Genomic DNA, 121,896 nt, shown 5'->3' on the forward strand with positions numbered 1-121,896 from the left:
AGAAGAAAAATAAATTGGACTATATCAAAATTTAAAACTTCTATGCTACAAACAATACTACCAAGAATATGAAAAGTTAACTCGCAGAATGAGAGAATATATTTGCAAATCATATAGCTGATAAAAGATTTGCGTCTAGACAAAGAAATTTTACAACTCAATAACAAAGTAAACCCAATTAAAAAGTGAGCAAAGGGTTTGAATAGACATTTCTCCAAAGAAGTTGTACACATGGTTAGTAAGCACATGAAAAGATAATCAATATCAAAAGTCACTAGAGAAATGCAAATAAGAATCACAATGAGATATCACTTCAGACAACAACAAATGTTGGCTAAGAAACGAAGAAATTTGAACCATCATACATTGCTGGTGGAAATGAAAAATGATACAGATGTTCTGGAAAACAGTCTGGCAGTTCCTAAAATGTTAAACATAGAATTACCACATGATCTAGCAATTCTACTCTTTGTATATATTTAGGAAAAAAATATGTCAATGCAAAAATTTGAACACAAATGTTCACAGCAGCATTATTCATACCAGCCAGAGTGGAAACTACCCAAATGTCCACCAACATGTTCATCCATAATGAATGGATAAACAAAATGTGGTATACCCATAATGAAATATTATTTGGCAATAAAAAAGAAATGAATTTTTTTCTTTTTTTCTTTTTCTTTCACAACAAAGACCACGCCATTTATTTACAAAGGCCAGTGTGGGAGCTGGGGGAGGCAGGGAGGGAAAGCCACACAGACATCTTCTCTGGACTGCTTGGGACCCTTTCCCACTTGGAGCAAACTCTGTTCCTCTTGCCGTCATATTCTCAGCCATGGGGTCGGTCCTCCAAGCAGCTGGGCCAAGTAGGAGAGGGAAGAGGTGATATGAGCCTCCTCTGTGCTCTGACAGAGCAATGTCCAATTCCAGATCAAAGGCATCATTGCCACCCTCTCCTCTCCTTCCTCAAAGAAAACTTTCTGGCCTGGAGGGAAATAGTTAAGAACTGAAAGGCCAGGGGCTCTGGAGGAAAAAAACCCTCTACTATTCCCACAAGGCAGTGAGGGGTGATAAGGGTGCTAGTCACAGCCCTGACAGCTTCAGAAAGGGTACCCACATTACTTCTGGGTTACCCAGCATCCAGAGCTCCAAGGGACCTAGCTCTCCCAGATATATATTCCTGCAATGGACTGACCTTTTTACCCACTTGTCTCTGGTGGTGGGAGAGCACTCTGAACCAGAAACCAACAAGGAATCCACTTCCCACCCAACTTAAGAGCGTATGCACACATGTGGATACACATGCACCTCCCCACTACTCACACAGACCCCAACCCCCTTCATGTCTTTTGAGGGGGGCTCAAATTACTGGTGCCTGGGGACACAAGCAAGACCCGGGTCCATGGAAATGTGTGTGTGTGTGCATATAAGCACATGTGCTTGAGGAACTAAAGCCAATATGACCCCTTGTGGGGCATGGCGCTTAGCTTCACTGAGCTCCTTTCTCCAGTTTAAATTCCATTAGCATCTCTAAGTCTCTTCTGCCAGCTTGGGCCTGAATTCTTCTGCCTAAAAGAGCTATGAGTGCTTCTGCTCCCCACTGTTAATTCCAACTTCCAAGCCTTTTACTCAGGCTGTCTCCCCCATTCCCTTCCTCCGAATAATCTCATTCCCTCCTCTTTCACATCAATTTCCTCTGGGCTGCTCCAGGGTTTGTTAATTCCTGTCCAGAGAGCTCTCTCATCTCCCTCTTCAGACAGGGAGAACAGGCGTCTTCCTCCTTACCCTGGAATTTCCAACAGTTCCCACCAAAAAGTGCTGAATGAACCAGAATAGGGGCCGAGGAGGAAAATTACCACCTGTTTCACCTGCTCCTCCTTCAGAGCGAGAAATTCTAGCACTGGTTGGGCTAGGGGTTGGGGGGTAGGGAGAAAAAGAAGGAAGAGAGTTACCAAAAGTAAACATAAGACAAAACCCTAGTGGTATAGATGGAAGACTATGTTCCAGTAAACCAGAGAGCTGGTTCCTCCCTCGACTCTGCACAGCCACTGAAAGTTTAAAGATTGCAAAAGTGGTGTGGGGCAAGGAGGTAGAGTCAATCAATGAAACTGTGAAAACTGTTTAAGTAGCACTGCTCAAGGAGACCAGGAGAGAAGATTCTGTTAGAGACGTAGCAGTAAAACCATAATTCTCAGACAGAGCTAAGGGGTTGGAGCCCATGCCTCTAAAGTCACCCTGCTGTTTGGAAAGGATGAGGGAGAAGACGGAAGGGATGACAAGCTGCAGAGGGTAAGGATTGACAGAAGAACCGAATGCTGACATCGAGGGAGGGGAGAGGCAGGAGGCATGGGACGAGGGATTAGGAGAGCTGGGAGCCCAGCAGTCTCTCGATAGCTGCGTTGATGTCCCCTCCTGTGGCAATCAGGGCCTGCAGGTTGGCCTCACGATTGATGAAGCCCATGGAGTTGAGCTGCTCCAGCTGCTGCTGAAATCTCACTTCTGGCGTCTGCACCTGTGAGTTTCCACTTCCAGCCAAAAGCTGGATCATCTGCTGCATGAGTTGCTGCTGGGTGCTGGAAGCCCCTGTTGGAGAAGATGTGGCTGGCGTGGCTGGTGAGGAAGTGGGGGCCTCGGGCGTAGACCCTGCGTTGCTGCCTGCTGAGGGTGCTGGGGTCCGGGACATCCCAAAGGAGACAAGGCTGGGTACCAGCCCAGGGGCCTCGGTCTGCAAGGTCTGTAGTCCCTGCTGGATCTGCAGCAATGCCTGAATGGCTCGGGGATTGGTGAGGATGGAGAGTGACTCTGGGTTCTGCATCTGCTGCAGGAAGACTGGGAGCTGCAGGCGGAGCTGCTCCTGCAGTTGGGGGTTCCCCGCGAAGAGCGGCACATTCACCATCATCTGAGCAGCGAAGTTGGGGTTCTGGGCAAGCGTCTGCATCATGCTGCGCATGTAGGGTGCTGAGATCACATTCTGCATCAGCTGGGGGTTCTCAGAGATCTGCTGGAGGAGGCTTGCATTTCTGGGCTATTGAACATCCCTGACCTCAGGCTAGCCGCATTGATCCCAAAGGGGTTCGAGACTGTCGGGTGCACCTGGCTGGTCCCCGATCCTCCGGTGCCCTCCCCACCGGACCCGGGGGCCTGGGAGGTGGGGGGCGAGGGGCTCCAGGGGTTAGGGAGGGGCTCTCGATTCTCAGTCCGCAGAGGCTGGGAGGATGAGCTGTCGGAGTTCCCGGCCAGGGAAGAGAAGGGACTGTTGCCAAACTGTTCCCGGGCAGCACTGAACATGGGCTCCTGGATGTCCGTGTACATGTGGCGGAGGGCATTATACCCTCCAGGGATGCTCTCAAGGTTGCTCAGGGCCCGGTCCTGGTTCCGCATCATCTCTTGCATCATGGCTGGATTCCGAGCAAGCTCCATTGTCTGCCTCATGAGTTCAGGGTTATTGAGCATGTGGCTGATCTCAGGGTTCCGCTCCATCAACTGCTGCATCTGGGGGTTGGCAATAATCATGTGACGCATCAGGTCAGGGTTAGACATCATATCCTGGACCAGGGGGTTCTCCATGATCTGCGACAGCATCTCAGGATTGGACATCAGCTGCCTCTGCATCTGCTGCTGCAGCTCCATGAAGTTGGCAGAGCCCAGGCCCAGGCTGCCCAGCCCCAGGATGCCCCCAAAGCCAGAGAGTATGGACGCAGTAGCACTGGGGGATCCCTCCCCAGCCCCTGGAGAGGGCCCCCCACCACTGCTCCTCCGGCTTCCACTGCCAGCATCCGAAGAGGCACTGTCAGAGGTGGAGGGCTGGGTAGGGGTGGCGGGTGAAGCAGGCGTGGTGGAGGGTGCTGAGGCAGGGTCAGGTGTGGAGGGGGAAGAAGCAGTGGCAGCAGCTGGATCTTGAGCCTTCTGAGGGGTCTTGATGACCAGATGGACAGTGAGCCCGTCCTTGATTCCGTGCTGGTTCAGTGTGTCCCCATCCTTGAGGATCTTGCCTGCGAAGATCAGGACCAGCTGATCCTGCTGAGCCTTAAACCTCCGGGAGATTTCCTCTTTGAACTCCTTGACCGAGGCTCGATCGCAGATCACAATTTCCTCCTTGTCCTTGGGGGTCTTGACGGTGACCCGAATGGGGGGCCTCGTCTCGGCCCCGCTCGGCTCCGCCATGCCGCCGCCGCCACCCGGCCGCCCGCCAGCCCGCCCGGCTCCTCCTCCTCCCCGCCCGCCCGGCCGGCCCGGCTCGGCTTCTGCCATTTTTTTTCTTTTTTTTGAGACAAAGTCTCACCCTGTCACCCAGGCTGGAGTGCAGTGGCGCAATCTTGCCTCACTGCAACCCCTCCCGGGTTCAAGCGATTCTCCTGCTTCAGCCTCCTGAGTAACTGGGATTATAGGTGTGTGCCACTATGCCCGGCTAATTTTTGTATTTTTAGTAGAGATGGTGTTTCGCCATGTTAGCCAGGCTGGTCTTGAACTCCTGACCTCAGGTGATCTGCCTGCCTCAGCCTCCCAAAGTGCTGCAATAGAGACGTGAGCCACTGCACCTGGCCAAGAAATGAAATATTGATACGTTTCACAACATGGAAGAACTTTGAAAACATTATGCTAAATGAAAGAAACCAGTTACACAAGACAACATATAGGTAAATCTCAATAGACAAATGTTTAGACAGAAAGTAGATTAGTAGTTGCCCAGGACTGAGGGAAAGAAGAAGAGAGTAAGGAGTGACTGCTAATGGGTACAGATTTCTTTTGGGTTGATGAAATTGTTCTAAACTTAGATTGTAATAGTTGTACAACTCTGTGAATACACTAAAAACCATTTAGGTATACACTTTAATTCAGCACAAGTGGCTGAATTTTATAAAATGTGAGTTATGTAACAATAAGGATTAAAAAAAAAAAAAAAAAGCTATGTAACCAGCCATCAGGCCACTGCAACTTTTGGAGTTTGGGACTCTAGCTTTCAAGTGAAGAACGGACTACTTTGGGCCTCCAAGGATATTATTTCTTGAAACCAAACTTTTGCTTGATATTGTGATTACCGACAACAATCCCAGGTACAGATTGTGTATGCTATCAATTAAGGGCAAAATTTTAAGTTAGTTGACTAGTTAGTTCCTGTGTCTGGCCAGATGTGGTATATGTATTTCACGAACTTTCCGTGGGAACCATTTGATTCTCAGGCGAGTAGGTTGCCCTCTGCTCCGGAATATATTTCCAGGTCAGTTGCCCCCACCATCAATTAGTGTGTGTGCTCAAAAGAATGCACTGATTTCAGCATTATCTTAAACAAAACTTAATTAGGAAGGTAAGTATCCTGCCAAAAAAATTACATAATGCATTACAAAGCCAATTTAAAATGAATTTTGGACCATTCCGAATATATGAATTCAGCATAGGTTTAAATGGTTAATAGTCATGCCTACTGATGTAGGGTATAACTTATCTTTTTTAACTTAAATCTTTCTTTTAGGATTCTGTAATTTTACCAGTTCAAGTTTCACAAGAAAAAAAATAACAAGCTAAAATCTGAAACATTTGCCTCACTATACCATGTTTATCCACTACCTCTAAGGCCTTACAATCCAAAATGTTTGAACACCTCACTATTCAAAGTGTGGGTCCATAGCCTGGGGATCACCTGGGAGACCCACCCCCAAACTACTGAGTCAGAATCCGCATTTTAATAAGATCCTTGGGCAATCTGTGTGCACATTAAAGTTTGAGAGGTCTTGCTCTCACACCAGACTGAAGCTCACTGCAGGGCAGCCTCAGGAAAAGTAGGCAGTGGGGTCATTATGATCTATACTAAGACAATGCAGAAGAACAGATTGTAGCAACCTCAAAATGTCCCTATTTGATTCAAAGTGGTAAAAGCTGTAAACTTTCTATTTGTGTAAATATACATGAAGCTCAGGAAGGGAAGCTGTGGTAACCGTTCCTTTTACTTAAACGTCCTGGGAGTTGCAGCAGAGAGGAGCTTGTTCTAAGGGAAGCTTTTCTGTTTTTCCCAGTTGTCCCCAGTTCTACCTCCTGGCTTTGCCCTTTCAGCCCCATCACCACATCCCTGGCTAAGTCCAGCCTGAGATAGTAGGCTGCAAGAAGTAGATGGTTAAGGGTCAGCTGATGGCAGGAGGGTTCTGGGTGAAAGATGGAAATCTCACTCTTCCAAGTTCACCTCTCAGTCTGCAAAAGAGCAATCAGACTGAGAAGTACCTCTTTTTGTTTTCCCTCTCCCCAATTAAGATACAAAAGTGTAGCCTTTGTGTTCCTTAAAGAGCTCCAACTCTTCTATGCCTATATCTTTTGAATAAGTGGAAACCCATCTATTGCCCTTTCCACTTTTCTGTTTCCTACAACGGAAGCACATAATGCCAAGTAACTGGGAGGGCCTCCCATGTGATCAGCGGTCTCTAGACCATGGTCAAGACTAGGAAGGACTCAAGAGAGGCTCCTGGAAGGTGATATTTAAAATACTGATTTTAAGGTTCTACCCTTAAGATTCTTTTTGTTTTGTAACCTGTTTTTCTTCAAATAATATATTTTGAACAGCTTTTTATATTAAAAATATATAATGATTATGCCTACAGAGTATTTCATTACCTCAAGAGTATACGACGCGACTTCAAAAAGTCCATAGAATATACATATTATAAAAAAAAAAGCATGGATTTCAAAATTATTTTGCACCAAAATAAACCTACCCTTAAGATTCTGATTCAGGAGGTCTGGGCTTAGGCCCAAAAATCTACGCTTTAACCAGTGCCCCCAAGTGATTCTGATGTAGGAGATCCACACCCACACACGAGGAAACAGTGATATAACTGGTTTGAGGACAGCAGTACCACCTTTGCAAATAAATCACTTATTCTTAAGCATCTGTTTTGCTTTTTGAACTGATGTCAACTTCCTGATTGGTTTCCAAATGGCTTTGCAGTACTCATTCAACATTTACCGAGCAATTTCAGTTTTCAGTTTGCAGAGAACTGAACTACCCGAGGCTTGTGCTGTGTTTGGACTGGGGATGGGGAGCAGAGAAGGATGTGATCACATTAAAGCTATTTCTCAACTTCCTAGAAAAATGACAAATTGACCATTTCAAGATTTGTGAAACAGGTTAGCCAAAACATTAGCTAACCACAGTTACAATAATTTACTAACCTTTTTGGAGCCCCTGTGTACAAGAGGCACCAAGACTTTCTGGGTGGGAAGGTTGATTCTGTAACCAAACTGCCAGGGTTTAAATCCTACTTTCTCCATTTATATTATATGACTATAGAAAAGTTAGCACTTTGGGAGGCTAAGGCTGGCAGATCACTTGAGGCCAGGAGTTCCAGACCAGGCTGGCCAACATGGTGAAACTCTGTCTCTACTAAAAATACAAGAAAAAAAAAAAAAAGAAAAGTAATTTAACTTTTCTGAGCTCAGTTTCCTCCTCGTCTGTAAAATGAATACGTAACACCTCACTGAGTTGGTACAAGGATTAAATGAAGCACTTAAATGCCTAATTGATGCAGATGGCTCCAAGAATTTAACATTTACCAAATATTCACTATATTTTTTAGGTTAAGGGTACAAAACCATTGTGAGTACACTAAGGAATGATTATAGAGGCTGATCGAAATTCTGCAAAAAAAGCGTAAATTTTACGTTTCATTCAAGCAGTTCAGACTCACGATTTTAACTAGAGTAATCTGGGGTTTGTTTGCTTGTTTTTTAAGGTTCCCTAACCCTTGGCTTCTTGGGGAGTTTGATGCCGCACTCAGCCCCAAAGTCCCCCTTAACTCCCAGGTTTAGCGGCGACAGGGGGCGCGCGGTTGACAAGGGCAGGCGCCCCGGGGAAGTAGGAGCAGGGGCGCCGGTGAGCCCAGCCGCAGCCGCAGCCTAGCCCCGAGGGAGGGAGGAGGAGCCGAGGGAGACGCGGGACCCGGAGCCCCGCGGGCCACCGCCCCTGCCGGCCGCGCAGCTGGGAGGATGCGGACGGCAGCGAGAGCGTGCGCGGCCACGTGACGGCCGCTATAAGAGCGCACGGGGCAGACGCTCGGCTCCCCGCCGTGCCTCCTCGCTGGCCGCGCTCCCTCCCGGTGCCGGCTTCTCTGAGCCACCAACCTGCGGCTGCCCCGGCCGCCTGCGCACCCGGCAGCACCATGACAGGTACCGCCGCGCAGCCCGCCGCCGCCAGCCCCGGGACCCCGGCTTCCTGCCCAGCCGCCGCCTCCCTTCTCCGCCCTCAGCCCCGGAGTGTTCCCGGCAGGATGAAACCGCCGCAAAGTTGCTGGCTGGCCGCAGCCGGGCGTGTTTCTGCCTGCGTCAGCTGCCGCCCCGCCGCCCCCCAGAGTGCAGGGATGGGGCAGCCGGGCAGAGCCCGGGCCCTCGGCCGGAGCCCTCGTTCCTGCTTCCGTCTCCTCGTCCTTCCTCTTGCTCTCACGGCGAAGGGCCGCGGGCGGAGCAGCTGCGGCGGGGCCGTGTGGGGGTGGGGAGCCGGTTCCCCTGGGGGTTCCAGGCGGGAGTCCGGGGCGCAGCGGCATCGTGGGGAGCTGCCCCGGCCTCTGGCGGCCCGGAACCCCAGGAAGCAGGGGCTCCGAGGCGGGGATACTGCGGCCTCCACCCGGCTCCTCCGCCGCCCGCCCCGGCCCCGGCCCCGGCCGCCACGCTGAGCCTATTTTTAGGCCTTTGGGGCCGGGTTGCGGGAAGCCGGGAGTCGGACTAGCGTCCCCGGGCGCGAGCCCCGTCTGGTGGGAGGGCGCCGGCTTTGGCTTCACTTGTTGCGAGGCGTCCGGGCCACTCCACGAGTTAGCCCCAGCACTGGGAAGCTCCGAGTTAGCTTCCGTGTCATTGAGGCTAATAGCCAGGGTTATTACAGCAGTTGAACTGCCACAAAGATTGCAGGTGTAACCCAGAGTTCAGCCGTCTTTAGGAAGATTAAACTCCTACCCAGCTGTCATTGGTCTTTCTTGGTCATTTGTAATGTTGGCTAGTCTGGTGTTCTAACCTGTGTTCTATCCCTTATTTAATCTTGGAAATCATCCATCTCCTTGCTTCCAGAAATCCTTGAATCCTGCTCACCTTATTACATTTTTCTCCATGATCGCCTGGAACCTGGCCTTCATTTGAGTTAGATGATCATTCATTTTGCCTAGCTTAAGTATTTTTGGTACAGATTGACAGCGATGTTACCCATGTTATAATGGGCTGAAGATAATAGAAGCAAGTACAGGCCGATGTTGATGGGCCTGTCAAGGGACAGGTGCCACTGTTCAGAGCTTTCCTAGAGTGTGAGTGACTGGGAAGCTGGTGGCCCTTCGGGGGTGGGGAACTGGTCTTCCTACAACTTAGTAGTTGGCCTGCCGTGGGAGAGGGCCTAATAAAATGTGTGAAGATGGCTCTCAGGTCAGCAGCCGAGGGATGCGCTGGCCCACTAGGCAACCCACAACTTCCTCTCATGTCTCGGTGGAATTTCTACTGCTTCCAGCCTCCACCTTGGAAAACGGGCAAGGGAGAATGAGGGAAAGCCAGGTCAGAAAGAGAAGGACTTCATGACAAAATGTCCCAACTCGCTGGTTAAGCAACTGACTCCTACCAGAACTTGATCCGAAGTGTCCTATGCATTTGGATGCCCACCAACTTGCTAATGTTTCTTGGAGATGGAACATGGCCCAGAATTGTCCCAGGGAATGACTGGAGAAATCTTGAAGCCTGTGCTAGGGGTCTTGGGAGGGTGGGGACTGTTCAGTAGGAGGAAAAATCCATGTATTTACCTTCTCTTCTGGCAACTAAGTGATTATTGGAGATTGGGGTGCGTGTCTGTTGGTTTGGGCGGGGGGAGGGGGAGGGTGCAGGATGGACCTGCACCTTCTTCTCCAAAGAAAAGCAGGCAGTTGTTTAGGGCTTCTTGGGTGATCTCCAAATCTATTTATCAGTGATTGATCACTATTTAGATAGAAGCATCAAGGAGGGAAAGCCTCTTTGAGGAGCTGATACTTGAGGAGACACGCAATGTTATTTTTCAGGGATATTGGGGCAGGGGAGCTTTTGCTCCACGTTGAGGAAACAGTTATGTATAAGATGCCTGGAGTTCGAGGCTGCAGTGAGCTATGATCACACCACTCCACTCCAGCCTGGGTGGCCGAGTGAGACCCTGTCTTAAAAAATACATACATACATACATTCCTGAGGCATGGCATAAACGTAAGCACCAGAATGAAGGATATGGACTCTGCTTTCAGACTGACTGAATTGAGTTTGACGGTTGGTTTTGTGCTTGTCTGAAAACACTGTCTACAGTACCTTGTAGAAGAAACAGCAAATGTACTACTTCATCTCTTCATTACCATCTGTTAGTTGCCTGGAGTTCAAACTCTTGGTATTAAGCTATTGTTTTGTCTGAGAATTTAGCGTGTCGGATTTAATTTCTATAGCTTAATCAACCTGTTGAAGGTTGCCATATGTGCCTGCTATGATCTTGAACCATTCTTGAAGTGGGCACTTGGGGTTTTCTCCCCAAAGGGCTACAGCTTGATTCATAGAGAAAGTTGATGTTAGAGGAACTGGTTTTGCTGAATTACTGTTTGAATGGGTTCCTGGGGAAAAGGCTTTCTCCAGATAAGATACTGTAATGAGTGTTTTTTTTTTTTTCTTTGTATTAAGATCAGGCCTTTGTGACACTAACCACAAACGATGCCTATGCCAAAGGTGCCCTGGTCCTGGGATCATCTCTGAAACAGCACAGGACCACCAGGAGGCTGGTCGTGCTCGCCACCCCTCAGGTCTCAGACTCCATGAGGTGAGGACCTCGCTGCCACCCCAGCATCCAAGGGGCTCTGACATCCTTCTCCCTGTTTCTGACATCATTGGACATTGAGGCCATGCTCTTTTCAGGAATTGAGCACCGGGTAGAGAAAAATGAGAGATGCTGAGTGCAGGATTGCTGTATTTGAAACCTCCTCCTAGCTTTTGGGAGATATTCCAACTCAATTCTTTTCTGGAAGGTGTTATGCTGGCCCACACTTTCTGGTTCCAACTAGGAGGGGAAGAAGGAGTCGTCTTCCTTCACTCCATCCTCTCTGGGTGATCTGAAGGAGTGTGTCAGGCATTCCCTGCTTACATACACCTTTACACAGTCACAATTCATGGACATTCCTTTCCCAGGATGCAGCAGAGGCTACATTGTTTCATGTTGCAAACTAGGGAAACTCTCAGGTGACTTAGAAAAGTAGTTATTTTATCCATTGCCAGTTGATATTTGTAAGCTAAATATCTTCATTTACAATATAATACACTAGAATCTTTACCAAAGGGCTTTCCAAACTAGGTTTTACTAGGGGAAACACACTAAAGGGTATAAACTGCTTCGTGATTGGTTAGTTCACTTTGATCTGATGGAATTAAGTTTTGAAGTATTTGGGCCAGGTGTGATGGCTCATGCCTGTAATCTCAGCACTATGGGAGGCCAAGGCAGTTGGATCACCTGAGGTCAAGAGTTCCAGACCAGCCTGGCCAACATGGCGAAACCCCGTCTCTACTAAAAATACAAAACCTCATCTCTACTAAAAATACAAAAATTAGCTAGGCATGGTGGCGCGTGCCTGTGATCCCAGCTACCTGGGGTTGGGGGCTGAGGCAGGAGAATCGCTTGATCCCGGGAGGCAGAAGTTGCAGTAAGCCGAGATTGTGCCACTGCACTCCAGCCTGGGCAACAGAGTGAGACTCTGTCTTAAAAAACAACAACAACAGAAAATCGAAGTATCTGAATGAGCTACCTAGTCTCTAGTAGTAACTTAAAAAATATCCGGGCACACTAGTAACTTTGTGATGTGTTTATTTTTCTGGTCTCCTGGCCCTCTAAGAAATTGAAAATGCCCTTTTTGTGACTTTTTATTTTTTTCCCAAAAAGTATAAGCACAGGCCAAGGGTCTCTAAAAAGTAGGCGTTCTGTATACATACGTATATCTTTCACACTAATACCTTTGTTCCTAAATGGTAATTTAGGAAGATGCCAAAAAGGCTGTCTCCTAATGTGTGTGCCCTAATTTGTAGTCTATTAGGATATGTCTAAGAAACCAGATCTAGTCTTGCATTTCCTGTAACCACCATCAGTTGACTTTGGTCAGTGATTCTCCTAACCATTTCTCTTCAAAAACATCAAGTTTACTGTGTGAACTGTACCATATTTTTGTACAGCTTTGGAGACAGAATACAATACCAGTTTTGTTCTGCATCTCTGATGTTATAAACTTTGAGTATGATACGTTTTTACCCGTGCTCAATTTAGTGTCTTACCCAAGTCTACCCTACCGATCCACCATAAAGAGCTTTCTAAAATAAAGCCTTAGTTAATCTGGGGCATAGAGAAGTGTTGTACCTCACAAACCAAAGTGAATCTCATTATACTTAAACAGCGTGCTCAGCATGTAATAAATGCTGGTTATATTGGATTCTACAAAATGGCAACCTGATAAACGGAGCCCTTACACATTTTTGCAAGCTATTTCCACAACCTGCCTGCTATTCAGTGATACAATAAAATACAAAAACCCAGAAAATTTCTTCTATAATAATGTTTTAAGATGAGCATTTCATCCTCACCATAAGCAGTTCTTACTACTTTAGTGACGTTAACTGGACATGCAAATAAACACAATTTGTCCTGGAGTAAAATTAGAACAGATTTAAGGGTACATATTCTACCAAAGCAATACATTGTTCTAGTAATTGATGGAGAAGGTAATAAAGCATCAGTCTTACAGCAGATGGGTCAGTTGTTCTGAAAAGATGCTAAGTGTGGTATTCTGGATTTTGTTTTGACAGAAAAGTTTTAGAGACAGTCTTTGATGAAGTCATCATGGTAGATGTCTTGGACAGTGGCGATTCTGCTCATCTAACCTTAATGAAGAGGCCAGAGTTGGGTGTCACGCTGACAAAGCTCCACTGCTGGTCGCTTACACAGTATTCAAAATGTGTATTCATGGATGCAGATACTCTGGTGAGTGTGGCTTTGAGGGTAGAAAAGAAAGATATATATATATATGGTAATGGAGACCTGTTAGGCATTTGAGGAATGCTGTCAAGACTTGACGGTAAAGTTCAGATAGAACCACTGTCATGAAATATGTCAGGGGATGAAGGAGAGGAGGCCCAGGCTGCCTTACAGCTGTCACCATCTTTTGTGTTGGATGACATAGGAAGAACTCAAGAAGGGTATTCTGCAGCAAAAACATTTCTGTAATGCTCTTTCTCCCCTTTGATCAGGTCCTAGCAAATATTGATGATCTTTTTGAGAGAGAAGAATTGTCAGCAGCACCAGACCCAGGGTGGCCTGACTGCTTCAATTCCGGAGTCTTCGTTTATCAGCCTTCAGTTGAAACATATAATCAGCTGTTGCATCTTGCTTCTGAGCAAGGTAGTTTTGATGGTATGTATCTGCTATCTTCATGTCTGATAAGCTGTTAATAGTTAGTAATTTCTAGGGGCTGCTCTTCTCAGGAATATAATTGCTGTGGTTTATTCTGCCTGGAAGATATAAGAGATGGAGCAAGCATTTTAAGTTGTGCTCTTTTGGGAAATATTTGTGTGTGTGTGTGTGTGTGTGTGTGTGTGTGTGTGTGTGTAAATGCATCTTTTTCTATAGATGCAAAAGATTAACCTAAACTATGATAGGCAATTTTATAGGATTGTCTTTAAGTTGTCTTCCTGTATCTAGAGTATGATAAATGTACTGTGATTATTCAAAAATTTAAAAGACTGAAAAACTTTAACATCTGTCTTTAAACCTAAGCAAACGTAAGCTCAAGAGAGTTTGACAGCCATTCCAGGAGGATCAAGCATTGTCACTATGGAAACTTGAGGAATAAGCCTGATAATTTGGGTCTCATTCTCTCAGGCGGCATAAAAAAGAAGATAGAAAGTTTGTGTGAATAATCTTTGCTTCCAAACTCTCATTCTCTATAAGGCTGTCAGAGTAGTATCTGCAGGGCCAAAAAGTAGAACATTGGCAAAGTCAGCATCCATTTTCTATAACATATAAATGTATTTATAGTTATATTTATATAACGGTTCTGTCTGTGATATAGGGCCTCACATCTTTTGGAGAAGTTGATCAAATGAATTAGTAAGTGTGCTTTCGTTTCAGGCCAATTTCTGAAATAACAAGCCATGTTTTTAAAAACAAAAACACACAGGACAAAACCAATAGTTAATATGCAGAAGGAGTTCTTTGAAAAATTATTTTTGATGGTTCTTTTGCATAAAGACCCAGAATAGAGAAGAAGGAGGACATTCTCTTAGCAGCCCTCCCAGCAGTGCCTCACTATCAGATATGTGACATTGTAGCAGGGCACAGTGCTGTGTGCTGTTCACATGGGGTTGGGCCAGAGGCCCAAGCTCTGCTGGAGACACAGCGGGGGCTTCTTTCCTCCTCTCCCCTTTCCAAGAGTAGATCTGAGATTTGAAGTAAGTAGATCTTTTGGAAATAGCAGAAACAGCCTTTCTCATTTGACAAAAGATTCAGTCCTGGGTGCAGATATGAGAATTCATTTTTATTAATTGGTTAGAAAGTTAAAAATCAAAATATTAAACTTTAAAAATGAAAACATTAGACCTATAAGTTTGTTAGATTGCTGAGGTGAAGATACTGGAAGTTAAAACATTTCAAATTATACATAAAGCTGAGATTGGGTTTTCATTGTTGCTATTCACAGAAATTGAATTATTTTTAGTTATTTGGCTGAGGATTTGGGAATTGTGGCTATATATGAAATGTAATTGAAAATAATAGGGAAGTTTAAGTCTCAGTTTTATTTCACTATTTAGCTTGTTTATGCTGTAAGCTAATAATTCTCAAACAAGGGTGATTATGTCCCCCAAAGGACATTTGGCAATGTCTGGAGACATTTTTGGTTGTTACAACTGAAGGGGGAGGGTGCAAAGGGCATCTGATGAGTGGAGGTCCAGGATGCTAAACATCCTACAATGCACAAGATGATTTCTTCCAACAAAGAATTACCTAGCCCAGCATGTCAGTAGTGCTGAGGTTGCGAAACTCTGCTCTCTACATGCTCTAAAACAGAGCGGGAGTATCTGAACCATAATGTATGGCAGCATCTAACAAGAAGTGAAGTCTTGTTTTAAGCAACCTTAAAATAAGAAAATAATAATGTGTTAAATGTTCACCGTGGTCAAGGCCAAATGAAACTTCTTCACTTTACTGACATGTTTTTAGCTCCTGCTATTTTCCTTTCATAGAAGGAATGAAAGCTGTATTAGTCTTTAAGTTCAAAAGATGTATTCCTTATTTCTACTGCTTATACTGAAAGTTACCTTTGCATAAAAGGAAGAGGAGAGTGTTTTTAGCAGAAGTCCACTGTTTGTCTTAACCTTCCCGTCAGAGTGTAGCTTTCTTCACCTCCTCTCCTAATTTGAAGGAAGTAAGTGTAATCCTGCCAGAAATTCGGTGTAACTCTTTTCAGCTTTAGTAAGTGAATCACATTCTAAAGTATATCTTGTGGCCTGCCAACTGCCTGAAATCCACATGATTTTAATCATGTTAAGAGAATCCAATTTCTAACCTAGAAAACGATTAGATGTTATTGAGAGGTAAGACTTTGATTACCAAACAGTAGTGTGCCGTGGTAAATTATCTAGGTTATAATTTGAGAATATGAAACTAATTAACCTATTCTTTGGTAAGAAGCTTGGATGCGTGCAGAGTGCTCGACTAGGAAGCACTTCCTGCTTTTTCAGCCAGAATCTGAAACCACCGTGAGATTCTGTCTGTGCCTCTAGCACATTTCATTATTCAGCAGCAGGTTTCCAGGTGCTGGCCGTCCTCTGAGGTATTCCATTTACTGGCTCATTGGTGGTGAAGGACTGAATCTTCTCTGTTAATAGAAATTGAAAGAGGTAAAAAGTCATCTATGCAGCTGAGAACTTATGGTTCTCAATATGTTGTTTAAATTCAGCAGAAGAATAAATTAGCAGTTCTCGAATCAAAGGTTGTGTTCACTTGAAATATGTGTTAAGCTTTACTTAGCAAAGAAAGCTCACTCTATACCTTGGGAGGCTGCTTCTCTCTGGAGGGGTTTACTATCCACTTGAATCAATGTGTGAACTGTGTGACATAAAGATGTGTTGGACTTATGCTTGATAGCAATAAAATATTTCTTTATGGACAATGACTTTGTCTAATGGCAGTAACCTTTGCCTCTGGTTTTCAATATGTTATTATATAAAAATTATAAATATAGTAAAAGTAAATAGTCTTAAATATAAAAATTAAGAATTATATAAAAATAATTTTGGTTAGGTGTTGTGCTGTAGGCACTGATGAACATTTTCAGATGTTCCTTTCACAGTTACCCACATTTTCTCACAACCATAGTTTCTCCCTCCACCACCCCCATAGTCAGTTTTAAGTCCCGGAATTTTCAGTTCAGACCAGTTTTACAGATGACTGTATCTCAGTGTGAATATCTCGCAGGTCATGTTTTTAACCTCTTTCCTGTGTCCACTGACAAGCCACACAGGCTGTTGATGGCTGAGCATTTGCAGCTGCTTTTGCAACCCTTCTCATGCAAAAGAATGTGGCTGTCATTCTTCTAATCACCAGCCCTCTATTCACAGCCTCTCCACCTCTCTATTCTGTGACTCTGGCCAAGAGAATAATCCTAATATGGCAAACCATACGAGGTACCTGGACTTCTCTTTCTTCCTAAAATTCTATAATGTTAGATTTTAGAACTGGTGACTACATAACCGAATTCATGGCTGGTGTCTAATTTTCCATAATGAAGAGTCAAACTTCTATACTGTTGTATTTTCAAACTGTCTTGGCACTTACTTCATCACTGTAATTACATATTTCCCGAAAAGTTGAACAATAGCTGTTGTGAAATAGTTCTACACTAGTATTGTATAGGATGTGACAAGATAAGGTTAGCTTCTGGGCATGTTAGCACTAAGAGGGGAAGAGAGAGCTCATTATATTGTAGGTTCTAATCAGCAGTTTTGCTTCTGCCACATCGGTGAAATGAGGCTGATGAACTTGACTCTGAAGAAATCAACCTGAATGCAAGTTGAGGTTTATTTTCTTTTCCCCTGTGACTAATATATCTTAAGAGTGCTTGTATAGTTGAAGAGTTAAGTGCTTAAAAATTGTTGTCTATTTTGTCTGTATGTGTTAGTTTCAAAAACCTAAGTCAGAGGAATTCATATTTTGTAATTTGGAATATCCTTAAAAAACATCTTATACTCATTTTGATTACTGCAATGTAAATATCCTAAGCTTTTGATTGGTGTACTGGAATTTTGGTCTGTAGTTGAATTTCTAGAAAGAAGAAAACATAGAGAATAAATTAGTAGCAGAATATTAGGTATGATTTATTTAAGTAGAGTCCAGGATCCGCTTTGAGGTCATTATATTTGTGTGTTCCAAATTCTAAGTGGTCATTGAGTCCCATAAGCAGAGTACAGTAATGTTTTAAAATAATGTTTAACAGAAATGATTTGGTGCTACATTGTATTAAAGTGTAAAATTGACCCCAGAGCTAGGTTTTAAAATCTTTGTAGTTAATTAGGCTTCATGTTGGACCTGCCCAAAAAAAGAATGAAGGACTGACATATTTCAAGATAGTACTGGTCCAAACCAAATGAGCTGAGAGATTTTGGTGTGCTTCACTTGGTTCCCTGACTTGATAGATCAGCCCGGACAGTTATCTTCCCATGGTGACTTCCCCCAGCCACCCAAGCACTAGGCTGCCTGTTCTAGTAATTTATCAGTTGTTTTGGAAATGACTGTGTTCTTTTGCATTTATGTCATTTTATTGATAGTTTGGATAATAAGTATCTTGAGGAAAAGCAAAAGCCATATCATGTAATGGCAAAATTAATGAGCACACGTAAGTTTTTTTAAGAGCTATTGTTATGTCACTGTACCCGTGAATATACTTTTTTAACTTAGCCACCTGTCTCCAGCTTTGTAACTGTCAGAGATCATGAACCCTGTGAGAAATAGAGGAGGAGGGAGGGACTAATGTGTTATATGTGTGCAGGCTCGTATGCTGGTCATTTTACCTACTTTTTCACTTATTTCTCAACAGTCCTGTGAGGTAGGCATTCATACATCCATTCATATAACAAATATTAATTGAGAGCCTGCTATCTAGCTAGCACTGGGGACCTGCCATTGGTACAGTTCAGGACAGCAGCTTGCCTGATGTCTCTGAGCTGAGGCAAAGTCAGGTCTGAACCAGGGTCCTTCTCAACTCTGGTTGGGTTATGTGTTGTGGTGGGGTGGGTGGTGGTGGTGGGTGGTTTTTCCATTCCCAATTCTCTCATATGGCAGCATTCTTGAGTATGTATCCTGAGAATAATACGGGATGGAGGAAGATCCCTATTACCTTGGCTTTATGACAGATGAATTAAGTAATTTCTCTGAGTAGACAGAGCAGCTGGTATATTCCTCATTTTACAAATGAAGGAATGGAGGCTCAAGTCTTCTATCTCTATTGCTACTGTTCCTCCCCTCTGATCCAAAATACCTAAAAATACTTTGTCGTTTAAAATCAGCAGCACAGTTCATCGTCTTGCAGTGTTTTATGGAGTCTAGATGTATTCTTGGAAGGGTTCCTCTCACCTATATTTCTGTAGTAGGTCCATTCATTATTTCAAACATAATTTTAATTTCTAATCTGGGCAAAATCCTAAATTGAAGGGGCAAAAATAGACTGGTAAATAATACAGATTTTATTCCTGCCTCTATAAAGTTTATATTCTGAGACCTTACAGACATTTAACAACTAATACACAGTTATGTAATCATGATTCTAGTAAGTTCAGAGTACTAAGAGTCCAGACTAGGAGGACCTGCCTTAGACTGAGAAACTGACATTTAAGCCAAGAATAAATGTTTCCTTGCAAGTATGTAATAATTAATAGCTTGATACTTAATAATCTTTTAACAAAGTAGTGAAAAACAAAAGCTATAACATGAAGTAGTAAAATAAATCAGTTGTTCTTGGCTTAAATGGGTTGAGGCCAGTGAGATGCCGTGATGCTGGGGCCCAAGCTCCAAGTGCCTGGATTTCCATAAGCCACCTCGGGTTAATCTAATGATCCTCAGTAAATCTCATAAAAATATCCCCAAGAGCTGGGCTTTCATAAACTGTAATTTATTAATTCTTAGCATGCTCACTATAGGCAGTAATGATTATATCCACCAAGCATTTTGTAGGAAGTTAGTTTTAAAAAGAAGTGTCCAGGCGCAGTGGCTCACGCCTGTAATTCCAACACTTTGGAAGGCCAAGGCAGGTGGATCACTTGAGGTCAGGAGTTCCAGACCAGCCTGGCCAAAATGGTTAAACCCCATCTCTACTAAAAATGCAAAAATTAGCCGGGTGTGGTGGCACATGCCTGTAGTCCCAGCTTCTTGGGAGGCTGAGGTGGGAGAATCACTTGAACCCTGGAAGCAGAGGCAATGAGCTGAGGTCATGCCACTGCACTCCAGCCTGGGTGACAGAGCAAGACTCTGTCTCTGTAAATAAATAATAGATAGATAGATAGAAGTGAGTCACATGTTCACTGTCAGTCCTTGTCTCTAGCTCAATTACAATATAAAGCATATTTTACTATAATTTTTTTTTTTTTTTTGAGATGGAGTTTCACTGTTGTTGCCCAGGCTGGAGTGCAATGGTGCAATCTCGGCTCACTGCAACCTCTGCCTCCTGGGTTCAAGTGATTCTCCTGCCTCAGCCTCCTGAGTAGCTGGGATTACAGGTGCCTGCCACCATGCCCAGCTAATTTTTGTGTTTTTAGTAGAAATGGGGTTTCACCATGTTGGCCAGGCTGGTCTTGAACTCCTGAGCTCAGGTGATCCACCCACCTCGGCCTCCCAAAGTGCTGGGATTACAGGCGTGAGTCACCGTGCCTGGACTTTTACTTTATTTACTTTGTCCATCTGTCCCTTTTTGGATTTTGAAGTATCTGAGAGTTGGAACCTATCTGAATCTTCCTATTATGTGAATACCAAATTTATAAAATGTTAGACATTTTTTATAGAAATGACATTTTTAAAAGTTGTTATTATCCTTTGTTATAATAAAGAAGTCGTTCTTCAAAAGACTCTAGTACTTCTCAAATTTAATATGCAGACAAATTCCCTAGGGATTAAGATGTGGCTTCTGATTCTGTAGGTCTGGGGTGGGGCTCAACAGTTTGCATTTCTGTCAAGCTCCCAGGTGATGCCCATGCTGCTGGAACCCGGGCCACAGTTTGAGGAGCACTATTATAGGGGGAACATTCCTTTGGCTGAGATGCTGGGGCTCATGTCTAAACCAGAATTAACTCACTGCCCTGTTATCCACAGTAGACAAGCCAGCTGCCAGCAAACTGTGGAAGAGCACGCAAAGTACACAAGCATTGAACAAATGCACAGATTTAAAAAGACACCACTTAACTCTTGTTTCTGTCTTAGGAAACAAATAGGCCCAGTTTCTGATAAATGCATCCATGGTTACCAGGTATGTGACCCTGCTCAAAAGACCTAGAAAGTACCAAGTCTGTAGTTGCAAGGTGATTACACAGCATTTGGGCAGCCGGGTGGAAGGATGATTCAGAATGAGATACTTGCTTTTGTTCGCAAAACAGATGCGATGTGCCCCTTGTTCCATTTCCTTTCTCCCTGTCTCTCACCTGTGTTACCACACCCTGGCGTACCGGATCACAGCTGCTAGTGATGCCTGCTAATCATGTTTGTTGGCTCTGAGATGAGTGAGATTAAAATTATCTTAACCTGTCAGATTAGATAAAGCTGCCTCTAGAAGTCTGACTAAAATGTATCGGACAAAAGTTGTAGGGTTTTTGTTATGGAAAATCAGCAGTCTTTAGGGCATCCTTGTATGTTTTCTAATACAGATGTGCCTAGATTTGCATTCTGCTTTGAACTGTCCTGTCATTTAAAGATTTTTCTAAAGAGAGGATATTGGTAACACCATACATAGATTTTTCTGATGACGTTAAAACATTTGCCTGACCTTAAAATGTTGAACTGTGCATTTGGGAAAAGATGGTTAAGATTTCTAGACCGCTGAATTTAAGAATTCAGCTACGGACTTCTACATGGCATTTAATTTATTTTTAATCCACAACTTTGGACTAAATGATAAACCTTTGTAGTCACATAATGAGGTCAGTGGCCCTGGAAGTTTTATGACCTGTGTTGTCCCCTCTGGAGCCAAGGTTCTTGTTGAGTGTTTCAGGATTTGCCAATTTAACAGGCACCGTTGATTGACCAGTTCTGCTTCAGTGCCTTTTCTCTTCCTTGCTTGTTTTCTGTACACCCCGTGCTTCCCAGCCTCCCTGTGGCACACAGCTGATGGGCTGATGATGTTTGTAGGGTACCTGAGGGTAAACAGAAACGGCCTTTTGTGGCCAAAGGCAGCCAGCCAGGGACTTTGAGGGATCAGCAGCTCTGACTCCTGTTTCCCAGGCTCACGCAGGTCGGATTTGGAAGTTCTACTTTACAACTACGATTCAGGCCTCTGTGGAATTAGATTTCTTTACTGCATTATGGGTAGCTGTTAGTCATTTTAAGTGGAATTGCTTCAGTTAAAGAAGGTGTTATAATGTCCAGGTTCTCAAATTGGATAAATGTGTAGAGTTTTATTATTAATAACCTTTATAACCTACACATATATTTTTTTTTGGTAGTATACTTCATAATAAAAATTAAAAGTAAAGAGTATTTAGAAAGAAAAGATCTAAGCATAGTTCTCATTCTTGCCCCCAGTTGTATTACTAATATTTTAGCATTAAAAGAATAATATAATAGGAAAAAGAGGGGGGAAGGAACATCTATTACACCAATCCTCTAATGCAATTACTATTATTTTATTTACTTTCTTGTAATATAAATGTTAATTAATGTTTATGTTCTTAGTTATAATCACAATGTATGTAGCTGTATATCTTTATATTACACAGTGTACTGATGTTGTCTTTATAGACATTAGTTTTAATTGCTGAATCATATTCCATGAGTAGTTAGTATTAATATACTAACCATTCCTGTATGGTAGAATATAAGTCGTTTAAATTTTTCTGCTGTTACAGAATATCTTCAAGATTCTTGCATTCATTCCATAAATAATTTGCCTATGTGTAAGGCATTCTGCTACATGTTAGCATTATAATGGTAAGCAAAAGGCCATAATCTCTGTTCTTGTGGAATTTAGCATCTAATTCCTGATTGTATTTTGCACATTAATTGTAAGAGTTTTTAAAAAACCTGTTCATTTTGAGAGAACTGTAGATTTCCATGCAGTTGTAAGAAATAATACAGACAGATCCCACATATGCTTCATCTGTTTTCCCCTAATGGTAGTACCTTATATAACTAAAATGTATTGCCCCAACCAGGAGATTGACATTGGACCAATCCACCAACCTTACTCAGATTTCACCAGTTTTATATGTATTCCCTTTTCTGTGTGTATGTGTATATGTATATGCACTTTTGGTTTTTATGCAACTTTATCACATGGGTAGATTGGTGTGACTACCACCATAGTCAAGATGCAGAGTAGTTCCATCACAAGGACCCTTCATCATATTCTTTTTTTTTTTTTTTTTTTTTTGAGACCGAGTCTCACTCTGTCACCCTGCCTTGAGTGCGGTGGCATGATCTCAGCTCACTGCAACCTCTGCCTCCCGGGTTCCAGCTGTTCTTCTGCCTCAGCCTCCCAAGTAGCTGGAACTATAGGCGTGTGCCACCATGCCCGGCTAATTTTTGTATTTTTAGTGGAGACGGGGTTTCACCATATTGGTCAGGCTGGTCTTGAACTCCTGACCTTGTGATCCACCCACCTCAGCCTCCCAAAGTGCTGGGATTACAGGCGTGAGCCACTGCGCCTGGCCCATCATATTCTTTTACAGCCACAACTGCATCTGTCATTCTTTCCCTCTCCCCTGGCAACCATTAATTTGCTTCCTATCTCTATACTTTTATTATTTGATGTTATATAAATGAAATTACATAGTATGTAACTTTGTGAGATTGGAGTTTTTCACTGAGTGTAATTAATTTAAGATTCATCCAGGTTATTGTATCTCTAGTTTGTTCCGTCTTATAGCTGAGAAATATCCCACATGGATGTACCATATCCATATACCTGCTGAGTGACATTTGAGCTGTTTTCAGTTTGTGCTATTATGAACAAAGCTGCTGTGAACATTTCCTTAGCCTTTTTTTCTGTTCCCATGGAACCGATTGGCAGTATTTTGATGATTATGTGTAAAAGGAAATTAGTTAAGACTTCAGGCCTCTGTACCTCAGCCATTAGTGTCTAGTCCCACATTTGGGTATCTTTGTAGAATCCAAAATAAGCCTTTAATGAATGGCATGATGTTTTGGCTTTGATAGTTTGTGCCTCAGAATACATTAATTTGCCTATTAGCTAAAATTGTCTTTGGTTCTCATATCTGTCCTTTGTCTTAGCCTATTCAGGCTGCTATAATGAAATATCATAGATTAAATGGCTTATAAACAACAGAAATATATTTCTCACAGTTCTAGAGGCTGGGAATTCCAAGATTAAGGTGCCAGCAGATTCAGTGGCTGGAGAGGGCCCACTTCCTGGGTCATAGACAGCTTTTTTATTTTTGTTTTTTTGTTATAACTGCTGCATGTGGCAGAAGAGGTGAGGGACCTCACTTGGGCCTCTTTTATAAGAGCACAAATCCTATGCATGAGGGCAGAGCCCTCATGACCTAATCACCTTTCAAAGACCCCACTCCAGATACCATCAACTTTGGGGTTAGGATTTCAATGTAGGAATTTTGGGGTATCTAAACATTGAGTCCATTGCATTTTTATAACAGTGAAGCATATTCTGTTGCCATCTTTATTGTCCTTTAGAACTTATAAGAGTGAAACTGATTTTCTGTTGTTCGTCCCTTGAGGAACAGAGACCTGTCAGGGGTGCTGTTTAAGGAGGGGTTTCCTCAAGACAATAAGTGAACGCCTTTGATTCTTAGAGTTGATTGAAGGTATTTGGAAAGGATAGAATACGCAGAGGGTGGATAAGGTACACTTGGACTTTAAACCTAAAGTCCTGATCTTACTACTTAACTCCAAAAATTAAATAGATCTCTAGATTTTTAAAGTCTCCTTGAAAACTAAGGAAAATTGAATAGTAACGACAGCCGACTGGACTTGTTGTATGTTGAGAAACGACCTGGATTTTTTGGCCAAGGGGACTGAGGAGAGGAGTGACTATGCAGTATTCCTGCCTGATGCTTAGAGCAGGTGTCTCCCTGCCTGCCATCCCCATACACACTCGCACATATGCACTCATGCACATGCACACATATCGTGAACTGTTCTGCTGCTTGGGAGACTCTGGTTCTGAGTGTGTTTTCTGAAATCTCACGAGTCTAAAATAGAAAGCACATGAAATATATGGAAGAATGTGTCTTGTATTGTTTTTATTTCTTTTGAATGAATGGCCATGATCCCCGCTTTCTGAGGAAGATATGAAGTCCAGGAGCCCCAAGGGCTGAGCAGACACTTTGCTGTATCATTGTAGCTGACGCTGGCCACAGTGGTGACTGAGCAGGATCTGCCCAGAGACTTTTGGTCAGTGGTGGGAGAGTGCACCACAGGGGTAATGTGGCCTTCTGGGCCCTCTGTTGATAAGCCAACAGTTGTGGGCCCTGGAAAACAATTCCATTGTTCCAGTTTGCTCTCTTTTACTTTTTGATTCTTTTTGTCCTGTTATACTCAGGGGAAAGTCTGAAATCTTTAACTGGAAATAAAGTGTAAAACCTGATCCCTATGTGGTCTGGTCCCTGCCGCCTTCTCTGAGACTCACCTGGTGCCATGCAACTCATTCCCGCCGAGTCCACTGACTCAGGCCACCTTCCAGGCCTTCTATCCATAGCCTCACGCTCCTGCCCGCCACAGGTCTATGGTGTGCACTATTTTTGTTCTGCCTGGGACACGGTCCCCCGTCTTTCCCCCATCGGCATCTTTCAGGTATGCATGTGCACCCCTCAGATATTGGTTTAAACACAACTTCCTTGTGGAAGCCTTCCTTCGCCCATCAGATGTAGCTCAAGCCACTTCCACGTGTGCCTGTAGTGCCACGTACATTCCTTCACTGCATTCATCTCCATCTGTGTGATGTTTGTTGATTTGATTTGCTGCTGTTGGTGTCTCCCACCTGACCCTTGTGAAGACAGTGACCATATCTCTTTGTGCACTGTTGACTCTGCAATGCCTAGTACAGTATCTGGTACATAGTAGCTGCTCAATAGATATTTGTCGAATTAATGAGTTAAATCAGGGAAATGGCCACTCCTTAAAATGTTTTTAATTGGTGTGTCAAGGAACTTAACTCAAAAATGAGGGCCGGGCGTGATGGCTCACGTTGGTAGTCCTTGCACTTTGGGAGGCCAAGGCAGGTGTATCACTTGAGATCAGGGGTTCGAGTCCAGCCTGGCCAACACGGTGAAACCCCATCTCTACTAAAAATAACAAAAAATTGCCTGGCGTGGTGGCATGCACCTGTAGTCCCAGCTACTCGGGAGGCTTAGACAGGAGAATTGCTTGAACCCGGGAGGCAGAGGTTGCAGTGAGCTGAGATCGTGCCACTGCACTCCAGCTTGGGTGACAGAGCGAGACTCCATCTCAAAAAAAAAAAAATGGAATTAGTGTCTATTTTTAAAGGTCCAGTTATGTGCTCCTATAAAATTATTAAACTGTCTAGAGATCTGTTAACTAATTTATATATTTTTTTCTTTTAGGTGGGGACCAAGGCATACTGAACACATTTTTTAGCAGCTGGGCAACAACAGATATCAGAAAACACCTGCCGTTTATTTATAACCTAAGCAGCATCTCTATATACTCCTACCTCCCGGCATTTAAAGTGTAAGTGCAGATGGTTTAACTATTGTTGGAGATGTTGAGGGCAGAGAATTGGGGTGTACAATTTTGGGGCTGCTTCATTGTCATTCCGAGGGAAATAACAGATAGACACTTTGAGGAAAGTTTCTCTTGTAAGAACCGTGGCTGCAATGGGGAGAGGCCTTGATGTTATCGGTTGCCTCATGCTTGACCCTAGGGTCCTTAGTTGCCTTTAGGACAAGGTTCCCATCAGTTTCTGGGGTTCATGGCCCTCTGGTAAGTTATTAATATGTCATGGTCAAAAACACAGACTCTTAAGCTCTGCAGACTTACAACTTGGAGGAGCTGAGTTTGTGCCCTAACTCAATGTCTTCCCCATACTGGCTGCTGAGCTTTGGTTTCCTTCACCTGCAAAAAGGTGTTAAAAGCTCCCTCATAGTTGTTGTGGGGATTAAGCCAGATGCAGGCAGCAGTGTGCTGCTGTGGCTAAGAATAAGGGCTCTGGAGCTGGATGACCTCACTTCACATCCTGCAGTGACCACTTCCTGGCCTACTTACTGAACTTCTTTCTGCCTCCATGTCTTCATAGGGTTATTGTGGGTATTAAGGGAGGTAATCATGTAGCATGGTTAGAAGAGGGCCTGGTCTACCCAACTGCTCAGTACACGTTAGATTGTTAGTCATTTTTATTTGAGAGAGGCAATATAGTGTTCAGAGTAATTCGTAAACCAGAAAGGCAGGGCATATGTCCTCACTCTGTCATTTATCTGCTACATGACTTAAGACTTGGTGCCTCAGCTCCTCCATATGTAAAACGAGGAGGAAAATAGTACCTACCTCATAGGGTTGTCAGGAGGATGAAACAAATTAATACATATAAAGTGCTCAGTGGACATTTGTTGTTTTTGGTAATGTGCTTGTTTAGCACGCACAGTCCCTGGTGCAGTTCTTTTTTTTTTTTTTTTTTTTTTTTGAGACGAAGTCTCACTTTGTTGCCCAGGCTGGAGTGCAGTGGCATGATCTTGGCTCACTGCAACCTCCATCTCCTGGTTCAAGTGATTCTCCTGCCTCAGCCTCCCTAGTAGCTGGGATTACAGGCACGTGCCACTACACACGGCTAATTTTTGTATTTTTAGTGGAGATGGGGTTTCACCGCATTGTCCAGGCTGGCCTTGAACTCCTGACCTCAGGTGATCTGCCCACCTTGCCTTCCCAAAGTGCTAGGATTACAGGCATGAGCCACTGCTCCCGGCCCCTGGTGCAGTTCTGATACACCTTACAACTAATACAGCCTTGCTGCACTGTTTATCTCACTGTTAGGGACAGGATCCTATTATTTAGCCTCTGACTCATTTGTGTTTAAGAAGATGATTTAGATTTCTTGAACAGGGGACTAGCTGTCAGGTCGATCCTGAGACAGTTGTGAGCAGCACAGCCCTTCACTGAGTTGGGCCAATCTCTGTCCCATATGGACATTCCTGAGTTAGCGGAAAACAAAGGGCCTTTCACTCCTCATATTTAATTATCCAAAGTCCTCTCCATAAGTCTTACACCACAGTAATGAGCATGTCTGGCTTTTTGTAGCAGCAGTGTTTCCTTTTCTGTTCTTTTCTGGGAAGACTCTGTCAACATCCTCCAGATAAGGATTAGAAGCATCTCATGTTCTTTCCTCCCTAACTGTTCCCTTGGTATATGTCTCCAACATATTACATTCTCTTCCCTTTGTACAATGGGAACAAGCAGACTCTTAAACACACCAACTGTGTTCTGAGTAAAGCAGACAACAGGATTCACTGTCAAGGGAGGAATAGGAGAAGCATTATTTTCACCTCTCAGTCCTTGGCCTTGTAAAATACAAACGTGTCTCACATGGAAATGTGAACCTGATCCATTTTAATCCTTACTTATAACCCTGCTAGTTTGAATAGTGTTCTTGCAAACCATGACAGTGTGACCCCTAGAGCCGAATTTGTCTATAATAGGACATTTGCTTATAGTTTAATTGACTGAATTCAGTTTAGCAAGCAAAAAGTTGACAGTGCAGAGGAGAAAGACTTTTGAATAGTGTGACCATTCCACTCAGTCCTGCACAGTGAGCATGTGGTTCTGTTTGACTCCATCTGATTTCCACCTTAGCACCATTGAGCACGTTGTACCTTTCGGGGATAGCCTGGTTTATGCAGACACTGCTTGCAGTACTTTTATGTTAACACACAAGAAGCAGGTGGAGCAGAGTTAAGTTTTGAGGGGTAAGACAGACTTAATTTGCTAGAACCTTGGCCCTTTCTCTCAAGAACCCAGTTGATTTTATATCCTCCAAATGAATTGCCCCCCAAAAACCAGTTTGAGATCTAAATTACTGAAACAGGATGGTTTTCTTCTTCCTGGCTCAATGAATGAGTGCTAATTTTGGAAATCCCCCGGGTTTATTGTAACCATAGAGAATATGACACACTGGGAAAGTTGGGAACAACTCCGTCCATTAGCCGGATTTCAGCTGGCCCAGGGCCGGCTGGAGATGCTGCTGCTTCTGTGCAGCTTGTGGGGGTTAGCTCTACGTTTCTGTGATAAGGCTGCTCAGAGCCATGTTTTGTCTTGCCCATTGCTGCCTATTGAGGAATATTGAAACCAGATCACAGAACTCATTTTCCCTTCCCTCTGCCAGAAAATATATTTGCTTTTCTTGTGGAGACCCATCCAGAGACATTTTTCCTTATATTCTTTTATATTTGGGAAAGGCTGAAAAGGTACAGGTAGTTACATTTCTTTTTTATTATAAGGTAATATAAAATTGTAGTCCAAATGTTTTTTAAATGAAAGTAACCCATTACAAGCATTTTGGTCATCATTGCTACTCTCCAAAGATCCCTGTGAATTTGAAGGCCCACTCTTGGGTTCAGAATAACCTTGGTGGTCTCCAGGACTAAGTAGCCCTATAGTATGCTGGCCTTCCCTAGGACAGCATGGGTGGTGGCAGGTGGAATTAGAGACCATGGAGTGGTCTGGAGCAACTTCGGCTTCATGGAAGGAAGAACGGAGTGTTTGTCTTGCCAACTCCAAATAACCATGCACTAGGATGTCCCCAAAGCAGTATTTAGACACCCCAGAATCTTAGAGTTTTGGATATCTAGAACATTGTGGCCTTTGGTCTTACATGAAGCTTCAGCTAAAGGATGCCCTGGTATAAAGCAAACTTAGTATGAATTTAAGCCACAAAATAGCACATCTAGTGCCTTTCTCTCTGTATCATTTGGTTAGAACAAAAGATAAAGGAAACAAACTAATAGTTTTATCACTTCGAATGACTACTCAAATATAAAAAAACAGAATTAGTATTTTTTTTTTTGTAAGGGAAGATCCTCTTTAACACGGCATAATTTGAAAATTAAAATGCTTGGTTTAGTAATTTTTAAGTTAGTTTGTAGTATTGCATCAGAAAACAAGTCATAAATGCATTTTATTTTTTTGAGACGGAATCTTGCTCTGTTGCCTAGGCTAGAGTGCAGTGGTAGAATCACGACTCACTATAGCCTCGACCTCCTGAGGCTCAAGCGATCCTCCTGCCTCAGCCTCCTGATGAGTAGCTGGGACTACAGGCATGTGCCACTATGCTCAGTTAATTTGTGTGTGTGTGTGTGTGTGTGTGTGTGTGTGTGTGTGTGTGTTTTATAGAGACAGGGTTTTGCCATGTTGCCCAGACTGGTCTTACTCCTAGGTTCAAGTGATCCTCCCACTTCAGCCTCCCAAAGTGCTGGGATTACAGGCGTGAGCCACTGTGCCCAGCCCATAAATGCATTTATTAATAATATTTTTGAAAGTGCTTAGCATAATGTTTGGGATATATAGTTAGGTTTCTTAGGCTTTTAATAAATACGTTTTTTTAAGTTTTCTCTAACTGAAGGTTTTGTTTCATCCAGATAGCATATAGTGTGGTTTGTGCATAGCACTGCAAAAAAAATCTTATTAGTCTTTTAAAAATCGTTTAGTTTCATTTTTGCTTTCTATTATATCCACTGACTAAACGCTCTCTAGGAATCTCATGCTATGTAAAACACACCTTAAAGCAGAGAGACAGAATTCTCTGGTATTTCTTCAAACCACTACATAAATTAATTGGTCAAATTGAGTACAAAGCCTCATTCACCCAATACTTTCCATATAAATATTTTGTTTTACCCTTTGCTTGAGTTTAGATATGACTAGAGACCTGGCCTAGTAAAATTAAACATTTTTTCATTTATTCTACTCTTTTAAACAGTTCTGAGGATATTAATATTTCTTTCTTTTTTAAGAATCAGACTCATTCACTAAGACCTTATCAAACCTATTTATCAATATTTTCCCCAAAGAAATTAAACCTTTAGTGTTGTGAATTCTATCGTCCCTGTGTAGTTCTGATTTGGTTATTTTTCTTCGCTCCCTGAGACACCTCCTTGGCTCCAACTCTCCACGTAACTATTGTTATTGGAAGCCATAGTCTATTTTCATTTCTTTTCACACTCATACATATTCACTCAACCCTGAGGCTGACTCAGAAAGAGTTTGGGTCACTCTTTTTTTCCAGCCATTTGTTGGCCTGCTGATCGTTCATTCGGTTGGCAAACCTGGAGCATGTACCTTGTGCCACACTTTCCGCTCACTCAAGGCCTCAGAGATGAATAAGGGAGCTTGGAGTCTAATCCACTTAGCCACTCCTTAGGTGTACAGTTTCTTGTATGGCACATGGCACAGTCTGTCATGGTTTGAGTGTTAAGAAGAAGAATCAAGCAGTGGTCGCACAGATGTCTTGTTCCCTCTTTCTCGGTGATAGTGATGCCTCTTGGGGCCCCATTTCACAGAGTGGCTATCTGGTCATTCTGACCTCATCCGAGGTGTTTATCTCTATCAGATGATCTGTCCTCAGATCTCACTGCTGCATATTCTGGTGCCTTACCTAAGTCTTTATCACCAAGAGAAAAGCTTCCATATCGGACCCAACCCAGCCTTTAGATGCTGCTCTGACAATAGCAAAAAGGGCACAAGGAGTGAGATCGCATGGGCAGAAGTCTGGGTGAGGAATGCCATCTCAGTCGAAGAGGGAGCTCATGGGAGGTTAAAGGCATGAGGATTGAGTGGAAGAAGACATAACTTCTTTGGAAGGCCAAGGAGGGTGGATCTCTTGAGCCCAAGAAGACATAACTTCTTTGGGAGGCCAAGGAGGGTGGATCTCTTGAGCCCAAGAAGACATAACTTCTTTGGGAGGCCAAGGAGGGAGGATCTCTTGAGCCCAGGAGTTTGAGACCAGCCTGGCCAACATGCTGAAACCCTGACACTACTAAAAAAAAATACATATATATAAATACATAAAAATTAGCTGGGCGTAGTGGTGCATGCCTGTAATCCCAGCTACTCAGAAGGCTGAGGCACGAGAATGGCTTGAACCAGGGAGGCAGAGGTTGGAGTGAGCTGAGATTGCACCACTGCACTCCAGCCTGGGTGACAGAGCAAGACTCTGTCTCAAAAAAAAAAAAAAAAAAAAAAAAGGCATAACTTCCTCAGAAGTCTCAAATCTGTGGGCCACAGACTGTATTTATCACACAAGTATGTTTTGTTTGTGCTACACAGAATTTTTTTTAACTTAATTGTCAATGCTTTAAAAATTAGGGAATTTCACATAAAACCCAGGTTTCCAATTTCTTTGGAAAAATCAGGTATTTGGTAGGATATGTCAAATGTGACTGTTACAGGTTTGTGGTCTAAGTGACTGGAATGATAGAGTTGTCATTTCCTGAAATAGGAAAGAACATGGGGGAAGCAAGTTCGTAGGGGTAGGGATTGGTCAGAAATGAACGGAATGTATTAGGTTTTAGATGTATGAAGTCTGAGGTGCATATTAGCATCCTAGTGAAAGTATGAAATAGCTAAGTAGAGATAAAAGTCAGGAGCTCCAGAGAGAAGTCTGGAACATATGAGAGTTGTCAGCATATAAATGATACTTACAGTCACGAGACAAGATGATGTAGCCAAGGGAGTGATTATCAGTAGAAGAGTCCTGAGGATTGACCCAATGGCAGGAAGATAATAGGGACAAGAGAATAGAAGAATAGGAACAAGAGACAGCAAGGCAAGTGGGAACTCAGGGAAGTGTGGTATTGCAGAAGCCGAGCAAGGAAAATGTTTCAAGGAGGAAGGAGTGATCTGTGTCTGTGTCAGATGCTCACAGATATGAGGTCAGATACAAGACAACTGAGAATTGGCACTGGATGTGGAATGTGGAGGTTCCTGGTGACTTTGGCAAGAGGACGTCTGGTGGAGTGGTGGGGGAGAAAGCCTGACAAGTGGGTCCAGGAGACTGAAGGAGGAGAATTGGAGGCAGTGAATGTAGACAGCTCTTCTGAGGCATCTGCTCTAATGGGGTGGCAGCTGGATGGGAATGTAGGTTCGAGAGAGGGTGGTGGTGATTGTTGTGTAAAGATAGATGTCACCACAGCATGTTTTTGTATTGATAGGAATGATGTTGGGGGTGGGGACAATGCAGAAAACTGTGGGGAGATGCTGGAGTGATGTCCTTGGATAGGTGAAAGGGGATGGCACCTAGAACACAAGTGGAGAGACTGGCTTCAGATAAAAGCCAGGACAGGCCGGGCGCGGTGGCTCACGCCTGTAATCCCAGCACTTTGAGAGGCCGTGGCAGGCAGATCACGAGGTCAGGAGATCGAGACCATCCTGGCTAACAGTGAAACCCCGTCTCTACTAAAAATACAAAAAAATTAGCTGGGCGTGGTGGCGGGCGCCTGTTGTCCCAGCTACTCAGGAGGCTGAGGCAGGAGAATGGCGTGAACCCAGGAGGTGGAGCTTGCAGTGAGCCGAGGTCGCGCCACTGCTCTCCAGCCTGGGTGACAGAGCAAGACTCTGTCTCAAAAAAAAAAAAAAAAAAAAAAAAAGAAAAAAAAAAGAGCCAGGACAGTTTATCCTTGGTAACATGAAGGAAGGCAAAGTGTATGGGCACAGATGCTTGTAGGCAGGTGTTATGTTTTGGCTGAATGAATGAATGAGCAATCAGCCAGTAGAGGCTAAGAATGACATGCTGCCTCCAGGAGAGTCTCCCTAGTGGCCTGGTGTTGTAAGTCCTTCCCTGACCTGGTCTGTGAAGAGAGGCCAGCCTGGAAGATAATGTTGTTGACTAGGTCCTAGTGTAGGTTATTAAAGTCTGGGTTCGAGTGCTGACATTGTTCTGATTTCCAGGGTATTATTGGGAGGATTAGTTTGCAAGGCAAAGAAATTGGGTGGGTGTCTGGTCAGTTGTTTGCTGGGGGTAGCAGCTATCTTCTAGTGATGGGATATGCACCCTTTGTGTTCCTCAGGCCCCAACTCAGCAAGTCCATTCCTCCTCTCCATGATCAGGCCCACTCCTTGGTTACTTGGGTTTGTGACTCCTAACTTAGATTGTGAGTGCGTGAGAGAGGAGAGGTGTGCAGTTGGTTGTGGGAGAAGGGCTTGTGTGTGGCTCTGCCCATGTGGGCAAGTGAGTCTGAGAAGGTGCATGAGTGAGTCGCAATATAATAGAGAACATGAGCCACAGAAGTGGGCAAGAGGATGCTTGACATTGCTGCCACGATTCCCAGAGAAGTGTCGCACAAGCAGTGCCGTCTTTCTCGGTATCTGACTGAACAATGCACGTAAAGAGCTTAGTGAGGACTAAAATTGCTCCTGTGTGTGCTATCATAAACCAGTTCCTTTTCTGTTCTAAACAGTTCTGTAGTCTCATCCACATGTTACTGGCTGTTTCTCAACTACTAAACTAGTCATGAAAATTCTATCTGATCTTTTGGTAACATCAGGTCACAGGGATAATTTTAACGGCTCACATAAGCAGTATTATTGCTGGCTTGTGTTCAAACTATGTCTTGTGATCTGGACGACCCTTTTGAGATTCTATCAAGTTAAAATTAGAACATTTATTTTAAGAGATGTATGCAAGCTGAGACAAATCCCCATTACTGGGTCAGAATGAATGGCTCTCAGTAATGTAGAGACAATTGTGACATGTACCCAACCTTTTTTTAATTTAATTCCTGGCTAGTAGTTTAGTGGTAAGTCAGGGAGTGAGTCAGTGAATCTTATGGTTATCCTTACTCTGGGTTGAGGTCAGTTCAACGCTATCTTCTGACATCAACATTTCCCCTTCTTTTTCATTGGTGAGGTATTTTGCTTTTATTTATTTATTTATTTTATTTAGGTTTTTTTTTTTTTTTTTTTGGGAGACACAGTCTCGCTCTGTCGCCCATGCTGGAGTGCAGTGGTGTGATCTTGGCTCACTGCAACCTCCGCCTCCTCCCAGGTTCAAGTAATTCTTCTGCATCAGCCTCCCAAGTAGCTGGGACTACAGGCACACACCGCCATGCCCAGCTAGTTTTTTTTTTTTTTTTGTATTTTAGTAGAGACAGGGTTTCACTGTGTTGCCCACGCTGGTCTCGCACTCCTGAACTCAGGCAATTCTCCCGCCTTGGCCTCCCAAAGTGCTAGGATTACAGGTGTGAGCCACCACGCCCAGCCTCTATTTTGTTTTTAGCCATGCAATGTAAATTCTGACTAATAACTGCTGGTTGCATTTGGTGGGAGAGAGAAAACACTAGAAAAATATTCTGGGTTAGCCTTTTAAGTGTTCCCCTAAATTTGCATTTAGGTTAACTTAAGAAGTAGTTTCTCCTTTTACTTATGACGTTTGCCCTTACTTCATTTTGGTATGGTAATTCTCGATTTTCATAAATGACTAAAGGGTAAATTGATTATGATAGAAAATGATCTTTTAAAGACATTTCTCAGAGAACGTAAGTGAGACATAAAAATAATTACTTGAAATTAATATCTAGATTGAAACTCTAGATATGAAAACAGACTAGTGTTCAAGACCTGTTGCTCATTCTTTTTGTGTATGATGTGTCTTATGAAAGCTTATAGAGCAAGCCCTTCAGGTTCCTTTGCTGTGTAAATAACTGTTTAGTTGTACAGTTAGAGCATAATGGGAGTTAAAAGGACTCCTAAACCTTCATATAAGGTGGCCATTGTTGGGTCCAGGCAGAGATCCCTCATATCAAGCCAAGTGCTGCCCTAGATGAGTTCTAGGAACATTCTTGTGATATGACTGCCTTACACAAAGTTGCAAAATCTGGCTTCACTTCTCTCTCACCCTCCTATCCAAGCCCCATTTTCCCCCCACTTAACAGCTGCCTTATTTCTCACTTTTCTGCCCTCTTCCCACCCCCAAAGGGCTCTTGGGCTGGTCTAAACCTTCTGTGTTCAGTGACTTATCCAGGCCTGCTCTTCTCATAAAAAGCTGGTCCTCTAAAACCTCTGACCATTCACTACCACTATCCATTTCCCTAGATAGTAGGTGTGTAACAGTTTGATTAAAGTAGTGTCAGGCCGGGCACGTAATGTCAGGCCCACACCTGTAATCCCAGCACTTTGGGAGGCAGAGGCAGGTGGATCGCTTGAATAGCCTGGGCAACATGGTGAAACCTCGTCTCTACAAAAAATAAAAATAAAATAAAAATACGAAAACTAGCCAGTCATAGTGGCCTGTGCCTGTAGTCCCAGCTACTTGGGAGGCTGAGGTGGGAGAATTGCTTGCACTTCAGAGGTTGAAGTGCAGTGAGCTGAGATTGTACCACTAGACTCCAGCCTGAGTGAGAGAGTGAGACACCGTCTTAAAAAAAAAAAAAAAAAAAAAAAAAGAGAAAGTAATGTCAATACCTAATGCATCTAAAAGCATTTCCATTCCTTACTGGACAGAAACAGGGCTGAGCATACCTATGATATCTGGATCCTTTGCGTGATTTCTGTATGCCCCAGAATCTTTCTTACCTCCTCGCTCATGCTTCTCTGTGCCTTCACACTTCTGAGTCTGTTTCAAGTTTGCCACTCAGTAAACTGGCCCCAACTAATTTGTAAAGAAACCTACTTACATCCTAACACTTTGTGATTTGTTTCATTGCAATGTGGGTAGCTGTTGGGAGGCTACATCACTGTGCAGTACTGTCCTCCACAGTCCTGCTCACCTCTCCTGTCTCTCCCCACTCACCCCCTGTCTTGCTGGCACCCAAGGGATTTCTTGCCTTAGGGCAGAAAAAGCAGTCTCACCCACATTTAGGACCCCTTAATATCCCAGTTTCTACTTTAAACAGTCTTACCAAGGGATTTCTTAAAATGAAAACTGCCCTGTCTATGAAAAGACTATCCAGTGGATACAGTTTTTTCACTTTGTTAGGGTAGAATGGGTAAAGAAGGTAATTTGAGGAAGGAGGATCCTTCCCCTGACTACAGGGAGTAACAGATTTAGAATTAAAGAGATACTCAGGGATTCATGAAGGTAGAGATCAGTGCCTGAGTCACAGTGAAATGCAGGGTGTGGATTGTTTCCAAATGGTGTTCTTGTTGACATTCAAGAGGAAGGCCACAGGCCATATGGAGAGGTATTTAACCAGCATGGAGCTGGTATCCAGGAGGGCTGCAGAATCCTCTTGAACCAGTCGTGTGGCGGTCCAGAGCCATGCTGGGATACGGACAGAGCCAGAGGCTCAGGTGTATATTCTTGCCTGCAGCAGAGGGCAGTCTGTGTGCAGGTGGATTGGACCATTGTGCCCTTCCTCTGCATGAGCTCTGACACCCAAATCCAGAGACAGGAGCTGGGGAGGCCCTTAGACAATGTCCAGCACAGTCTACTTGTGGGTCACCTGCTGATCTTAAGCACCACCCATTTCTTGTTGTTATTCCGTTTTTTTCCTTAACCTCTGTTGCAAACTGCATCCTTTTGAAAAGTCTTTCTTCAGTCTTCTTGAATGCTAAGTTGCTTACTTCATAATATGCTTTCCTATTGGTTACTTTCTGTTGCTGGGACCTTAACTATACTTGGGGGATTGCCAGGATTCTTAGGCATACCTTTTTCACTTTCAAATTAATTGTCCATAGGCAGGAGTTAATCCATAAATTAACAAACGTCACTCTCAGACAATACCCTTATAATTCTGGGAATGTCTTACAATAGCAGCCTAGTCATGGCTAAGAGCCTTGGCTCTGCAGCCAGACTGCCTGGATGGAATCCCAGCCTTGTCACTCACCAGCCATGGGATCCTGGAGAAGTTATTTAACTTCTTCATGCCTTGGTTTCCTCACATTGTCATTTTGGAGATTAACTGAGTAAACCAAGCAAACACTAACCAATGCCTGCGACATATGAATACTTTATATTCTTATTATGAGCTCTTATTACTACTACTGCTCAGTCATTAGTAAACTGTCAAGAGAGCAGGTTAGAAAAGAATAGTTTACACTATATTCATGTTTTAACTTATTTTAATTAGTATTACTATCATGTTATGACTATGTATGACATTTATATTAAGTCTAGGCAAATCATGGGTGGAAGCTTAGCAGTTAAAACAAGAGGATCAAACAGTTTAATACAAGAGGATCTAAGTAGGTGCTGTGGCTCCAGGCCGGGAAGTTGAGTCAGGAGGGGTGGGTGTCCGAGGAGGTGGAAGGAATATCTCATTCTTATGTGCTCTGTTTCGGTTTTAGGCTTATGGGTTTGTATTGCTAGGATGGGGCAGTGCCTTCCCTCCACTCTGCAACACAGGTGTCAGATCTCTGTGGTGGGTTCCCCCATCCTCATTAGAACATTTGTTGAAGGCAGTCATCTGACTCTTTCCCATGCATTGTCCCTGCCCCCACTTCCTGCACAAAACCACCTCTGAAAATCCCACCTGCATTCATTACTTTGGAATTTCAGTAGCCCTTAATGTCAGTACTGCCCTGATAGCCCCAACTTGTCACCTTGCTTATTTTTATGCAGATGACCCATCTTCCTGTTTGAACAAAAGCCTTTTGGGGCCACACACTGAGCATAGTGTCATATGCATAACAGTTGTTATTTAATCGATAGCTTTTATCTGTGCACAAATTTGGGCATTATGATTTTTATCCTTTTAAGGATTAAATAGAGCAAGAGTGTTGTGTGTGTTACATATACTTACATGTATAAAATAAAGAGTAAGCTTGGGGATATCAAATATCCTCTTCATTTATCAGAAGAAACAAACCATGGAATGATCAATTAACCTTAAGAGGAAAGAGCTTTACAAATAGGCTGTATTTTTCTTGCATGCTTTTTGGAGCAGCAGCAGCATGGTAGGATGGTAAGTGCTCATGCCTTAGAGGTAAAACCATGTCAAACCCCATCTCTGCCACTTAGTTGTGTGACCTTGGGCATCTCACTTCAGTCTCTCACAGCCTCAATTAACACATTAGTAAAATTTACCTTGTAGAAATATTATTATTCCCCATCATGTCCTTAAAGAATTTGGTCTCCAAATATAGTAAACTCTGATGATAGCTTTTTAACCGGTTCCTTTTTTTTTTTTTTAATAAACTTTAGGGGATAGGAAAGGTTACACGAGTTTGTATTATTTTGAACGGTATATCATGCTCAAATATCTTGGTTGCCTGTAATATAAATCTACTGAAATCTAACACTTGAGCCCAGTACCTGAGGTTCTGTCCCATTTTACTTTCCTTTCCCTACTCAAAGCCTCCTCTCTGGCTCTAACAGAGGATACCTGGTCTAGCACACAGGTGCTCACCTGATACCTGCCATTGCCTGTCTGGAATTCCCTACATTATCATCAGCTACCCAGATCACATCTGCTGTATAAGCTTGAAGTCACATCCCACTAACTTAGCACCTCTGCTCCCATTGAAGCTGGATAGTGCCCTTCCTGCTGTGAATTCCTGAGCACGCACTGTTCCTATTTTTGCTTTGACACTTGTTACATTCACGTTTGGTTTTTGTTTTTATATACATAGATTTCCTGCCAGCTAGAACAGGACTACGCTTTACTCCTACCTTTTTAAAGATATTCTTTATTGTGAAATGGAGCATATGTACAAAAGAATATATATTTTAAAATGTGCATTGTTTAAAAATACCACCCAAGTTAAGACATAGAACACAACCAGTGCCTTAGAACCTCTTTTTGTCCCTTCCCAATCATAGCTTCGCCTTTCCCCCAGAGGTAACCAGCATCATGAAATTTATATTGATTAGTTTTCTGATCTTTAAACAGTACCTTTTTTGTTTTGCCTTTTTTTTTTTTTTTTTTTTTTTTTTTTTGAGATGGAGTCTCACTGTCACCAGGCTGGAGTGCAGTGGCGCAATCTCGGCTCACTGCAACCTCCGACTCCCGGGTTCAAGGGATTCTCCTGCCTCAGCCTCCTGAGTAGCTGTGATTACAGGCACGTGCCACCATACCCAGCTAATTTTTGTATTATTAGTAGAGACAGGGTTTCACCATGTTGGCCAGGATGGTCTCCATCTCCTGACTTCGTGATTTGCCTGCCTCAGCCTCGCAAAGTGCTGGGATGACAGGTGTGAGCCACCGTACCTGGCCTGTTTTGACCTTACGTAAGTGGGATCATATATATGTAATTGTTTGACCCGTTGCCTTTTTCAACAGAAATGTTTTAAAAATTCATCTTTTTGCTGCATGATGTGTATAGCTATAGTTCATTCATTTTAGATTGTATTCCATGCTGTGAATATAGCAGAACTTTTCCTTTAAAAAAGATGGCTATATAACTATAAAATCTCAGTCATATTCAACAATAAGCAAATATTTCTTACATATATGTTGGTGGGTTGGCTAGGACAGCTCTGATGATCTCAGCAGGGTTTGGAGCTAGGCTACAGGTTTGATCCAGATCTGTTCCATGTTTCTTTTTTCTGGAAACAGCAAGCACCCAGGGCATATTCTGCTGGCAGAAGTTGTAACTTCTCAGAGGGTGAACAGAAATAAGCAATGCTTCTGTAAGGCACAATGTCACTTCTGCTCATATTGCATTAGTCAAGTCAAGCCAAGCCATAGGACATGTCCAACATCAGGTGGGAAAGTGTCCTCCCCCTGAGGAGGCTGGGAGTAATGTATACTTGCTGAGCAGAAATCTAATACAGACATTTGGGTTGTTTCCAGTTTTTGACTATTTCAAATAGTGCTGGTGCTGCTGTGAACATTTTGATTATATCTCTTGTTGCACATACACAAGCATTTCTTTAGGGTATATGCTTAGGAGCTGAGCTGCTGGATTGTACAGCATGAGCATTTTTAACTTTACTAGGTAATACCAAATACTTTCCAAGTGGTGTGCCTGTTCTGTCCACAATGGATTGGTGCTTCAGTGTTGCACTGAACCGATGCTACATTTACATTTTTTGTATGTATTTAACACACAACTGAATAAGTACTTTTAAAAGTATCTGTCTCACAGTGTCACAGTGAACTCAGTTTGATTTTGAACCCTTACTGCAGGATGGAAAGTACACTGTTAAAGCCACAGAATAGGGAGGCCAAGGCAGGAGAAATCACTTCAGGGCCAGGAGTTCAAGACCAGGCTGGACAACATAGCAAGACCCTGGCTCTACAAAAAAATATTAAACATTAGCTAGGCATGGTGGCCTGTGCTACTCAGGAGGCTAAGGGTGGGAAGTTAGAGGCTGTAGTGAACTGTCATGCTACTGCACTCCAGCCTGGGTGACAGAGTGAGACACTGTCTCTTAAAAAAAGAAAGAAAGCTATAGAAAAGTGCTGCTAAGTGCTGCTTATCTTTTTGTCAGTACTCAGAATCCACTAACTGTTTCAACTTGCGTTCACTTGGCAGGTTTGGTGCAAGTGCCAAAGTTGTGCATTTCCTGGGACGAGTCAAACCATGGAATTATACTTATGATCCCAAAACAAAAAGTGTCAAAAGTGAGGCCCATGATCCCAACATGACTCATCCAGAGTTTCTCATCCTGTGGTGGAACATCTTTACCACCAACGTTTTACCTCTGCTTCAACAATTTGGCCTTGTCAAAGACACCTGCTCATATGTAAATGTGGTAGGTTCTGTTTCTTTTCTTCAGATCATTTAATGCTGCTTTTTAAAAAAATTGTTGTATCAATAGAGATGTGGAATATTTAGCAGCATTTTAAACAAAGAGATAAATAAAATTTTGTGGAAAGAAAACAATAACCATCTTAGGAGAAACATTACCAGCAAGAAGTAGCAGAAATAAACTGTGTGGCAGATTTCTTTGGATCTGAGAACACAGTTATTTAGAATTTTCTGTATATACCCATATATTTTAACTTTAGAATTCTTAGCCCATTCTCCTCTGAAAAGATTTTGAGATTATTCCTAAAGTAGTGGTCTATAAAAACAACACCCCATTGAATGTTTTAGGAACTGCAAACATTTAGATGTATCTACTTTATATTTGCCATCTGCTTAGAAGAATGTGTTTTCAGTGAAAATGACAATATGAACATACAGTAAATACTTCTATAGGATTGTTTTTATTTCCTATGTTTGTACTCCTATGATTACTATAGGATCTTGAAAAAGAAATATCTTTGTAGGAGGGAGATGACATGTTAACATTTATAACAACCCTCTTTAGCATCTTTTCTGACTTTAAAGGTCTTCTCTGAGGTTTGTTCTTATGAAAGAATTGGAAGAGGATGAGGAATGAAACTGTTACATATTCAGATATAAATAAGAGAACAGAATGGTGGTGAATTATAATCAGATAATCAGCTAATCACCTGGCTGTGAGATTGTAATATTATAAGAGATTATTCTCTTTTCTGTGGTATAGATTTTAGCCATTTCACTTACTAGCATTTACTAAGATATAGAAAGGAGAAAGGGAGAAAAACTAACACTTGCATTCTTACTCCGAGTTCTTTATATGGATCATGACATAATATTTGTACAGCAGTGGTCCCCAACCTTTTTGGCACTAGACACTGGTTTTGTGGAAGACAGTTTTTCCATGGACCAGTATGGGGGATGGTTTCAGGATAAAACTGTTCCACCTCAGATCATCAGGCATTAGATTTTCATAAGGAGCACACAACCTAGATCCTTTGCATGCACAGTTTACAATAGAGTTCACACTTCTATGAGAATCTAACCACCTCTGATCTGACAAGAGGCAGAGCTCAGGTGGTAATTCTTACTCACCTGCCACTCACCTTGTGCTGTGCGGCCTGGTTCCTAACAGGCCATGGACCACTGCTGGTCCGTGGCCTGGGGGTTGGGGACCCCTGTCATACAGTACTTGAAACCACCTGGCACATAGTAAATGCTTAATGAAAGTTAGCTATTCTTATTTAACCCTTAAAACCACTATATTAAGTACTATTAGTAAGTATTGTTAAGTATATTAAGTATTATATCTCCTTTTATAGGTAAATTAACCGAGGCTTAAAGAAGTTATATAACTTGTCTTAGTTATGTAATAGACTAGTCAAGCAGCAGAATGGGCCTCAAACGCAGGTCTGAAGAGACTTATCCTTATGAAAATTTGAGATGGACTATGCTTAAAAGTAGCCATCTACAGCCCAGAATTAAGATAGTACCTTTTATGGCAGGTGAAGGGAGAGTTACACTTTAAATGCTAAACTATTTTAAGTTATGTCCAGTATACTTGGCTTGACCTCAGGGGCCTCTCTTTTAGGGTATAAATTCACAGCCCCCATATTGTGAACAGAGAGGACTCTGGAAATGCCTCTGTATCATTACTGTTGCCAAGTGCAAGGCAAAGGCAGGACTAATCCAATGGAAGGACTTCCTTATGTTGCCTCAGCTATAATGCAGTCCTATACCCAAACATCTTAAAGTTCCACTGTATTTAAATACATACCTATATGCTTACATATATATGTAATTATGAACCAAGGAAAGGTGAAGATGGGAATTGAAAGTTGTTCAAAACTAAGCAAATTAACAGAAGCTACAAGAACAGATGCTACTTGGTAATCCAAATGAAAGCTTGAACAAGCAGAGAAGTTTGGTACCTAGTCTCAAACCAGTTTAACTTTCCTTCTTATAATGTGATAACTGAGTATGTGTTGCGGCTCTCTAGTTAGATTCTTTCTGAAATGTAGCCTGTTGGGTATCATTTTGTTTAAGTTCTCAACCTTTCAGAGCCCACACAGATTGAGAATTTATCTTGAGACTTGTGTTCCCTTGCCCATCCATCTTACACTTTCTAATGAACTGTTTGCAGCTTTCAGACTTGGTCTATACACTGGCTTTCTCTTGTGGCTTCTGTAGAAAGGTATGCAGAACTTAAAGATTAACCCTAATTACTTTGTTCTCCCAATGTTTTCACTGAGTCAAGAAGTCTTCATTTCGTTAGGAAAAAATCATATAATCTATATTTTTGTGTCTTTTTTGTTTGTTTCATGTAATACTTTTCAGTTTTTGCTACTTTGCATGATGATTCATCCTGGCTTTTCTGTCTTCAATTTATTGCATTCTTTAAAACAGTTTGATTTTCAGCTCTCATAGAGTCAATTATGCTTTCCTTTCTAGGAAGATGTCTCAGGAGCCATATCACATCTGTCCCTTGGGGAGATCCCAGCTATGGCACAGCCGTTTGTATCCTCGGAAGAACGGAAGGAACGATGGGAACAGGGCCAGGCTGATTATATGGGAGCAGATTCCTTTGACAACATCAAGAGGAAACTTGACACTTACCTCCAGTAGAAACACTGCATTTTTCTGTGAACACATCCACTTCACAAGCCTTGTTTCTGATACTTAGTATCTAGAGCTGGGTTGAGAAAAGTCTGTTACAGTTGCTAGAGGTTTTCATTAAAACTTATCAGATGAGAGGCTTTTTTAGGATAAGAGGTGAGAACTGGGCAAAAGTTGTGAAGCAGCAATTCTGTTATATGGACAGTGTTCTGCTTTTTAATCCTATTTAGCTTGTTTCAGAAATTCTCACTTTTGTTGACTGCCAACATATAAAGTAAGGGAAACTCAAGATATTAAGATGGCTGTATCAGTTCTTAAAATCTGCAGAGCCTGGTTCAAAATCAGTCACTCCCTTCAGAAGCAGACATGGCATCTGTTCCTTGCTTGCTTGTTGGTTGTGTACCTTTCACGAGACCTGAATTTTAGAATTGCCCAGTGCTGCCAGAGTGAGTGATTGTAATTCTCCTTTCAGGTAAAGATAGGCTATCTCAACACTGCTGAGTGATTCATAAACATATCAACCAATAGCATTAACCCATTTTATTTCCTGTTCTTAGTGTCTGAAGATGCTCACCAGTTTTCTGTGTACAGTAAGGCAGCATGCTAAAATGCTTTTGTTCAGTTCTGTATATTTGAAAATAGCAGTGTGTTCTCTGATGGTAACCTGCAGTGGCACCCTGTACAAAAAATAAAAGACTTATTGCTGTATCTTGGTTGTTTAATTAAATTAAGGAATTTCACCATACACCCTTGAACAAATCTATTAGGGAATTTTTCATAATTTTTGGAATTTGTCATAGTTTTAAAAAAGTGTAAAGCTTGACATTGGGATATATGCTTTAAAAACTGGTATCTATGATTTCAATCTAATTGTTTTTCTGTGATGGTGATGGATCTGACAGATCAGAACAAACCGAGATCAAACTTACATAGTGTCATCCACACTGCACCTCTCTATTAAGTGGGTATTTAGCTATTTAGAATATTTTAACCTTAAAGTCATTCCTAACTGTCAGAATCAATACTGGGTCCAGTCCCTACTAGTATTTTATCTATTATTTAAAATGATAGAATGGAAAAGCGTATTTATTAAATTTATAGATCATTCTAGGTTGTAAGAGATGGCAAGCTAGAGAAGGGTAGGATCCAAGATGACCTTTTAAAACTAAAATGAGTGGTCAGAAATGATTCTATGGAAGAAAACAGGACAGTTAACCATGACAGGAAGAAACTTTAGAGGTTTGGGCAAAAGCTGCAAAGCTTTTGTGACTTAGCCTTCAAAGTCACCCTCCTTATTCATATTGATGTGAATTAATATACAAGCATATAGACAGCTTAAGTCAAGAATGGTTGGGGCCACCTTGAAGGCTGTTACCATAGGAGCTCAATAAGAACCTGAGGATTTACCTAGAATTATAAAATATTAAATGATAAATGACTTCTGAAACTAGCTATTTGGACTGGTGAAGAATGAGTCGCTATTGATCTTCAAGTACAATGAAGCATTTACCAAAGATTTATTTAAGTGCCTCCATGTGTCAGATGCTGTGGTACAAAGAAAGACTTCTCAAAATTTTAGCTAGTCAGAGGTCTTTCTGGCTTCCGAGTCCCTGGTTAAGATGAACAGAAACAGAGTCTTCAGATATAAAATGTCTTATTTTTGTGGCCATTCAGTTGCATTCAATGTTAATTTTTTCTATTTACTACCGTTCATTCTCTATTTTTTACACAGTAGCATAACAAAGCTCTAAGGTGGAAAAACTGACATAGTTTTAAATTTTTTTTTTTTTTCTTTTTTGAGGCAGAGTCTTGCTCTGTCACCAGGCTGGAGTGCAGTGGTGCAGTCTCGGCTCACTGCAACCTCTGCCTCCTGGATTCAAGAGATTCTCCTACCTCAGCCTCCTGAGTAGCTGGGACTACAGGCACGCAACACCACGCCCAGCTAAATTTTGTATTTTTAGTAGAGACAGGGTTTCACCATGTTGCCAGGATGGTCTCAATCTCTTGACCTCGTGATCCACCGGCCTTGGCCTCCCAAAGTGCTGGGATTACAGGCGTGAGCCACTGCACCCAGCAAATTTTTAAATTGAAATAAGTAGTGAAGGCTATTAACTTCTGGAATCAGAAAGAATGACAAGCTTACCATAAGACATAGCATATAATGCTGTCAAGTTATTTGGCTAGAAAATCACTGAACTAAACATTCTTTTCCTTCTATGATCTACGCCTTAAGGTGAAGTATTAACTTTTCCATGTAAAGCTATACAAATATTGGAAAATCTTTTCTAGGGAGTCCAGAATACTAAGGGTTACTTAGTAAAATGTATAAAAAGGCAACAGTAATTCAAATTACAAGATTTATATTTGCAGAGGTGATCCATATATACTTAACCCCTTGCAGTGGCAGGTATGACCTTTGGTTGTAAGACAAACTTGCCCACAACAGAGGTCAAATCCATGCCTTTGGAGATTAGCTCCATGGTGGATGGAGCTATGGTTTATGCATAAAGTAAATGTTTACCTTAATTCTCCTTATACCCATATTGTCCTGCTGTATAACACATTTTGCAGATATTTTGAAGTTAATGTGTTAAAAACTTGAGGTTAAACAAACATTTGAGTTCTTGTTAAGAGCCAAACATCAAATGTGCCCTTATATTTTTAATGAATCTCATCCAAATGCTAATGCATAAACCTTGACAAGTAGTATAAATAAAACAAGAAAAAAATACAGCAATGTCTTTGCCATTCCCCAAAACAAAGCACACACTGCCGAAGATCATCATCAGTACTCACTGGTAACAAACTACATAGGGTTAGTTTGTATTTCCAATTCTAGAGCTGTAATTTTAAGGACAAAATGTACAATGATTAAGAGTGCTATCTGTGTATATATAGGTATTATCACAACTCCTTTTTTTCTTCCAGATGAAGAAATTAATTGGGACCAATGTTTTTAGATCAAGGCATTTTAAATAAGCACTCTTGATTTCTGAACAAGAATTTCAACCAGTTAAATTGAGCAAAATAAAGTTAGGATATGAGGACATTATTCTGTTACAGTAATCTTCATGTACTCTCAAAAAAATGTAACACTTGCATAGAAATGTCACAATTAATGAAGGATTTTATTTGAAGATAAAGTCAAAATTATGGCACCGAGGAAGGTAATAAACATTTGAAATTTTTATTGATTTTTAAATTTAAAATCCAGTTTTAACCACAAAATTGTTTGAATCACAAGTGGTAATACAATGTCTTCAATATTTTTCTAAAGAAGTTATTTTTCTATATAATAATAAGACAACAGCATAGCATATAGGAAGTTTTCATTCCAGTGGCTTTTTTATATATTTATCCTTCTTAGGAAGGACAAATTAAATTTTTTAAATTAAACTTTTAAAATATAACAACAACATCTAACAGAACTGTACAAAACAAAGAGACATTTTTTAAACAACTTGCCAAACTTACTTATGAGTGTGTTTTAAAAACAACTTTGTAAATGTCTGGGCAAAGAAGCAAGCTGTCCTCCCTTTACCTTCATAGTGAGTTCGTAAGGCTTTGTCTTTGTAAGCAGAAAGAGTAGACTGTGTTGTTTTTTGCCAAAAACTGTTTATACTTAATCTCACTGAAGTATTGCTATATGGAGAACCCATACTCTGATCAACTTGATTTTTTGTGTGTAATGCTTGATCTACCAGGTAACTTCCCTACTGCTCCTAATGCTAGCGGGCTAATCCCACATTATTATTCCACTATCATCCCTGCAGAAAGGTCTTGGTTTTGATGAAAATCAGCCCTTTCCTTACCTGCTACTGCCTCAAAAAGGGACCAGGAAGATTCTAGCTGGCTAATTCACTGTTCCCTTTGAGCAAGAAAACAGGGCACAGGGAGAAAAGGACTTAGCTGGTGAGAGATTTGGCATATACCTTCAATGTGTGCCCTATAACACAACATTGTCTCCGATCTCATCTTTCTATCAAATGACTTCCAACACTCTTAAGTCTCAGGTATTCTTAAATCTGTATCATCAAACATGAAGCTTCTCTTGTTAGAGTAATTAATCTTTCTTTGGATTAAAGTTTCCCTTTGAAATAAAACCACCTACCTAATCTGACTGCTAAATTTCTAGCTTCTTTGTTTTAAATATGCTCAGGAGTCAACCCAAATTCTGCAGCAAGTAAGTTTGCTTATTAACAAAAAAGTAAAAAAAGAAAAAGAAAAAAGATGACTAATTCTACAGATAGCTGTAAGGATGAATTACTCAAGTTCAAAATCAAATTCTGATTCTAAACACATAACAATTGTTTACATTCAGGATTAAGATGTCTTTAAGAGTTGAAACGACTTTGGAGATCATCCAGCCCAACTTCCATCCAGATATCACGCCTCTCACATATAGTAGTCTTCTGAATTATAAAAATTTATAAAGTTACTTCCAAAAAAAGCTACATAAATAAAAATTATCTATTTATAGAAATATCTATTTAGCAGTTCCATAATTTAAAATATTCAAATCAAATTGGGTAGGACTGGTTTGCCTCTCACTCCCACAGACTATATTTATACCTCAGACACAGCAAGTTACATTTAAACAATGAGTGTACTACTACTTAACTAAAATGGAAAAAATAGTACTCTTAACATAATCCCTAATTTTTTCATGAACATAAAACTCCAAGTCATTTATGTGAACTATATCTCAATGTAGCTGTAGGAAAAATAAAAACCTGTGCTAACCTGGACTTTGGTCTCATTTAAGATTTGGTTCTGGAATGCAAATATGGTTTTTGAAAGCCCAATAAAATTAATTCTTGTATAGTCTGTATATATTGTTTACAAGGACTACAAACACTGCATCACAAATCGGAGGCTTTGGTAAATAACTAAGTGTCCAACATAGAAAATAACTATTTGGTCAAAAGTATAAAAGGTCTGACCTTATTTGAAATACGAAAAAGCTGAGTACTTGGAAGATATGTGAAAATACTCAGCATAGATATTATGAAAAGCTGAATAACAAAGTAACCTTTTTTCTCAAATTATTTCAGGCCACAGTATATAACGGAACTTATTGCTATTTGAAGTTTCATTAAAAATAGGTTCATATATAGAAGAAATTGTGTCAGTAATACCTCTTCACTAATATAAAATATGCCCCTTTTAGAAGACGTGTTCTCTAGATCTCATTTCTAAAACTCTGTATTTTTCTCATTTCTAAAACTTAAGTATCCAATCAAACTGACCTTACTAAAATCCCACAAATTATAAATCAATTAATGTTCTGATTTCATTAATTTTGGCTTGTTTCATTTCGTCAGCATTTGGTTTTTTAGTTCCAAAGGCTCCTGCTGCAAGTTCTCTCTTTTTGTTTTGTATTTTCAGCATATTTTCTTCAACAGAGTCCTTTACAATGAACTTTAAAAAGAAAAAAAAGTTAAGTAGTTTTTAAGGCATAGTATTTAAAATCTTTATTAAAAAAACTAAATGAAAGATTTGCCTAATGGCAAAAACCGCAATTACTTTTGCACCAAACTATAATAACTATTTAATAGAACTGAACTTTGCTTTCCTTACCCAATATGGTTTTCTTATATAAAGAATATGGCTGTACGAATAGAAGTTACAGATCACAAGATAAGCAAAGCAATAAAGAAAAAAAAAGCAAACTATATAGGCAACTCTGGCAAAATGACTTCAGCATTGTATTAAAAAGGCCATTCCGGCCGGGCACGGTGGCTCACGCCTGTAATCCCAGCACTTTGGGAGGCCGAGGCGGGCAGATCACGAGGTCAGGAGATCGAGACCATCCTGGCTAACACGGTGAAACGCCATCTCTACTAAAAAATAGAAAAAGTTAGCTGGGCATGGTGGTGGGCGCCTGTAGTCCCAGCTACTCGGGAGGCTGAGGCAGGAGAATGGTGTGAACCCGGGAGGCGGAGCTTGCAGTAAGCTGACATTGCACCACTGCACTCCAGCCTGGGTGACAGAGGGACGTCTCAAAAAAAAAAAAAAAAAAAAAAAGCTATTCCCAGAAATTCAAGAATGAATCTTTAGTATAATTCACAACACTAACAAAGAGAAAAATAAAACGTGATCATCTCATTCCTGATAAAAACTTGATTTTAAAATACCCTAACTAGGAATGAATGTCTCAACCTTACATATTTAATGTGAAACAATAAAAGTATTCTACAACAAAACAGAAACAAGTCAAGAATGGTCACTATCTGCTACTATTTAACATTGTTTAAGAAGACCCAATTACTGCAATAACTAAAGCTATATAATAAAATTTTACTGAAATACATATAAGATCTACATAAATGGAGAAAGGATACTATGTTCCTGTATGGAAATATTCGTTATTTATAAAGAAAGATAGTTCTCGAAAGTAATAATAAATTCAATAAATCTCAAACAAGATATCTTAAATGGGATTTTATAACTAAAATCTAAAGTTCAATTCAAGAGTAATAATAATAACCACCAATACAATTTTCAAAAAGGGTAATCAGAACATTTTACCCTATCAGGTATCAAAACTTACTTTAGGAAACCATAGTTGTTATAAGAGTAATACTGCCCTAAGAAAAGGAAAAGAGATCAATGGAACAGAATAGTCTAGAAAAAGACCCAAGTAATATATATAAATTAGTTTATGATGAAAGTGACATTTCATACTAGTAGGGAAAAAGTTGGAATTTTCAAAGAAAAAAAATGATGTGACAGAACACATCGTTCTTCATCTGATAAAATAATAAGCTTAGACTCATGTCACAAATCATAAAACAAAAAATAAAATCTTCCAAAAGAACCAGAAGTAAATACAGAATAGTTGAAAAAATGTGAAAATAAAGCCTTCTGTCCTAGGTAAGACCTTAAAACCTAGAACGTATAAAAAAGGCTGATGTTTTAAATCATAAAAATTTTAAAGCTTTTTCATGACCAAAAAAATGCAGTTTAAAGACAAGGAAGAGTATGGGATAAACCATTTTCAACATACATAAACAAAAGATTTCAAGTCAGACTGTATCAGGGAGTCCTTTATACTATAAAACTATTTGTACCATAACTATGAGAACTGGACAGAAGATATAAATAATTCACAGAAAAAATGTTAATAAACAAGATATGTGAAATATACTCAAGGTTTTAGGTAAATGCAAATTAGAACAGCACTTTTTTGGCCACAGAAGCATAAATTAACAATTTTCATATAAATCCTATTTTGAAACCAACTCGATAGTTGATAAAAATTCTAAATCCAGAATTCTAGTTTTCTTAACTTATCCCAAAGAATTACTTGCATCGATGTGAAAAGATTTATATATAATAATGCTCATTATGGCACTGTTTTTATTAGCAAAAAACTTAATGGGTTAAATACATTATGATATATCTATATGGTTTTGTAGAGTAGTCAAATTCAGAGAAAGAAAGTAGAATGGTAGTTGCCAGAGGCTGGGGGGAGAGGAATGGGAAGTTATTATTTAATGGATACACAGTTTCAGTTTAAGATGATGAAAAAGTTCTGGAGATGGATGATTGTGATGGCTGTTGCACAACAACATGAATGTACTTAATGCATCTAAACTGTATACTTCAAAACGGTAAATTTCGTATTTTACCACTATTTTAAAAAAGTGTTCATCTAAATGTACTTATGAGGTAGTCTCCAATGTATAGTTTTAAGGGAAACAAATATGTTGTAGAATAAAGTATAATTCCATTTATCTTTAAAAGAATGTTTTTAAGGAGATGTACACATAACTATAAATGTAGGTGCAGAGAAAGGCCCCTTAAACAGCATATATTAAATTATTGATGAAGGAGGAAAAAGGTGACTTATATTTTGCTCTGCATAATTACACTCAATCATTATAATAATATATTCATGCATTACTTGCTTAATTGTAAAAATCGTATCAACCTAGTCTTAAAATAGTTTGTTTAAAAACTCACTTTTGTGATGATAACTTCTTGCTTCTGACCAAGTCTATGGCATCTGTCAAAGCACTGATCTTCAGCAGCAGGATTCCAGGCCTAACAAGAACATGGATGAGTTACTTTACTACTGCCCTGATCTTTCAGTGTTTTCCATTTGTCCTTTCATTTCACTAGTATTCATTCATCTTTTTCTAACTGAAAGTTTTCTGTCTGAAGTCAGATGCTAACATCACAAATACTCTGGGGAAAAATCCACCCTCCCAATCACTATGATGATAGGCATCCTCCCCCTACTACTACTTCTAATACCTAATACAGGCCCCGACATACGTATCAGCACCCAAAATAAGTATTTGTTGATTAATCAATTTGGTTTTTTTTTTTCATTTTTAAAAGAATCTATGTGTGCTTAACAGCAGAAAAAGGTTATACATCCTCTTAAATGACTTAATTTATATGAGAAAAGACACAATTCTTGGGCCTATTTAGTTTTCTCCCCCTTTTCTGGTTTTCTTTCACTTTCCTCTGTTCATGAAATAAAAGTATAAAAAAAGGGTTTCTCCTGGCTAACACAGTGAAACCCCGTCTCTACTAAAAATAGAAAAAATTAGCCGGGAGAGGTGGCGGGCGCCTGTAGTCCCAGCTACTCAGGAGGCTGAGGCAGGAGAATGGCCTGAACCCCGGGAGGCGGAGCCTGCAGTGAGCCGAGATCGCGCCACTGCACTCCAGCCTGGGCGACAGCGAGACTCCGTCTCAAAAAAAAAAAAAGGGGGGGGGGGGGGGTTTAAGAGTCAGTAAGTCCTAAAAATTATTTTTTTGTTGATGCTATTTTCTGTATCAGTATTTGACGTTAGTTTGACTTTAAAGCTGAGCTAAAAAAAAGTACCATTAGCTAATTAACACAGACATGATCATGAGAACTGTTTTAAGCTAAAAAATAAAATGATGGGTCCGGCACGGTGGCTCACGCCTGTAATCCCAGCACTTTGGGAGGCCGAGGCAGGCAGATCACGAGTTCAGGAGATCGAGACCATCCTGGCTAACACGGTGAAACCCCATCTCTACTAAAAATACAAAAAATTAGCCAGGCGTGGTGGCAGGCGCCTGTAGTCCCAGCTACTCGGGAGGCTGAGGCAGGAGAATGGTGTGAACCCAGGAGGCAGAGCTGGCAGTGAGCCGAGATCGCGCCACTGCACTCCAGCCTGGGCGACAGAGCGAGACTCCATCTCAAAAAAAAAAAACAAAAAACAAAAAACACAACAACAACAATAAAATGGTGCAACAATGAAAAGGGAAGAATAACCAAAAAGATATAGATCTCTGGTAAGTGGTTTTTAAATAGTATCATGAATTGTTTGGATAAGGATCATTAAATTTTAAATTAAAACTATGAGGTTTTTTTTTTTTTTTTTTCAATGAAAAGGTAAAAGAAAGCTGGGCACAGTGCCATATGCCTGTAATCCCAGCTACTCAAGAGGCTGAGGGAGGATTGCTTGAGCTCAGGAGTTTGAGACCAGCCTGGGCAAAAGAGGAAGACCCTGTCTCTTAAAAAAAGAAAAAAAAATTTAATGGTAAAAGACTTTCATGAGCAAATTTTTATTTTTTTATTGAATCATTATGTTTCTCGGACCTGACTTTTAAGTTAGAAACAACATTGGAAAGCTTGATATGTTCAATGAAGAACACTCAACTTACTATAAAACTGCTAAAACGTTCTGTAAATTTTTAAAAACTGTTAACACGTTTAGTCTCTGATCAACTTTTTAATACTAATTATTTTGGTATTAACCTCTTTGGTACTAAGATTATAAGCAAGAAAAATAAAATTTGGGATTTGTTCTAAAAATCAGCTTCTAGAATTATCACTGGATTAATTAATATTCAACAATCTATAGTTACAAATATTTTTTATAGTAGCCATAAAATACTGCGAACAAAGATTTCAAACTTCATCCACAGTACAAAGGCAAGAAAATACAACAGACCGGCTGGGCGCGGTGGCTCATGCCTGTAATCCCAGCACTTTGGGAGGCTGAGGCAGGTGGATCACGAGGTCAGGAGTTCAAGACCAGCCTGGCCAACATGATAAAACTCCGTCTCTACTAAAAATGCAAAAATTAGCCACGCGTGGTGGCAGGTGCCTGTAATCCCAGCTACTCAGGAGGCTGAGGCAGTGAACTGCTTGAACCCAGGAGGTGGAGGTTGCAGTGAGCCAAGATTGTGCCACCACACTCCAGCATGGGCGACAGAGCAAGACTCTGTCTCAAAAAAAAAAAAAAAAGAAAAGAAAATACAACAGACCATACCATATCCATGATATTCACCCATGAAGGCCTAAGTATGATGACCCTAGTTATAATCTTACTGAGAATGATACCGTCAGTTGAGGGAGGAAAAAGGAAGCCTGAGTAAACATATATGCATCAACAAGGTAGCCTCACCCAAGTAACTAAAATTTATATCTCAGTAGTATTCCTACATGTATCTCAGTAGAATTCCTACATGTTAAAAATCTTCTGAGTTTCAGGTAACAAGTTACAACCACAAATCTTAAGTCTGAATGCACAGAAACAGCAGAGGGTTGCCTTTAGCCCACATAGTACCCAGTGCAAATTAGAAACTGAATTAGTCCAAGGTCCTCTCAGGCCAAACAGCCCCTTTGTACACGTAGAAAAACATGCTCCTATGTGAATGCACGTCCAGGTCACACAGCTTGGTGAGTAAAGTTCGAAGTGAATTTTAGCCTCTGTTCTACCTTCATGCCTGTACTACACAACCAACAACCACAACAGACTGCACTATATTAAGCATTAAAACGTACTCAGAACATTCCATTAATGATAATTTGTTTCTCAAATTGTGATCCTAGACCACCTGTACCTCAATCACCTATGATATATGCTAAAAATGCAGCTTCCTGGGTCTAATCCTAGAACTCCTAAGTCTCTAAGTTAAATGCAAAGGAAATTGCATTTTACCTAATTCTTATGCACATTAAAGCTTAAGACTACTAGAACCGTGATGGTAATCATTTTGTCTATCTTGTTTATAGTTAGATTCCCAGTGCCTATAACAACTGACGCAAAGCAGGATCTCATTATTTGCTGGCTGAATGAACCACTACCCTAAAAAGCATTACAGTTAATATTTACTATAGAAGAAAAGTAGAATAGCATAGCATAATAGTACTTAAATATTTACATGGACTATGATTCTGGTTTTGCCTATTACTAACTGTATGATACTGGGCACATTATTTACTTTTCTGTGCTTCAGTTGCCTCTTCAGTAAAACAGAGCATTTTTTTTCTTTTTTTTCTTTCAGAGACGGGTTCTTGCTCTGTCACCCAGGCTGGAGTGCAGAGACAGGAGCATGGCTCACTGAAACTTCAACCTCCTGGGCCCAAGCAATCAATCTTTCCGACTTAGCCCTGCAAGTAGCTGGGACTACAAGCACAAACCACTATACCAGAGTAACTTTTCTGGTACTTTTTTTTGTAGAGATGGAGTTTTGCCATGTTGCCTAGGCTGCTCTCAAACTCCTGAGCTCAGGCAATCCATTCACCTTGGCCTCCCAAAGTGCTGGGATTACAGGCATGTGCCACAGCACTGGCCAAAACAGAGCATTTAATAATGGTATCTACCTCATAAGGATGTTGTGAGGATTTCAGTAAAGTGCTTAAGAGAAAGCTCTTAATCCACATTTACTAAGTTTTTGTTATTTATTTCTAAAGTTTGCCTAAGAATTTTCACAGTTAATTATAACTATGAAGGTATTTACCAAATAGTTTTTTGTCTTATTTTTTTGAAAGAAGTACTAAGATTCTGAAAAAATTTACAAAACTACTTACTGGATCCATTAAAAACACTCGAGAAGCTGCAGACAGATTCAAACCAACTCCACCTGCTTTTAAGGACAGAAGCATTATAGTTGGAGATCCTGCTTCAGTGTTTTGAAAACACTGAATTGATTCAACTCTTTTCTTTTGGGCCATGGAACCATCCAAACGAGTAAACACAAATCCAGAGGCTCTAAAGGGGGGAAGAAAAGAGACAAGTAACAAACACTATTATTATAAAAATAAAACAAAGTTAAGTAACTACAAATCTCTTCAATAAATTCTTTCACTCATTTAACAAATGTTTATTGAACACTTATTAATATGCTAGGCACTGAGTCAGTCATTTTCTGATAAATTCAGGACTTAATCTTTAAATTCTTGTGCTGCCAGGAAGTATTCTCTATTGTGACTCTGAGTATCTTTCAGATAAAATGACTAAAACTGGCAAAACAAATTTTTTTTTTTGCTATCCAAATCAATATGATTATATAAAATCCTTTTACTGAAAGTGAAAAACACTGTGGAACTTACTTAAGTGGTATTTCTACTAAAGACAGGAATGTTGTAAACTGAGAAACAACCAAACTTTTTATGTTGGGATTCTTCTTTCTTAAGTCAGTCAATGCGTGCATTAGCGCATTAATCTGCAAAAAATATTAAGATGTCCATTAGATTCCATTTTAAATCAGTAAAATTAGTCTAAAAGTTTTTATCATAAAGAAAAGGTCCTGAAATGTTATTTCCCTAAAATGCAAAAGACTACTCATTTAAAATAAAAAATTAAGACTGAAAGAACACTCTAATAATCTGAACCCATTCCATTTCCCCTCAAATTCACCACTAAAAATAAAAAGCCAGTGGTCAACAACAGAACACTAAAATGACAGGAATGAAAGCAGAATTACGATTTTGATATACTGTGTATATTTCCTTATATAAAGGTAAAACAAATACTCAAATATTTGCACATGAGTACTTTACCTTTGAACTGGATGTCCATTCCATATCAGACTTTTTCTCACTGTCACGTGCTAATTCTTCTGGAGGACATTCTAATAAATTATCTTCATGTATATCATTTCTGCATAAAGGGCATTTAGCATGTGGCTATATAAGAAAGAACGAAGTATGAGCAACACTTAACAGAAGAACAAATATAAATATGCCTAAAAATTTTTAAATGTATGCTAAAATCTGTATCTCTCATAGCTAACATTTTATTAAACCTTTTAATAGATTTCATCCATTTAAGAGACATCTGAACATGCTGAACTCCAGACATAATGTGGTAAGTAGAATGGATAAAGGAGGGAGCAAAAGTATATGATCTGGACTAGCTAGAAGCAAGAGCAAGAAACCAAAAATTATAACATTGTAAGCAAGTTTAAAAAAAAAATCCATGAATAACAATTTATTGAACCTAAATACAATACAGCTACACTATTTAGTACTATTCTTTAAAAAAAAAAATCCATCTTAATGGCTTATAAAGCTATTAAGGTTATAAAGCTTATAATAGCTTATAAAGCTACTAGGATCTGTTAAATCCTATCAAGTTCATTCCAAAGCAACATCTGTTGTACCCATTTGAACCTGTTAATAAAATAAGATTATATCTTAAATAACTATATATAAAACACCATTACAATTAAATAATTCTGAAGCTAAAATTATTTAAAAGTCAATACAATGGGGTTACTTTTGGGGAAGAGGGAGAGGGTAAATGGTTGGGAGGGGCCACAAGGGGACCTAGGCAGCAGATACAGGAATATGTTTACCTCATAATTGACTGAGCTATTTAATTATGAATTTATACATTTTTTCTACATATGTTATATATCAATTTAAAATGTTTAAAAAAATTCTACCCCAGCTGAATGACTGCTTAACAGACTAGTCAACTTCAGAAAAATTCTACCACACAAAAGAATCTAGACCTACCTTATCCAACACAATAGCCAATAATCACATGGGGCAATTACGTCCTTGAAATGTGGCTAAGCCAAATTGAGGTGTGCTGTAAGTATACACCACCACCAAATTCTGAAGATTTAGTTTTTTGTAAAAAGCACATTAATACTTTTTATATTTTAGATATATTGGGTTAAATACAAATGTATTAAAATTAGCTTAATGTTTCTTTTTACTTAAGAGTATGACTACTAGAAAACTGAAAATTATCTTTGTGTCTCACATTATCAATCCATTTATTGAACAGCAATGATATAAACAGCGGAATTAAGATATTGACTGTGAACATCTTTTTATGTTGCAAGTGTTGCATTAGAAGAAATATATCACCTATTAAAATACTGGAATAATTAACTATCAAAGGTATATTATTAAATCCAAGTGCAAAACTCCATATACTATCTTTTATTATATTAAAGACAGGTACACTACTCTATCAAACACTGAACCTCTACTGAGCAAAAAACTAACCTGCTCATTCTGAATGACTTGGCAAATACAGGGTTTACAAAATACATGTGCACAATGTGTTATCACAGGAACTGTTAAAGAATCCAGGCAAATTGCACATTCCTCATCTGAACCTGAGCTCAGAATTAACTTCATCTTCCTTATTAACTTCTTTCTCAGTTCTTCAGGTGTATCATTTCCTAGAGAAAAGGCTGAAAAATTAATTTCAGAGCAAGGTTTGTAATATGACAAGTTAATCTATCTTATAAGGAAAAGTTTCGCTTGCCAGTAGGGAAAGTCTCTCATCATTTTCTGCCATAGGCAAAAAGCATAATTTAAATTTGAAATTTAAGAAACATTCAGAAGCCAAAATAGTAGCCAACTCACATAATATACCTCATAGAGAAGCCACATTATAACATGACAATAACATACCACCACACAATAAAAGGCAGATCCAATATGAATCTTTCATCAAAGGGTATCTATCACCGGAATTCCTGGAAAGACCTCATTATAATTCCATTTCATTGGTAAAAAAATTATTGGATGTATTCCTAGCTGAGTCTCACACTAAAAGCAATCTCCATTTGACAGAACAAAATAAACTAAATGTATGCCACATAAAAAAAAATTTATCACTCTTATTTAAGTATCTCTGACAAATACAATGATATGAAGCAATCAAATTTACCTACCTGAGGGGCCATTGGAAGACACTGCATTTGTAAGAAGGTAAGTATGGCAACAAATTTGCCGCAGTCTAAGCAAAAGACCCAGGACATCTGCATAATGTGCCAGGACAGTCCCTTCATTAAAATACCTAGAGATTAAAATGTCAAATATTATTAAGTCCGCTAAACAATAATAACTTCCTATTCTAAAACAGCAGAGTAAAATGGCATTTTTCTTTTCTTCTCTAGAAATTACTCCAAAACAAGAATGAAAAGCAGAAAAGCAAACTCTAATAAAACCAAGAGAGATCTATAACAATAAGGCACAATATATGAGAAATGGCTGCCAATTGCAGTGTAAGTCAGATAGGAAGATGCTGAGAGGGATGACTGCAGATCTCAAACAGAGCTGCCAAAACACAATTCTTTAAAATGGATGGCATGCCCTGAGGGGAAAATCAATACCTCTCATGTGCAGAAACAGGAACAGGGTGCATGCTTGGTGACTTGAGCTTCCATGGAGAAATTTATATCAAAAAAAGAGGGAAGGTAAACTGAATACAGAAACATACAGGTGCACTGTATTTTCAAAAAAAGACTATGGGCACAGCACTCTACACTCCAAGCACCCCTAAAGTTTCTGATCTCTGTTTATGTGTACTAATAAAACCTAAAGTAACTCAACATGTAACCCTGAGTCTTAAGTAAATTGGGTTATTTCCTGCTGGTCTGGGACATGATTGTGACCTTTCCCTTTTGTACATCTGGACTAGCAAATAGCTAGTCCAAGAAGAACTCAAGATATTCAAATATAAGTAATAATCAGCAGAGAGCAAAGGTAGGGGACACATGGCAGTGAAGGAAAACTCAGCAGAAAAATGTTGCCACAGAGCAAATAAAAATTATGACCAAGGATACTGTCACAATTTAACACCACTCAATAAAACAATTCCTCCAAAAAAAAAAAATCTTAAAGCAAAGACAAAGAGCTTTGAAAAAATATGGCAAGAAAACATGAAGAGATGAAAGATGAGCTGGTATGGCTCAAGAAAGTGAAAGAAAACAGTGAATCATCAGAGAAATGAAAGTCACACTGAAACCAATATAAGCCAATATAAAAAAAGACTAGTCACTGATAAAAACATAGAAAAGGATGTAGGAAACAGGATTGAGAAAATCAAAATTAAACAAAAAAATGTAAAAGATCAGAAATAAAATGATACCTATGGAACACAGATAAAAGACATCTAACATACACAGAGAGAAATAAAATAATGGAACAGAAAACAATATTTAAAGAAAGCTTTCCAGGAAAGAGAAGGGGGGAAAAGCCTGGAATCTAAAGATTTAAATAATATCACATGTCCCAGGGGAAAGTCAACAGAGAAGTTGCTGAACTTCAGAGGAAAAAAAAAAAAAAAAAAAAAAAAAAAAACCAGGCTTCCCCACAGAAACATTCTATACAAAATACAGTGGTACAATGACAACATAGATTCTTAAGGAAATGGGTGATCCAAAAATTATATAACCAGGCCATCTGATATTTAAGTATTTTAAGGCAACAGAAGAAATATAGCCTAACGGCTAAGAGTACAAATTTTTAGAGCTAGCTGGTCATGAATTCAAAACCTGGCTGTGCCAATTTAATTATGTAACCTTGGACAGGTTGCTTAACCTATGTCTTGAGCTTCCTCAGTTCTAACAGTGGCATTGTAAAAGTACCTACCTCATACAACTACTGTTATTTAATTTAATACATGTAAAGTATTTAAAATAGTGCCTGGACTATATTAAGGGCTATACATGAATCTGTTGCTAGTATTAGTACTGGTAGTATTATGGCAACAAACATTTCTGAATATTCAAGAATGCAAGGAATAGGCAAAATAATACAAATATTAAACTTACAAGCTCTAAACCAAACTGCCAGAGTTAATCCATCCTGTCACTCACTAGCTGTGTGACAACAGTGTAAGTCACCTAAACTGCTCTGTGCCTCAGTTTCCTCACTTATAAGATGTGGATAATTATACTGACCTAATAGGATTGCTGTGAATACATTTAAAGCACTAAGATCAATGTATAACACCTAGTGAGTGCTAAATAAATGTTAGTAAATATATAGCCTATTAAAAAGAATACTTTAAAAATAACTTATTTTCTGAGAACAGTTTCAATAAAGTTAATCTTTTTCAACTTTTTCAAATAGAATAACCTTTACTAACACTAATTATTCCCTGGCATGGTCATATCTTACTGATACTCAGCATTTCAATTTAAGAGATCTCTTTTGAGTGCCTACCATGTGCTAAATATTAGAAGCTTCCTCCTATTTCACCAGCCATTGCTATCTTCACAGTTAGATCTCTTTCACTTTACTCACTCCCTTGGTGATCTCATGGCTTTAATTACCATCCACACATAGGTGACTTTGAACTCGGCTCTCCTATCCAACTAATTATTTGATATCTCTACTTGGAAAATTCACGGGCATCCTATGATCAATGTGTCCAAAACTGAGCTTCTGATCTTAGCTTAAAAAAATCTCTGCTCTTCCCATAGACCTGTCTTGGTAAACGGCAATTCCAACCTTCCACTTATGCAGGTAAAAAGGCTTGAAGTTATCTTTGATTCCTCTTTCACATGCCATAACATATCAACCAGCAAGTTCTGTTGGTTCTACGTTCACAATTTAATAGAATCTAATCATTTCTCACTCCCTTTATCACTACTATGGTAAAAACCACCATCATCTCTTGCTTTGACTGCCACTGGTCTCCCTACTTCTGACCTTATTCCTATTCAAATAACCTAAATCTGAGCACAGCAGCCAGAGTGATCTTTTAAAAATATAAATCAGATTACGTCCCTCTCCTGGCTCAAAACCCTTTAAGGCTTCCTGTCATAAAAAGTAAAAGCCAAAGTCCTTGACATATGCATTACATACCCCCATTCCAATAAATCTCTGATATCATGACTATTTTCTCTCGTTCATACTATCCAGCCACACTTGCTTCTCTGTTATTCTTCAAGCTCACCAGGCATGTTCCCAACTGGGAGCATCTACACTTGCTCTTCCTTCTGGCTGAAACACCCCTTAATCCCAATCTCCTTTAGATCTTTACCTATATATCATCTTCTCAGTGAGGTCTTCCTTAATACCCTACTAAAACAGCTTTGGCATTCCCCATCCCCTTTCGTTGCTTTATTCCTTAAAACTTAATCATGTTTTTAAATTATCTGTTTCTTCCCATTAAAATATAAATTCCTTGAGTGCAGGCATTTTTGTCTGTTTTATTCTGCTGTATCCCAATGGGTATAAGTGCCTGGCACACAGTGGGCACTTAATAAATTTTTGTTGAAAGAATATGAAAAGAAAGAAGATTTTGAACTCAGAAATCTGCTGCTTAGAACAATCTTTCCCACTCTCTCTAATTCCTATCAAACCTGCTTTGTACCTACCTCACTGAAGTTTTTATGTTTTGAAGATTCCCCTTTCACAGTCCTATTCTGCTTTCACTTGTCTCTTATTCATTCTGTTCCCTGTGGGCTCACATTAAACCTGATCTTGCTTGGACCAGAATTTCATACCTTCTACCAATCCTTAATCTTCTTGTTAAACCTATTTCATCAGTTCCTATTCCCAGATTTCCATACGATTTTGGAAATAGAAGCAAGCAAAATCTTCTGGCTAGCAATTGAGAACTTGTCATTTAAAGTAAGGTTTAAATTGTTTCCTAACTTAAAAAAATTACTTACCTGGTGAATTATACTATTATTTCATTCACTTTATTGATTTGTAAAAAACACTGTAATTCATAGAAGCAAATTATCTTTCAGTATACTTCAAACTATTGCTAACACATCTAAATAATGTCATTCAGTGAATGGGAAACAAAGTAAACAAAAACTAATTTTTAACATGGTTTTCTTTCTCCATACCTTCCAATAGTGGCTCTGCCTTCATTTTTCACAGACTGATAAATCTTTCTCTCTTCATCTGAAAGTGTAATGTGCTGAATAAATACTTTACGTTCTGGTAACTCCAAAACAGGTTTTCCTTTAATTTTGCTTGTCTTTGTTCTTCTAAGTGTAATATTTTTAATTAGGGACTGTAAACGCCTAATCAGAATAAAACAAATAATTATGTAACTTTTAATTTCTATATAAATTGATCCAAGAAGAACGAAACAGAACATTTTAATTTGTTACTGTTTTATAGCTTCTGTAAAAGTGTTTTTAAAATCCCTTATTTGGGGTTTTAACCAATCTGATAATCACAGAAGTATTCTACAAAAATAAAATTATTAAAACAAATGTATGGAAATTTCCCCTCAATACCTAACATAGTTTAATCTTTTTATATCCTGTCCTTATTTTCGTAAGTTCTGTTCCCCATTTTTGTTCCAATCACTAACTCTTTTACTTCTCAACTGTCCTGTCAACTCCATCACCGAATAGTCAACACTCAAATTCTAAGTATCTATTAAGTGCCAGGCACTGAATTAAATGTTGTAAGAATACAAATATGGGTAAGATACTACATTCTGTAATATGAAAATCAAAAGTATATAAATAAGTAATTGTATAAAGTAATGAGTGCCCCCAAAATAAAAAGATAATATGGTAATTCAGAACACAGAAAAATGCTTTACAGGTTCCACAATCTTTACATTTCTTTCTCAGTACTGGAAAAAAAGAGATGTATAAATTCTTGTTTTTTCCCAACATTGAAATATAAATACAATTTCCTGGAGTTTAAATAGTGGTTTTGAGGAATCAAGTGGATAGTACTGCCAACTAGATTAGTGGCTCTTGAAGCTTTTTCACTATAACTCACAGTAAGAAACACATTCTATCCAGCAAAAATATACAAACACATACAAAAGAAACAAATATTTCACAAAATAATACTTACTATGTATCATGCACTCCGATATTTACTAATCTCTTCTCTATTTCATTGTCTTTTTAAATGCTGGCTACCACCTTTATAATGATTTTATATCCCACTAATACATCTCAAATCTTCAGTCGATAAACCGGTGCTTTAGCCAAAAAGTTGAACCACATTAGTCTACATCTTGCAAAATGGCTATCACTGAGTTTTAATTTATGTTCTCAACTTTTATCTATCTCCACCAGAAACAACCACATAAAACTTTCCTATACAACTTTTGCTAAGGTCATGGTACCTCACATCATTCACTATATAAAGCTATGTAAGGCCCGGTGTGGTAGCTCATGCCTGTAATCCCAGCACTTTGGGAGGTCGAGGCAAGAGGATAACCTGAGGTCAGAAGTTTGAGACTAGCCTGGCCAACATGGCGAAACCCCATCTCTACTAAAAATACAAAAATTAGCGGGGCATGCTGGCGCAGACCTGTAATCTCAGCTACTTGGGAGGCTGAGACAGGAGAATCGCTTGAACCCAGGAGGCGGAGGTTGCAGTGAGCCAAGATCGCGCCACTGCCCTCCAGCATGGATGACAGAGCAAGACTCCATCTCAAATAAATAAATACATAAATAAATAAATAAAGCTATATAAGATATGAAAACTTAATGCATATTAGATCCTCAAAGGATATACGATGTTTCCTGCTAAATCTGTTAATGCTGGTTTTGGGGCTTTGGGGCTTAGCAACACACAAAAAACACAGTTATGTCTTTCCTTTCAGTTTAGCCACAACAGGGGAAGGGTAGTTATCGACAATTAGAAATCTTTGTCTTTCCAAACAAGCATCACTAGGTTCTGCAAGACAAAGGCACTGAGCCATAAACACTTTTTAGAAGGAAAAGTTAAGAGTCCAGTTAAAATAGTAAAGAAAGTGCCAACTGGTTCAAGCTACTAACAGTTATTTGTAACTAATATTAATCACTGTCTGAAATTACTTACCTAAGTCCTCCTTCATCTCCCATTGTGACAGGACGCTGTATTGTTCTATGCCACCATTCTCTATCAATAAATGGTTTAAGTTTTAAAAAGGAAAGAAGAGACCACAAGTCCTTTAAAGAATTCTGGATTGGAGTACCTAGAAATAACAGGAAAGTGTTATAACTCTTTAACCAGAGTATCCAGTAAGAGTATCTATTTGGCCCAATCAGAGAAGACAACAATTGAAAATGGGCACTCTGTACCAGGCCCATCATTATCAATTAAATTAAACTATCAAGTGTTGACTATAATCATTTATTAAAAATATACACATCTCAAGATACAGTTTTGCTCTAATTTTTAGCTCTCACATGCCACACTAGCCAAGAAAAAGACTGGAAAATTCAACTTTCTCCTTATCAAGTACATCTGCTTATTTAGTTTTTAAAGCAGCAGCACTAGCAGAAGGAAAAAGCAACTAGTTTAAGTTTACATTCTTTTCCTTACCTTCTAGTAAAGGTATTGTGAATGGCAAACAGGTTTGAGGATGGGAAACAGAAATCAAGATTATGACTGGATGACTAGAGTGTCTACTCCATTTCCACTAGAGTGTCTACTCCATTTCCAAGGTTCAAGAATAAGTCTAGTGACTGTTCCATAAATTATCAATAAGTCAAATGTTGTTATATCACGGGCAATTATGAAGAACAACTCAAAACATTTGATTAAATTATTTATATGATTAATTTTGGGGCAGAATTTACACCCACTTGAAGTTTACAAAGTTACTTTACTAACTTAGATAATGATATATTTTAGAGATTTAAGGTTTTAATAAGTTTAATGCTATGATTACCTGTCAAAACCCATCTTCTTTCTGATTCTAAGTCAAGTACAGCTTTTGTCTGCTGAGCATTTGGATTTCGTATGGCATGTCCTTCATCCAGGATCACTCTTAGCCACCTTATGCTATGTAATGGACTATCTCCTTTAGTCTGAAATAAATGTTTTATATGAATTAAAAAACACAGGAAAGTAAAATAGTACTTAATATGATTTGCTAACTAGTTGTTATCATTATTTAATATCAAATTTACTATGTGCTAGGTACTGCTTTAAGCACTACATTAATTATTGAATACTCACAAGTTTATAAAATAAGTACTTATTAGCACGCCTAATTTTACAGATAAGAAAACTGAAGCACAAACTGCTAAGTAAGTATGTTACCCAAAGCACCACAGGTGGCAGAACTAGCATTCAAACCCAAGCAGCAGTCTAGCTCTCTGTTGAGTCACTGGTCAATACACTGAACTGTTCTACCTCAGATTAAAACATAGCAATGATATAGAAAATGGCAGTTGTAAGAATTACTTGAATTCAACATTACTTTCTTTTACATAAAAGGTAATATTTTTACCAGAAGACTGAAATTTTGATAGCAAGGTATTTTTCAAAAAGTTTTAACTTTTGAACAATTGGAATTATAAAGGTAAAAAACAATTAGACTAACTGGAAAACTTATGAACTGTAACTACAAAAAAAGCATACCTTCAAACTGAGATATTAATCAAATCATTGTGATAGAAAACAATTTTCCAGAATATTAAAAAAGAAAATAAAATTCATTTACAAATTGCTTCATATACTTACAATCCAAATTTAAAATCTTAACTTAAAATGTTCTAAATGAAAAATATTCCTGTCTGGGTGTGGTGGCACACGCCTGTAATCCCAGCACTTTGGGAGGCCAAGGTGGGTGGATCACCTGAGGTCAGGAGTTTAAGACCAGCCTGACCAAGATGGTGAAACCTCATCTCTGCTGAATAACAAAAATTAGCTGAGTGTGGTGATGCATGCCTGTAATCCCAGCTACTTGGGAGGCTGAGGCAGGAGAATCATCTGAAACCAGGAGGCAGAGGTTGCAGTGAGCTGAGATCACACCATTATATTCCAGCCTGGGCAACAAGAGCAAAACTCCATCGAGAGGGAGGGGGAGGGGAGGAGAGGAGAAAAGAAAAATACTCCTAAATTAGCATCTAAATAAAATGCAACCCTTTCATGCAAAAAGTCAAAAAAAAAAAAACCATTTATTTTTCTATATATCGTTAAGTATCTAAAGAGAAAAAAAAAGTATAAAGCCTGAATTTTGGAACACTCTAGAAACCTGTGGCATATTTCTTACATTCAATCTTTAAAAGATCTGTTAAATATCAACAATACTTACTCCATAGTCATGAGTTAAAATATTATACGTAGTCAAAACAATATCCTGTTTTGAAAGTAAGGCCGGTTCTCTAATACGATCAGGACCATAATAAACATAAAAATTCAAGTGTACATCTGATTTTATATGTTGTCCAAACTGGTCCTAAAGAAAAATTAGGAATATTTTTAACAATGAGCAGATTTGTGTCAGACTTAATAGATGTATAAAAAAGTAACTGCCCTGGCAGTAGTGTGACAAATCCAACTACTAAAATTGTATGAAATCAAGTTTCCTTCAGTCTAGACCAAAATAATAACAATAAGAAAAATGACACATACACAGTAATAATAAATTATTTAAAATTTACTTGGCCCTACCAATCAGCAACTGCTTCATTTTTAGGAGGAAAAAACCAAAGTTATTGAAAACAATAATGAGTTTTATAAAAATATTTTAATTAGAAGGCCCTTTAATGCTGCATTAGTTAGCAGACTTAATAATATAAAAATTAAACAGTAAAAGAACAACAACCAATATTTCCAAGGATGTGGGCAGAGATTCAAGCACTGTAGCCACTTTCTTTCACTCATTTATTATTGGCCTACTATTTGCCAGGTATCAACCACAATAGTGATGTAACTAAAAATGAAGAACAAATAATCATCCCTGACTTTCTTGAGGACATGATCAGTTTTAAAAACTTATTATTATTTTTTTAATCATGAAAAAAAACAGACCTAGAAGATTTTCAGCAGAAAAAAATAGTCTGATTAAACTGAAAAGAGAAGATACCAGGGAGACACAGCTGGGAAGCTATGAGGAGAGAGATGATGAAGCCCTAAACCAGCAAGGTAGAAGTAGGAACAGGGTGGAAAGGACAGGTGTGAAAAACAGAAACTAAGACAAGACTGATAGGACTTGGGGACTAATGAAATATGAAATATGAATAATAATAATAAGACTAAGATGCTCTGATAGTTGAATGACTACCTAGAATTGTGTGATAAAAATATAAGGAAGTTTAAAAAAAAAAAAAGAAGGGAAAAGTGGGCATCCAAGTAAGAAAGAGATGAATATTTTAGACCTTTATCATTTTTGGTCACTATAGAATACCTAACTGAAGACGTATACTAGGAAAATGTAAATAATTACCTATAGATAAAAGTGAGAGGTGTAGATATGAATTTTAAAGTTAACAACAGACAGTATTTACAGCTGTAAGAATGAATGAAATTTCCTAAAGAGAGCACGTACAGTGAGCAAACGTTAGGGACAGAGTCTACAGAATACCAGTATGTAAGGAGAAGACTTGTTTTTATTGGGAGAAAATACATGATGTCTGGGGTATAATTAAAAATATTCCAGGCCAGGTGCAGTAACTCATGCCTGTAATCCCGGCACTTTGGGAGGCCAAGGCGGGTGGATCACTTGAGGTCAGGAGTTCGAGACCAGCCTGGCCAACATGGCGAAACCCTGCCTCTACTAAAAATACAAAAATTAGCTGGGCATGGTGGTGATGGTGATGCGCACCTATAATTCCAGCTACTCGGGAGGCTAAGGCATGAGAATCACTTGAACCCAGGAGACAGAGGTTGCAGTGAGCTGAGACTGTGCCACTGCACTCCAGCCTGGGTGATGGAATGAGATTCTTTCTTTAAAAAAGGCCGGGTGCAGTAGCTCACACCTGTTAATTCCAACAATGGGAGGCCGAGGTGGGCGGAACGAGGTCAGGAGTTTGAGACCAGCCTGATCAACATGGTGAAACCCCATCTCTACTAAAAAAACAAAAATTAGCCGGGCATGGTGGCATGTGCCTGTAATTCCACCTACTCAAGAGGCTGAGGCAGCAGGATCACTTGAACCTGGGAGGTGGAGGTTGCAGTGAGCTGAGATTGCGCCATTGCACTCCAGCCTGGGCGACAGAGCAAGACTGTAAAAAAAAAAAAAAAAAAAAAAAAAATCAATCCAGCAAAGAAAAAAAGGAAAGCACATGTGTCAGACTTTTGGTAATTTTTGAATCTTGATGAGTAGATGGAGATCTCATTAAAATTTTTTAAAATACTCTTTTTAAAAAATTCTATGTTGTATGGAAATACAGAAAAGACAGATTTAATAGGAACCAGAACAAAGACAGAGAAAAAGTTAGGACAACAAATATAAAGGGTAAAGGCCTGGGATCCAAAGAATATAAAAGTTTCAAGAAAAAAAACCAAGGTGGACTTTTAATTTGTCATCTATCTTCATTCCAGTTCTTTACAAGAAGGTTTAGAGATGACTTACAAAATAAGATGTAACAAATAATAAATGAATAACATATTCAAGGCAGAGGAAAAGGAGAGCTCATTGTACATGGCAATATTGAAGTCTGAAGATCTCTGCAAAGGGAGTTTCTGTAGTGAGTGGAAGCAAAAACCAGACTACCAAGGACTGAAGAAAGTATTAAACATGAAATAAAGGTAAAAATGCAGAGAGGATAAAACATGAAAAAGTAAGGCTGAAAATGCAAAGAATTTCTTATAGAAATTTGGTAAAGAAGAAAAGGAAATTAGAATCCAGCATGACAAAGAATCCAATATGAGAAAACTGAATCAATGGGTGGCCTTGAAATGGGACAGTGCATTATTTGTAAAGGGATTACACTTGGAACAGAAGAAAATCAGCTTTTCTGGAGAATAAAGGGAGAGAACTATAGTTACTCCATCTCTAGACAGTGTTAGGCTCTACTGTATATGTATGTATGTATCATCCTCTCAATAGAAAACGAAATAGGTGTTATTTCATGAGATTACTTGTCTAAATATCCAGAACAAACATGTGGTAGAAGTAGGATTGGTACCCAGGTTCTATTCCTTTACCTGGATTATTTGAAGACAAAAAAGGGAATATAAGTCAGTTCTAGCCTGCTCTGTAGAATGCTAGATCCTTTACTTGAGAGCCAGGAAGACAGTATCTTATTGAGATTGTGAAATTTTAATTCTTGATCATTGAAATCGTTTGGATGTTCATCTCCTCCAAATCTCATGTTGAAATGTAATCTCCAGAGTTGGATGAGGGGCCTGGAGGTGGAAGGTGTATGGCTCATAGCGGTGGATCCCTCCTGAGTGGCTTAGTGCTATCCCCTTGGTGATGAGTGAGTTCTCACTCTAAGTCCACACGAGATCTGGTTGTTTCTAAGTTTGTAGCACCTCTCCACTCTCTCTCTTACTCCCACTCTGGCAATGTGATGCTGGGTCCCCATCACCTTCTGCCAAGAGTGTAAGCTTCCTGAGGCTGTGTAAGCTTCCTGTGGCCTCACCAGAAGCAGATGCCAGCAGGATACTTCCTGTAAAGCCTGCAGTATCATGAGCCAATTAAAACTCTTAAATTATCCAGCCTCAGTTATTTCTTTATAGGAATGCAAGAATGGACTAACACAACCATGAATCCCTAAATGCCAAACCACCTCTCATTCCTTTAAATTCACAGTGTGCATGATCTCACTTGGCAAGATTTTGCCACACTTTCCTTTCTGAACTTTACATTACCTGAACTTTCCTAAATATAAAATTATAATTAAATACTGATTAACCATTTTAAAAATACATCTCTATACCCCAAGCCCTCAAATAATCACAGTTAGATAGTTTATACCTCCATTAATACTCTAAACCTCATCCCAAAACTGCCATTCAAGTACCCATGTACTATCCTTCCCATAACAAACAACAAATTAAAGAAAGAACAGTTTCATTGGAATAAAAAAATAGCAACAGACCATTAACATTCATTCTTCTGGTCCTAAGAGGAAAAATGATACACGTATCAGGACAAGGTGTAATTTAAAAAATAAATAAATGAACCAAAAACTTATATAAAAAAAGATAATTCATGTCACGGAAAAAAAGACTATAAAGCCAAGAAGAGGCCACTAAATTTGACAATTAGACTATCACAAGTAGTCTTTTCCAATGCAATTTAGAGAACTAATGGTACAAGCCAGATTACAATGAATTAAGGAATTAGTAAGTAAAAGCACAAAGTAGAAATTAACCTCCAAGAGTATGACAGTGAAGGAAAGCAGAAGAGTAGCAACTTAAAGATGCATATCAAGAGAATGTATTTTAAAATGAAAAAACCTGAGTATGTATCAGGAAAGAGCCAGTGGGAAGAGACTAAATAAACAAGGGAAAAAAGAACAGATGAGCAATGTGGGAAAAGAGAGAATCCAATGTAGAGACTAAATACTGGTCTTAAAAAGAGTAGGATCTCTTCCTCCTCTGAGATAAGAAGAATGGCGATGAGAGATAAACAGATAACTTGGAAGTGGCAAGAACAGTGAGTGGTCCTTATATTCACAGGGATTCCAAGAGAGTCATTATTTCATCATAACAAGAAGTTTGAAGCTCAAACTAGGAAGAAAACATATCCAGGCTGCAAATAAACAATTAATCAAGAGGTTCCATTCCAATGTCCATGTTTCAGAACAGAAAAGCAATCTGGAAAAAAAAAATTTCTGATGGGTAGTCTTAAAAGGACAGGCTCTAGATTCAAAATGTTGGAGACTATATACAAGATCCATCATTTATTAGCTGGATGACCTTAGGCAACTTAACCTCTCTGTGTTTCAATGTGGGCACCTGGAAAATCAGGGCAACAGTTATGAGAATTAAATGAGAAAAATCCTTAAAAGAGGTTAAGGACAAACCAAATAAACAGGAGTTCACTAACTGTTGTTATTGTTATAAAAATAAGTTATTGTTGGTATAGCTCTTAGAAAAGACAGTTCCAACAGTCAATCTGTAAATGTAGAGGAGTCAAACTATACATCTTTCCCACTTTGGGGGACAAAAATAGCAAAGGCAGAAATACAAACCAAATCTTATGTTAGCAATTGATTATGTTCCTTTACCTTCTTCTCTACTACACATCTTCAAAGAAAAATTTCTTCAATTCAGCAAACATAATCCAATTCACCTGATGATTATTTGAACTTAAGATACGAACTGATGATCAAGTATATTTACCCCAATGAATGACTCTTTAACAGAATACTTTTTACCTTGTAGATAAAATATAAATTATGTTACATTTTTAAAGGGCTTAAAGACTTACAATCCAGTTGCTTAACACAGAAAGCGGACAGATGATCAGTGTTGTTCTTGGTCTCTCCTCAACATCAGTTTTCTTTGACCCCTCCACTGCACAAGCTCCTAAAAAAATGAACCACTGATAGAACCTTTAGCTGTTTTTCTGAAATATATATGTCAATAAGGAGATGGCAATAATGTGCCTCCATGAAAAGATAAATTAGGAACAATTAAAATGAAGCAGATGGACTTTTAACAGGGAATAAATTTTACCTCATCACTTAAAAAAACTAAAAATCCACATAGTGATTATGAGAAGAACCAAAGGACTATGACAGAGAGTAGGTCACAAGGAGGAAGTCTCTAATATTTTCTGATAGTCATAGTCATTCATTAAGACGAACATTTGTTTTATGCAGTTTTCTGAATTTGTGTTATATTTAATTTGGTAGCCAGCCAAGATGGCCCTCAATGATCTCTACTTCCTGATATTCACAATCTTGTGTAATCTCCTCCCATACTCCACCAGGACTGGTCTGTGTGACCAACAGAATATAGCAGAGAAGATAGTATGTCACTTCTGAGATAGATTACAAAAGAAGTTTCCGTATTGGGTGTGCGAGCTCACTCTCATACTCATTCTCTCTCTCCAATCTTTCACTCTGGTGGAGCCAGCTGCCACGATGTGAGGCCACTCAGGCAACTTATGGAAGGATGCACGTAGTGAGGATCTGAAGACTACAGTTAGCCAGCAAGTAATGAGGTCTGCTGACAACTATGTGAGTGAACTTGGAAATGGATCCTCCCTAAGTCCAATGTTCAGATGACGGCGGCCCCTGAAGAAGAGTTTGACTGCAACCTCGTGAGAGACCATAAGCCATTAAACCATCCAGCTAAGCCACTCCAACTTCCAGCCCTGTCAAAATGTGTGAGATAATAAATGTCTGATTTTAAATGGCTAAGTTTTAGGATAATTTGTTACACAGTAATAGGTAACTAATATATTACAACAAAAATTCTTAATACTTTTCTGTGGAGCATGTTTAAAAATAGTGATAATAAAGTGTTTTTACAAATTCTTGAAATAAATTCTAGAGCTGGTATCCCTTACCAATGGAGTATCTTCCAGTAAACTTAAAATGCAAATTTCTGAGTTTTTAAAAAATTGTATTTTCGGCCGGGCGCGGTGGCTCACGCCTGTAATCCCAGCACTTTGGGAGGCCGAGGCGGGCGGATCACGAGGTCAGGAGATCGAGACCATCCTGGCTAACACGGTGAAACCCCGTCTCTACTAAAAATACAAAAAATTAGCCGGGCGTGGTAGCGGGCGCCTGTAGTCCCAGCTACTCGGGAGGCTGAGGCAGGAGAATGGCGTGAACCCGGGAGGCGGAGCTTGCAGTGAGCCAAGATCGCGCCACTGCACTCCAGCCTGGGCGACAGAGCGAGACTCCGTCTCAAAAAAAAAAAAAAAAAAAAAATTGTATTTTCACACTAATTTCAAAATTAAACTGGAAGGTGAGCAAAGTATCATACTGTATCTATGTATCATTCACAACTTGCTTTTTTCTCTCAGTGCTATCTACAGTAGTCCCTCCTTATCCACTGGGGGTATGTTCCAAGACCCTCAATAGATACTTAAAACCATAAATAGTACCAAACCCTATATATAATGTTTTTTCCCTATATATACCTACAATAAAGTTTAATTTATAAAGTAGGTGCAGTAAGAGATTCGTAACAACAAAGAATAAAACAGAACAATTATAACAATATACAGTTGACCCTTAAACAATATGTTTGAACTATGTGATGCACTTACATGCAAATTTTTGTTAACCAAACGTGGATTAAAAATACAGAATGGGCCAGGCATGGTGGCTCATGCCTGCAATCCCAGCACTTTGGGAGACTGAGGCGGGTGGATCATGAGGTCAGGAGATCAAGATCATCTTGGCTAACATGGTGAAACCCGTCTCTATTAAAAATACAAAAAATTAGCCGGGCATGGTGGCAGGCGCCTGTAGTCTCAGCTACTTGGGAGGCTGAGACAGGAGAATTGCTTGAACCCATGAGGTGGAGGTTGCAGTGCGCCGTGATCGTGCCACTGCACTCTAGCCTGGGCGACAGAGTGAGACTCCGTCTCAAAACAAACAAACAAAAAAACAGTATCTGCTGATTGCAAAACTCATGTATATGGAAGGCCAACTTTTCATATATACTCGTCCTGCAGGGCAGACTGTGGGACTTGAGTATGCGCACATTTTGGTATACACAGGGGGCCCTGGAACCAAATCCCTGACAAATACTGAGGGATGACTGTACTGTAATAAAACTTATGTGAATGTGGTCATTCTCTGTCTCTCAAAATATCTTATTGTATATAATATTTTAGAACTGAAACTGTAGAACGTGAAACTGCAGATAAAGAACAACTGTGTTTGGGATTTACACTTATTAGTATTTGTAGCTCTAGTGTATTCATTTTAACCAATTCATAGCATCATACTGCAAAGTAGATTACAATTTATTTACCATTCCCCTACTGGACAACATGTACATTATTTCTAATATTCCATTAAAATAATGCTGCAATGAAAACCATTTTTTCATGTCTCCTTATTTATATTTACAGAGTTACAGATGGTCTATATTCAGCTTCATTATATTTTTGTCCAGTTGCTCTCCTTGGTAATTGGCGCTCCCATCAACAATGCACGAATTCCTATTGCTGCACAACTTTGTCAATACTTGGCATTGTGAGATTTTTTAATGTCTGAAAATATGAAGGGTAAGAGCATCCCCCTATTCCTTTATTTTATGTTTTTGAGACACGGTCTCGCTCTGTCACCCAGGCTGGAATGCAGTGGCGCTATTATGGCTCACTGCAGCCTTGACCTCCCAGGCTCAAGTAGCTGGGACTACAGGCATGTGCTACCATGCCTGGCTAATTTTGTGTATTTTTTTTGTAGAAACAGGATTTTGCCATGTTGCCCACCCTGATCTTGAACTCATGGGCCTCGGCCTCCCAAAGTGCTGCAATTTCAGGCATGTGCCACCATGCCTGCCGCCACTATTCCTTTAATTTGCATCTCCCCAATAATTCTGAATCAGCATATTTTTTCCAGTGTTAACTGGTTATTTGGGTTTTCTTTCTATGGACTCCACATGTACATCCTTTGACTATTCTCCTATTGGGTGGTCTTTTTCCAATTGTTTGGAAAGTTCTTACATAGTCTAGAATTGAATCTTTTGTCAGTTACACTTAATACACATTATCTTCTTCAGTTTTATCATTTTTTACTTTGTTTATGGCACCTTTTGATGCATGGAAATTTAAAATGTAGTGGCATTTAATCAATCTTTTCCTTATGACCTTTTGTGTCTTATTAAAGAGATCACTATCTACCACAAGGACAATCAGGATTATGGCTTCTGTCTCCATTCACAGAGTTTTGTTTCTATTCTGCTTCTCTTTCAAAGATATACTTAGTTTGGTTAAAACCAAAATGACACACAGCTGTGACTTTGAAAATTTTCTCTCTTGTATCACAGCTATGCATCTGCAACTGAAAGCGGTTTCTAATGTGTAATTTAATTCTATCTCAACTGAAATTTCCACCTTTCTTTAAATTTCTAAAATTAGGGTAAAGAATAATCCACCCAACATGCCTATATTTTCTATTCCTAATTATCTGATTCTTGGACCAAAAGTCGGCTCTTTCTCATGAGTCTATGTTAGCTTCATAAACAAGCCCCTTCAGGTCAATCTTTACTTCATTATCCTCCTTTTTCTTCACACTACTTCTCATTATTTAAAATTATATTGACTTGCTTATTGTATATTTCTCTCATCATTACATCATATGCTATATGAAAACAGATAGCCTGCTATATCCCCAACATGTAAAATAATGGAGACCAAGGGGCAGAGATATAATTTGTCTCAGATCTTCTCAACCTTAGTTCAATCTCTTCCCATCTCAAATATTTAGTCTCTTAAGCAGTGTTGTTTTCCTATGAATTACAAAATATAAAATCATAACAAAGATCACTAACATTTTAAAATGAAAAGCAAATTCTAATACCAAAAAATTAAACCTTTAACTTAAATTAACCCAAATTAAATTAAGCTTTAAAGCAGCCACAAATTGCTTTGTGCCATTACTAGAAGAAATATCTCTGCTATTCAGAGGAGTAAGGGCCCCCATCACATTTTGGCCCTAACTAAAACAAATACAGTAGGAAAATGCACCAAAAGGAAAACAAATTATGAGGTAGCTTTGTTCTTTTAATGGGTTATATACTTTAAAAAATAGTCTCTATTTTCTAAACTTCTTGTAATATGGTTTTATAACTTAAAATTTTAAATTTTTTCATTCAAAAACAGAAAAAACCCCAAAAACTAGAAAACAAGGATATTTACTGACCCTTTTTCAACATTTTCTTTTTTGTTGTAGGAACGGATGAAGTTAAGGCACATGCAAATGCCACATCTTCTATAACCTTAGAAGATCCTGCTGATAAAACAACAAAGAATTTTAAATTTTTTTCAAATTATCTCCTGTGCTAGAGTACAGGTACTTTCTAAGGGTAAGAAATAGAATACCATTTTCACCCTCTATTGTAAGAGCTTATATTATTAAGTTAAAATATTTGGTAACCGAAATTACTACCTCTGACACTAAGCATATCTTTTCAACTCAGAGAAACGATGTAGTCATTCATGGTAAGACTTGAGGAGAAGAAATGAAAGTAGGAGCAGTCATATGCAAAGTGATTCAGCTCTCAGGTGGAAGGAGAATTTTTCAAGGAAACAAACAGTTTGATTCCTAATGATAAGGCTGCCAAATTTTCAGATCAGTCAAGATGATCAGTTATTTTCCAAATGCAATACAATTTCTCAACGAATGAGAAATATAGTATGATGTGAATTACAGGAAAATAAAACATATTTTAAAGAAAAAATTTGATTATTTTCACATCTGTATAATAATGTAAACAATAATAGTATTGCCAGGAAGACATTCTCAACCTAATTTTGTAATTACTATTCATACTACACACATAGGTTTTATTGAAGTCATTTTATAGGTAGTAGAAAATTGTTTTAAGTATAGTTTAAATATTATTATCCCTTAGATTTTAATTTGCAACTATTTATTCACTTTTCCTCCTTTACAAAATTAATTTAACACCCATGGTTAGCTCCATGAAGAGTTCAAATGTAAACATCAGCCAAGTTTAAGAGCTATTACTAAAACATTCCAACCTAGCGAGATACAAATCAATGGAGCTGTACTTTAATAATCTTGAAGTCTAGATTATGGGTATATAGTATACACATACCTTTCGCCCTGCCTTTAGTTTCAGACTGTACATTTTTCAGTTTGCCTAAAAATAAAACAAAAATAAACATAAAAATGGGCAAAACAGGACATTAGAATATAGGACACATTATCAAATCACATCTATTACATGTTACCTTTCATTTTCTGCGGCAATTCACTTGTTTCAATTTCCTCTGAATCACTGCTTTCTATGTACTGGACAGCAGTTTTTCTTCTAAAATTAAGTATACACAAAGAAATTTTTGGACCAACCCAAAGCAAAATAAGATATACAAACATGTTTAATAAATGCAATAAAAAACTTTTGTCCTACTCATTTATTTTTTGAAAAATTTTTTAAAGATTTTGACAAATGAAAGTCAGATCTGCTAAAAGCATTCTGCTTTCATAACCAGATAGATGCATTAACTATACAAAATGGAGTACCACTGTTATTGTTTTTTGAGACAGGGTCTCACTCTTTTGCCCAGGATGGAGTACAGTGACACAATCAGAAGTCACTGCAACCTCATACTCCTGGGCTCAAGTGATCATCCCGCCTTAGCCTCGGGAGTACCTAGGACTACAGGTGCGTGCCACTACACCCAGCGAATTTCACTATTATTAAAATAAATTTGATAGCCGGGCATGGTGGCGGGTGCCTGTAGTCCCAGCTACTCGGGAGGCTGAGGCAGGAGAATGACGTGAAGCCAGGAGACGGAGTTTCCAGTGAGCGGAGATTGCGCCACTGCCCACCAGCCCGCCTGACAGAGCGACACTCCATCTCAAAAAAATAAAATAAAATAAAATAAATTTGAAAAACTAAGTCATTCTAAAAAATTAAAAATTTCAATACCAGGTTTAATATTTGGTAGTTCAATTAAAGCATATAAAACTGGAACAAAAAAGAATTGGCTCGTGGCCAGGCATGGTGGCTCATGTCTGCAATCCCAGCACTTTGGGAGGCGGAGGTGGGCAGATCACCTGAGGTCAGGAGTTTGAGACCAGACTGGCTAACATGGTGAAACCCCGTTTCTACTAAAAATACAAAAACTAGCCAGGTGTGGTGGTGCGTGCCTGTAGTTCTAGCTGCTCAGGAGGCTGAGGCAGGAGAATTGCTTGAACCCGGGAGGCAGAGGTTGCAGTGAGCCGAGATCATGCCATTGCACTCCAGCCTGGGCGACAGGAGCAAAACTCTGTCTCAAAAAAAAAAAAAAGAAAAGAAAAGAAAAAAGAATTGGCTCTTATCAAAGAAAATACTTCTAACACAATGAAATAAGCAGCCAAAAGGCAAAAATGTAATTCTTTCACAATAGAAAATTTCATAAATTTTGTGTAGAAAGTTTAACAGTGATTAAGTGCCTAAGAGCAATAAATTCTGAAGTCAGACTGCCTAGCTTTAAATCCTCATTCCACCAGTAATTTGTTATGTGATTTTAAGTAAATTACCTAATATTCTTCAATGCCTGTTTCCTCATAAGAAAAATAGAAATAAAAATATAATCCTCATAGAATAAAATGTTACTACATGCAAAAGCCCCTAAAAGAGTGCCTGTTACACAATAACATAACTATTAGCTATAACATGTGTGTCAGCTGTTGTTAAGTTTTTCTCATGTCCTCACCATTATTATTTCTATGTCCTTTAATCTGATCTTGTCCAATTAACAGTGTTGTGTTACCCAGGTTTATGATAAGTTCAAAGTTGTAACATTTGTCATTTATCTAAATCTGAAGCAATTAGATTTAGATAACACTGATGAGTGCTGGCTTTGTGCTTAGTTCAGACAGCTATTAATGACAGAACAATTAACATAGCCAGTTTCAAAACCTTTGTTGATGAAATAGCTAGCAGAGACAAATTTGCGATGACTTGTGTAGATACTGATGGTAGACAATACAACAAAAGCCCAATTTTTAGACCTACTTCAGAAGATAAATGAAGTTTGTAAAGTTAACAGATTCAAGACAAGATCAGAGGGGAATTACATCTTTTATTCAAATTCTCCCTCTAGTCTATGTTAATATAATACTGTCCACAAATAACTTTATCATGTCTTATTTCCACTACATGTGAAGAACTGAAACGATCAAGAATGCTTTTGTCAAGTTATCTAATAAAATATTCTTCAGTTTTCATCCCCTTAAATCCATAAAGAAAACTTCTAAAATCTCAAAAAAAAGCAAAAATCCCAAGATCTAGATCTTAGTTCCTTGACAAAATAGAAAAAAAGTAGTAGAAAGATGAGTGATTATTAAAATTTACCAATTCATTTCTTTTATAGGTCAGTATCATTCTTCTTCATCTGTAAAATGAGAATACTCTATCTGCCTAAGTCATAGTGATCTTGGTAGTTTCAAATAAAAGAATGTATTTGAAAGAACTACTTAACAAATATAAGGGTCATGGTCATCTCTATCTCTCTCTTTTTCTTTTTTTTTTGAGACGGAGTCTCACTCTGTCACCCAGGCTGCAGTGCAGTGGTGCGATCTTAACTCACTGCAAGCTCTGCCTCCCGGGTTCACGCCATTCTCCTGCCTCAGCCTCCTGGGTAACTGGGACTTCAGGCGCCCACCACCACGCCTGGCTAATTTTTGTCTATTTTTAGTAGAGACGGGGTTTCACTGTGTTAGCCAGGATGGTCTCAATCTCCTGACCTCATGATCCACCTGCCTCGGCCTCCCAAAGTGCTGGGATTACAGGTGTGAGCCACCTTGCCCAGCCTCTATCTCTTTTACACATAAGAAAACAGAGTCTAAATAAACATATGACATAATCAAACCATAATAGTTTACCTTTTGGGGCGGGAGCTAGACAATTCTGACATGCGAAACTTACTCTTCTCCTTGATATCTGAAATACTGGGTTGTTCACTACATCTAGATGCTTCTATTTCAAAGAAAAATGCAAATATAAAGTATTAGTAAGGTGTCTTAGAAACTAGTATTATCCCTCTTAAAACCTTGGTTTTCTAATTACTGATTTTCAGTTTTCTTAACATCTTCATTCCTTTCATTACTCTATTTTCTCTACTTTTTTCCTAATCTAGTATTTCCTCATTTCTAATTAGAAAGTACCTTCAAATTTTTATGACCCAGTCTTTTCTTTGTACTCATCCAGCCCATCCCCACACTAGCTGAATGTCTTGCTGTACCAAGGCAGCTAAGAGCTATTGGAAAAAAAAATCAACAGAACCACAAATAGGTGCTGTTATAAATTTACATGTTCAAATCTCAGATGTCACCTTGTGTCACTTGGTAACTCTTTTTACTAAACACTGTTCAGCTCCCCTACCCATTTATCAGCATGATCCATACCAGAATGATCCATACTACATTGACCCCTTTGCCTAGATTATAACTCCTTTTATTCCAAGATGACCTATTTCACTTTACAAAGAAAATGAGAAGGTATCTTCCATAAAAATCTCAATTTTCCTATCTTTTAATCCACTCATTTATCTATACTTTCCTTCAACCTTACTTCTTTCCTTCTACTGCTAACTCATCTACCTAACTCATCTAGGTAGATGAGTTAGACCACAGAACAAAATCAAAAACAAAAAAAACCTCATCTTACCCTAACTCAGCCACCTTTCTATTTCTTTCCTATCCCAAACTTAAGTAATAGCACCAATTGTTATTTACAATTTTTCACCTACTACTCTTAAAATATTTTCAGTCTGCTCTAATCTATCTTCAGAAATTAGCTTTATGAGGGTCATTTAACTGTAAAATCCACAGATCTCTTTCCATTTCTCCTATGACTTCAGAATTTGGCTCTAAAGCTAGCTTTCTAGCATTATCTGCTGTTATCCATGCATATTACATTTTAAATACAATAAAATTCACTGAGGTCCCAGAATAAAACATGCTCTTTTTAAAGTACCCTTTCATGAGATTTTTTTTCACAACCCAAAATGCTCTTCCCCAGTTCTCTAAATGTTATACTACCCAATTCAATCATCTCCTTCATGAAACCTTTCCTATCAGTACTCAGGGAAGACCTTTTAAAAAAGAGATCCTAAATTTTTGTACAGTACAAAGCCAAAACTAGAATTACAATATTAGGCTGAAAAAACGCAAATCAAATATTGGGTCATATTCAAATTAAAGTTTACCAGATCAAATATTGGATCATTTCAAAATGAGCATTTACCTTTGCTTAGTCCATCTGCCTTTTCACTGGTATTGTTTCCTCCAAGTTTCATAGAGTCATCGTTAACATTACATTCCTGGGTAAATAGGCATATTTCTTAAACAGTACTGCTATCAGTTTTAAATAACTTTAAATGCATTCTGTTTTATATTGCTTTACTTTGCATAATAAAAACGACTTAAATTGCTACCCAATTCTGGAGCAACTGAAGGGGAGGGTGAATAAGTGGAGAGGAAAATATACAAATTGATTTAAAATGTTTTCACGGGTTATCTCAAAAAAAAATAAATAAATAAAACTACTTGGCCTTCACCTTTTCGAAAGGAATACCGAAAGCAAATCTCAATTATAAATGACACATTATTGTGAGAAAAATTCAAGAACTGGGATTTACTTTATAATTAAGAATTCTCAGACTTCAAACTTTTCAAACCAATGTTCCATGTTCAGATCTTTAATGAGGCTGCCATTGTCATCCTCTTTTTCTCTAGAATTTGCAGGGCAAATAACTCTAATATATAATAGTACAGGTCCCAGAGTGTCCTCTCTTCTTACTCCATGGGGTATTTTCCTGCTAGCCCATTTTCTTTTTCTTTTCCAATGTACCTTTGTTTCCAAAGGCACCAATGTACATGAATTGAAAACAATTTTATAAAATTTGAATTGTAAGCACTTAAAAAATCCCCCCTTAGAGTTGAGTCTTACTAAAAATGTGGTAGAAAAGGTTCATCCTCTTTAAAGGTACCAATAAAAAAAATTAAAAATCTGCCGGGCGCAGTGGCTCATGCCAGCACTTTGGGAGACCGAGGCGGCGGATCACCTAAGATCAGGAGCTCGAGACTAGCCTGGCCAACACGGCAAAACCCTGTCTCTACTAAATAGACACAGATTAGCCAGGCATGGTGGCGGGCACCTGTAATCCCAGCTACTTGGGAGGCTGAGGCAGGAGAATTGCTTGAACTGAGGAGGTGGAGGTTGTAGTGAGCCAAGATTGCGCCACTGCACTCCCTCTGTCTCAAAAAATAAAATTAAATTAATTTAAAATCCCAAATACAATATTTTTAGAGATACGTAACTAGAAGAGTTACTTTAGACAGTTAATGTCTAAGCATTAGCTCCAAGAAAGAGATGGTAAAAATGCTTTTCATCAAACATCCTATCAAGTCTTCAATAATTACTATAACCATTTATATTAAACAGTATGCAAAAAAACTAAATGTTTACTCAAACATAAAGGATGTCCTTTGCATTCATCTTGTTTTTTTTTTTTTCTGAGACAGAGTTTCACTCTTGTTGCCCAGGCTGGAGTGCAACGGCACAATCTCGGCTCATTGAAACCTCTACCTCCTGAGTTCAAGTGATTCTCCTGCCTCAGCCTCCCAAGTAACTGAGATTACAGGCATGCGCCACCACGCCCAGCTAATTTTGTATTTTCAGTAGAGACAGGGCTTCACCATGTTGGTCAGACTGGTCTTGAACTCCTAACCTCAGGTGATCTGCCCGCCTCAGCCTCCAAAAGTGCTGGGATTACAGGAATGAGTCACTATGCCCAGCTTTGCATTATTCTTTATATTAAAATATTTTGCTCAGCAAACTTTTTCTCTATAAAGTTCAAAGATAAACTTTTTATCAAGTCCAAGCTGGATGAAATAATAGTATGTTAGAATCTAGGGGAATTTAAATCAATATTTCAGTCTACTTATGTTTGGAATATCTAAACATACTTGAAAGAGTGACAATTTTTTTTTTTTTTAAATAAATCCCTGGCTGGAAATCACATCTTCAGCTGCCATTTCAATTAATGTAGCAACCCAAATATTCTAAAACCTTTCTACTATAAAACACACTTTAAATATATAACTTATCTTGGGGAAAAATAAGAGAAATCCTTATTGTTAATTGATAATTTCTCAATTAATAATTGAGACTAAAGCTGTAAGTAGTCTTATGTGCTTCTATCAAATCTGGTAACCTAAAACTTCAGTTTCAATAACCAAATGTAGGAAGAACAAGACAAAAAACATTAGGTTGCTCAGGGTGAGGAATTGAACCTGAGACTTCAACAGGTTTAACTCTCAATAAAAGTAGAAAGTAAGAAGTAAAACTAAGTGCAGACATTAATAAAATAAAATCTCAATAGCACTGACAGGAAACTGATGTACTGCCTTCTCTGAAAACTAAAAACTAGGAAGAATGGTAATTCAGAAGAGTTCAGAAAAGAAGTATATTGCATACATCTTTTTGCTATTTCCTTCTATTTAAGTTACTTGAATTTTCAGGTAAGAAAAGAAGTAACTGTTCCTCTCTAGTAACATTTATTTTTCTCACTAAACTAATTTTTAATTCTTAGAAACCAAATATAAATGTATGTTTATATTATATACATATATATGTATATATATATACACACACACACAAATTTTCAAGAAAAGTCACCCTTATTCTCATCACTAGGACATAAGTTATTATTAACATTTTGGTACAGATAGTGTAGTGAATGGACTTAAAACACACATGAATATATTATTTACAAAGTGAGGAACCAAACTCCACACAAAGATTTGTACCTGTCATTTTTTAACTAAAAAGAATCATGAAAGTGATTATTCATCAAAAATAATACTTAATGGTTACATAATAGTAAGTTTTATGGCTATATCGTTTAACTGTTCCCTTGTCAAAAGATGTTTCAAATTGTCCACCTTTATTTTATTTTTATTTGTTTTAGAGACAGGGTCTCACAATGTCACTGAGGGTGGAGTGCAATAGTGCAATCATAGCTGACCATAGGCTCAAACTCCTGGGCTCCAGCAATCCTCCTGCTTCAGCCTCCCAAGTAGGTGGAACTACAGGTGCCAGTCACTATGCCCAGCCTTTAAAACAATGTTGAGGGGAAAAAAAAAAAACAAAAACCTGTATTTTCTTTGGAAAAAATGAATTTCTGGTAACTCCTTTCAGATAGTTTCTTAGAAATGGCATTATTGACTGGCAAAATTGTTCAAAGATTATAAACAATTTTAAGACTCCTGATACAAATTATCAATTGTTCTCAAGAATGTGATACCTGCTGGTGGCTCACACCTATAGCCCCAGCACTTTGGGAGGCTGAGGCAGGTAGATGGCTTGAGCTCATGAGTTCGAGACCAGCCTGGACAACATGGCGAAATCCCATGACTTGAGCCCGGGAAGCAGAGGTTACAGTGAGCTGAGATTGCGCCACTGCACTCCAGCCTGGGCAACAGAGCCACACCTTGTCTGAAAACGTAAAAAGAATGTGACATGAACTTTCATTCTTATCAGCAACACATAAAAGACAGAGAGACCATTCATCGCATTTCTGAAAACACAATTTCTTGGTAGTTTTTTTTAATGATGAAATTTAAAGATTTCACAATAAACTGGAGGTTTCACATAAAGCGCACTTACTACTACTTTACCTTCTTCAGTAGATTCTTTTTAACTCTTTCAATAGGAAGAGGTCTGCCATCATGGAAGTTGGTAAGGATTACTGCAATGGCTGTAAGAGTTTTACCCTTAAAAATGTTTTAAAAAGATAAATGGTCAGATTGTGAAACCCAGTTCACCAGAAAAACATTCCCATTTTAAAATCAAGTAATCGAATATCAAATATCATTCAAGATCACAAAAGTGTACTGTATATTAATGAAAAATGAGTATTTCATTTAGTTAGAAAATGCTTTCCCCCACTGCATTATTAGGGAATTATTAAATGATTTGCACTATAAAATACTACAAGTATCTCTGAGAAGTGTCATTTTATTGAATGACTGCTATTCTACAATTCTACATTTAATCCTGAACTCTTGATTTTTATCATGCAACTATTTATAACTACTCATTTCCCATGAAGTTCGGAGCTAAAGTGATTAGTAATTCCAGTATGCATATAATCATTTTATTAAAATTTGACTTAAAGATAATACCAAGCTTAAAAGTCATAACTTCTCCATAAAGCATAAAAGATATATTTCTTATGCATTTTTCTTAAGTGGAAGCATGTGATTTTTCAATATTTACTGCAGCTTAATTCATAGTTGGCAATACATTAGTAAATCTCTGGCAATTTTAAAGCAGTGTAAATAACAGCAGTTTTCAAAGTGTGGTCCACAGGCCACTGGGGATGGGGAGGGTTTCCCAGGAGCCCTTCATGAAAATGCGAAATCAAAACTGTTTTTATAATACTACTAAGACAGACCTTACTCTGTTAACATCTGCACTAATCCTACAAAAAGCCCAAATAGCAATGGTCAAAAAAGTGCCTCAGCATAAAACAAAGCAGTTGGCACTAAGGTATATTAGTACTAGTCATCATATTCTTAACTGCCACATACAGTTAAAAAAAAAAAGTTTTCCTTAAGAATGTTCTTGGCTGGGCACAGTGGCTCAGTCCTGTAATCCCAGCACTTTGGGAGGCCGAAGCGGGTGGATCACCTGAGGTAGGAGTTCAAGACCAGCCTGACCAACACGGTGAAACCCCGTCTCTACTAAATACAAAAAATTAGCTAGGTGTGGTGGCGCATGCCTGTAATCCCAGCGACTTGGGAGGCTGAGGAAGGAGAATCACTTGAACCTGGGAGGCAGAGGGTGCAGTGAGCCAAGACTGAACCATTACTCCGGCCTGGGCAACAAGAGTGAAACTCCATCTCAAGAAAAAAAAAAAAAAAAAAAAAGAAGAATGTTCTTGACGAAGCAGTACACATTAATTTTATTAAGTCTCATTACTTCAGTACAAATCTTTTTAATATTCTGTGTAGTGAAATGGAAACTACATATGAACTACTTCTGTTGCATATCAAACTATGAGGGTTAGCTAGAGAAAAATCACTCAAGATGGGAGTTATAAGCTCAACTAGTCACTTTTTTCATGCGACACCATTTTTACTTGAATGACAACTATCAATCACGACTGAGTGTCTGAAAGATACTTTCTAGAAAATGAACAAAGTGAGGCTGTCATCTACAAAGGAAACAACTGAGCTTGTCAATGATAAAATGTGAGTTTTCAATAGAAAATTAGAATGTTGGAAAAGTTGTGTGTGACACTATGAACATAGTGCCTTCCCAAAATGTAAATGATTTTCTAATAACATCAGTGGTAATATTAATGAATGTAAGTTTTGGATATTGCATATGAAATACATCAACATTTAGTAGGTCTGCCCAACTCAATGAACCAACATTTTCTAAATGAGCAATGCCTGGTGTTATAAAATCATACATGGGTAAAATATCCATTCAATGAGCAAGATACACAAATAGATTTTAATGAAACGGTATAAAAAGCTCACTGATACGATTTAGCGTTCCATATTACAACAATTAACCTTTAATAAACTAATATTTATTGAATTTTGATGCAGTATATCAAAGAAATCTGCAATTATCTAAAAAGCTATTACAATACTCCTCTCTTTACAGCAACATACCGTCGTAAGGACAAATTTTCTTCATATACTTCAACCAAAACAACCTAACAGAACAGACTGAATGAAGAAGCAGGTGAGAATTCAGCTGCCATCTATTCGGCCAAACACAGAGATGTGCAAAAATGTGAAACAATGCCAGTTGTTGCAACAAAATTGTTAATGTTTTGGCATAGTTATTTTTCTTTTAAAAATATGCTATTTATGTTAACAAGCAATGAGTTTGTACTGCTATCTTTAGCTACCACTGCCTAATACTATAACTACTGATAACAGCACACAAAAGCAAAAGCTCTTTGAGATCAGTAATTTTTATGAGTAGAAAGGGTTACTGAGACTGAAAAATATAAAAACTGCTAGTGTAAGGACACATAAGTATCTATTTAATACTCTGCATACCACAATATTTGTGATGGAATACAATTTCACATAACATTGTTTTGTCTTTACTTTTTAAAAGAAAACCTATGAAAGACAGGTCACCCTGAATTTCAAAGAGCAAAGAAAATTGAGAAACATGGCCAGGCAGGGTGGCTCACATCTGTAACCCCAGCACTTTGGGAGGCCAAGGCGGGCGGATCACTTGAAGTCAGGAGTTCAAAACCAGCCTGGCCAACGTGGTAAAACCCTGTCTCTACTAAAAATACAAAAATTAGCTGGGCATGGTGGCACATGCCTGTAATCCCAGCTATTTGGAAGGCTGAGACAGGAGAACTGCTTGAACCTGGGAGGCGGAGGCTGCAGTGAGCCAAGATCGCGTCACTGCACTCCAGCCTGGGTGACAGAGCAAGACTCCATCTCAAAAAAAAAAAAAGAAAACTGAGGAACACATCTTTATACCACTATTTTAAGTAAAAACTATAGGAAAAACTGTGTTCTACAAAGATAGTAAAATCTAGTCCCAAACTGGTACCAACATATTCCTATCTCTTTTTACTTCAAAATTACTTTCTAGAAAATCATAATCACAAAATTAGATTTTATTAACTAAAGAAAAAAATAATTACCAAACCCATATCATCAGCTAAAATTCCTCCATGGACATTTTCTGGTCGGTCCTTCTCAGAAAAATTTGTTATTGTGTTATAGTATAAGTCATTTCGCTGTTCCCAGAATGGTGGAAGTTCTTTGCTGTTTTCCCGTGACACCATCCAAGCTAGAGCTTGTTTTTGATGTGGAAGCAGTGGTGTTTCAATAGCCTATAAATAAAAAGTCATAAAGGGAAATACATTAAGCCATTCCTTTTTTCACATGCAGATCCTGTGATTAAACAAAAAGTAGATTCTAAGTATATTTAAACATTCTGAGTAGTCTTAAATAAAAAATATTGGTTCAATACCTCAGCTGGTTCCATTTCATGGGTTTTATCATCTTCTTTTAAATCTTCAAACAATTTGTCAAATTCTGTTTTAAGCTACAATAAACAGCAACAAGAAACAATGTAAAACAAACTAATTAAAATAATACTTGCATTTAAGTCAGATTTGAAATCATTTAGTTAATTAACTGGCGTTAATGTCAAACGGGCCAGGAGTGGTGGCTCATGCCAATAATCTCAGCACTTTGGGAGACCAAGGTGGGAGGATCACTTGAGCTCAGGAGTTTGAGACCAGCCTGGATAACATAGTGAGAGATCCCATCTCTACAAAAAAAATTTGTAAAAAATTAGCCAGGCATGGGGGTGAATGCCTGTAGCTCTGGCTCCTAGGGATGCTGAGATGGGAGGATCACTTCAGCCTAGTAGGTAGAGGATAGAGTGAACCATGATTATGACACTGCACTCCAGCCTGGGCAAGAAAGTGAGACCCTGTCTCAAAAAATTAAGAAATTGAAATTAAATTAAATTTAAAAACCACAAACTAGTCAAACGCCAAAAAGGCACATAAATCAACTCTAAGATTACACTACTCACTGAAGAGCGAATGAACAGGTGCTTTAGTTGTTAGGAGGTAAAAGAATATAAAAGAATTTTAAGTCCCGAGTTTCAGTCACAGTTTTATCACAAATAAGCTTATATGTAAGTTTCAGCAAGACTTGACCTTTATGGCCCCATGTCTTATTCCTATAAAATGAAAGGGATGAACTAAATTTAGATTGTCTCTAAGGTTCCTTCTGCCATTAAAATTCTGTGATGCTATCAGTTGTATTCAAAGTATTTTCTCAGTCCTACCAGGTCAATGACATTCCATTTATTATTACGGCAATAAGGAACTTGCCATGCACTATAGGATAGTTTTATTATTATGCTAACTTAATTGACTATTTAAACTAGGTTAGTCCAATTTTATATCAACATATATGTGATACAGATATTTTTGAAAATTAACACATGAACACAGCAGCAGCTCAGAAAAAATCAGGCCAGGTCTAAAAAATCAGAAGTAACCTGGGGCTTATCTACCAGAAACAAGCTCAAGTCCTTCTAACAATAAGCAGGGTAAATATGGTAACTACAATTAGTAGATAAAAGGACTAACACTGGTAGATACAAACATCAAAAAAGTTTTAATGTTATTTTTAAATTGATCTGCATTAATTTACTTTATATACTTTTTTTTCAAAGAAATTCAGCATAACTCATCCTAAATTACAAATTAGACAATGTGAAGAATTTGGAGTTAAATCTTTAGCACTGCATTTGCAAAATTACTGAAAGGAGTTAAGTCTCAGCTTCAATTTTTTTCTTAAAATTACTACTTGAACATTTAAAACATTTCAAATACAAAAATATGCCATGCATAAACAGGAACGTGTGTGTTTTGTATGTTAGGTACAAATGTTCACGTATGGATTTATTCCTTATCAGTACTTTTTATATAAAATGTTAACATATATATATTCTATTTATTCTATAACATGTTTCATTATAACTTAATATATTTGAAGACCACAAATACCCACACGTACATATTCATCCTGTTCTTTTAAATACAAACCTGCAACATTTAAAATTCACTTTTAGATTACAAAATAAAAGAGAAGCACACCTGTTCAGTTGTCATCTGTACTGCAGCATGCGCTGGCATACTATAGCTTGGTCCAGCTCTTCCAGAGCCCCAACCACTTTCCAAATTGAATCCTAAAGCTATAATTTACAAAATAAAAAGAATAAAGCCATCAAATAAAGTAGGTTTTTATCTTTTATTAAGTAGCTTTTAAAATGTGCATTAACAGGGCTGGGTGCTGTGGCTCATGCCTGTAACCCAAGCACTTTGGGAGGCCAAGGCAGGTGGTTTGCCTGAGTCCAGTAGTTTGAGACTAGCCTGGGCAACATGGTGAGATTCTGTCTCTACAAAAAATACAAAAATTAGCAGAGCGTGATGGTGTGCGCCTGTAGTCCCAGCTACTCAGGAGGCTCAGGTGGAAGGACTGCTGGAGCCCAGGAGGTCAAGGTTGCACTCAGCCACTGATCGTGGCCACTGTACTCTAGCCTGGGTGACAGAGCAAGACTCTGTCTCAAAATATATACACAAATAAATAAATAAAACGTGCATAACAAACTGCATTAAAAGCCTTGTATTTTAGAGGTATTTTAAAAGCTAAACACTAAATCACTAAAAAAAACAAGTAATTCCACATTATTTGAACAAACTCTTGCCAAGCAATCCTTTTCATTCGCTATCAGAAGATTATTTTTGCCTAAAATTTATCAAAAAGAATGTTTAAAGTCAGGGGTTTCCAGATGTTACCATTAGGGAAAATTAGGGGAGGGTATATATGAGACTTCATTGCATATATACTTTTTCTTTAATTTTTTTAATATCCCCTCACTCGTACTGTGTATATTTTTATGTGTGAATCTATTTCAATAGAGGCAAAAGGAAAAATCAGAGATTTCCTCAAAAAGACTCCTGAAAAAAAGTTGTACCTTGGAGCCTTGAGCACAAATTAGCCAACAAACTCCAAGAGAGAATAAATGTTTCATAATCCCTGCATCTTACAATATCAGAATAATATTAAGTGAAACCCTAAACTTACTTTTTGGTGCAGGACCCAATTTAAATCCATGTTTCTTCAACTGATCTGAAACCGCTTTTCTATTTTCTTCTTTTCCCCAAAAAGTCATATGCAGAGGCATGGTAAAAGCATTGTTTGCACCAAAAGGAACTACCCTATTATATTTGGGAGAAAAAGAAAGGGAAATCAGAAGCATTACTTTTTATCCCCATTAAGAATTAGTTCAATATTTTAAGTGTATCATTTACATTTTACATTGAAGTAAAGTAATAAGGAACTAGTTGGGCAGACATGAAAGAAAAAAAGGAAACGAAATAGAACCATAAACAATCAGAAGAGTGATTTTTAGAAACAGAGTGCCAGAAAAAATTGAGAAAATGGAATAAAGCAGTTTTAAAAATGCAAGGATGGCCTGTAAACAAGATTGTAATATAAGTAAAATAAGTTAAATCAAAGGGTAGAGTTTGGCTAACAGAACCACTGAGGGTAGTAACTCATTCTGCTTGGAAAATGGGAAATGCAAGAACTTGTGATTCACTAAGTTATTCTCAATAACTGAAAAACCTGATAAACTGAAAAAGGAGAAAACAAAGTGAGACATTATGAGCATTTATTTTCTCTTCCAAACTCACCTAGGATTATATGAATATCCTAAAAATTAGAATTAGAATATCAAGATCCTAAATATTCCAGATACTTAAATTGAGATCACAAGTACAAATGCCTAAAAGAGAAAAGGTAACTGAAAGACTGAAAGAGTTTAGAAAAAGAAAAAAGAAACAGGTGATAAAACTGGGAGAGCATATGCCCTAGCTAAAGGGAGAGTTCCAGTCAACTATTGTCATATGGAAGTGACAACTCATCCTGCATTGCCAGATTTCCCACTTGTCAAGAGAAAAATAAGTTTTTTGTATTTAAGAAAATAAATTAATATGTATAAAATGCAGACTTAGCTATTTCAATAATTAGTACTGAACGAAAAAATGTCTAAAACACTGCAGGGCAAAATGCAGTTCACCTACATCATATCACAGAATACCAGTTTATAACCTCTGATATAAACAAACACTTCCAGGCTGGGCACGGTGGCTCACGCCTGTAATCCCAGCATTTTGGGAGGCCGAGGCGGGCAGATCACCTGAGGTCAGGAGTTCGAGACAGCCTGGCCAACATGGCAAATCTCTGTCTCTACTAAAAAATACAAAAATTAATTGGGCATGGTGGCAGGCACCTGTAGCTACTCAGGAGGCTAAGGCAGGGAGAGTTGCTTGAACCCTGGAGGCGGAGGTTGCAGTCAGCCGAGATCACACAACTGCACTGCAGCCTAGGCAACAGAGTGAGACTTCATCTCAAAATAAATAAATAAATAAATAAACAAACAAACACTTCCAAATTCCTAAACCTAGGTACCAAAAGGTTTGGAGAAATGGAATGTACTTCCTAATATTTGAACCAAGGTCTATTTTCTCCATGGTAATAATTCCATAGGAAAATGAGAGGACAATTGTTTGATGGCTGGGGTAGGAGAAGTATGTAAAAGGAGAAATAAAACATTTATTTAACACGTACCAAAAGTACAGTGATAGAAATTGTTAGCATACCTTTATAGGCTCTAACAAGAAGCCCTAACAAGTTCAAAGATGACTATAATTCACAATTATTAAAACTAAATTCTGAAAGTACATTACCCTTCAATTTGTGCCAATTTGTTGTCCATGATATAGGCCAAAGCACCTGCAAGCTCTTTCTTTAAATGGCCAACTTGATTTCCATTCACATTGTTTACTTTAATTGCATTCTTATCATAAGGGTTATTAGGATCTCGTTGTAATGCAACCATTTCATTATTATTAACCTAATAAAAATGATAAACAGATAATATTACATTATAAATAATAGACAATAACTTTGTTATACTTTATCCAGGATTTCCATTCATTTTTTAATGCTACTGCTAAACACTGCACATAAGAAAAATATATTTTCTAGACATAAACTACAGAAATATTAATATATACTATTATGACTCCTTAATATTATTTTTCTAATCTATATTCATTAGGAAGTTAACGAATCCTTAATGTCTTAAAAAATAGTCAAATGTAAACTAGCAAATTCAAATTATCTAAAATTTTCAACATCATAACTTCTGAAAAATAGCCAACCCTTATTGAGCGCTTACTATGTGCCAAGCATTGGTCTAAGTACATTGCACAGACTGACTTTTTAAATCCTCACAGCTCTATTGGGAGGTACTATCATTATTCCCATTTTACAAATGAAGAAACTGAAGCACAGAAAAGTAACTTGCCCAAGGTCACAAAGCTAAAAGGTAGCAGAGCTAGGATCTGAACCCACACTGGGTGGTTCCTGAACCTCAATTCTCCAGAATATAAAAGTCAGGGAATAAGGCATTTATAAGTCAGGATGGAACTAGGTAAGAAAAATATATCCAGCCTTCTTCAACTCATGCCATTCTGATTCTACTTTATTAAAAACTGTATGATGTAACTTAAATATTATGATGTATATTTTTAAAAACTGAAGGAGGGTAACACAATAAAGAATGGTAGAATGAGGACTTTCAAAAATTCCTCAATAAAGGCAACAAAAAAACTAGATAAATTATTTGTCAGAATCAAATGTTTCAGAACACTGAGAACTAAATCAAAGGCTTGCAGAAATCTGGGTAACATTTATTCAAGAATAAAAAGAATGAACAGCTGAATATCAGTACTTCAGTCCCATCCCCAGCAATCCTGTAGCCTTTAAAAATAGCTCACGGCCAGGCACAGTAGCTCACGCCCCCAGCACTTTGGGAGGCCGAGGTGGGAAGATCACGAGGTCAAGAGATCAAGACCATCCTAGCCAACATGGTGAGACCCCCGTCTCTACTAAAAATACAAAAATTAGCTGGGTGTGGTGGCACGCGCCTGTAGTCCTAGCTACTCGGGAGGCTGAGGCAGGAGAATCACTTGAACCCGGGAGGCAGAGGTTGCAGTGAGCCAAGATAGCGCCCCCGCACTCCAGCCTGGTGACAGAGCGAGACTTCATCTCAAAATAAATAAATAAATAAATAAATATAATAGCTTGTTGGGATCCTAGGTAAAGCCTGGCAGTCACCAGAAAAAAAGAGAATGGAGTTACAGTTCTTTCTGAGATTCATTCCCAAAGAACTGTTATTCTCCTGAAGTTCCCCGGAAGACCCCACTTGCAAGGCTGACTGTATTTAACCTCTGAGCTCACCAAGTACAAAAAAACCTCCCTTGGGCGGATGTTTGTCAAAACAATTTTACAGGAAAGTGTTTTAACTTCATGGCTACCTGAGGCAGTGGATAACAGCTGAAGCAAAAAAACAAAAAGGCTTATAAAGAAGAGCTAGGGAATGAGATGTCTGTGAGGGCTTTGAAAAGCTCCAATGTATTTCTGGAAATCTAGAAGGCCGTAAGCAAGCACAGGGCTGGTATGCATGACCAGGGCTGTGCACATTCTCAAGAAAGACCTGAGAAGGCCCTAAACGCTCACCTTTGCCTGAACTTGAGCATTTAAACAAGCCAGAAGTGAAAGCTAAAGCAGAGTTGTCAGGGGCCTTAGAGTGTTGAAGGAATGCCCTAACATACAGAAGTTCTCAGCAAAGAATGTACGATTTATTTGTTCCAGCACAATCATCAGCTGACCGCTAAGCTAACCAAGTACAGACTTCAGTGACCACACACGATAAAGGATAGACATCACAGAATTAATTCAGGAAAGTCACTAACAAACACACACTAATTACAAAACTCAGCAACAAACCACCCTGGAAGCCTAACAAACACACACTAATTACAAAACTCAGCAACAACAAACCACCCTGATTTCCAGAGCTGCCACATTATTTAAAATGTCAATTTTTCAAGAAAAAAAGTACAAGACATGCAAAAAAAATAAGAAAGTATGGTCTATACACAGGGAAAAAAAAGCAATCAATGTCAACTGTCCCCAAGAAAGTATAGATGTTTGACATAGTAGAAAAAGAATTTAAGTCAGTTATTTTAAATATGTTCAAAGGGGCTGGGCATGGTGGCTCACACTTGTAATCCCAGCACTTTAGGAGGCTGAAGTGTGAGGATCTCTTGAGGCCAGGAATTTGAGACCAGCCTGGGAAACATAGCAAGACCCCATTTCTACAAAATAAAAATAGAAAAATTAGCCAGGTATGGTGGTACATGCCTGTAGTCCCAGCTATTCAGGAGTCTGAGGTGGGAGGACTGCTTGAATGCAGGAGTTCAAGGTTACAGTGAGCTATGATCACGCCACTGCACTCCAGCCTGGGTAATAGAGCAAGAACCTATCTCTAAAAAATTAAAAAGTTCAAGGACCTGGCCGGGCACCGTGGCTCACGCCTGTAATCCCAGCACTTTGGGAGGCCGAGGTGGGCGGATCACGAGGTCAGGAGATCGAGACCATCCTGGCTAACACAGTGAAACCCCATCTCTACTAAAAATACAAAAAATTAGCCGGGCGAGGTGGCGGGTGCCTGTAGTCCCAGTTACTCGGGAAGCTGACACAGGAGAATGATGTGAACCTGGGAGGCGGAGCTTGCAGTGAGCCGAGATCGTGCCACTGCACTCCAGCCTGGGCGACAAAGCAAGACTCCGTCTCAAAAAAAAAAAAATAAGTTCAAAGACCTAAAGCAAATCATTTCTTTCGACAAGAAAACGCATGTCTAAAAGCATGGAAACGATGTCTCACCAAACAGCAATTCTAGAGTCAAAAGGTACAATAACTGAAGAAAAAATTCACCAGAGAGACTCAACAGCAAATTTGAGCAGGCATAAGAAAAATCAGCAAAGCTGAAGATAGGTCAATTGAGATTATACAATCTAAGGAACAAAAAAATGACACATAACAGAGCCTCAGAAACTTGTAATATCAAGCATACCAACACACATACATAAGAGTACCATAAGGAGAAAAGAGAAAGGGGCAGAAAAAATATTTAAAGAAATAACAGCCAAAACCTTCCCAATTCGATGGAAACCACTACTCTACACATATAAGAAGCTCAACAACTCCAACTAAAATAAACTCAAAGAGATCCACACCTGGTCACATCATAATCAAACTGTCAAAAGAAGTTTGAGACCAGCCTGGGCAAAAGGGTAATGACAGTTTCTAAAAAAAAAAAAAAAAAAATTATTTAAAAAAATAAAAATTTTTAAGTATAATTTTTTGTAATTTTTGTCCTATCTCATTAAAAAGTATATAAAATAATTATAAATCTTTGTTGATAGGTACACTACATATATAAAGATATAACTTGGATAACAGCACAAAGGAAGGCAATAGGATGGAGCTGTGAGCAAAGGTTTTTTTGGGGTTTTCTTTGTTGTTGTTTTTTTGAGACAGAGTCTTGCTGTCACCAGGCTGGAGTACAGTCGCACAATCTCGGCTCACTGCAACCTCTGACTCCCTAGTTCATGCGATTCTCCTGCCTCAGCCTCCCAAGTAGCTGGGACTACAGGCAGGTGCCACCATGCCCAGCTAATTTTTGTATTTTTAGTAGAGATTGGGTTTCACCATGTTGGCCAGGATGGTCTCAATCTCCTAACCTCGTGATCCACCCACCTTGGCCTCCCAAAGCGCTGGGATTACAGGCGTGAGCCACCATGCCCAGCCACAAAGTTTTTTATATACTGTTAAGTTGGCACTAATCCAAACTAGGTTCTTATAAATTAAGTTAATTGTAATCCCTAAAGCAATCATAAGTAACTCAAAATATATAGTAAAAGAAACAAGGGAATTAAAATAGTACACTAAAAAAAAAATCTATTTAACATAAAAATGAGTATTGGAGGCCAGACCCAAATGCCACATATTGTATCATTTCATTTACATGAAATGTCAAGAGGAGGTAAATCCATATACACAGGAAGAAGACTGATTCATGGTTGCCAGGGACTGAGGGGTAGAGATAATGGGAGTGACTACAAATGGGAATGAGGTTTCTTTTTGGAGTAATGAAAATGTTTTGGAACTAGATTGTAGGGATGGTTGCACAACCTTGTGAGTATTCTAAAAACTACTCAACTGTACACTTTAAAATGGTAAATTTTATAATAAATGTATCTCAATTTTTAAAAATTCCTTGAAAATATACAAGAAAGCTGCTTCAAACCTCTCCCAGCATCTATCTACTGACTCAAGAGATTACAGCCAGAACCAAACAGAGTATTAGACAGATATTCATCTCTAGACTTTTAGAGATATTATCTATGAGGCAGAGCTATGTTCTCTCCCAGTCGCCACCCCTCTGCCACTGCCTACAGGATGATCTTTTTTAAACCGGATTATGCAAATCCTAGAAAATACATAACCAAAAAAAAAAAGCAGGGCACAAAACTAACAATTTTTGAGCATTTCATCTCAAGGTATTACATAATTGTAATTTATCATAATAAGCTATCATTAATTACAATTAGTTAACTGTCGTTACAAATAAGTAATTACTAGAATTTTAAATAAAATATATATGAGCCAAAATATTGGAGACTATAAAAACAAAAACATGGTCCCAGCAGCAAGAAAAAACAGGACATATAAAAAAACAAAAAGACAAAGACAAGAATAACAAAAGGAATGAGAATTAATCATAACAGTATAGTCATACCCTGCATAACAACATTTCAGCAATGACAGACCACATATATTATGCAACAGTTGTTCCATAAGATTATAATGGGGCTGCCCTATAGAAGTGTACCATTTTTCATATTTTATACAATATTTTTACTGTACTTTTTTCATGTTATATATGCTTAAATACACAAATGTGTTACAATTGCCCACAGTATTCAGTAAAGTAACATCTTGTTGACTCTGTTTCCACAAAGAAATCACCTAACACTTTTCTCAGAAAGTATCTTCATTGTTAAGCAACACATAACTGTATTTTAAAATAGAAAAAAAAATAAACCACATTATAAAATAAAGCCTTTGATGGGTCAAAAAATAAACTTAACCATATGCTTATTGAAAACACACTTTAAAAAAAAAAAACAAAGAAAAAATAAAAATGAAATAAGAATAAGAAAACACCAGAGTTAAAAATAAAGAATGCTACTACATAACAAAATGTGGTGGCTAAAGGCAATACAATACTTAACACGTTTAAAGATTAAAAGATTAAATGACTCAAATTAAGTGCTCAAATCGCAAGTCCAACAGAAATAAAAAGAAAATAAATCTAAGTAGAAAAACCGAATGTAAGAGTAATTATTAAGCCAAGAAACACAATCATTAAGAAAAATTCAAGAGAGCCTGCCTTGAAAAGAAATAATGTCATAGCTAATCAATAAAAAAGACACGAATGTGTAACACAAAGAATAAAAACAGGAATATAATCACCTTTTTAAAAAAGTTTTTAAAAAGTTTAACGGAGCCAATAAGGCATATAAAATTGTGTTCTGGCAGACATTAAAAAAATGGCACATTTTATCAAAATTTGACAATTCAGAGTAAAGGGTACTGAAATTTAAGGTTCAGAGCACCAACTTAAAACAACCAAAAAAATGGTTCTTCAACTTGCAAAGAGTAACTAGAACCAAGGCATAAAAGGGAGTTTAAGTATGTGTTCCTCCAACTCAAAATCCTTCAGGAATAGGAGTTCTGGCCACTTGTGAGCAACACATTATACCACCAAACCCCAATTCCAGAAAATTACAGTTACAATTTTATAAGGATAAATGATTACTATGCACAATTCTATGGGAATAAGTTTGAATATCTAAATAAAATGGATGCTTTTCTTCAAAAATGTAACTAACCAAAATAGACCAAAGAAGTACCTAAATTATGCTGAGTGAAAAACGCCAGACTTAAAATAGTACATACTGTAGAATTCAATGTATATGAAGTTCTAGAATAGGCAAAACTTATTTATAGTGATAGAAGACTTGTGTGGCCGGGCGCAGTGGCTCACACCTGTAATCCCAGCACTTTGGGAGGCCGAGGCGGGCGGATCACGAGGTCAGGAGATACAGACCATCCTGGCTAACACGGTGAAACCCCGTCTCTACCAAAAATACAAAAAAATTAGCCGGGCATGGTGGCAGGTGCCTGTAGTCCCAGCTACTTGGGAAGCTGAGGCAGGAGAATGGCATGAACTTGGGAGGCGGAGCTTGCAATGAGCCGAGATCGCGCCACTGCGCTCCAGCCTGAGAAACAGAGCGAGACTCCGTCTCAAAAAAAACAAAAAAAAAAGAAAAGAAATGAGACTCGTGGCTGCCTAGGGCAGGAGCAAGGAAAAACGAATGCAATAGGATACAAGATACTTTGAGGGAGACGGATACAATCTGTATCTTGATTGGGGTAGTAGTTATCAGGTATACATCTTTGTCAAAACACTAGGATCATACATTTAAAATATGTACATTTTATCATACGTAAACCACATCTCAATAAAGTAGAAAAAAGTTAAAATAACAAGTATGCAAAGATAGTATCTCAATTTTTATTATTTTTATAATAGTGATTAACTCAAAAATGTCCATCAACAAGGAAATTATAAGTCCAATATAGATGATATTCCTAATCACATTAGGCATAATATGATCTCATTTTTATTAATACATAATATGATTCCAATTTACATGCACATGCTCACAGAAACAAGTGTAGAAGATAAGTTATGTTTCTGGATGATAGACTTCAGAAGATTTAATGCCTTTTTAGCCATTTAAAAATAACGAACGTGGCTGGGCGCGGTGGCTCATGCCTGTAATCCCAGCACTTTGGGAGGCCGAGGTGAGTGGATCACCTGAGGTCAGGGGTTCAAGACCAGCCTGACCAACATGGCAAAACCTCATCTCTCCTAAATACAAAAAATTAGCTGGGCATGATGGCGCATGCCTATAATCCCAGCTACTTAGGAGGCTGTTGCAGGAGAACCGCTTGAACCTGGGAGGTGGAGGTTGCAGTGAGCCAAGATTGCACCATTGCACTCCAGCCTGGGCAATGCAAGCAAGACTCCGTTTCAAAAAAAAACAAATAAAAGAACATGCGTTAATTATAAAATAAATGATATCTCAACATAGTGTTCCTGGAAAAAAATAAAATTTAAAGTATATATATTTGGCAAAATAAGAAAACTGATGATTACTTTTTATCAACACACACTAGAGTTTACCGAGGTCATAGAGATTATTCTCAGATCAAAAATACTGATTGTTCTAAGATCAATAACTACCATAATCTAGTATTTCATGGTGGTATAAAATAATTATCGAAAGCAATGTAAGTTTTGAAAAATTAGCACAAATCTGAAACAGAAAAGCTCAGAAATGCATATGAGAGCCAGAGAATATATAGATGTGAAATAAGAACTGATAGAGTTCAAGAATCTATTAGAAAAAATTAGAGGCCGGGTGCAGCATCCCAGCACTTGGAGAGGCCAAGGCGGACGGATCACTTGAGCACAGGAGTTCCAGATCAGCCTGGACAACATGCCAAAACCTACAAAAAAATACAAAAAAAAACAAAAATACAAAAATTAGCTGGGTATGGTGGTGAACGCCAGCAGTCCCAGCTACTCAGGAGGCTGAATTGGGAGAATTGCTTGAGTCTGGGAGGCAGAGATTGCAGTGAGGCCAGATCAGGCCACTGCACTCCAGCCTGGGCAACAAAACGAAACTTGGTCTCAAAAAAAAAAGAAAAAAAAAAAATCCAATTCACTTAAGTGAAAGAGAAAATCACACTGGCCTGAGAATTCTATGCAACATTAGGATATGGAGAGAAACTATATATTACAAAGATTTTAAATTCAGCCCAACTGTCATTAAGTCCTTCATAACTTATATTTTATGAAACTGTCATTCATAAAATGCCACAATTACGAAGATATAAAAACTTAGGAAATATTGTCTCTTCCTAAGGAATCTCCTAGACAACACATTTCAGACAATCAAAAAACAATTTGAAACGTTCCAATGTAAAGGAAATACGGGAGAAAAACAAATCCAGAACATGAAACTCCTAAGGAATCTCCTGTTGAACATGCTTCAGACACCCTATTGAGAAGCTTAAACGTAAGAAACATACGGAGAAATGAAAGAATAAAATCCAGAAGATTCCACAAAACGACCTCCTTTTTGCAACAAATCGATGACATGAACAAGGCGCTGGGGTGTGGGGGTGGGGTGCTACCCATAATAACCAAACATAACGCACTGAGGCCAAGCATAGTGGCTCATTCCTGTAATCCCAACACTCTGGGAGGCTGAGGTGGGAGGGTCACTTAAGGTATTTGTTATTTTTTGCGTACAAATATTTAACTAACTTAAAGTAAAATAAAGATTAACCGCACACATCACCTGCTAATTCTCTTATTTTCTAGGTTAACGCCAGAAATATAATCAAAATTTAATTTAGTTATCTACTATTATACTCACTACTCCCGTGTAATAGCGTAGTCCAACCACATGACCTCTCAAACTTCCAAATAAAACGGAATCTACTTCTTCATCACTAGTTAGAAAGTCATCTGGAGGGATAACATCTTGGAATTCAAAACGTGGAAAGAAAGTTGGATATGAGAGGCGTGGAAAATTTCCATGAACTCCATACTGGACAGTCTGCAAGTACTTCCAAACTGGATCCCTATTTGTTTTTAAAGGCAAAGAAAAACAATATAATATTTAAGTATTTCCAAAGACCATATGAGTAGTTTTCTCATGCTTTACTTCAGCAAATGAAATCTTACATGGGAATCACGGTAAAGATTAATAGTTACTCTCGTTAAAGCAGGAATTGCAGTGAGTGGAGAAGGCTTCTAGGAACTCTACCTGTTTTCAGTATTGGCTCTTCTACCTGCCCCCTAGGTATTCAAAATGAAAAGCCTAGTCAGAGTTCACTAACCTCTTTCCCAGTGAAAATCATCTAAATTGATATGTATATGATGTCTGTAACTACAATTATGGGCCGGATGCGGTGGCTCACGCCTGGAATCCCAGCACTTTGGTAGGCAGAGGCAGGTGGATCACCTGAGGTCAGGAATTTGAGACCAACCTGGCCAACATTGTGAAACCCTGTCTACTACAAATACAAAAATTAGCCGGGCGTGGTGGCGCCCATATGTCATCCCAGCTACTCGGGAGGCTGAGGCAGGAGAATCACTTGAACCCGGGAGGCCTAGGTTGCAGCGAGCCGAGATTGTGCCACTGCACTCCAGCCTGGACGACAGAGCGAGACTCCATCTCAAAAAAATAATTTAAAAAATGAAATCATATGCCAAAATTTCAATAGGGATTGAGCTATATAAAAGACTTATAAAAATACAACTATTAATGCACCAGAAGTTGTTTATAATTTTCCAGAAAATACATCCAGCATCCATCACTGTAACTCCCTGCGAGCAGAACACCTATTCTGGTATCCAAACCACGCCACCGTGGGAAATTGGCCCCAAGCCACCCGTACCCGCCTTCCGTCGCCGGTTTAAGCATAACCCCAAACCCATTAGGTGTAACTGTTTCGGGAATGACCATATATACCAATTTGGACAATGAAAAGTGAAGGGGAGTCTACTGGAGCATTGCAAAAAGTTTCCATTCTCCTAAGAACAGTCGCTTATTTGCGATGCGTTTTCCTTGCAAGTGGCGCATATCTCTACTAGCTCCTCTGCAAATACTTATCTGCACGTCTGTGCATACAGATAAGCTGTGAGCCACTTGGGGACAAGGGCTGTCTTACTCGGCCCTCCACCGAGCACAATGCCTGGCGCACAGTGGGTATCTAATAGATGTTTTGTTAAATAAAGCACGGGCCGAGATGCTTTAAGCCCCAGGCCCCCCACAGTCGGTGACAGAGATTCCCAAGTCCCTAACACGGGACTCGCCCTAGGAGCCCCTACTCGCCAGCGAAGACAATGCATTTATTTCTCCCGCGGCCACATATGCGACCAACAGAACGAATACAGCTGCACAAATCGCCCAGGGAACGCAGAGGAACGCGGGGAAGGTCAGGTTCATTTGGGGACGCCTCCAGGCCTTTAGCCCGAGCGCCCCACCCCCTCCGCCCCCTTCACCTCTTGAACATCCAGGACATGGCGCTGAGTGGGATGACAAGAGGAGCGCCTCGGCTCCCCTGGATCGTTTTCGAGCCGCCTCGATACGCCTCCTTTCAGGCCCCGCAGCCCTGAAGCCGGGGACAAATTCCGAGCGCCGGATCAGGAGCGCACGACTGAAAGGTAAGTCGCCGCGAGTCCAGTCAGACGTCGACGCCGTCTCCTTCTAGCAACAATCTGGGAGACCAGCGTCGCTCTGTGACTGGCACTAGGAAAGCCCAATCACGAAGAGGAGAGTGCGGAGCCAAACCAGTCAGAGCACAGAAGGGAGGGCAACTCCGCCCCGCTGCCATTCAAAGACGGCGGGGGGTCCGGGCTGCAAGGGTGGTTCCATCCGGGTTCTTCCCCGCCCCCAAGGCGGGCGCGCGGGAAAGCCACGAGGCCCCAGGAGTGCGACTGCGGTGCCTGCGGTGCCGGTGTTTTGTTTGATTCCCTGCCTCAAACGGAGGGAAACGACCTTCCTTTATCCTACGAGTCCTAAGACTGAACCCCATTCTAAAGGCTCTACCGTATCCTTCCTCTTATTTTCTTCTCACCTAATGTGGCACGTAATAGGGCCTTATACTAAAGGAGCTCCACGGTTTACGAGACCTGGAGCTACCGGCGAGATACTTTACTTCATTCCCTGTGGTGAACCGTGGGGACTTTCGCTCCAAATTTTCATGTTAAGCCTCAGCGTATGCATGAGACACAACGAGTTTGGAAAATCTTAAATGGAACTTAAGAGTCCCCTCCCCACCTCTTTTTGTTATTTTTAAGGAAAATTTTCCTTTCTTGGTGCAGGAAACCCATCACATGTTTATTACAGCTATGGGGGCGTATGCCTGAAATGGTGGACGGGACCATTTTCCCCGTGGGCACTTGGCTGCTCCAGCCAAGAAGGGGAGGCCCTTGTTTTCCTCAAGGAACTGCAGAGGGGCGCTCTGAGGCCCTCCATGGCTCTCTTTCCAGAGTCTGAGGTGACTGGAAGGAGAATGCGGCCCTGGGACCGTCAACCTTGGACCAGCTGCAGCCGACGCCTGGCAGGGCTGGTCGCTTTGCGTTGAGGAGGCTGCTGTCCCCGAAGCTGGCCTTTTAATCGCACAGGGCAGGAAGCTGGTGGTGGCGCCAAGCTGCACAGGCGGCACCATGTAACTGCCAGATAATACTTGCGCGTCACAGAGAGGTCCATGTTACACGCCTGTCAGCACAATAATATTAGGTGGTCAGCTTTTCTTTTCTCTTTTTTTTGTTTTTTTTTTTCTTTTTTATTGAGATGGAGTCTCGCTCTGTCCCCCAGGCTGGAGTGCAATGGGGTGATCTTGGCTCACTGCAACCTCCGCCTCCCGGGTTCAAGCGATTCTCCTGCCTCAGCCTCCGGAGTAGCCGGGATTGCAGGAGCCCACCACCACGCCCAGCTAATTTTTGTATTTTTAGTAGAGACGGGGTTTCACCATATTGGCCAGGCTGGTCTTGAACTCCTGACCTCAGGTGATCCGCCCGCCTCGGCCTCCCAGAGTGCTGGGATTACAGGCATGAGCCACCGTGCCAGGCCGGTAGTCAGCTTTTCAAGACACATTTGTTCATTATCGTAAATAAACTGTAGTGATCTCTAATCATGAACCATGGATGAGCAATAGAATTTGAAACAATGTATTATTTCATTTGACCAAAGTTGATGAGGAAGATAAAGACAATGGCATTTCAAATTATTTTAATTGTTGTATGTTCTTCTTGAAGTGTGTTGAGGCAAATGGCAATACAGTTCAGCTTTTAGTATGCCAGATTTTAAATAAATTCTTGGAAAATATGCCAGAAATTGCTCAAATTGATGTTTTGTAAGAGTAAGAAAGTCATGCTCACTAGACAAAGAAAAAATTCTAAATATGAGAACATAGCTCTTTCAGACTTAAGACTGGCCAGGCGCAATGGCTCACACCTATAATCCCAGCACTTTGGGAGGCCGAGTTGGGTGGATCACCTGAGGTCAGGAGTTCAAGACCAGCCTGGCCAACATGGTGAAAGCCTGACTCTACTAAGAAAATACAAAAATTAAGCAGACGTGGTGGCACACACCTATAGTCCCAGCTACTTGGGAGGCTGAGGCAGGAGAATCGCTTGAACCAGGGAGACATGGGTTGCAGTGAGCCGAGATCAAGCCACTGCACTCCAGCCTGAGCAACAGAGCGAGACTCCATCTCAAAAAAAAAAAAGACTTAAGATCTATGAATAATGACTGTCCCATGGTTAAAGAATGTGCTTTGAATGAACTAAAATTTGCTATTTAAAGGAATGGTATGGAAAGGAAAGGAATCCAAAATTTCTCCATCCAGCCACTTCCCAGTCACAAACACACTTCTGATCTGCACCCCCAGCCACACACACACATGCCTGCACACACACACACACACACACACACACACACACAGAACCTTTATGCAAATTAATCATGTCATGTCACTCCCCTGTTTGATTCAGTGAGCCTGAAATCCAAGAATGGCATATGTGGCTCTTCCTCCCACAGTATGTTTTCTCTATGTTATCAATATTTCACATCCCAGAACCAGGAGTAAAACATTCTTTCCCTTAATCATTCTTTGTTTTATATTTAAAGATCAAGTACAATTTGTACTAGTTTGATTAAAATGTTACAGCAATTACAATTTCAAAACTATTATACTAAATAATGTTTTCTGAAAAATTAACTTCTTTGGTTTTTTCTTGATTTATTCTGATAACAGCATCACAAGTAGATATGAAAAATGAACACTTGTAACTGGAAAATGAACTGTAGGGTGGCTTGTGGGGTTTGGCTGGTGAGTAAGGAGGAAAGTGGCACTAAAAGGACGGTGGGGAAGATAAGGGCCAGATTACATAGGAACTTAAGAGTCTCCAGTAAAATTTGTGTTTTAACTGCAATGGAAAGCCATTGAATGTTTCAAGCAGGAGGATAACGACTTGATTTAGGCTTTTAAAAATGCTGGCAGCTCTGTGGAGAATTACAGGAAACAAGGATAGAAGCAACTGATAGAAAATTATTGTGTTCGGATAAGAGATGGTGGTGGCTTGGAAAGGGAAGGTGATGAAGCCAAGAGAACCAAAATGTTCACTGATAAATTTAGGTAGGAATGGTATGGAAAGGAAAGGAATCCAAAATTTCTCCAGCCAGCCACTTCCCAGTCACAAACACACTTCTCATCTGCACCCCTAGCCACACACACACATGCCCGCGCGCGCACACACACACACACACACAGAACCTTTATGCAAATTAATCATGTCATGTCACTCCCGTTTGATTCAGTGAGCCTGAAATCCAAGAATGGCATATGTGGCTCTTCCTCCCACAGTAGCTTCATTTCTCGGGTCACTTCCCAACCCACCCTGCCTATAATGGCCTTCACTAATTTCTCTAAAAACCATGGACCTGGCAAAATTAATAACAAATCACTTCTTAGTATCTTCTAATAACTAGTTCATAATCAAATGTTCACAATTGTCTCAAAAAAAATTTTTTTTTTTTTCTTGAGACAGGGTCTCACTCCAGTAGCCCAGGCTGGAGTGCAGTGGCGTGATTCGACCTCCTGGGCTCAAGCGATTCTCCAGCCTCAGCCCCCAAGTAGCTGCGATTACAGGCATGGCACCACCACCCCCAGGCTAATTTTTGTATTTCTTGTAGAGAGGGGGTTTTGCCACATTGGCCAGGCTGGTCTCGAACTCCTGAGCTCAAGCAATCTGCCCGCCTTGGCCTCCCAAAGTGCTGGGATTACAGGCGTGAGCCACTTTTTCTAGGCCTTTTCTAGGCTGGGTGTGGTGGCTTACGCCTGTAACCCTGGTATTTTGGGAGGCCAAGGTGGGAAGATCACTTGAGGCCAGGAGTTCAAGACCAGCCTGGCCAACATTGTGAAACCCTGTCTCTACTACAAATACAGAAATTAGCAGGGGGTGATGGTGCCATACCTGTAGTCCCAGCTACTTGGGAGGCTGAGGCAGGAGAACCACTTGAACCCAAGAGGCGGAGATGGCAGTGAGCCGAGATCGTTCCACTGCACTCCAGCCTGGGTGACACAGCGAGACTCCCTCTCAAAAAAAAAATGTTTTTTACACTTTGCAAAATAGAATTTTAAAGCCATTGGTGTGGGGGCAGGGACCAGGCAGCAGGGAGGGGCTTTAAGAGAAGAATCTGAATATCTAGAAATCTGGCTTCAATACAGAAACTTTTAAGCTTATATCATAACTCATAGACTGAAGAAAGTAGGATGATGTAAGAGCTTGCTTGTTTGTTCGCTTCTTTCACTCCAAAGGAGATAAAAGTTCAATTGAGGAGAATTTTCAAGAATGTCAGGCAGGAGGGTTTGCAGAGTAAATCCCTTAAGTGGGTCTTAGAGAGAAGACCTGGAATACCATCACACTGGGCCAATCTGCACAAAGGGAGAATGCTAGAAAGTCTAGCAAAGTTTCTGTAGATTACACAAGAAAAGGAAGCTATGCCACATTTCCCAGAGAGTGGCCTCAGTATTCTGCAGATCTCAGAGAGAACCTCAGAGACTAGAAATGTGCCAAGGCAGTAAAGGAGTAAAGGTGACTGAGGTGGCTCTGTTAAGGGGACCCGGGGCAGCCTTGTGAGCCTCTAGCCCTGTGAAGGCTGGAGAGCATCATCAGGATTATGGTTCTAGCAAACAAAAGCAGGATGCTGGTCCCCAATGGTGAGGTGAGATGAGTTACATCTGCAATGGGTGACTGCATTAGATGAATGGAGTCCAAATATAACCTCCCTGGTGGGTAAGACGAAGGGAACTAAATCTGAAAGATGAATTTAAATGACTTTAAATCTTAAAATGACTGAACTATTCAGAAGTGACTAAATTAGGTTACCTGCCATTAGGCAGAATGAAGGTTTAACAAAAATTAAGTTCAATAAAGAAATATAAAGTTTTACATTTGCAAATATAGTCAGTGATTGAAATTCATACATGCTATATGTCCATATGCACACATCTTGATGAAGATATACCTAGATATTTATAGTAAATACCTCTAGCTGGTTAAATTAGGGAATTTTCATTTTCTTCTTTTTACTTATATGTATATAAAATATTTGCTACATTAAACATGTATTTCTTTTTGCCATAATAAAATAAAATGAGTAATTTATTAAAGAAATGATGAACTATTATTCAGCTTTATTTTTATCTAATTGTAGACTTACAGAAAATTACAAATTTAGTACAAATTGCTGCCTCATATCCTTTATGCCACTTATTTTAATACCGTACATAACTATAGTACAATGACCAAAATGAGGACATGAACATTGGTACAATACTATTTCTGAACCATTTTTTAAAATAACCAAGACAATGCAGTGGAAAAGAAAATATAATATTTTGTGACTTATTAAATTTTCTTACAGTTAATCAGGTTTCTCTAGATTTTGGACAAAATCCTGAGTAAAACCACAGCTGACAGGGCCAAAGTGATATTAAATTAATGCCAAGTAAAAATCTTCTTAATTAAATAATACGATGAATATGAAGTGCTGCCCTGGAGTAAGCACTCAGTAAGTGCTCTTATTGTTGTAATAGAGTTATTGTCTAACGAGTCCTCTAGCACTTAAGAAATATGGTTGATTGAGGCCTATTTTCCTTATTGAGGCTCAATCAGCAGGGTTGTTCCTAAATAGCAGAATAACACTGTTTCCAGAAGCCAGTCATTTTTCCAGGTGCATGTCCTTGAAGTAGACTGAATTGTTTCATCAAGCGGTAGGAGACACTCTAATCTCAACTCCGCGTCTGAGAAATCTGTGGTGTTCCAGATTATATAGCCCTTTCCCAGCAGATAATTGTTCCCTCCTCCTTTAGGCCTTGACTCACTAAATGCTCTTATGTGGCTCAAGCCCAAGGTTGCAAGGCATCAGGCCAGCCAGGGATCTGCCCCCTCCTTTGCTTTCTGCCCAGGGTCCTTTCCCCAGCTTCAGGGAAGTACCACTCTAGGCCCTGGAATGATTTAGGGTTTCTGTCATGGCCATACCAAAGTAATCTTTTTATTTTAATGAAAACTGCAAGGATTAATAAACATTTTTTCTGCCTCCTTTTTTTTTTTCCTCTTTTAAGACAGGGTCTTGCTCTGATGCCCAGGCTGGAGTGCAGTGGCACAAACAAGCTCACTGCAGCCTCAACTTCTGGGCTCAATTGATCCTCCTACCTGTGTCCCAAGTAGCTGGGCCTACAGGCATAAACCACCATGCCCAGCTAATTTTGTTTGTTCGTTTTTTTTTGGAGAGACAGGTTGCCCAGGCTGGTCTTGAACTCCTGGGCTCAAGTGATCCTCCTACGCTCCTACCTCGGCCTCCCAAAGTGCTGGGATTACAGGCATGAGCCACACGCCCAGCCTTTCTGCCTCCTTTATGGCTAGAACATTAAAACTTCAACTCTAAATGCCCTTTTGATATAATAAAGAAATACTACCTTTTTTTTTTTTGACAAGAGTCTTGCTCTGTTGCCCAGACTGGAGTGCAGTGGCGCGTTTAGCTCACTACAACCTCCGCCTCCTGGGTTCAAGCAATTCTCGTGCCTCAGCCTCCCGAGTAGCTGGGACTACAGGTGCACGCCACTACACCTGGCTAACTTTTGTATTTTTTGTAGAGATGGGGTTTTGCCATGTTGCCCAGGCTGTTCTCAAACTCGTGCACTCAAGCAGTCTGCCTGCCTCAGCTTCCCAAAGTGCTGGGGTTACGGGCATGAGCCACTGCACCCAGCCTAGAAAGTGAGCAATTACATCGTAGTAGTAATTCACTGGTTTTCTTTTTTCTTAGAAAATAGGTTTCACTATGTTGCCCAAACTAGACTCAACTCAGGCTGCCCTACCAACTCAGCCTCCCAAGGAGCTGGGACTACAGGCATGGGCCATCTCACCTGGCTGTAAATGACTTTTTAAAATTATTATCACAATTCACCAAACTATTGCATTGTATAGCAATACTTATGCTAACCCTAAAATTAAGGTTTAACTTGCTAACTTGCTATTTCAAATAGCCTTTTAGAAAGTTAAGAAAAAAACCTCACAAAAAAACACATTTCTCAAATTTGAAGAAGAAAAGTAGGGTGCTGTGGCTCAAACTTGTAATCCAAGCATTTTGGGAGGCCAAGGTGGGAGGATCATTTGAGCCCAGGAGTTTGAGACCAGCCTGGGTAACACTGCAAGACCCCATCTCTATTAAAAAAACACAAAAATTAGCCAGGCGTGGTGGCACACACCTGAAATCCCAGCCACTTGGGAGGCTAGGGAGAAAGGATGGCCTGAGCTCAGGAGGTAGAGGCTGCAGTGAACTGTGTTTATGCCACTGCACTCAGCCTGGATAACAGAGTGAGGCCCTGTCTCAAAAAATAAAAAAAATAAAGCATTCCAATAGATTTTTAGAGGAACTTAATCTGATCCAATAGAATTAGAAATTCTAAGAGACTCAAATTAATGAACTGATGAAGTTTTAGGGTTAGACTATATTGATATACTATGCTATAATTAATATATATATTAAATTAGCAAATACATGTTAATTATCTCAATTAATATTGAATTGCTAACTTTGTAACATTTATAAGTAAAATTTCTAGCCGGGTGTGGTGGCTCATACCTGTAATCCTAGCACTTTGGGAAGCTAAGGTGGGAGAATCGCTTCAGGCCAGGAGTTCAAGGCTGCAGGGAGCTATGACCACTGCACTCCAGCCAGGGCAATGGAGAGACTCTATTGCCAATAAATAAATAAATAAAATTTCCATTTCTCAAACATTTTTAGCTAAAGCACTGGGTTAAAGAGGAATAAAGTGGGATGCCCCCCAAGAGAAACATTAAAGCACCGATGACCTAGGTTAATGTATTGAAGTCTGTACAGCTGGCCGTAAATATTCGGAAAATTCAGCTTATCAGGAAACATCAATAGTTGGCTAAATTAGCAATCTATGAAAAAGAAGGATAATCAAAAAAGGACAAGACATATTTTTACTCATAAAATTAGTTCAGATTTTTTTTAATTGCTGCAGTGAGAAGGGGGGAAAGAGTAGAACAAGGAGTTCGATCTGTAACTGACTGTAAACAATCAATTGAGATAACTCACTGACTTCGGACCAGCCAACTTTAGATTTTTTAAAAGAATTAGAAACACAGCTAGCCTGATATTTTAAGAAGACTTCTTCAAGATGTTTCTGGTAGAAAAGAAATGACTATGCACTTGTTTAAAATTTGCTATTTATTTGAACAAAAATTTGGATTTAGAAAAGAAACGGCAAAATTGGGATACAGGCCAGGTGTGATGGCTCATGCCTGAAATCCTAGCACTTTGGGAGGTGAGGCAGGAGGATCACTTGAGCCCAGGAGCTTGAGACCAGCCTCGGCAACATGGCCAAACCCTGTATCTATTAAAAAAAAAATAGAATATTTAGCTGGGTGTGGTGGCATGCACCTATAGTGTAGTCCCAGCAACTCATGAGGCTGAGGTGGGAAGATCGCTTGAGCCTGGCAGGTCAAGGCTGCAGTGACCTGTGATCATGTGATTTTACTACAGCCTGGGCAACAGAGCAAGATCCTGTCTAAAAAACAAACCCTGGTACCTATATTTTTTTTAACTAGATACCAAATATAATTGTTCCCAATCTTTTCACCAAGTACCCCTTTATTGTAGAAAGATCATTTGATCAGTTTGTTCGGTTTTTAATCAAGAAATTTTAAAAGCCAATCAAAGCTTCTAATTAGCACTAACAAACTTGAAATAATTTGAGTAAAAACAATTTTAAAGGCTTTGTTTAACCTATACATTCTAATTAATGAGGTATAGTTAATCATATTTAACATCAAAAATAGGTAATGAATATTTTGCCAGGGGTTCCTGGCCTTAGGCTGGGAATTACAGATGATGCTATATATACACACAAACAAAGATACATGGCCATTAAGTATAAAAGGTAAGTAATGAGGCCCAGCATGGTGGCTCATGCCTGTAATCCCAGCAATTTGGGAGGCTGAGTGGATCCCTTGAGGTCAGGAGATCGAGACCAGCCTGGCCAACATGGTGAAATCCCATCTCTACTAAAAATACAAAAATTAGCCAGGCATGGTGGGACACGCCTATAATTCCAGTTACTTGGGAGACTGAGGCAGGAGAATCGCTTGAACCTGGGAGACAGTGGTTACAGTGAGCCAAACTCGTGCCACTGCACTCCAGCTTGGGCGACAGGCTGGATAAATAAATAAATAAATAAATGGTAAGTAATGAATCGTCCCTAAATACACAAAGGGAAGTAATGCTTGTCTTTCATGAGCTTACAAAACAGAAAGGGGAACAAAAAGAGACAAAAATTACTAAACTACAAGGGAGATTAACAAAGTACAGTAATAAAGATAAAAAATATTGTGCTCTGGGAACAAGGCTTTGCCTTGGGTATTCTGAGCTTCAAGGACTAGGTGACAGCCAAGGGGAACCAGGAATGATGAGTGGATTTCAATCTTGTGTTGCAAATGGGTCTTCAAAGCCAAGTCACAGAGCCCACAGAAAAAATGATGGGTGGATGGAGTGTTTGTTTTGAGTTGAAGGACGTCTAATGAGAAACTATATAAAACAGTGAAATGAAAACTCCATCCAACTAAAGCCAGAAACAGTGCAGTTTTGTATTCCTCAATATCAATTCAGAATAGGATCTGAGTGGCTAATGAAAATAAAAAGGGTAAATATTTTCCTAAGCAGTAAGGCTTAACATGCTTTTTCGTGTGGTTAATTTGCTGAGTGGCCGTCCTGATGGCCACCACCCACCCCAGCAGCCCCTTCGAATCAATATTGCCTATTAGCAAAAATCTTCCTTAATGAAAATTTATTTCAGAAACAAAATAAAACAAAAACAAAACAAATGGAGAGACTATAAGGAGTTAAAACAAACTTTAACTCCTTATAATTGGCCTATGTCCCCAACATATTTCCTCTCTTACCATCCCCCAAATCATTAAACATCACCAAAAGAATAAAATAAAGGTCCACATAAATCTAAGGATCCTACTGTAATACTACTACATAATTAGGATCTTGTTATCCTCCTTCTACCTATTTACAAAATATCCTCATTTGGAGAGCTAGGGAATCATTACAAATACTGCTGCTTTAGGGCCGGGTGTGGTGGCTCATGCCTGTAATCCCAAGCTGAGATGGGCGAATCACGAGGTCAAGAGATTGAGACCATCCTGGCCAACATGGTGAAACCCTGCCTCTACTAAAAATACAAAAATTAGCTGGGCATGGTGGCACGCGCCTGTAGTCCCAGCGACTCAGGAGGCTGAGACAGGAGAATTGCCTGAACCAGGGAGGTGGAGGTTGCAGTGAGCCGAGATCACGCCACTGCACTCCAGCCTGGAGACAGAGCCAGACTCCGTCTCAAAAATAAATAAATAAATAAAAATTGTTGCTTTAGATTTCTATATTTGAGATAGTTCAAAGTCCTGAAATAAACACAGCAAAATAACATATTTTTCTATACCACTGTGTCCGGAATTGGTGGGTTCTTGGTCTCGCTGACTTCAAGAATGAAGCCGCGGACCCTTGCTGTGAGTGTTACAGTTCTTAAAGGCGGCGTGTCCACAGTTTGTTCCTTCTGATGTTCAGATGTGTTCGGAGTTTCTTCCTTCTCGTGGGGTTCATGGTCTCGCTGGCTCAGGAGTGAAGCTGCGGACCTTCACGGTGAGTGTTACAGCTCTTAAGGTGGCGTGTCTGGAGTTGTTTGTTCCTCCTGGTGGGTTCGTGGTCTCGCTGGCTTCAGGAGTGAAGCTGCAGACCTTCGCTGGTGAGTGTTACAGCTCATAAAGGCAGTGTGGACCCAAAGAGTGAGCAGCAGCGAGATTTATTGCAAAGAGCAAAAGAACAAAGCTTCCACAGTGTGGAAGGGGACCTGAGCGGGTTGCCACTGCTGGCTCGGGCAGCCTGCTTTTATTCTCTTATCTGGCCCCACCCACATCCTGCTGATTGGTAGAGCCCAGTGGTCTGTTTTGACAGGGTGCTGATTGGTGCATTTACAATCCCTGAGCTAGACACAAAGGTTCTCCACATCCCCACTAGATTAGCTAGATACAGAGTGCAGACACAAAGGTTCTCCAAGTCCTCACCAGAGTAGCTAGATACAGAGTGTCGATTGGTGCATTCACAAACCCTGAGCCAGACACAGGGTGCTGATTGGTGTGTTTACAAACCTTGAGCTAGATACAGAGTGCCGATTGGTGTATTTATAATCCCTTAGCTAGACATAAAAATTCTCCAAGTCCCCACCAGACTCAGGAGCCCAGCTGGCTTCACCCAGTGGATCCTGCACCCGAGCTGCAGGTGCAGCTGCCTGCCAGTCCCCTGCCATGCACCTGCACTCCTCAGCCGTTGGGTGGTCAATGGGACTGGGTGCCCTGGAGCAGGGGGCGGCGCTTGTTGGGGAGGCTCCAGCAGCACAGGATGGGGGGGTGGGGGGAGAGGTGGGGGGAGGGGGGAGAGGTGGGGGAGGGGGAGATGTGGGGAGGGGGAGAGGTGGGGAGGGGGAGAGGTGGGGGAGGGGGAGAGGTGGGGGGAGGGGAGAGGTGGGGGAGGGGAGAGGTGGGGGAGGGGAGAGGTGGGGGAGGGGAGAGGTGGGGGAGGGGAGAGGTGGGGGGAGGGGAGAGGTGGGGGAGGGGGGAGGGGGGAGGGGGGAGGTTGGGGGATGGGGAGAGGTGGGGGGAGGGAGGAGGGGAGGAGGGGGAGAGGTGGGGGAGGGAGGGGAGGAGGGGGAGGGAGAGGGGGAGGGGGGGTGCTCATGCATGGCTGGCTGCAGGTCCTGAGCCCTGCCCCACGGGAAGGCAGCTAAGGCCGGCGAGAAATTGAGCACAGCAGCTGCTGGCCCAGGTGCTAAGCCCCTCACTGCCCGGGGTTGGTGGGGCCAACCAGCTGCTCCAAGTGCAGGGTCTGCCGAGCCCATATCCACCCGGAACTCGCGCTGGCCCGCAAGCACCACGCACAGCCCCGGTTCCCGCCCGCACCTCTCCCTCCACCCTCCTCACAAGCTGAGGGAGCTGGCTCCGGCCTTGGCCAGCCCAGAAAGGGGCTCCCACAGTGCAGCGGCGGGCTGAAGGGCTCCTCAAGTGCTGCCAAAGTGGGAGCCCAGGCAGAGGAGGTGCCGAGAGCGAGCAAGGGCTGTGAGGACTGCCAGCACGCTGTCACCTCTCACCACCACTGAAGAGTAATTATCCCCAAAGGCCTACCACCAAAGTCCTCATTTCCTCACACCGAGGCCAGTAGAATGCTTTTCCTCCAGTCATGCAATTTAATCTATCAACTGAATATATACACAGAGATTAAAAGTTACACAAAAATCACAAGTTAAATAAAAAGCAAAAAAAAAAATTCCACAAAAAAAATCTGTAAGTGGCACCATATTAACAGACTAACAAAAGATCCAAAACTTACCTTTTTTTTTTTGAGACGGAGTCTTGCTCTGTCACCCAGGCTGGAGTGCAGTAGCAGGATCTCGGCTCACTGCAAGCTCTGCCTCCCGCGTTCATGCTACTCTCCTGCCTCAGCCTCCCAAGTAGCTAGGACTACAGGTGCCCACCACCAGGCTCAGCTAATTTTTTTTGTATTTTTAGTAGAGACAGGGTTTCACTGTGTTAGCCAGGATGGTCTCAATCTCCTGATCTCATAATCTGCCCGCCTTGGCCTCCCAAAGTGCTAGGATTACAGGCGTGAGCCAACACGCCCAGCCACTTACCTTTTTTTTAAACCAAAGCTATAGTATTTTAGAAAGTACTTGATAAATTAAGTTTATAAAAATAGGGTAAGGCCGGGCACAGTGGCTCACACCTGTAATCCCAGCACTTTGGGAGTCCAAGGCGGGCGGATCACCTGAGGTTAGGAGTTCGAGACCAGCCTGGCCAACATGGTGAAAACCTGTCTCTACTAAAAATACAAAAATTAGATGGGCATGGTGATGGGCGCCTGTAATCCCAGCTATTCAGGAGGCTGAGGCAGGAGAATCGCTTGAACCCAGGAGCCAGAGGTTGCAGTGAGCTGAGATTGTGCCACTGCACTCCAGCCTGGGCAATAGAGACTCCGTCTCAAAAAACAAACAAAAGAAAAATAGGGTAAAAATGTGCTGAAAACTAAAACTGTCTCACACTTTGGTAGAGTCTTCCTGCAAAATGTTTAGTCTGCAAAAATTAATGTCTTATGAAACTCTCTTCTTAGGCTGAATCACACACAACATAATTTTCAAGCCAATTCACTTTGTATTTTTCTTCATGCTTGCTTCACAGGTGCAGGGATATTAGCAGAAGCCTTTTCCAAGTACATCAAGTTCTCTTGAGGAATTTCTGAAGGCTTTTGTGCTCCCTGTTGATGTTGTCTAGCACCTACCTTTGTTTTATCAAATGTTTCTTGACCAGAGCATCTTTCCATTATAATTTATTCCTTATTGCCAACATATCCTTTTGGATGCCTTGCTCTGGTTTTCTGAAAGATAACTGCAATATTTTTGGTAGGAAAATAAGTTCTGTCTTGCAATACCCAGAAACTTCTGGATACACTTCTCAACACCAGTTTGAATTTCTCCCTAATTAGTGCCATTAACAGTCATAAAAAATTAGTCCAAGACAAGTGATATCATCTTAAGCAAATGACAGGGAAGTTGCACACCTCACTGATGTTTCATATTCCATTGAAAAAAGTTTAGTCAGTGGAGTAGCCACTCCTGCAGCAAGGGAGACTAGGTAGTGATGTGCCTAGCTAGAAGTTTATTATCATGGAAGAGAGAACAGATTTAGGGGTACAACTAGTGATCTTCTATAAATCCTAATGTTCAATAACATAACTTTTGACAAGTATACAAGATGAAATGCAAAAGTTTTTTATGGTAAAATGCCTATGTTACTGAATCAAAGTAAAAGAAAAGATGCAAAATTAGAATCAGGAGTAGAGACTTTCTCTCTCTCTCTCTCCTCTTCTGCACATACAGCAGAAAGTCTATGTGAGCACACAGCAAGGTAGCTAGCTGCACACCAGGAGGAGAACCCTCACAGAACCCAACCATGGTACCCTGATCTCAGACTTCCAGCCTCCAGAATAGTGAGAAAGTACATTTATGTTGTTTCAGCCACCCAGTGTATTTTGTTATACAGCCAAACCTGACAAATATGGGTTTGTCTCTATATTTTCTTCTGTAGATTTTAACTACCATTTTTAAAAGCAGAAGTGTATTAGTAGAAGCTAGATAGTATTTACCATGTAGAAGAGATATTATGCAGAAAAACTTCATACAAACATATTTGAAAGTCTTAATGCTGTTATATAAAACAAATTAAATTTCTACACAAATACAAGAAACCAAAAGAAATGTAATTCCACATCAACTGTTATCCAAATATCTAGAACAGCATTGTCCAAAAGAACTTTCTACAATTATAGACATATTCTGTATCTATGCTTTCAATAGGGTAGTCACAAACTATGTGTGGTGGCTGAGTTCTTGCAATGTGGTTAGTGCAGCTATAGAACGAATTTTTTTTGAGAGTCTGGCTCTGTTGCTCAGGCTGGAGTGCAGTGGTGTGATTTCAGCTCACTGCAACCACTGCCTCCCAGGCTCATGTGATCCTCTCACCTCAGCCTCCCAAGTAGCTGGGACCACAGGTGCACACCACTACACCCAGCTAATTTGTTGTAGTTTTGGTAGAGATGGGGCTTCACCATGTTGCCCAGGCTGGTCTCAAACTCCTGACCTCAAGCAATCTGACCATTTTGGTCCCCCCCCAAGCGCTGGGATTACAGGCGTGAGCCACCACACCCAGCTGAAACCGATTTTTAAATTTAAGTTTAAATATAATTAAACACATGTAGCTAGTGACTACCACATTGGATGGCACAGATATAGAAGATACAACTTTGTACAATTTTTTCCAGCACCAGATCCAGTCAAAAATTCGCAAGTTTTACTGCAGTATATCAGCTCATCCATTCAATGATCTTTAGGAAAAATGGAGGAGGGAATATATAACCCACTGAAACTTCAGCAGTACATGTCCATGTTTCTCTAACATAAAACATCCATACCCTTCATCAGGATTTCCCAAACTGGACACTATTGAAGTTTTATTTATTTATTTATTTATTTATTTATTATTTTTTAGAGATAGGGTTTTTCTTTGTTACCCAGGCAGGAGTGCAGTGGGGCAATCACGCATCTCAACTCCTGCAGCCTTAAACTCCTAGGCTCAAGGGATCTTCCCACCTCAGCCTCCCAAGTAGCTGGGACTATAGGTGCACACCACCATGCCCAGCTAATTTTTAAAAATATTATGTAGAGACAACGTCATCACATTGCCCAGGCTGGTCTCGAACTCCTGAGCTCAAGCAATCCTCCTGCCTTGACCTCCCAAAGTGCTGGGACAGGCATAAGCCACAACACTCTGCCACTATTGAAATTTTAGACTGGATCATTCTTTGTTGTGAAGGGGAAATATCTGTCCTGTGCATTGTTGAGGGTTTAGCAGTATCCCTGGCCTCTATACGCTAGATACTAGTAGCACTCCTCCTGACCACTTGACAGTCAAAAATGTTTTTGGACATTGTCAAATGACCCGGTAAGAGGGGAGAAAAATCACTCTCCATTAAGAAACACTGCCTTACATGATCTCACTCACACATGACTTCCTTTTTTATTTATAATAACACCACCTTCCAAACCTAACACGATTGTAAATACCATCTATATGCTGATCACTCCCAAATATATATCTCTCCAACCCTGACTTTTTTTTTTCTTTTTTCTTTTTTTTAAAAACTTTTAAGTTCAGGGGTACATGTGCAGGATTTGCAGATTTGTTATATAGGTAAACATGTGTCATGGGGTTTCATTGTACAGATTATTTCATCACCCAGGTATTAAGCCTAGTATCCATTAGTTCTGTTGTTCCTGATCCTCTGCCTCTTCCCACCTTCCTCTCTCCATTAGGCCCCAGTGTACGCTGTTCCCCTCTATGTGTCCATGTATTCTCATCATTTAACTCTCACTTAGGAGGACATGCCGTATTTGGTTTTCTGTTCCTGTGTTAGTTTGCTAAGGATAACAGCCTCCAGCTCCATCTGTTTCCCTGCAAAGGACATGATCTCATTCTTTTTTATGGTTGCATAGTATTCTATGGTTTATATGTACCACATATTTTTTATCCAGTCTATTAGGTTGATTCCATGTCTTTGCTATTGTGAATAGTGCTGCAATGAACATACGCGTGCATGTGTCTTTATGATAGAATGACTTATATTCCTTTGGTTATATATCCAGTAATGGGATTGCTGCATCAAACGGTATTTCTGTCTTTAGGTCTTTGAGGAATCACCACAGTCTTCCACAATGATTGAACTAATTTATACTCCAACCAGCAGTGTATAAGCATTCCTTTTTCTCTACAACCTTGCCAGCCACCTGTTTCCTTCTCCTAGATAAACTCCACCAAAGCAAGAACTTATATTGTTCACAGCTGATCCTATAGCACCTAGAAGAGGATCTAGTAAATATTAAATATTTGTTGATTAAATAAAGTAAATCACTTTTCCTTGCATCTAAGCATAATTTAGGAAAGTAATAACTTAAAAAATCAAATTCTATCCTACCATGAAACATGCTTTCTCCTGTAGATTCTTCTGTTATTATAGAAGTTTAGTATTCCTTACCCAAAATCTTAGGACAAGAAGTGTTTCAGGTTTTGGATTTATTTTATTTATTTTTTTTATTTTGGTATATCTGTGGCCAGGTGCAGTGGTTCACGCCTGTAATCCCACCACTTGCGGAGGCCAAGGAGGGAGGATCGCTTGAGCCCAGGAGTTTGATACCAGCCTGGGCAAGATGGTGAGACCCTGTAATTCCAGCTACTCAGGAGGCTGAGGTGGAAGGATCACTTGAGCCTAGGAGTTCGAGGCAGCAGTGAACTATGATCAACTCTACTGTAATCCAGCCTAGGTGACAGAAAGAGACCCTGTCTCTATTTTTTTAAAGGAATATTTGCATATACATAATGATATATTTTGAGGATGGGCTCCAAGTCTATATGTGAAATACATTTATGTTTCTTATATACTTGATACACATGGCCTGAAGGTAACTTCATACAATATTTAAAAGTATTTTGTGCATGAAACAAAATCTGTGTACACTAAACTATCAGAAAGCAAAGATGTCATTCTATCAGTCACCCATGTGGACAATCTGTTTTTGATTGGCATCACTGTCATTCCTGATTCTGAATTTATATGCTACTGATAAGCAACCATTTTCTTACACTTATTTGCACGTAAGTACTTAACAGTAAAAAAAAAAAAAAAAAAAAAAAAGGACATATCATTAAGATACTGAAAAAGGCCAGGTGTGGTGGCTCACGCCTGTAATTCCAGCACTTTGGGAGGCCGAGGTGGGCAGATCACAAGGTCAGGAGATCGAAACCATCCTGGCTCACACAGTGAAACCCCATCTCTACTAAAAAAAAAATACAAAAAAATTAGCCGGCTGTGGTGGTGGGCGCCTGTAGTCCCAGCTACTCAGGAGGCTTCTGGAGGCTGAGGCAGGAGAATGGTGTGAATCCTGGAGGCGGAGCTTGCAGTGAGCCGAGATCGCGCCATTGCACTCCAGACTGGGAGAGAGAGTGAGACTCCGTCTCAAAAAAAAAAAGACACTGAAAAAAACAATGTGTTGGAGGTAAGTAAGCAGCACAGTAGCATCACCAGAATGCCTATATCATCCATTAAACAACAACATCAACAAACAATGGCAGGCTTTCAGTCTCCACTTACAATGCTGTACAGGTGAGCCTTGAAAAAAAAACACAGATTTAAACTGTGCGGGTCCACTTATATGCAGATTTTCTTCTTTATTTATGCCACCCCTGAGATAGCAAGAACAATCTTTCCTCTTCCTCTTCCTCATTCTTTGCCCACTTAATATGAAGATGACAAGGATGAAGACCTTAATGATGATCCACTTTCACTTAATAAGTAGTAAATATATTTTCTCTTCCTTATGATTTTCTTTATAAAATTTTCTTCGCTCTAGCTTACTTTATTGTAAGAACACAGCATATAATACATATGACATGTAAAATATATGTTAATCGACTGTTTTTGTTATTGGCAGTGGTTCCAGTCAACGGTAGGCTATTAGTATATAAATTCTGGGGGAGTCAGTTATATGTGGATTTTTTTTTTTAATTGTGTAGGAGGTCAGTGCCCCAACCCCTGCGTTGCTCAAGAGTCAACTCTATTTTGATTAAAAGGTTGCTGTACACTGTATTTTATATTTTTAGATGGGAAGAAACTTCAGAAACTGCTGAGGGACCAGGAAATGAGTTCTCAAGGGATAAGAAGGCATTCTGCTGGATGACTTTTTAAAATATTTCCTCCGGAGTCATCTGACTCATTAACAATAGTTTTTGTCTTAAAAGTCTCTGATTTTATAAACTGATATGATTATTGTTCTGTGATGAATGCATGCTACTCTAGTCCTTTTTTGTTTGTTTATTTGTTTTGTTGTTGTTTGTTTTGAGACACAGTCTTGCTCTCTTGCCCAGGCTGGAGTGCAGTGGTGCGAGTTTGGCTCACTGCAACCACTGTCTCCCAAGTTTAAGTGATTCTCCTGCCTTAGCCTCCCAAGTAACTGGAATTACAGGCGTGTGCCATCATGCCCAGATAATTTTTGTATTTTTAGTGGAGACGGAGTTTCACCATGTTGGCCAGGCTGGTCTTGAACTCCTGACCTCAAATGATTCACCCACCTCTGCCTCCCAAAGTGCTAGGACTACAGACGTAAGCCACCATGCCCAGCCTTGCTCTAGTCTTTTGATAAGTCCATCACACATTTTCACCATGTTATCTATAGGCAGTTTTTCTGCAGTATAACAACGTCATCTTCATTGTCATGTTGGAGCTCAAAAAGATTTGGATTTTGGAGCATTTTGGAATTCAGATTTTTTGATTAGGGATTTTCTGATTAGGGATGCTCAATCTGTAATTGAAAAAAGACAACTGATAATCCCTCAAAACTTCTCAGAAAGCAATTTCTTATCCAACATTTTATTTTAGATATTTTAGACATTTTATCCAAATCACTGCTGTTTCCAGTGAGAACTTTTGCTGTAAATTACACAGAATACATCTAACATGTTTACTTTTAAGTAGAATAAAGTCATACAAATCTGACTATCTTGATAAAAATTACAAACCTAGAGGAGGTCCCCTTCACTGGAATACATACAAAATGAATCATATTGTTACCAAAACACCATGGGTTCAGTCTAGGTCCTGCTGTTCACCACACAGAAAGCCAATCGCTGAGACAACAATTATTGCCAAGGAAGAAAGCTTTCATCCAGTGCTGCAGTGGAAGAGATGGGAGATCAGTCTCAAATC

The 121,896-nt window shown here is 39.5% G+C and overlaps 3 protein-coding genes across 12 annotated transcripts; 1 reads left to right on the forward strand and 2 right to left on the reverse strand.

The window, feature by feature from the left end:
- Nucleotides 1–686: 686 nt before the first annotated feature.
- On the reverse strand, nucleotides 687–4,242 carry LOC101057367 (ubiquilin-4-like). The gene is given in 2 exon segments (XM_054681157.2): nucleotides 687–3,012; nucleotides 3,015–4,242. Coding segments are annotated over 2 exon segments (1,803 nt in total). The 5' UTR covers nucleotides 4,165–4,242; the 3' UTR covers nucleotides 687–2,359.
- A 3,570-nt stretch (nucleotides 4,243–7,812) lies between these two features.
- GYG1 (glycogenin 1) lies at nucleotides 7,813–44,161 on the forward strand. 3 transcript variants are annotated; one of them, XM_003310113.4, is made up of 8 exons: nucleotides 7,914–8,151; nucleotides 10,645–10,780; nucleotides 12,805–12,979; nucleotides 13,246–13,408; nucleotides 25,792–25,918; nucleotides 40,586–40,805; nucleotides 42,981–43,031; nucleotides 43,289–44,161. In XM_003310113.4, exons 1-8 carry the CDS (start codon nucleotides 8,145–8,147, stop codon nucleotides 43,460–43,462), a joined length of 1,053 nt encoding a protein of 350 aa, XP_003310161.2. In that variant the 5' UTR covers nucleotides 7,914–8,144; the 3' UTR covers nucleotides 43,463–44,161. The 3 variants fall into 3 exon arrangements, with proteins under 3 accessions (XP_516810.4, XP_003310162.2, XP_003310161.2); XM_516810.7 differs by lacking the exon at nucleotides 42,981–43,031 and having other exon boundaries at nucleotides 7,813–8,151; XM_003310114.5 differs by lacking the exons at nucleotides 40,586–40,805; nucleotides 42,981–43,031 and having other exon boundaries at nucleotides 7,820–8,151.
- A 2,465-nt stretch (nucleotides 44,162–46,626) lies between these two features.
- On the reverse strand, nucleotides 46,627–102,858 carry HLTF (helicase like transcription factor). Of its 8 annotated transcripts, none has more exons than XM_016942138.4 (26): nucleotides 102,444–102,858; nucleotides 100,810–101,017; nucleotides 92,068–92,234; nucleotides 90,401–90,534; nucleotides 89,410–89,507; nucleotides 87,762–87,836; nucleotides 87,430–87,621; nucleotides 84,416–84,511; nucleotides 80,979–81,054; nucleotides 79,616–79,709; nucleotides 76,975–77,054; nucleotides 76,839–76,883; nucleotides 75,920–76,009; nucleotides 71,518–71,615; nucleotides 66,445–66,588; nucleotides 65,074–65,212; nucleotides 64,239–64,374; nucleotides 62,285–62,464; nucleotides 58,367–58,491; nucleotides 57,690–57,868; nucleotides 56,229–56,354; nucleotides 55,779–55,891; nucleotides 55,257–55,437; nucleotides 51,422–51,502; nucleotides 48,703–48,874; nucleotides 46,627–47,865 (listed from the first exon to the last, which is right to left on the reverse strand). In XM_016942138.4, exons 1-25 carry the CDS (start codon nucleotides 102,461–102,463, stop codon nucleotides 48,722–48,724), a joined length of 3,030 nt encoding a protein of 1,009 aa, XP_016797627.1. In that variant the 5' UTR covers nucleotides 102,464–102,858; the 3' UTR covers nucleotides 46,627–47,865; nucleotides 48,703–48,721. The 8 variants fall into 8 exon arrangements, with proteins under 8 accessions (XP_016797627.1, XP_054537134.1, XP_054537133.1 ...); XM_054681159.2 differs by having other exon boundaries at nucleotides 75,920–76,006; nucleotides 102,444–102,836; XM_054681158.2 differs by having other exon boundaries at nucleotides 57,690–57,880; nucleotides 75,920–76,006; nucleotides 102,444–102,836.
- Between the last annotated feature and the right edge of the window lie 19,038 nt (nucleotides 102,859–121,896).

This window comes from Pan troglodytes, chromosome 2 (genome assembly GCF_028858775.2).
Source record: "Pan troglodytes isolate AG18354 chromosome 2, NHGRI_mPanTro3-v2.0_pri, whole genome shotgun sequence".
NCBI lineage: Eukaryota > Metazoa > Chordata > Mammalia > Primates > Hominidae > Pan > Pan troglodytes.

What these genes read in the sequence shown, in the direction of transcription:
- HLTF (XM_016942136.4), bottom strand. Translation starts at nt 102,463, where the DNA reads ATGTCCTGGATGTTCAAGAG. An exon ending in TACGCTATTACACGGGAGTA is followed by an intron (nt 92,235 to 100,809) that starts GTGAGTATAATA and finishes CATTTTTATTAG; the next exon opens with GTTAATAATAATGAAATGGT. An exon ending in GAGTGTTTTTAATGGATCCA is followed by an intron (nt 51,503 to 55,256) that starts GTAAGTAGTTTT and finishes TGTTCTTGTTAG; the next exon opens with GCCTGGAATCCTGCTGCTGA.
- GYG1 (XM_003310113.4), top strand. An exon ending in TCATGGATGCAGATACTCTG is followed by an intron (nt 12,980 to 13,245) that starts GTGAGTGTGGCT and finishes CCCTTTGATCAG; the next exon opens with GTCCTAGCAAATATTGATGA. An exon ending in TGAGCAAGGTAGTTTTGATG is followed by an intron (nt 13,409 to 25,791) that starts GTATGTATCTGC and finishes TTTTTCTTTTAG; the next exon opens with GTGGGGACCAAGGCATACTG.